At 46.1% G+C, this 144,179-nt stretch overlaps 1 protein-coding gene across 1 annotated transcript; it reads right to left on the bottom strand.

The window, feature by feature from the left end:
- Positions 1-77,313: 77,313 nt before the first annotated feature.
- LOC140402561 (basic phospholipase A2 nigexine-like) lies at positions 77,314-123,104 on the bottom strand. The gene is made up of 4 exons (XM_072490413.1): positions 123,060-123,104; positions 118,727-118,892; positions 99,299-99,405; positions 77,314-77,698 (listed from the first exon to the last, which is right to left on the bottom strand). The coding sequence occupies exons 1-4, from the start codon at positions 123,100-123,102 to the stop codon at positions 77,547-77,549; spliced, it is 468 nt and encodes a 155-aa protein (XP_072346514.1). The 5' UTR covers positions 123,103-123,104; the 3' UTR covers positions 77,314-77,546.
- Between the last annotated feature and the right edge of the window lie 21,075 nt (positions 123,105-144,179).

Here is a 144,179-nt window from a genome sequence, read left to right as displayed (position 1 = left end):
TACCAGAGGATTGGAGAGTGGCGAATGTCGTTCCCCTGTTCAAAAAAGGGAATAGGGATAACCCTGGGAATTACAGGCCAGTTAGTTTTACTTCGGTGGTAGGCACAATAATGGAAAGGGTACTGAGGGATAAGATTTCTGAGCATCTGGAAAGACACTGCTTGATTAGGGATAGTCAGCACGGATTGGTGAGAGGTAGGTCTTGCCTTACAAATCTTATTGAATTCTTTGAGGAGGTGACCAAGCATGTGGATGAACGTAAAGCAGTGGATGTAGTGTACATGGATTTTAGTAAGGCATTTGATAAGGTTCCCCATGGTAGGCTTCTGCAGAAAGTAAGGAGGCATGGGATAGTGGGCATTTGGCCACTTGGATAACGAACTGGCTAACCGATAGAAGTCAGAGAGTGGTGGTGGATGGCAAATATTCAGCTTGGATCCCAATTACCAGTGGCGTACCGCAGGGATCAGTTCATGGATCCTCTGCTGTTTGTGATTTTCATTAATGACTTGGATGAGGGAGTTGAAGGGTGGGTCAGTAAATTTGCAGACGATACGAAGATTGGTGGAGTTGTGGATAGTGAGGAGGGCTGTTGTCGGCTGCAAAGAGACAAAGGATACAGAGCTGGGCTGAGAAGTGGCAGATGGAGTTTAACCCTGAAAAGTGCGAGGTTGTCCATTTGGGAAGGACAAATATGAATGCTGAATACAGGGTTAACGGTAGGGTTCTTGGCAACGTGGAGGAGCAGGGAGATCTTGGGGTCTATGTTCATACATCTTTGAAAGTTGCCACTCAAGTGGATAGAGCTGTGAAGAAGGCCTATGGTGTGCTCGCGTTCATTAACAGAGGGATTGAATTTAAGAGCTGTGAGGTGATGACGCAGCTTTACAAAACTTTGGTAAGGCCACATTTGGAGTACTGTGTACAGTTCTGGTCCCCTCATTATAGGACGTATATGGAAGCTTTGGAAAAGGTGCAAAGGACATTCACCAGGATGTTGCCTGGAGGTCTTACGAGGAAAGATTGAGTGTGCTAGGCCTTTTCTCATTAGAACGGAGAAGGATGACGGGCGACTTGATAGAGGTTTATAAGATGATCAGGGGAATAGATAGAGTAGACAGTCAGAGACTTTTCCCCGGGTTGAAAAAACCATTACAAGGGGACATAAATTTCAGGTGAATGGCGGAAGATATAGGGGGGATGTCAGAGGTAGGTTCATTACCCAGAGAGTAGTGGGGGCATTGAATGCACTGCCTGTGGAAGTAGTTGAGTCGGAAACATTAGGGATGTTCACGCGGCTATTGGATAGGTACATGGATTACGGTAAAATGATATAGTGTAGATTTATTTGTTCTTAAGTGCAGCACGGTAGCATTGTGGATAGCACAATTGCTTCACAGCTCCAGGGTCCCAGGTTCGATTCCGGCTTGGGTCACTGTCTGTGCGGAGTCTGCACATCCTCCCCGTGTGTGCGTGTGTTTCCTCCGGGTGCTCCGGCTTCCTCCCACAGTCCAAAGATGTGCAGGTTAGGTGGATTGGCCATGATAAAATGCCCTTAGTAACCACAATTACCCTTAATGTTGGGTGGGGACACTGGGTTATGGGGATAGGGTGGAGGTGTTAACCTTGGGTAGGGTGCTCTTTCCAAGAGCCGGTGCAGACTCGATGGGATGAATGGCCTCCTTCTGCACTGTAAATTCTATGATAATCTATGCTTAATCTAGGACAAAGGTTCGCTACAACATCGTGGGCCGAAGGGTATGTTCTGTGCTGTATTTTTCTGTGTTTTCTATGTTCTATGATGAATGGGTCATTTTCTCGATTGAAAAATGTATCGACTGGGGTGCCACAGAGTTCGGTCTTTGTATCCCAAATATTTACAATGTATATAAACGACTTGGATACAGGACTAGAAGGTTATATAGCCAAATGTGAATGCGACATTGTAATTAGGTGGGACTGTGAGCTACATTAAGGAACTAACAACATTTCAAATGGATATTGATATGTTAGGAGAGTGGACCAAAACGTGACAGTTGGAGGTCATCGTGGATGAGTGTGAGGTCATGCATTTTGGTCGGAGAAATAGGAAGGCAACATATTGTATAAGTGGGGAGAGACTTCGGGATGCTTTGGAACAGTGGGATCGGAGTGTCCTCGTGCATGAGTCGCAGAAGGTCAGCAGGTACAGCAGGTAATATAAAAAACGAATGGATTATTGCCATGTATAACGAAAGTAATAGATATAAACGTAAGGAAATGATGACTCATGATGACACTGGCGAGACCTCTCCTGGAGTACTTTGCACAGTTTTGGTCACCTTGTTTGAGAAAGCAGAAAACTGCCTTTGGAAGCAGTTCAGAGGAGGTTCACTCGATTGAATCCAGAGATGAGGGATTTGTGGTATGAAGAGAGATTGAGCAGTTCAGGCCTATAGACTCTATCATTTCGAAGAATGAGGGGTGACCAATTTGAGGTTTATAAGATAGTAAAAGTTATAGATGCAGTACACATGCAGCAATTGCTTTCTCTTGTGGGGCATTATCGGGCGAAAGGTCATAGTAATAGGATATGGATTAACAAATTAAAAGCAGAGATGAATAGAAACTGCTTCTCCTAAAGAGTTTTGAATCTGTACAATTCTCTCCCCAAAATGCGGTGGACACTGGGACAGTGAGTAAATTTAAGGAGGTGTTAGACAAATGTTTAATTAGTAACAGGTTGAAGTGTTATGTAGAACGGGAATGACGGTGGGGTTTAGGCCACAATGGGATCCGTCATGATCGTATTGAAAGGTGGGTCATGCTTGTGTGGCTAAATTGTCAGCTCCTTCTCCTGGTTCTGATGTTCTAAGAAAGAACTATTCTGTTTGATTTCACCATTCCGCTCTTGGTCTGCAGCCCAGTCGATGCCAGCACCTCGTGCACTAATCTGGTGTTTTTGATTAATAAGGTGATTTATTGATTAATAAAGGATTGGGGTAATGGGGAGAAGGCAGGACAATGGAGATGAGGAATATGTCATCCACGATCCAATGGCTAAGCAAACTCGTTGGTACAAACGGCCTAATTCTGCTCTTATCTCTTAGGATCTCATTATCATTCTCCAGGTAACGTTCGTGTCGGCTGACCAGAGTAACTTTGCCTGCATTCGAGGTGCAATTTAGTTGCAAGGCGTTGCTATTGTGTGATTGGTCTGGTACTGATATTTACAATGTAACACGCATTGGAGGATATATATTTTATTGCTTAACTGAGCAGCGCTAGATGTTGTGCACTGTGCTGTGGCTAATGTCTCTCTCTCTCTTTCTGCTTACAGAGTGATAATTTGAAGATTGATCCAGAAATCAGATGTTCCTCTCCCCTTAATTCTGAGTGAAACATCCGTCTCCATTCGCATTGATATACTGCTGTGTCGTGCCCGAACTAACCACTCCCCGCCCCACCCCGCGCCCGGACATCCCGCCCTGTTGGAATCTGATGCTCGATGAGAGGAGTCGGCGTGGGGGACGGACGCAGTGAGACTTTGCAGGGTTGCTGACCGATGTCCCTCGCCCTGCGGCACAATACCCAGACTGTCAGGTCAATACGTTCTTTTGACCTGGCAACTGTTCCAAAAAGTAAATATTGTAATATTTGAAGGCCGCGGAAGGGAAAGAAGCCCTACTTTAGTGAACGGGAGGGTGAGGGGTGCTAAATTGGGATTTATAGTGTGCCTAGCTGTCAGCGGCAAGCGGGAAAATAGTAAATGTTAGTAAAATCGGTGCATTTACCATTTATGAATTAATGTTTGTGGGTTCAACTTTCAATCTCCAACAATTAAAACATTGACTGCAACAAGGCTGTCGTCGTTATTTTATAGCAGCTCTGATACAGGGTGGAAAAGATGAGATGACTCCCTGCTCAGCGTTGCATTTTGTGTGCGAATGGAATGTTAGACAAACGAGAGGATCAGAGGAACGGAGATGGATATCGATGAGGAAATAGTGGGAGGGTGGCAGAAATATTCAAAAACACACAGTCCATCTTTACCTCACTTTAACTCTCCGCCATACGCCCCCCCCCCCCCCACACACACACACACCACCACCACCTCAGCGCAAGCTCAGGATGGATGCGGAGATTTCGATATGGTGGAAAATATAGTGGAGGGGAACAAGCAGACCGACCCATTGCGACATCTGACTGCTAGGCCGTTAATTGATCCAGAGACCAGAGATTATAAAACCGCAATCTCCGTAGTGTTCTCTCGAAAATGTACTTGCAGAACACACAAATTTACGAGGGAATAGACCAGAGAATGGAGGGATACAGAAACGGTACGGACAGGAGCAGAGGGAGATTGGGTGACACCGTTGAAGTGAGCGATATCGAGAAGGGACACAGCGAGGAACACATAGAGATCGAGAGTAGACAGACAGGAGAAGGGAAGGATCGAGAGAAAGTGTACCCAAGATAAAATAAGGATACAATGAGTGGAGTGAATACGAGGGACATGTGTGTAATCTGTGGCAAAGTGATGAGCACTGCTGCTTCACAGCGCCAGGGACCGGGTTCAATACCAGGCTTATGTGACTGTGTGCAGTTTGTACATCTTTCCTGTGTTCTCCGCGTGTTCCAGTTTCCTCCCAATGTCCAAAGATCGGCTTTTAGGTGTATTGACCATGCTAAATTGCGCGTAGTGTCCACAAGGTTGGGTGGTGTTACAGAAAGTGATATGGTCGTGGGCCTGCATGGGGCGCTCTTACGGAGGGTCGGTGCAGGCTCGATGGGCCGAATGGAATCCTTCTGCACGGTCGGGATTCTATGAAACACTGGAACCAGAAAAACGTAGAGAAGGTAAATACCAGGAATATAGAGATGGGACACAATGGAGAACGGAGAGACATGGCGAAAACGACACACGAGAGAACACGGTTATAAAGGGGGGTCAGACTTGAGAAACGAGTGATGTATAGAAGAAACTGACTGTAGAAGAGTGGGATATAGACAGGAGAGAATTTTGGGAGACAGGTGTCATGCAAGAGTGACTTTAAGAAATGGATGTGTAAGCAATGTACATTTAAGAAAACAGTGATGTCAGAGAGTGGGTGGAGCTCAGCTCAGGTTAGCCATTTTGCAGGGTTTTAGTTTCAGTTTTGGAAAAACAGCTTGTGTGTGTCTGTGGGTGTCCAAAGAGCTGCAGGGAAAAAAAAACAAGAGCTGAAATCAACCAAGCTATCAACCAAGTATCTCTGCCATTCTGTATACAAAAAAGATATATCCTTTAACCTTATGTGATTTTGTTTAAAGGTGTTAAGTCTCTTGGAAGTTTGAAGGAACAGTTTAAGGAGTTATTTACTGTTGCAATATTTTCTGAGTTAGCTTTGAAGTAAGGGGTGTTAAGAGATGCAATGTTTATTTAAGATGTTAAGTTGAGTTCATGAAATAAATAGTGTTTTGTGTTTAAAAGCCCAAGCGTCCATAATTGTAATCCCACAACTAAGGAAAACACCGTGTGCTCGGAAAAGCAACAATCCATTAAAGGGAGACGTTGGTTGAACTCCATGATAAATTTTGGGGTACTGAAAACGCCTCGCCCATAACAAATGGGGGCTCGAGGGGGATAAAATTCTATCTCTTGGATTGGCTTTTGTGAACTTAAAGACAGTGAAGGATTGTTGCTTTTCCGGTGTGGTATTTTAGTTTAAATGGGGAGAGTGTTGTGAAAAATGGCTCTTTCAGAGGCTCAGAAGGTTTTGGGGGTGGAGAATGTCACACGTAGTACTTTGCGGATGGAAACAAAAAAACAGACTGTTAGATTTGGCAAGAACATTGCAGTTAACATTACCTGACAAAATGCGAAAAGATGAGGTAATTATGGCGATGGTTAAGCATTTAACGTTGCCTGAGATTTCATTGGAAATGGCAAAAGTTCTGTTGCAAATTATACAAATGGAACATGAGAAAGAATTAAACCGGCTTGCGTAGTGAGAGAGAGGAAAAAGAAAGAGAAAGAGAGAGAGAGGAAAAAGAAAGAGAAAGAGAGAGAGAGAGAGAGAGAGAGAGAGAGGAAAAAGTAACGAAGAGAGAAGAAAAGAGAAAAGAAAGAATAGCGCTAGCAGAACAAAAAGACAAAGAAAGGGAGATACAGATCAGGGAAAAAGATAAAGAGATGGAGTTTGAATTTCAGAAAATGGCCATGAAACATGACAATCAGGTAACATTGGCAGACGTAAAGGGAAACGTACAGTTGGATGATAGTGATGAGGATAGTGAGAAAGAGCATCATAGTCGAAGGCTTGGTGGGAATCTATTTAAATATATCCAAGCATTGCCAAGGTTTGACGAGAAGGAAGTGGAAGCCTTTTTCATTTAATTAGAGAAGGTAGCTAAACAAATGAAATGGCCACAGGACATGTGGGTGTTACTGATTCAAACAAAGCTGGTAGGTAGAGCTAGTGATGTGTTTGAATCCTATCAGAGGAGGTATCTGGAACGTATGAGGAGGTGAAGAAATCCATCTTAAGTGCAGATGAGCTAGTGCCTGAAGCTTACAGACAAAGGTTTAGAAATTTAAGGAAAGCATTTGGCCAAACATAAATGGAGTTTGAAAGGCTCAAACAGAGTAATTTTGAGAGGTGGATAAGGGCTTTGAAAATAGACCAAACGTATGAAGCTCTCAGAGAAATTATAATTTTGGAGGAGTTTAAAAATTCAATTCCTGATGTAGTGTGAACTCGTGGAAGAACAGAGGGTTAAAACTGCAAGATTAGCAGCGGAAATTGCAGATGATTATGAATTAGTTCATAAATCAAAGATTAGTTTCCGACATCAGTTTCAGCCGGTGAGGACATGAGAAATACTCAAGTGGTAAAGGTAAAAGTGATCTGATGGGAGACAATAAAGAGAGTGTACTTCAGATTAAAAAAGAAATCCAGGAGGGTGGAAAATTAATGAAAAGTTTCAGATGTTTTCACTGAATGAAAAATGAAAAATGAAAATCGTTTATTGTCACAAGTAGGCTTCAAATGAAGTTACTGTGAAAAGCCCCTAGTCGCCACATTCCTGCGCCTGTTCGGGGAGGTCATTACCCAGACCATGTAAAGTCACAGTGTTGGTGGTTGAAGAAAAGCACTGGGAAGGCTGATGTGGTAAAACAGGATAAGAGAGTGGGGTTTGTTACAGTGGTAATGGAAAACCCAAGGGAAGCGAAGGAGGTGCGAACGATTGTACAGCTTGTTCAAGAAGTAATTGTTAAGAAGGTGCCAGATGTCTCTCAAGAATTTAATTGTGTGGGTAAAGTTTATTCATGTGTATCAGGCGGAACAGGTGAAGAAGTCACAATTTTAAGAGATACAGGAGCTAGTCAATCTTTAGTGGTAAGAGATGAGGAATTATATAGTTTGGAAAGAATGTTGCCAGAAAAGGTGGTCATATGTGGAATTCAGGGTGAGAGGAGTAGCGTTCCATTATATAAGGTAAGGTTGGAAAGTTCAGCGAAGAGTGGTGAAGTGGTAGTAGGAGTAATAGATAAACTATCTTGTCCAGGAATACAGTTTATCTTGGGTAATGACATAGCTGGATCGCAGGTGGGAGTGATGCCTACTGTGGTTGATAAGCCAGTGGAAAATCAGTCAACTGATGTGTTGAAGGACAAATATATTGGGATGTTTCCAGATTGTGTGGTAACAAGGTCGCAAAGTCACAGGTTAAGACAAGAGGAGAAATCAAAGAGTGAAGCTGAAGTTGAAGTGCAATTATCAGAAACGATTTTTGGATCAGATGGTTGAAAAATAACAAGAACAGGTGGAGGATGAGGCGGATATTTTTAGATCAGGAAAAGTGGCGGAGTTACAACAGAAAGATGTAGAAATATAATGGATATATCAGAAAGCATATACGGAAGAGGAATCTGAAAGTATACCAGAATGTTATTACCGTAAAAATGATGTCTTGATGAGAAGATGGAGACCTGTACATATGCAGGCGATAGAAAAGTGGGCAGAAGTTCATCAAGTAGTATTGCCGATAGGGCATACAAAAGAGGTGTTGCGAGTTGCACATGAGACCACTGGGAGGTCATTTGGGCATAAGGAAAACTCAAGCTAAAATCCAGAAACTTTTTTATTGGCCTGGACTACATAAAGATGTAGTTAAATTTTTCCTAATTGTCACATGTCAAGTGATAGGGAAACCTCAAGCAGTGATAAAACCAGCGCCCTTAATACCCATTCCAGCATTTGAGGAACCTTTTACAATGCTCCTAATCGATGATGTAGGACCTCGCCCTGAAAACAAAAGTGGGAATCATTATCTTTTGACTGTAATGGATGTGTCTACTAGGTTTCCAGAGGCCATTCCAGTACGTAATATTGCAGCTAACAGGATTGTGGAGGAGTTACTTAAATTCTTTACTAGATATGGACGACCCACAGAAATTCAATCGGATCAAGGAACGAATTTTACTCAAAGTTATTCAAAGAAGTTATGGGTAGTTTAGGAATAAAACAATTTAAATCAACTGCGTACCATCCAGAATCGCAAGGAGCATTAGAAAGGTGGCATCAGACATTAAAGACAATATCGAGGGCGTATTGTCAAGATTATCCAGAGGATTGGGATAAAGGAATCCCATTCGTATTGTTTGCAACTAGGGATGCACCTAATGAGTCTAGCAAATTTAGTCCTTTTGAACCAATTTTTCGTCATGAGGTAAGAGGACCACTGAAATTGATTAGGGAAAAATTGGAGGGTGAGAAGTCGGAAATTACACTATTGGATTACGTGTCAAATTTAAGGGAACGATTAAATAGAGCAGGTGAATTGGAGAGACAGCATTTGAAAGTTGCACAAAATGATGAAACGGGTAGCGGACAAGAAATCCAAAGTTTGTAGTTTTGTCAGTGGGGATAAAGTTTTAGTGTTGTTACAAGTGTTAGGGGTGCCATTAAAAGCTAGGTTATGTGAACCGTATCAGATTGAAAGGAAATTAAGTGAGGTGAATTATGTGGTAAAAAGACCAGATAGAAGGAAAACTCACCGAGTGTGTCATGTGGATATGCTTAAAAGGTACTTTGAAAGGCAAGGAGAGAAAAAGGAGGTTTTAATGATCCTAACTCAAAGTGACGAACCAAATCCAGATGACTGTGAATTTGACATACCTCAAATTAAATTGGAAAATGAGGATGTTCTTAAAAAATGGGATGAATTGTTAAGTTACCTTCCAGAGGAAAATTGAACTGTCATGAAAGAGTTATAGATATCACATGGGCAAGTTTGTGGAGATAAATTGGGAAGTACTAAAATGGCTATACATGATGTAGATGTGGGAAATGCTGTTCCTATCAAACAACATCCACATAGACTTAATCCTTTGAAATTAGCACAGGTTAACAGAGAGATTGAGAGCATGCTGAAGAATAGCATCATTGAAGTGGGTTGCAGCCAATGGAGGCTCATCCATAATGATGGTACCTAAACCAGACGGTACCCAACGGTTGTGTGTGGACTATAGAAAGGTGAATGCAGTTACAAGAACGGACTCTTATCCTGTCCCACCATTGAAGGATTGCATGGAGAAAGTGGGACATGCTTTTATTTCCAACTTCCAGACATGGAAAGAACATTTAAAGGATCGTATGGAGTTCTTCGATCAACTTCAGGTGGCGGGTTTGGTGATGAACCTAGCCGAAAGTAAATTTGGAGAAGCCCGAATCACTTTCCTTGCGGAGTTTCCGATACCCTCAAGACGAAGGGAAATAATGCGATCTCCAACCATGAATGAATTTGATCGAACAGGTGTGCAAACGTTTTGTTGCGTGATTACTCCACTGATGGACTTGCTAAAGAAAAAAAAATGCCAATGGACAGCGGACTTTCAACAGGCATTTGACTGCCTGAAAGCTGTGATCGCCAATGCTCCTGTATTGGAGAATTGCAAGGGTCTCTGTGGTCAGATTGAACAAAGTATCTGATTCTAAAGAGAAATGCCGAGGAGTAGAGGAGTGGATGGATCGTGCAGAGATTTTGTTCAAAGAGACTCAATCGAGAAGGATATCGGTTGGAGGAAGAAGAGCAAAGAAAATGCACTATATTATTATACATGTTTGCATGTGTTGTTTTTTTAAAAAACGAAAAGGTATATTTACTGTTTATATTTCTTAGTGGATGGTGCAAAAGTGAAAAATGAAACCATCTTGAAGTTGATGGGTATTTTTTTCTTGAGGGGGAGGTGTCATGCAAGAGTGCCTTTAAGAAATGGATGTGTAAGCAATGTACCTTTAAGAAAACAGTCATATCAGAGAGTGGGTGGAGCTCAGCTCAGGTCAGCCATTTTGCAGGTTTACAGTTTCAGTTTTGGAAAAATAGCTTGTATGTGTATCTGTGTGTTTCCACAGAGCTGCAGATTTTGCAGTTTTTGCAGTTGGAAAAAGCAGTTTGTGTGTGTCTGTTTGTGTCCAGAGAGCTACAGGAAGAAAACAAGCTGCTGGAGCTGAAATCAACCAAGCTAATGTATCTCTGCCATTCTACAAAAAATATATATCCTTTAACCTTTTGTGATTTTGTTTAAAGGTGTTAAGTCTCTTGGAAATTTGAAGGAACAGTTTAAGGAGTGATTCACTGTTGCAATATTTTCTGAGTTATGTTTGAAGTAGGGGGTGTTAAGAGATCCAAAGTTTATTTAAGATGCCAAGTTGAGTTCATGGAATAAACAGTGTTTTGTGTTTAAAAACCCACGTGTCCATAATTGTAATCCCACACCGAGGGAAAAAGCCGTGTGCTCGGAAAAGCAACAAATCCATTAAAGGGAGAGGTTGCTTGAACTCCATGATACATTTTGGGCTTCTGAAAAGGCCTCGCCCTTAACACAGGATATTGCAAGAGGCATACCGGCGAACAAAGGGACCTAGATAAAGAACGAATATAAACATGCTGCAAAATCACTGCAGTTGTGACAGCATCTGTGGAGAGAGAACAGAGCCTCTGTTCAGTTCAGATGATTTTAGGTCAGATCTAAGAGGAAGGAGATGAACTGTGGGGTATATAGATTTTAATCCTTGACAACAGAGGGACATAGATACAAGTAACACTGAGGAGTATAGCGGTATAGGGATGTAGTAGTCAGAGGAGCATAACAGTGTGCTGAGGGGAGGCATCACAGAAGAGGATAAAGAGACACAACAGACTGGGGCAACACGTGGGCCTTGGAAGGACATGCACAAGGAAAGACGAGAGTTAGAGAGTGGCAATAATTGTGAACAGGGAGGCATAGGAATGGGAGAAATCGTGGAACAGAGTTGGACAGATAGAGGACACACCAGGGAGCAGATGGAGATACAAAACATGGTGGGGAACATGGCTTGATTGCCAGGGAAAATGCCAGCCGGGAAATGGGCATCCTTGCCTCATGCCTCTGTGCAGATGTAAGTATTCTGAGATGGTGATCTTTGAACGATTGCCAGAGGACGCTATACATTTAGCATCAGCCATGAGGTGAACTTTGGCCCAAATGCTTGCAGTACGTCTGTGAGGTACTTCCATTCAACTCTGTCCTCTGCATGCAGGGAGCTAATACCAGGTGTCTCTTCATTGGGTGGGGGTCGTGATCACGTTCAGCAGGTGCTTGATATTCGTTATTAATTGTCTGGCCTTGACAAAGTCCGTCTGGTCCTCCATGATTACCTCCGGCCTGCAACTCTCCAGCTGCTTCCCAGGGCCTTCAGCAGGATCATGGCTTCCATGTTCAGCAGTGATATGTGCCTGTATGAAACGTACTCTGTCGGTTCTTTGTCTTTTTTAAGGATCAGTGATAGCGGGGCTTGTGCCAGTGCTGGTGTCAGGGTCCCTACCGACATAGAAGTATTGAATACCTCCCACAGATGTGGGGCAAGTCCTGATGCAAAGTTTTTATAAAACTCCAATGTGAATCCATCTGGCACGCTTTCTTGAACGATTGCATGATGTTAATAATCCCCATATCTTCCGCCAGCTCTCGTCGTGATATTAGGCCTTGCCTCTTTACCTCCTCCACGACCGGTAGCTCCTGTCCATCGAGAAACCATTTATTCTTCGAGTCCTCCTCCGTCGGTTCGGAGGTGTGCAGCTCGCAGTGGAAAGTCGCAAAGGCATCATGATTCCTATCTGGTGTTGTGACAAGCTGCCATTGCTGTCTTTCACCTGCGCTATTTCCCTCGTGGCTACCTGCGTTCCCAGATGGTAAGCCATCAGACTGTTAGCCTTGTCTCCATGCTCATAAAATTTTCTCCATATCTACCGGATCTGCTTTATTGCTTTCCCGGGGAGAACAGGTAAAATCCCATTTGTCGTTCTTTCCTCTCTGCGAGTAGTTGCACGGTCGGGACCGTGGAGTGCCGGCGATCCACCTCCAATATGGAGTCAACGAGCTTCTGTTACACGTATCCCACCTACGTTATAATTTCTCCCTTATCACCGTCTTGAGTGTCTCCCATAGTGTGGAGGGAAGGACCTCCCCATTCTAGTTGCAGAATAGGTATCTATCTATAGCTTGTGATATTCTCTCACAAAACCCCTTGTCGGTGAGAAGGGCTCTGCCCAGCCTCCATGGCGGGGCTTTGGGCCGGGCCCGTCTTCAACCTCATATTCACACAGTGTGGAGCGTGGTCAGAGATTACAATTACTGTCATGGAGTACTTCTCATCCACCACCCCTAAAAGGATTGATTTCCCCACTACAACTAAGTACATTCTGCTGAGGAGCTTGCAGACCTGGGAGAATATTTATTTGTCCGTGTTTGGGTCCTGTACGCAGGTGGCAATGTACCCCCACACCCACCCCCACCCCCACATGACAGGTCGGAGGGAGTCTAGGTCGCGGATTTCTGCCACGGCATTTCGTATGTGTCGTCAGTTAGGGCCATATGTAATGACAAGTACCGCCGGTGCCCCTTCCAGAACAACGCATACCATGACATACCGCACCCCCAGGTACATCGCTGTATTTGTCGTTGCGAATCTCGCCCTTTTGTAAGCAGTATGGCAAAGCACCCCCCTCCCCCAGCACGTACCGGTTAACAACAGGTAGAGCTATCCTATCGAGCTCTTCCTTACCCTCAGTCGGTTCTTTTCCCTCGCAGGATGATAATGTCGGCGCTTAGGCTTTTCACATGGACAAAGACTCCATATCGTCTCCTCGGGCCGTTTAGTCCCCTAACGTTCCAGGTGAATGTCCTGATGGTTGATTTTTGCCCCCCACCCCTTCGACCAATCGGTGTGAGGCATACTTACCATCAGGATGTGCCCCTTGGCTCTGTGGCCTCCCTTTGTTTGTGGGCCATCTTAAATAACATAAGAACTAGGAACAGGAGTAGGCCATCTGGCCCCTCGAGCCTGCTCCACCATTCAATGAGATCATGGCTGATCTTTTGTGGACTCAGCTCCGCTTTCCGGCCCGAACACCACAACCCTTAATCCCTTTATTCTTCAAAAAACGATCTATCTTTACCTTAAAAACATTTAATGAAGGAGCCTCAACTGCTTCACTGGGCAAGGAATTCCAGAGATTCACAACCCTTTGGGTGAAGAAGTTCCTCCTAAACTCAGTCCTAAATCTACTTCCCCTTATTTTGAGGCTATGCCCCCTAGTTCTGCTTTCCCCAACCAGTGGAAACAACCTGCCCGCATCTATCCTATCTATTCCCTTCATAATTTTATATGTTTCAATAAGATCCCCCCCGCATCCTTCTAAACTCCAATGAGTACAGTCCCAGTCTACTCAACCTCTCGTCATAATCTAATCCCCTCAACTCTGGGATCAACCTAGTGAATCTCCTCTGCACTCCCTCCAGTGCCAATATGTCGTTTCTCAGGTAAGGAGACCAAAACTGAACACACTACTCCAGATGTGGCCTCACTAACACCTTATACAATTGCAGCATAACCTCCCTAGTCTTGAACTCCATCCCTCTAGCAATGAAAGACAAAACTCGATTTGCCTTCTTAATCACCTGTTGCACCTGCACACCAACTTTTTGCGACTCGTGCACCAGCACACCCAGGTCCCTCTGCACAGCAGCATGTTTTAACATCTTACCATTTAAATAATAATCCATTCTGCTGTTATTCCTCCCAAAATGGATAGCCTCACACTTGGAAACATTGAATTCCATCTGCCAGACCCTAGCCCATTCACTTAGCCTATCCAAATTCTTCTGCAGACTTCCGGTATCCTCTGCACTTTTTGCTTTACCACTCATCTTAGTGTCGTCTGCAAACCTGGACACATTGCACTTGGTCCCCAACTCTATTACTGATGATTGATGGCCATCACTGATTCCTTTGGTCCACCGTCTTTATGTGCAACTTGTTGTACTCAGCGTTCTCAACCCACCTCCCCGACCCACACATGTTCCCTGTGCAATTGTGGGCTTCCCCCATCTCCCCTTCCCCCCTTTCCTCCAGCCAGCTGTTGTGCCCCCCAGCCATTTTCCTTACCGGTTCGGTGCCCTTGTGCCCTCCCCACCCCCCAGACGTACTTTTGCGAGAAGCAAACAAACATTGATCATTAACAGTGGTACATTCGTGTCCATTAATTATGCTGCTTTCCCAGCCTCTTCCTACTGATACATTCCTTTCTTACCATGGCCAGATGAATTTATCATCTTTGTTCTGATAGCTCACCCACAGTTTGGCCGGGTACAACATACCGAACCGAACCTTGCTCTTAAAGATAAATCTCTTTGGCCCCCATTGAACTCACCCTGGCGTATGGCCACAATGTCCTGGAATATACGGATCATCTGCATTCCCCACTTGCAGAACCGCATGTTTTGTAGTATTACATTCTAGGGCCTGTCCTGTGCTGTACTCTTCTATGTTCTATATGCTTCAACGGATGGCTGTGCCTATGTATTTACTTTGTGTATCTATTGTATGTCCTATGTTTTCATGTAAGGAACGGTCTTTCTGGACTGTACGCCGAACAATACATTTCAATATATCTGGGCACACGTGGCAATAAATCCAAATCCTAATCCACATCATGAGCTCAGCACATCCCCGCCGCCGGATGTCATTCCATGACATTATTGATGATTGAGAGTATACTGGTGGAGTGGTTATTAGCCAGGTTGCATTTCTTCTTAGTTTTGTGTACAGGGCATGCTTGGGTAGTTTGCGACATTGCCGACTCTATTGTGATCCAATGTGACTTCACCTTTGGTGATGCGAGTGTTGTAGCTGTACTGGAGCGGCTTGACATGGAGCACAGCATGTTCTTGCGTACAAGTCTTCAGGACTACTAGTGTAAAATAATCAGACCCAGTGGCTTTGCGGAATCCAGTGCCTTCAGCCATTTCCTGATATCGATCAGGATGAATCAAATTGGTCTGACAAATTCAGTTGTGCTGCGACCCTGGGTGAAGGCAGGGCTGGAATTTTCCACATCCTAGCGCAAAGTATCGTAACGCTAGTACATGAGGGGAGGTCTCGAGGAGAGTCCATGGTGTTTCAAAACAAGTCACAGAAGAGAGGGCAAAGCAACAGACAAGTCCCCTGGGCCGGATGGGATTTATTCTAGGATTCTCTGGGAAGCTAGGGAGGAGATTGCTGAGCCTTTGGCTTTGATCTTTAAGTCATCTTTGTCTACAGGAATAGTGCCAGAAGACTGGAGGATAGCAAATGTTGTCCCCTTGTTCAAGAGGGGGAGTAGAGACAACCCCGGTAACTATAGACCAGTGAGCCTTGCTTCTGTCGTGGGCAAAATCTTGGAAAGGTTCATCAGAGATAGGATGTATAATCATCTGGAAAGGAATAATTTGATTAGAGATAGTCAACACGGTTTTGTGAAGGGTAGGTCATGCCTCACAAACCTTATTGAGATCTTTGAGAAGGTGACCAAACAGGTGGATGAGGGTAAAGCAGTTGATGTGGTGTATATGGATTTCAGTAAAGCGTTTGATAAGGTTCCCCACGGTCGGCTACTGCAGAAAATACGGAAGCATGGGATCCAGGGTGATTTAGCAGTTTGGATCAGAAATTGGCTGGCTGGAAGAAGACAAAGGGTGGTGGTTGATGGGAAATGTTCAGACTGGAGTCCAGTTACTAGTGGTGTACCACAAGGATCTGTTTTGGGGCCACTGCTGTTTGTCATTTTTATAAATGACCTGGAGAAGCACGTAGAACGATGGGTGAGTAAATTTGCAGATGACACTAAAGTCGGTGGAGTTGTGGACAGTGCGGACGGGTGTTACAAGTCACAGAGGGACATACAGCTGCAGGGCTGGGCTGAGAGGTGGCAAATGGAGTTTAATGCAGAAAAGTGTGAGGTAATTCATTTTAGAAGGAATAACAGGAAGACAGAATACTGGGCTAGTGGTAAGATTCTTGGCAGTGTGGATGAGCAGAGAGATCTCGGCGTCCATGTACATAGATCCCTGAAAGTTGCCACCCAGGTTGAGAGGGTTGTTAAGAAGGCGTACAGTGTGTTAGCTTTTATTGGTAGAGGGATTGAGTTTCGGAGCCATGAGGTCATGTTGCAGCTGTACAAAGCTCTGGTGCGGCCGCATTTGGAGTATTGCGTGCAATTCTAGTCGGTGCATTATAGGAAGGATGTGGAAGCATTGGAAAGGGTGCAGAGGAGATTTACCAGAATGTTGCCTGGTATGGAGGGAAGATCTGATGAGGAAAGGCTGAGGGACTTGAGGCTGTTTTCGTTAGAGAGAAGAAGGTTAAGAGGTGACTTAATTGAGGCATACAAGATGATCACAGGATTGGATAGGGTGGACAGTGAGAGCCTTCTTCCTCCGATGGTGATGTCTAGCACGAGTGCACATAGCTTTAAATTGAGGGGAGATAGATATAAGACAGATGTCAGAGGTAGTTTCTTTACTCAGAGTGTAGTACGAACGTGGAATGCCCTGCCTGCAACAGTAGTGGACTCGCCAACGCTAAAGGCAGTCAAATGGCCATTGGATAGATATGTATATTGATATATAGATTGGATGGACGATAAGCGAATACTGTAGATGGGGTTTAGAGTGGTTTCACAGTTCGACGCAACATCGAGGGCCGAAGGGCCTGTACTGCGCTGGAATGTTCTATGTTCTATGGACGGCAGGTAATGGCAAAACTATCATAAGTTTGTTGATGCATCAAGAAGAGAAAAATAGTGAACTTGTGAATGAAAGTGTCAGTGCTGAAGGACAGACTGGAATTCAAGCCGGAGAGAAGTGCCCTGTATAGGAATTGATGAGTGCAAAGAATAATTTAACTAAGCTGTGGGAACAAATTGAAATTTGTTTCTGTGATACCTTAACCATTCCAGAAACATTTGGAATGGTCAGGATTGTTAACATTAAAAGCAGGTTATAAGGTTTTTCAGAATGGTCAGGAGTGTTAACTTTAAACGCAGGTTATAAGATTTTCCAGTTTGGTAATGATTGGTAACTTCAAAGCAGTTGATAAGGATTTTCAGTCTGGTCAGGATTGTTAACTTTAAAAGCAGGGTATAAGGTTTTTCCGCATGGTCAGGATTGTTAACTTTAAAAGCAGGGTATAAGGTTTTTCCGTATGGTCAGGATTGTTAACTTTTAAAGCAGGTTATAAGGTTTATCAGTATGGTCAGAATTGTTAACTTTTCGGTTATGTTAGCCGTTTTAGTTGCTGTGATATGAAGAGTCTAAAGTTCTTGTTCCTTTTCACCAAACACAATTTATTTCACTTCCACAATCTCTGCTCAAACCTCTTAACAACACACCACCTGACAAAGGCCACCTGAAGCCCCTTTACATATCAGTGTCAATTAATGGATACTTAACATAATTGAGACAACTAATTGCAATGTCTCTTAACCCATTACTTAACAGGCTCCCTTTCCTTGGAGAGGAATAATAATTAGGTGAAAACAAAATTTCAAGAAACTCAAAAGCACACATGACGTCACCCCCCACCCTTTTTTTTGTTTGGACGAGATAAAGGAAAACAAACAGTCACAGAAACAAACGCCCTTCATTAACAATATCCAAAAGTTTCTGTGAACTCGCCCCTCTTTTCGTAAAACAGTCTGACAGTTGATAGCTCCTGTCGACCCATTTAATTTTTGTTATTTCCCCTCTGTCCAACATCTGCTTCAATCTTGCGATGTCTATCCGTAACCTCTTTTCATTGACACTTTTTGTAGAGTGCACATTTTCCCACAGGGATTTATTGTCAATGTGACAGTCAATATGTATATTACCCAAATCCCCTAATCCCAAAATTTCTGTCAATATCATACTTATATAAAAGGCCATATCCACCACCTCTACAAGGCTTAACGTCTCAGCAGCCAAAGTGCTTTTTACCACTCTCCTTATTTTCTTTGTTTCCCACACAAGCGGGCAACATTTACCATTGTTCCCCAAACAGAGAATTTTTAAACCTCCTACGCTTGAAACCCCATCACATAAATTTGCGGAGGACGCATCACTATAAACTATGGGTTTCAAGTGCCTAAGGTCACCTAAAACCGGGAACTTCAAAACACACTCCTGCATTTTTAGTTTGGCCAACGCTTTATTCGCTCTTCTTATGTCTTCCACTTTGGGATCATTCATTTTTGTACTCAACTCTAAGACATCAAAACTCACGTCCGGTCTCGTCTGTCTACCTAACCAGTTCAGTTGCCCAATAAAACTTCGCAGTTGCTCTTTTTCTATCTTTGAAACCATTGCGTATTTTTGTGAAACTCGGCCACGACTAATTGCTATTGGGGTGATGCTTTCCAAATAAGATTGCTGACGTAAAGTTGCCCCTAACATAGTCTGTCCAATTTCAAGTCCAATATATTTAAATGCACCGGAAGCCTGACTTCCAACACTGAATTCTTTCCGCAAACCAGAGATTACAATAGCTTCATAATCACTAGTCCCACCCCACAAAAAATCATCGACATGCGTCATAAAAATGCCAGAAAGATTTCCTTTATAGTGCCAGTAAAACATTGCAGGATCTGCTTTCAACTGGCAACAGCCTAACTTTAACAAAACTGACCTTCCCGAAAAATACCAGACTCTAGATGCATCATTTAACCCATATACACATTTGTTCAACTTCCAGAGTACCCCGTCTGTGTTAGCTGCTTCTTTAGGAGGACGGAGAAAAATGTCTCTCTGGAGCTGATGCTCCTGCAAAAAGGCATCTTTTATATCTATAGATTTGCATTCCCATGCCTTTGTGGCTAATAGAGCCAAGGATATCTTTAAAATAACCTTTCCTGCTGTAGGTGAATCTACCCTTAAATCCTGTTCTTCTAAGTTTTCTTCTAATCCCCTTGCCACAAGCCAGGCCTTTGCCTTATAAGTTCCACCCGGAAGAACCTTTTCCGTGCAAATCCATCTCTTTGTGCCCTATCCGGTACTTCCGTGTATACCCCAAATTCACTCCAACTATGCAATTCTTGCTGTTTAGCTTCTTGAATAACTTTTTCATCTAATTTATTTGAAGCCACCAAAATCTCACGTGCATGTGGGCTTCTACTCCTATTAGTATTCGTAGTGTTACTCATGTTCCGAGATCTTGACCAGCTACGTCCCCTCTCCCACCTGGTATCTCGTTCTGTACTGCTACTGCTTGATCTTTCCCGTCTGCTGTGGGATGTCCTTTCAATAGTTCTCGACCTTTTCCTGCGGACCTGTTCACTATCCGATGTACTAACTGAACTTGCACTGCGTTTCTGTGCCCTCCATTTTTGAACTTCGTTTTCCCAATCCATTGTTTTGACTCCTTCCCCTGAATACTGTACATTCAACCAATGTTTATACTATCCAGTGGCCTTCCCTGATCTACGAATAACAGTTGCATCCTTCCATTGACTAGACCCTTCAGGCAAGTATGTCACTTTTGTACCAACTTTTGGCAGTTTCCCTTTTGGAAAAATGGCCTGTTTTAATTCATCAGAAGTGTTGTGTTCCTCCACAGAAACCCTGTCTATATCATTTAATTGGTCCTCATAGTTCTGTAACACATGCGTACCAGATGACTCTGGTTCCTCGTCATGTCTGTCTGCTCTGTCTAAATTTGAAAATTTGTAATCTGTACCCATTATCCTTGATTAATGTACCCTAAAGTTTGATTACCATGTTGCAAAATAACTGTTTTGCCATCTATGCCTATGATTTTCCCTGGGCCTTTCCATTCATTAGAATTGTCTCCTTATAGAATACCATGCCTCCTTGCTGAAAAACGGCATCTGATGGCCGTACGTTATGTCTTAAAGCTCTGCGAATTGTTTCAGAGACTTCTGCTTCCAAAAAAACTTTTCTACTGCTATGTAATGCATTTAAATGTTCAGCAAAACCAGAGCTAATTGTAGTCCCCTCCCAAGCTGGAGGCTGGTCATCCAAAATGGACGGAATTTTAGGATTTATACCAAACACTAATTGATAAAGATTATAGCCCCCAACCATCTGCAATGAATTCTTTGCATGTACTGCCCATGCTAAAGCTGAATTTAGCCTGCAATTTGGTCGATCGGCCAAAATTTTCGGAAGCATGATTTATTTCACAGACACCATTACTAAACGGGCTTTCTGCAGCCATATTCATAACTCTGATATTCATGCTTTCACACATATCCCTAAACTCATCATTAGCAAATTCTCCCCCATTGTCCGTGAGGAATTTTGCCGGTGGACCCATTCCTGTCCCTATCCATTTTTCCACGATTTGATCCAGAATTACTCTCTTTTCTTTACTTCGTGCAATCTTTGATTGACTAAATCTGGTTGCTAAATATACAAAATGCAAAATAAATATATTATTTGCTTTATCCCAGATCTTAAGGTCCATGGCCACAATGTCGTTAAAATCCCTGGCCAAAGGTAGGGTTACTATCGGTCGTGCTGGTGTCCTTCTGTACTTTCTACAAACTTCACAGCGGTCACTAACCTGTTCTATCAGTTTAGTATAGTCATCATCCCTTACCCCTGCATCTGTTAATAAATTTTTCAGCCTCCGAGGAGACGGATGTGCAAATTGCCTATGCAATTTTAATACCACAAGCTTTTTATCAGCTAAAGTCCCATTTTCAACTGCCATTACCACACACTTAACCACTCTACTTGAAAAATTATTTGTCAGGAATGGAATACAATACTGTCCCTACTGTGTAAATTGTAAGTCCACCGTCTTTCCAAAAACTGTTGCCTTATCCTGTTCCATATCCAGTTTCATGTGTGCTTTCTTCATCGACGGTCTGCTCAGAAGCAAAGGTATCTCACTTGATTCAACATCCGTGCTAATGAAATGATTCACTCCGGCAATATTGCAAGGGATCACCGCTCTTTTCAGCGACTTCAGAGTATTATCATCCCCAAACCTGAAACTTGTGGAAATTTCAAATTCCTTAACCTTGTTACGGTTTTCAGCATTCAAAGAGTCCAGGTAACATTTTAACCAGTCAATTCCACACACAGTAGATGTGCAGCCACTGTCCAATACAGCACAGTTGAAAGATTCTGCAACAAACACCCTCATTACCGGCGTAAAACTGCTTGTCAATAGAACAATGCCTTCTTTCTGGTCACTATCTTTTTCCTCTTCTGACTCTTCCATGTCATGTGTCGCTTCAAACACTATCATAACGAGTTGAAAGCATAATGGTATTGAGAGTCACATTGAAAACATCGATTTATCATGCCCTGTGCATTTCTGGGGTTCATCTTCCTATTGTAGGTTCTAACTGGGTTTCTGTCTTCATAATTTCCTTGTCTCGGTCTCCGTCTATAGTCTTGAGCCCTGTTCGTAGCCATACGATTTCGCCATCCTGTTACTAGTGTATCTTCCATATTCTCCCTTATTGCAGGCTGACCTATTTGGGTCATCAGCGCCATCGGAATTGAATGTTTCCCCAGAAACTTTTGTAAAGCTATTGTCATCTGTTCGAATAAAGTATCCTTATCAGTAAACTGAACTCCTGTCAAAAGCAGGAGCCTATCCATGTTGCTCACTCTAGCACAGTCAAGTAATTTAAAGGCCAATACAGACTGTGGAAATTCTAGATTGTGTTTCTGCAGCCTTTCATATAGTCTGCCTAATTCCATTATATAGTCTTCCATGGAGATATCCTCCATTTTCCGGAACTTATCAAAATCCGACCATGCTTCATACGCACTTAGCAAGTCATCTTTCTTATAAATCTTATCCATATAATGTAATAAAGTCTCCAGACCTTCTTCTGAGTCTAACTCTTCCAATTCCAGCTCAGAAAGCATTTTGTTTTGGATTTTACTGCCATATGGTAGAGAAAGAGCCAATGCCATACCTTGTTTTCTCTTTCCCAAAGCAGTTTCTTTAGTCCACATAATTACTGCACTTCTCCATTGGTCATACGATTCCCTTTCAGAAAATAAGGGAGGATAGTCATATCCAGCCATCTTTATCCTCGGTTCAGCCATATATCCCTTTTTTTCCTTTTCTCACTCACTCCTTGGTTTGATCTGGAAAAGTTGTATCTTCCAACCCTTCACATTTACACAGCAATCATCCTCTGCTACCAATTGTTAGCCGTTTTAGTTGCTGTGATATGAAGAATCTAAAGTTCTTGTTCCTTTTCATCAAAAACCATTTATTTCACTTCCACAGTCTCTGCTCAAAACTCGTAACAACACACCACCTGAAGCCCCTTTACATATCAGTGTCAATGAATGGATACTTAACATAAATGAGACAACTAATTGCAATGTCTCTTAACCCATTACTTAACACGTTATAAGGTTTTTCAGTATGGTCAGGATTGTTAACATTAAAAGCAGGTTGTAAGGTTTTTCAGTATGGTCAGGATTGTTAACATTAAAAGCAGGTTATAAGGTTTTTCAGTATGGTCAGGATTGTTAACATTAAAAGCAGGTTGTAAGGTTTTTCAGTATGGTCAGGATTGTTAACATTAAAAGCAGGTTATAAGGTTTTTCAGTATGGTCAGGATTGTTAACTTTAAAAGCAGGTTGTAAGGTTTTTCAGTATGGTCAAGATTGTTAACATTAAAAGCAGGTTATAAGGTTTTTCAGTATGGTCAGGATTGTTAACATTAAAAGCAGGTTGTAAGGTTTTTCAGTATGGTCAGGAGTGTTAACTTTAAAAGCAGGTTGTAAGGTTTTTCAGTATGAACAAAGAACAAAGAAATGTACAGCACAGGAACAGGCCCTTCGGCCCTCCAAGCCCGTGCCGACCATACTGCCCGACTAAACTACAATCTTCTACACTTCCTGGGTCCGTATCCTTCTATTCCCATCCTATTCATATATTTGTCAAGATGCCCCTTAAATGTCCCTATCGTCCCTGCTTCCACTATCTCCTCCGGTAGCGAGTTCCAGGCACCCACTACCCTCTGCGTAAAAAACTTGCCTCGTACATCTACTCTAAACCTTGCCCCTCTCACCTTAAACCTATGCCCCCTAGTAATTGACCCCTCTACCCTGGGGAAAAGCCTCTGACTATCCACTCTGTCTATGCCCCTCATAATTTTGTATACCTCTATCAGGTCGCCCCTCAACCTCCTTCGTTCCAGTGAGAACAAACCGAGTTTATTCAATCGCTCCTCATAGCTTATGCCCTCCATACCAGGCAACATTCTGGTGAATCTCTTCTGCACCCTCTCTAAAGCCTCCACATCCTTCTGGTAGTGTGGCGACCAGAATTGAACACTATACTCCAAGTGTGGCCTAACTAAGGTTCTATACAGCTGCAACATGACTTGCCAATTCTTATACTCAATGCCCCGGCCAATGAAGGCAAGCATGCCGTATGCCTTCTTGACTACCTTCTCCACCTGTGTTGCCCCTTTCAATGACCTTGTCATTGCTGTGTCATTCAATGACAATGTTAATGGTCAGGATTGTTAACATTAAAAGCAGGTTGTAAGGTTTTTCAGTATGGTCAGGATTGTTAACATTAAAAGCAGGTTGTAAGGTTTTTCAGTATGGTCAGGATTGTTAACATTAAAAGCAGGTTATAAGGTTTTTCAGTATGGTCAGGATTGTTAACTTTTAAAGCAGGTTATAAGGTTTTTCAGTATGGTCAGGATTGTTAACATTAAAAGCATAGATTACATAGAATTTACAGTGCAGAAGGAGGCCATTCGGCCCATCGAGTCTGCACCGGCTCTTGGAAAGAGCACCCTACCCAAGGTCCACACCTCCACCTCATCCGCATAACCCAGTAACCCCACCCAACACTAAGGGCAATTTTGGACTCTAAAGGCAATTTATCATGGCCAATCCACCTAACCTGCACATCTTTGGACTATAGGAGGAAACCGGAGCACCCGGAGGAAACCCAGGCAGACACGGGGAGAACATGCAAACTCCGCACAGACAGTGACCCAGCAGGGAATCGAACCTTCGACCCTGGAGCTGTGAAGCAATTGTGCTAACCACCATTCTACCGTGCTGCCCCATGTTATGAGGTTTTTCAGTATGGCTAGGATTGTTAACTTTAAAGCAGGTTATAAGGTTTTTCAGAACCCACATGGAAAGTGGCAGGCGGCCCTTGGTTACTGTTACTGATTAAGTATAGAATCAATTGATTGGTGAGAGACGATATAATGAGGGGAAATCATCCAGTGGAGGCCTTTTGATCGAACTGAAAAACAGGACAGGATCTAAAGCTATCGGATGTTGATTTGATTTGATTGATTATCACCTATACCAAAGTGCAATGAAAAGTATTTTTCTGCAGCCAAGGGAACATACATAGTAGACAAGAAAAGAATAATCGCCAGGGTTGATTGACAAATGGTCCATCGACAAACAGTGATTGGTTAAAGTGCGGAACAAGGGGCCAAACAGGGGAAATGCATGAGCAACAGCAGCACAGGGCGTCGAGAAACGTTGTGCAACGGCCCCCTGGTAGGAGATGGATTGTGCTTGATTGGATGAATGCAGTCAATTAGGCAAATGTGTTGCAAATACAAAGCAGTGTCAACAGGGGATTGTCACTTAATCGTAGGTTGGGAGTGGCAGTAAACACCTGTCAGAACAATCGTGTGTTTCCAGAGACAATTGGAGACAATTTCCGACTAAAATGCATTCTGGATGCAGCAAAGGGACAAGCAGAACTGGATGTAATAATGATTAATAAGCTGTATTTGATTCGTAACCGACTTGTGCGTGTAAACCTATCAAATAGTGATCATAACACGATCGAGATCAATATAATGTTTCAAATTGAAAAGCACAAGTCAGCTCCAGGAATTTTAGATTTAGTTCATGCCGGTTATAATAGGCCGTAGCTTCGGTGTATCAGCGGAAAGCCACGCTCGCCGATACCAGGAGAGAACGCAGTTCCCTGCGTGCAAAAAGCGGGATGAAATTCCCTGTGCCAGCAGCACCTTCGAGCGTCCAACAGAACAGTTTCAATGTAGCCACGCCCCTTGTGACGCAACAACTACTGGGTCGCCCATTGGCAGGGGCCAAGCATTTGAACTGCGGATTTATATTGAAAGCAACAGGAAACAAGGTTTGCCAGTTTTCTAAACGAATTTAGATTTTTTTCAAATGTGTTTTCCTTTCTCTGTCTTTTGTACAGGCATTACTGTTGTTACTGGATTCTTAAAAGATTTTTTAATGTTTTTATGATTGAAGGTGATTTTTATTTATTGGTGAACATATGTTTGTTATTTGTTTTTAATTTTTGAATCTGTTTAAATATGCACCAGATTATTGTATGACTTTACGTGTGGTGTGTTTAAAAGTGTTCATATGTTTTAAGTTCTATGATGACAGCTAAAACGTTGGAAGCCATGGTGTGGCGATGCCGGCATTGGACTGGGGTGGGCACAGTAAGCAGTCTTACAGCAGCATGTTAAAGTTCAACAGATTTGTTTCGAATCACTATCTTTCGGAGCACATCACCTAATGAAGGAGCTGCGCTCCGAAAGCTAGTGATTCGAAACAAGGCTGTTGGACTTTACCCTGGTGTTGTACGACTTCTTTCTGAGATAAAATGTTGACGATACTAAAGTCGGTGGTGTTGTCGATAGTGTGGAAGGATGTAGCAGATTACAGAGGGATATAGATAAGCTGCAGAGCTGGGCCGAGAGGTGGCAAATGGAGTTTAATGTAGAGAAGTGTGAGGTGATTCACTTTGGAAGGAATAACAGGAATGCGGAATATTTGGCGAATGGTAAAGTTCTTGAAAGTGTGGATGAGCAGAGGGATCTAGGTGTCCATGTACATAGATCCCTGAAAGTTGCCACCCAGGTTGATAGGGTTGTGAAGAAGGCCTATGGAGTGTTGGCCTTTATTGGTAGAGGGATTGAGTTCCGGAGTCGGGAGGTCATGTTGCAGCTGTACAGATCTCTGGTACGGCCGCATTTGGAGTATTGCGTACAGTTCTGGTCACCGCATTATAGGAAGGACGTGGAGGCTTTGGAGCGGGTGCAGAGGAGATTTACCAGGATGTTGCCTGGTATGGAGGGAAAATCTTATGAGGAAAGGCTGATGGACTTGAGGTTGTTTTCGTTGGAGAGAAGAAGGTTAAGAGGAGACTTAATAGAGGCATACAAAATGATCAGGGGGTTGGATAGGGTGGACAGTGAGAGCCTTCTCCCGCGGATGGATATGGCTGGCACGAGGGGACATAACTTTAAACTGAGGGGTAATAGATATAGGACAGAGGTCAGAGGTAGGTTCTTTACGCAAAGAGTAGTGAGGCCGTGGAATGCCCTACCTGCTACAGTGGTGAACTCGCCAACATTGAGGGCATTTAAAAGTTTATTGGATAAACATATGGATGATAATGGCATAGTGTAGGTTGGATGGCTTTTGTTTCGGTGCAACATCGTGGGCCGAAGGGCCTGTACTGCGCTGTATTGTTCTATGTTCTATGTTCTATGTTCTATGTTCTATGTTTGGGATAAAGAGAAGTCAGAACGTCCCTGACAAAGAACGATGGGGATTCCTGAAGCAAAACAAAATGTAGATAATATTGCCTCCTTACAGACATGCAGACGCGGTCATAAAATGTGGTTGCAAGATTGATCTGACCTGGTCATAAGATTTGAAAATTGTCCCGTAGACATTGCTCTTCGCTGCCACCGTCTTTTTAACTGCTGACATATTGTTTTGTTTATCATTATGACTTTTCTGTCTTGCTACCTCAATTACGTCACCAAGTTTAAATCATCTGATAATTAAATACTGTGCTTTGATGCTTTAATAGAACATTTAAAGACGTTTGTAAAGTCTAATGCAAAACATTTTTCAACAAAAATAATTTTATAAATACTAAATTTTAAAACCAGTTAACATTAAACGTAATGTTTAACTTTATCAGCTATTCAAGCATGGTGGCACAGTGGTTCGCACTGCGGCATCACAATGCCAGAGCCCCGGGTTCATTTACGGCATTGGGTGACTGCGTGATGTTTGCACATTCTCCAGGTATCTGCGTGGGTTTCCACCGGGTGCTCCAGTTTCCTCTCACAGTCCAACGATGTTCAGATTATTTGGATTGGCCATGCTAAATGGACCCCGAATTTCCAATGGTTAGGTGGGGTTATGGGTTGATGGGGATAGGGGTGGTCTGCTCTTTCTGACGTTCGGTGAAGACTTGATGGAACTCTTTCTGCACTGCAGGGATTCTATGATTATAGTGACATGTTGTGCAATAACAACCTTAATATTTACACATTTTTTGCGATCAAATATATTTTCTCACTTAAACATAAATTATTAAAATATATTTTCCACATCAACTCAACGATCCTGTCTATTTTAAAGGAGAGGGGATGGAGAAGGAAAGAGGGAGAATGGGGTAGGGATAAATGATGAAAGTTGGCCGTGGGAGGGGACTTGTGAAAGGAAGGGAGAGATGAGGAGGGAAGAGGGTTTGACGTATCAGTTGATAATTTTACAAGCCGAAAGTCTGAAAGCAGCAGCTGCCAGGCGATCTCGCACTGCCCTTGTGTAACCTGGAGCTTGCGCCTGCACACCTGCATGGCTGCATCAAGCTCCATATTACCTTCTTTCAGCTCGCCTCTTTCTGGTGGTAAAACATCTTCCGAGTGAATGTTCAGTGCCTGCTGAATGGCGAATTGCGCAATGCAAAACAGACTGCAACAATCCTTGTGACTATCACTGGTGCATACTGTAGCATGGCGCGTGACATGTCCAGCCATTGATACCGAGATTTCAAAACACCAGTTGTCATCTCCGCTATCTGACGTGTTGCTACATGAGCACACTTTTATCGTTCGTCATTGTTGCTTAATTGCTGGCCCTACACGATCATCTAATTTCTGAAGGTGTTTTCATGGACCTGTAGCATTGAACGTTCGGGGAAAAATTGACATGGATATTTCCCCGGTCGTTTGCAGTTTCAGTTAGGATCCTCATTTGTGCATCATAAACTATCATTACATTTAAAGAATGGAACCCATTCCTTTTAATGAATGAAACAGTGCCATGTCTTGGCGCCATCAATGCAATATGCGTTCTATTGACAGTCCCGATTACTTTTGGGAAACCAGCAATCTTGAAGAATGCATCTTCACAGGAATGTGTCAAATAGAATAAGCTCCGTTGACTTCCGATAAATTGCAGACATAACCTGGTGAATGCAGGTGTTAGCACCACTCTGGAATTCATGAATCTCCCTAATCTTCAAAGGACCCAGATTGAAAAAATTCAGCACTGCCGTGAACTTAATTTCTAGTGCAGCAGTTAGAATTCAGCGTGAGTTCTTTCTTCAAAGTTTCACAAGGCGTCCCATTGCTTCCTTGCTGACGCACACATCTCCTCTTTCCCATTTGATCTGATGTCCTTTCCCTGTACACCCTTTTTTGATGAGTAATTGATTCGCTTCCTAGGTCGGCGGAGATATAGCCTGACACTTCTGTAATGATCCATGGGCCTTCGCCGAAGCTCCAAAAGACCTTCAAGGATTTAAGAAGGCAAGCTATACATGTGATGCCTCAGCGTAGGTAAAGCATGACTTCAGATGTTGAAAGTGCACTGAATTCTGTAATACCGGACAGAAAGATATTTCACATATGCTTACAGGGGATTTGAATATTTGAACTGCCTAGTATGACATGGGAGTGGCAGAGCAATCGGCCTGTCGAGTAAACTAACCAAGGGAGAGTTACAGACAAAACCAGCAAGATTAAGAGGAAGAGCAAGCAGGGAGTGGATTAGTTTCAATGCGAGGAGTATTTCCTGTAAGACAGATGAACTTAGAGCTTGAATTCGTACATGAAATTATGATGTGTTGCTATTACAGAAACTTGGATGAAAGAGGGACAGGATTGGCAACTCAACATTCCAGGATTTAGATTCTTTTGGTCGGATGGAGGGGTTGCAAAAGGGGTGGGGGTTGCATTATTCGTTAATGAGAATATCACAGCTGGACTGAGGGAGGACACCTTAGAGGATTCAGGCAGCGAGACAATATGGGTAGAGATCAGGAATAGGAAGAGTGCGATCACAATGTTGGGGGTTTACTAAAGACCACCTAACAGCCAGCGGGAGATCGGGGTGCAGATTTGCAGGCAGATTTGCAAAGATGCATGAACAATACGGTTGTTGTGTTGGTGATTTTAACTTCACCTATATTGACTGGGACACACTTAAAGAGGCTACTAGAGGCATGGATGGAGCAGAATTTGCAAGGAGCGTCCAGAAAGGTTTCTTGAAACAATATCTAAATAGCCCAACACAGGAAGGGGCCATTATAGAGCTGGTGCTGGGAAATGAAGCTGGACAGGTTATCGAAGTTTCAGGAGGAGATCATTCCACATACAGTGATCATAATTCTGTCCATTTTACGCTGCTTATGGTCAAGGGGAATAATAATAATCGCTTATTGTCACAAGTATGCTTTAATGAAGTTACTGCGATAAGCCCCTTGTCGTCACATTCCGCCACCTGTTCGGAGAGGCCAGTATGGGAATTGAACCCGCGCTCCTGGCATTGTTCTGCATTGCAAGCGACCTATTTTGCCCACTGTGCTGCTAGTGGTCCTCAGGTGAAGGCTTTACACTGGGGGAAGGCTAATTACAAAAGCATTAGGCAGGATCTTGAGAATCTTGGCTGGGCAAGGCTGTTTCAAGAAATACCAACATGCGGCATGTGGGAGGCTTTCAAATGTCAGCTTATTAGCATTGAGGACGAAAGATAAGTGTGGCAAGTATAGGGAACCCTGGATAACGAGGGATATTTTGAACCTTGTCAAAAAGAAAGAGGAATCATTCATAAGGTCTAAAAGGCTTAAGGCAGATAGAGCACTTGAAGAATCTAAAGAAAGTAGCAAGAAACTGAAGGTAGGTGTTCGGAAAAGGATTCATGAAATGTAAAGGGTTCATGAAATGTCGTTGGAAAACAGGATTACGGAAAATCCTAAGGCATTTTATACATATGTAAAGAGCAAGAGAGTAGCCAGAGAAAGGATTGGTCCATGCAAGGATATTGGAGGGAATCTATGTACTGAACCAGAGGAAATTGATGAGATACTAAATGGATACTTTGCCACAGTATTAACCAAAGAGAAGGATTTGGTGGATGAGGAGTATCTGGTAGAGTGTGTAGATATGCTGAGTCATGTTAATATTAATAAAGAGGATGTGTTGGGCCCCATAAAAAGCATTTAAGTAGATAAGTCCCTCGGGACTGATGGGGTCTACCCCAGAATATTGAGGGAGGCAAGGGAGGAAATTGTTTCGGTCTTGACAATCATATTTGTATCCTCATTGGCTGCAGGTGAAGTTCCATAGGACTGGAGAGTAGCCAATGTTGTTCCATTGTTTAAGAAAGACATCAGGGATAATCCAGGAAATTATAAACCAGTGAGGCTGACATCAGTGGCAGGAAAATTATTGGAAATGATTATTAGAGACAGGATTTACTCACATTTCGATACAAATGGACTTATTAATGATGTGCAGTATGGTTTTATGAAGGGGAGGTCGTGACTCACTAATTTTATCTATTTTTTCGAGGACGATACCAAGATGACAGATGGAGGAACGGCAGTAGATATTGCATACATGGACTTCAGTAAAGCCTTTGACAAGGTACCTGATGGTAGACTGGTACCAAAGGTGAAGTCACATGGGATCACAATAGAGCTGGCGAGTTGGATACAGAACTGGCTTGGGCAAATAAGACAGAGTGTAGCAGTAGAAGGGAGAAAGGTGCTTTTCTGAATGGATGGATGTGACTGGCGACGTCAACAGGGATCAGTTCTGGGACCGTTGTTGTTCGTAGTGTATATAACTGATTTGGAGGAAGATGTAGCTGGTCTGATTGGTAAGTTCGCAGACGACACAAAAATGGTGGAGTAGATGGTCGTGAAGAGGATTGTCAGTGGATACATCACAATATAAACTGGTTGGAATCTTGGGTGGAGAAATGGCAGTTGGAGTTGTGAGGCAATGCACTTTGGAAGGTCCAATGTATGTCGTAATTACATAGTAAATGATAGAACTCTGCAATTATTTACAGGCAGAGGGATCCGGGCATGCAGATCCACTGATCAATGAAAGTGGCAAGGCATGTTGATAAGGTGGTCACAAAGACATACAGCATGTTGGCATTCATCGGTCTGGGCATTGAATACAAAAATTGGCAAGTCATGTTGCAGCTGTACAGGACCTTAGTTAGGCCTCATTTGGAATGTTGTGTACAATTCTGCCCGCCACACTACCAAAAGGATGTGGAGGCTTTGGAGAGTGTACAGAAGCGGTTTACTTGGATATTGACTGGTATGGAGGGCATTACATATGAGGACAGTTTAGATAAACTCGGTCTGTTCTCACTGGAAAGACGGAGGTTGAGAGGCGACCTGAAAGTGGTCTACAAGATTATGAGTGGCATGGACAGAGTGGATAGTAAGATGCCCTTTTCTACGGCCGGTGAGTCAAGTACTCGGAGAAATATGTTTAACGTGCGTGGAGAAAAGTTCCGAACAGATGTGCGAGGCACGTGTTTTACACAGAGGGGGGTAAATATGTGGAATGAGTGCCTGGGGAGGGGGTGGGAGCAGGTACGAGAGCGGAATTTAAGGGGCACCTAGACAAATATATGAACAAGGTGGGAAAGGAAGTATATGGACTCCGTAGGTGCATACCGTTTTAGTTAAGGCAGGTAGCATGGTCGGCGCAGGCTTTGAGGCCGACTGGCCTGTTCCTGTGCTGTATTGTTCTCTGTTCTGTGTTCTTTGAACGAAGGCATTAACCTCGATTAAATATTCAAAGTAATGACTAAGGATCAAGATTATTCCAGGGAGAATCTTAAACAACACAGCTTAAAATACGTTGCAAAATCCAAATGTGCTTTTTCTCTCAGCTGGTAGAACAGGTGTATGAAAATTAATGTCCTTGAAGCGGTCAATAGCACCGGTATCTCGGCCATAATCATACAAGAATTTCACCCTCGTGGCCAAAACGTTTTCGGGAAAAGGTGGGCATGGGCTTGCGCCTATGTAAGGTGCTCTTTCAGAGTGTCAGTGCAGACTCAAAGGGCCGAATGGCTTCCTTCTCACTGTAGTGATTCTATGATTCCAACCCCACTTCGAAAGTCAGAGTCCCGAATGACAAAGTAAGTTGATTGATTGATTTATTGATATTCATGAAATGAAATGAAAATCGCTTATTGTCATAAGTAGGCTTCAAATGAAGTTACTGTGAAAAGACCCTAGTCGCCACTTTCCGGCGCCTGTTCGGGGAGGGCTGTACGGGAAATGAACCGTGCTGCTGGCATGCCTTGGTCTGCATTAAAAGACAGCTATTTAGCCCTGTGCTAAACCAGCCCCTATTTACAAGCCAGACAATATTTATTGTCAAATATTCCGAAGTACAGTGAAAAGCATTTTTCTGCAGCGAAGGGAACGGACACAGTGCGCACATAATAGGCAAAAGAATAATCGACAGAGTACATTGACAGTGGTGCATCAACAAATAGTGATTGGTTACAGTGAGGAACAAGGACAAACAAGAGCAGCATCGGGCGTCGTGAATATTGGTCTTAGAGGGAACAGATCAGTCCAAGGGAGAGTCGTTGAGGAGTCTAGTAGCTGTGGGGAAGAAGCTGTTCCTATGTCTGGATGTGCAGGTCTTCAGACTTCTGTACCTTCTGCCTGACTGAAGGGTCTGGGAGAGGGCAAACTCTGGGTGTGTGGGGTCTCTGACAATGCTGTCTGCCTTTCTGAGGCTGCAGTAGATGTATACAGAATCAATGGGGGATGGCAAGCTTGTATGAAGCGTTGGGCTGAGTTTACCACTCTGCAGTTTATTGCGATCTTGGACCAAGCAGTTGTCATACCAAGCTGTAATGCCGCCGAATAGGATGCTCTCTATGGAACATCTGTAGAAGTTTGTGAGAGTCGATGCAGACATGCCGAATATATTTAGCTTCGGCAGGAAGTAGAGACGTTTAAGGCTTTCTTCACCGTTGCATCAACGTGACGGGACCAGGGCAGACTGTTGGTGATGGTGACCCCCAGGAATTTGAAGCTCTCGACCATCTCTACTTTGGAGCCATTGATGTAGATGGGGGAGGGGGGACGGGGGTTGTCGCACTACTCTTCCTGAAGGGAATGATCAGTTCCTTGGTCCTTCTAGTATTTAGAGAGAGGGTGTTTACTGTACACCATGCAACCAAGTGATCTATCTACCTTCTATAGTCTGATTCATCCTTGTTTGAGATACGGCCCACCATAGTCCTATCAACAAAACAAAGAACAAATAAATATACAGCACAGGAACAGGCCCTTCGGCCCTCCATGCCCGTGGCGATCATGCTGCCCGAGTAAACTACAATCTTCTACACTTCCTTGTCCGTATCCCTCTATTCCCATCCTAGTCATGTATTTGTCAAGATGCCCCTTAAATATCACGATCGTCCCTGATTCCACCACCTCCTCTGGCAGCGAGTTCCAGGCACCCACTACCCTCTATGTAAAGCACGTGCCTCGTACATCTACTCTAAACCTTGCCCCTCGAACTTTAAACCTATACCCCCGAGAAATTTACCCCTCTACCCTGGGGAAAAGCCTCTGACTATCCACTCTGTCTATGCCCCTCATAATTTTGCAGACCTCTATCAGGTCGCCCCTCAACCTCCGTCGTTCTAGTGAGAACAAACCGAGTTTATTCAACCGCTCCTCATAGCTAATGCCCTCCATACCAGGCAACATTCCGGTAAATCTCTTCTGCACCCTCCCTAAAGCCTCCACATCCTTCAGGGAGTGTGGCGACCAGAATTGAACACTATACTCCAAGTGTGGCCTAACTCAGGTTCTATACAGCTGCAACATGACTTGCCAATTCTTATACTCAATGCCCCGGCCAATGAAGGCAAGCATGCCGTATGCCTTCTTGACTACCTTCTCCACCTGTGTTCCCCCTTTCCGTGACCTGTGGACCTGTACACCTAGATCTCTCTGACTTTCAATACTCTTGAGGGTTCTACCATTTACTGTATATTCCCTACCTGCATTAGACTTTCCAAAATGCATTACCTCACATTTGTCCGGATTAAACACCATCTGCCATCTCTCCGCCCAAGTCCCCAAACGATCTAAATCCTGCTGTATCCTCTGACAGTCCTCCTCGCTATCCACATTTCCACCAACCATTGTGCCGTCTGCAAACTTACTAATCAGACCAGTTACATTTTCCTCCAAATCATTTATATATACTACAAACAACAAAGGTCCCAGCACTGATCCCTGCGGAACACCATTGGTCACAGCCTTCCAATTAGAAAAGCATCCTTCCATTGCTACTCTCTGCCTTCTATCACCTAGCCAGTTCTGTATCCATCTTACCAGCTCACCCCTGATCCCGTGTGACTTCACCTTTTGTACTAGTCTTCCATGAGGGACCTTGTCAATGGCCTTACTGAAGTCCATATAGACAACATCCACTGCCCTACCTGCATCAATCATCTTTGTGACCTCTTCGACATACTCTATCAAGTTAGTGAGACACGACCTCCCCTTCACAAAGCCATGCTGCCTCTCACTAATACGTCCATTTGCTTCCAAATGGGTGTAGATCCTGTCTCGAAGAATTCTATCCAGTAATTTCCCTACCACTGACGTAAGGCTCACCGGCCATAAGTTCCCTGGATTATCCTTGTTACCCTTCTTAAACAAAGGAACAACATTGGCTATTCTCCAGGCCTCCGGGACATCACCTGAAGACAGTGAGGATCCAAAGATTTTCTGTCAAGGCCTCAGCAATTTCTTCTCTAGCCTCCTTCAGTATTCTGTGGGTAGATCCCATCAGGCCCTGGGGACTTATTTACCTTAATATTTTTCAAGATGCCCAACACCTCGTCTTTTTGGATCTCAATGTGACCCAGGCTATCTGCACACCCTTCTCCAGACTCAACATCCACCAATTCCTTCTCTTTGCTGAATACTGATGCAATGAATTCATTTAGTACCTCGCCCATTTCCTCTGGCTCCACACATAGATCCCTTTGCCTATCCTTCACTGGGCCAACCCTTTCCCTGGCTACCCTCTTGCTTTTTATGTACGTGTAAAAAGCCTTGGGATTTTCCTTAACCCTATTTGCCAATGACTTTTCGTGACCCCTTCTAGCCCTCCTGACTCCTTGCTTAAGTTCCATCCTACTTTCCTTATATTCCACACAGGCTTTGTCTGTTCCCAGCCTTAAAGCCCTGACAAATGCCTCATTTTTCATTTTGACGAGGCCTACAATATCACTCGTTATCCAAGGTTCCCGAAAATTGCCATATTTATCCGTCTTCCTCACAGGAACATGCCGGTCCTGAATTCCTTTCAACTGACAATTGAAAGCCTCCCACACGTCAGATGTTGATTTACCCTCAAACATCCGCCCCCTATCTAAGTTCTTCAGTTCCCGCCTAATATTGTTATAATTAGCCTTCCCACAATTTTGGACATTCACCCTAGGACCACTCTTATCCTTGTCCACCAGCACTTTAAAACTTACTGAATTGTGGTCACTGTTCCCGAAATGCTCCCCTACTGAAACTTCTGCCACCTGGCCGGACTCATCACCCATTACCAGGTCCAGTACCGCCCCTTCCCTAATTGGACTGTCTACATGTTGTTTTAAGAAGCCCTCCTGGATGCTCCTTACAAACTCTGCCCCGTCTAAGCCCCTGGCACTAACTGAGTCCCAGTCAATATGGGGAAGTTGAAGTCTCCCATCACAACAACCCTGTTGCTTTTACTCTTTTCCAAAATGTGTCCACCTTTCTGCTCCTCTATCTCCCACTGGCTGGTGGGAGGCCTGTAGTAAACCCCCAACATTGTGACTGCACCCTTCTTATTCCTGATCTCGACCCATATAGCCTCACTGCCCTCTGAGGTGCTCTCCCGTAGTACAGCTGTGATATTCTCCCGAACCAGTAGCGCAACTCCGCCACCCCTTTTACATCCCCCTCTATCCCGCCTGAAACATCTAAATCCTGGAACATTTAGCTGCCAATCCTGCCCTTCCCTCAACCAGGTCTCTGTAATGGCAACAACATCATAGTTCCAAGTACTAATCCAAGCTCTAAGTTCATCTGCCATACCCGTAATACTTCTTGCATTAAAACATATGCAATTCAGGCCACCAGACCCGCTGTGTTCAGCAACTTCTCCCTGTCTACTCTGCCTCAGAGCCATACTGCCCCTATTCCCTAGCTCTCCCTCAATGCTCTCACCTTCTGACCTATTGCTCCCATGCCCACCCACTTGCCATACTAGTTTAAACCCTCCCGTGTGACACTAGCAAACCTCGAGGCTAGGATATTTATGCCTCTCCAGTTTAGATGTAACCCGTAGTTCTTATACAGGTCACACCCGCCCCGGAGTGCTCCCAGTGGTCTAGACAACGGAAACCCGCCCTCCAACACCAGTCTTTTAGCCACGTGTTTAGCTGCTCTATCTTTCTATTTCTAGCCTCACTGGCACGTGATGCAGGGAGTAATCCCAATATTACAACCCTAGAGGTGCTGTCTTTTAAGTATCTGCCTAGCTCCCTGCACTCCTGCTGCAGGACCTCATGCCCCTTCCTGCCTCTGTCGTTAGTTCCAATATGTACCACGACCTCTACCTGTTTGCCCTCACCCTTCAGGATGCCTGCAACCCGTTTAGAGACATCCTTTACCCTGGCACCAGGGAGGCAGCATACCATCCTGGAGTCTCTTTCACGTCCACAGAAGCACCTATCTGTGCCCCTGACTATAGGGACCCCTATGACTATTGCTCTTCTGTGCGTTGACCCTCCCTTCTGAACATCAGAGCCAGCCATGGTGCCACTGCTCTGGCTGCTGCTGTTTTTCCCTGATCGGCTATCCCACCAACAGTATCCAAAGGGGTATACCTGTTCGAGAGGGGGACAACCACAGGATATTCCTGCACTGACTGCCTGCCCTTTCTGGTGGTCACCCATTTCTCTGCTTGCACCTTGGGTGTGACCACATTTATATAACTGCTATCTATGACACTTTCCGCCACCTGCATGCTCCTAAGTGCATCCACCTGCTGCTCTAACCGAACTATGCGGTCTGTGAGGATCTCCAGTTGGGTGCACTTTCTGCAGGTGAAGCCATGCAGGACGCTGGAAGCCTCCAGGACCTACCACATCTCACAGTCAGAGCACTGCACCCCTCCAATTGACATTGCGTCAATTAATTAGTAAATTAAATTTAAACGTTTGTAATAAAAGTTACGGTTAACTATATGTTTACTAGCACTAGATTTCTACTATAAATGTGAAAACTAAATACAGTACTCTCCGATCTCTGGCTTAGAGACCCGTCTAAATTACAATTAAGTAATTATGTTTAATTAGTTTAACAATGCTTAATTTTTTTTATTCAGTGTAGATGCCCAACCAACGAATCAGGTCACAGCTTTTCTGTGATGTCACTTCAGTCCCGTTCCCCCCCCCCCTCCCACACACAATTTGAAAAGGAAATAAAAGTAAAATTGAGTAAAAATCACTTACTTACCTTCCGAGGGTCTCAGTTACTCTCTGGTTCTCACCCTGCAGATTAAAACTACAGGCCAGAAGAAAGAGAGAGAAAAAAACAGTAGGGAAAAAGCACCTTCTCCCACTCTGCACCAAATTACCTCACTGCACCAAATTAACAAGTTCCAAATTCCCACTCTGGATGTGTCTCACTCAGGCTGTGTCTCCTTGACCTGCGCAAAGCTTACTGAGTGCGCTTTCTGTCTGTCTTTCATACAGACTTCAGCTGACCAGGGTGACTCACACTACTTAAACTTTAAAGAGAAGAATACAATGTGCACCTTTGTGCCCCTAAACAGGCCTCAGGTGACTGACAGATACTGCCTCTCAGCAATTAGGGTGGGGGCAGCTTCAGCCAATTAGCAATCATCTGCAAACCTATAGATTGACTTGGAGTTGAATCTCGACACACAGTCATGTGTGTATAGGTAGTCCAGTAGAGACCTGAGCACACATCCTTGCGGGGCCCCAGTGTTGAGGACTATTGTGAAGGAGGTCTTGTTACATATCTTGGCAGATTGCGGTCTGTTGGTGACGAAGTCGTGGATCCAGCTGCACATGGAGGGGTCAAGTCAAGTCCAAGATTGCATATTTTGGTCATTAGTCTTGTTTGGGTAATGGTGTTGAAGGTGGAGCCGTAGTCTATGAACAGCAGTTTGCCGGAGGTGTTCTTGACGTCCAGATGTTCGAGAGTTGATTTTAGGGCCAGAGAAATAGCGTCTGCTGTGGACCGGTTGCGGTGATAGATCGAGGCCGTCCGGGAGGCTGGCAGGGATCCGTCTCATGACCAGCCGCTCGAAGAATTTTATGATAAAAGATGTCAGGGCCACCGGTCGGCAGTCGTTGAGGCAGGCTACCTTGTTCTTCTTTGGTACTGGTATGATGGTGGTCTTCTTGAAAAGGTGGGGACCTCGGAGCAGAGGAGTGAGGTGATGAAGATATCTGCGAATATACTCGCCAGCTGCTCAGCGCAGGCTCCGAATGCTCGCCCAGGGGCTTGGTCGGGGCCCGTCGCTTTCCGCGGTTTACTTTCAATCTTTCAAGTTTTACTTTAAAATAAATCTTCTTAAGCAACTCAAGATAGTATCCTGAAAAAGTGGACGAAAAAGGAAGCGCTCGAAAGACACTGTGACTGCTTATCAGAAGAAATGTAACATAAATTGCAGTGCCTGTGAGACCCTCGTACATGGAGGATGGTCCTGATTGAAGGAACACACTTTGTTGAGCATACCGAACTGCACGCAGGGGACTAGAGGAGGACCCCAAGCAAGGAACACATGCATCTAGAGTCCAAGTACCGATCCCACATTATGGAAATATCTGCCAAGGCTGCTCTCGAAGATGAGTCTCTAGCTTCTGGCCCATCAGCCACGCAAGGCTTCAGAAGCCTTACCAGTGAGACAAAGTATCTTAGGTTAACCATATCGTGAAAGAGTGATCACAGAAGAAGACTCTTAAACAATACTTGAATGAGCACCGAGCACGTCATGACATTTAAGACCATGGGCCAAGTGCTGGCAAATTATATTAGGTAAGCAGGTCAGGTGTTTCCATGCGTCGGCGCAGACTACTTGGGACGAAGGGCCTCTTTGCACTGTCCTATTCTGTGATTCTGTTAAACGTCCCTGGCTTTGTCTGACCAGCATGCTTACGCTTTTCGACGAGGTGATCAGCTCTTAGCTGAAGGGAATACATTTGACCTAGTCGACTGAAATTCAGCAAGGCTTTTTATAATATCCCACATGAGAGGCTGATAGCGGAGGTAGGAGCCCATGGGATCCAATGAAATTTGGAAAATTGTACCCAAAATTGGCTGAGTGGCGGGAAGCAAGGGGTGATAATCGAGGGGTGTATTTTGACTGGACGTCTGTGTCCAGTGGAGTAAGGCAGGGATCAGTGTTGGGGTCCTTGCTCTTTCTGGTTGATATAAATCAACCAGAACTTGGGTCACTGTCTGTGCGGAGTCTGCACATCCGCCCCGTGTGTGCGTGGGTTTCCTCCGGGTGCTCCGGTTTCCTCCCACAGTCCAAAGATGTGCGGGTTAGGTGGATTGGCCATGATAAATTGCCCTTAGTGTCCAAAATTGCCCTTAGTGTTGGGTGGGGTTACTGGGTTATGGGGATAGGGTGGCGGTGTTGACCTTGGGTAGGGTGCTCTTTCCAAGAGCTGGTGCACACTCGATGGGCTGAATGGCCTCCTTCTGCACTGTAAATTCTTGAATAAATGATGTAGAGATGAATACAGGAGGGTTGGTCAGTAAGTTTGCAGAATATATGAAATTGGTGGGTTGGTAAATCATGAGGACGATAGCCTTCGGTTGCACGAAAATGCAGACGACTGTACAGACGGCTGATCATTTGTCAATTGAATTCAATCCGAATACATTGAGGTGATGCACTTGGGAAGGACAAAAAAGTCAGATAAATACATCATAAATGGCAGGGCCCTGGGAAGCACCTACTATCAGAGGGATTTTGGTGTGCATCTACACCTGTCCCTTAAGGTCGCATAACACGTGGCTGCAGTGGTTAAGAAGGCCTATGGTATATCTGCCTTTATTAGCCGAGCCATCGAGTTTCAGAGCAGGAACATTATGTTGGAAATGTATAAAATTTGGGTAAGGCCACGGTTGAAGCATTGTGTGCAGTTCTGGCATTCACATTATAGGTGCGAGGTGATAGCACTGGAAAGGGTGCAGAGGAGATTTACCAGCGGGATGCCTGGGCTGGAAAGTTTTAGGTATGAAGAGAGATTGGACAGACTCGGGTTGATTTCTTTGGAGCAGATGAGACTGAGGGGAGACGTGCTTGAGAGGTAATGGGTGGCAGGGTAGCACAGTGGTCAGCACTGTTGCTTCACAACGCCAGGGACCCGGGTTCGATTCCCACCTTGAGCCACTTTCTGTGCGGAGTCTGCATGTTCTCCATGTGTCTGCGTGCATTTCCTCCGGGTGCTCCGGTTTCCAGCCACAAGTCCTGAAAGGTGCTTGTTAGGTGAATTGGACATTCTGAATTCTCCCTCAGTGTACCCGAACAGTTGCTGTAGTGTGGCGACTAGGTGATTTTCACAGTAACTTCATTGCAGTGTTAATGGAAACCCACTTGTGACACAAATAACGATTATTATTATATCATTACAACTCTTATCTATTCGCCTCCTAATTTTGACAGGATGAAACGTTTCCACTTAGTGCAGGGATCAATGTGTCAGGGAGCATAGATTAAAGGTTAATAGACAGGAGGCTGAGAGCGGATGTGAGGAAAACGGGTGGTGAGAGTTTGGAACTCACTGCCTAAAAGTGTTGTGGTGGCAGAAATCCTCAAAACATTTAAGAAGTATTTAGATGTGCAATTGTGATCTAAAGGCATACAAGGATATGAGCCAGGTGTTTCAAATGGGATTTTAATAGTTTGGTTTTTGTATCTGACCAGTGCAGACTCGATGGTACGAAGAGACCTTTCTGTGCTGCTTTACTCTATATTTCGGCCGATTCACAGCTCATTGTCTTTTGCTATTAAAACAAAGATATGATTTGTGTTTCTCAGCCCTGGTACCGGATTATATTTGACTGCAGATTTCATTGTTGATCCTCTTGACGTAATCAGTAGGCTTTGCAGATTTCTACTCCTATTGCACGATTTAATTTGCTTCTCTGGTTAGCGCCATCAAAATTTGAGTGTGTGCAATACTCATATATTTGTGCTAGTTATTAACAATCAGGATTACAAATGCTTCCCCCATTTGTGAGTGAATTGTCACCTACTTCACCTGAGAAAATAGATATTTGGATAAATATTATTAGAGATACCAAGAAAAGGCTTCAAATTTCACAATCAAATGCGACTGATGGCCAATACTGATGTGGAAATGTGAGAAGTGTCCATATCCCAAATGTTGATATTCTTCCAATTATAATCCCAAGTAAAATACGACGATCAAAATGTATATTTTTGTTCAATGAACTGTAATTGATGTTCCAAATTACACAACCATGTGTCCCACTGGAAATATATTTCGTGTATAAGTAGGGTGTCGTCTTTGAAAGACGCAGACTACATGAAGCAGAGAGCAAACCCCTATAGGAAGGGAAAAGAATGGAAGAACCAATAATTCTTCAGATCGGGGATGCGTTCTACCATATTCTTGCCGTGTTCAGCATACCCGGTAAGGTATTAAATCGATCCAAATCAATGTAACTCCAATTTAGACATCAATCTATCTCCACCCTTCTGTGAATTTATTCGATTTTTTTTCCCTTTCCCCTCCTTTCGCTCTAAATTCGAAGATATCCAACACGCTGCGCAACATTAACTCACTTCATCAATCGCCTCTGTGCTTCCAGCTGCAGGAACGTATCGATTTTATAATTTGCCTTTTAAGCAAATCACTCCCCATCTCTCAGCAAAGTCAACCTCACCTTAATATTCCGAGGTCATTGTCCTTCTCCAATTATATTTTTAGAATAATGAACTCGCTTTATGATCTCACTGGTGAGCGTGCACCGCTTTAAGCGCTCTAATGCACTGCCGAGCTTTATATATTCCCATTTAAAATAAAGACAGATCATTTTCTTAAAAAACAGACAATCGGGTAGCATCTGTTAAGAGTTCACGTTTCCGTATAACTCTGGCCAAACAAAGTGATTGGAAGATAGTCACGCCAAGATTGGGGACCTTGAGTTTTAATTTTCAGTAATGAGATGTGCACCTCACTGGATGTATCAGCATTGGTTTCCTGTCCTGAGTTTGGCTCATGAATCCACGAGTCACATGGAATAATATTAGCAGATGTGTTGCCCTACTAAAACTGAGTAAAGCAGGCGATTATTTTTTGCTACTATGGTTTCATGGTCCACCTGAGACTTTAATTACAAATTGCCATTGTTTTCACATTTTACCATCTATTTACCATCTGAAATTTTAACTGAATGTGTGCCCTGGTTCTCCACATTGAAAACCCAATGGCACTGGCTCTGTTTCATTGCAATGAGCGTTTATCGATTCGCAAAGTTAGTTCTCTTTCTCTCGACGTTTCCATCTTAATTTTCTAGCTTCCGCTGTATTTTGCTTTTTTTTCATTTACCCGATTTGGTCAAACTGTCAATGTGACTATTTTAAAATCACATTGCGTTGTACAATATCAACTGTTGTCAATTTTCAGTTATTCCATCACACATTTGAACTGTCAAATGTGGACTGCAGCTGCTAGCAGTTATTTCCGTCATGATAGCTGTTCTGCGGTGTAGGAATATATCCTGATTTAGCGTAGAGGTTTTGCAACACATGCAGGAAGGTAACTAGACCGGCCAGGTCAATATGGGAGTGATCAAAACTGTCCATCATACTTTCAATTCCATTGAGGTTATCCACATTAATGCTCGAGTTGATCTGTACAGTAGGCGGGCATTTCAAAATCAGATTAACATAACAACTATACCGGTAGCACCCTGACGGTACCTGACGTCAGTCAATCATTTGGGAAAGTGGGAGCAGTAAGTGAACAGTCTGAAACCAGTGAGAATTTACATTCCGTGAAGACCTTCATTCTGACAGGTTGGCTTCCTTTCCACTTAATTTACTGAATCAGTCGTGAAACTGGAAAGAGCTGTTTCTAGGAACTCTGTTTGCTGCCAGTTCTTCTTATACTTCGACAAATTGGCGTTAAATAGAGACAGTTTGTGCAAATATATTCGGGCACTCTTTAAACTGGCTGTCTTTATAGAATTTACAGTGCAGAAGTAGGCCATTCGGCCCATAGCGTCTGCACCAGCCCTTGGAAAGAGCACCCTATCTCCACCCTTTTCCCTTCATCCTTTCACCCCACTAACGTTTTGGGACACGAAGGGTAATCTAGCGGGGCCAATCCACCTAACCTGCACGTCTTTGGGCTGTGCGAGGAAACCAGAGCACCTGGAGGAAACACATATAGATACGGAGAGAACGTGTAGACTCCGCACAGACAGCGACCCACGCCTGGAATTGAACCTGGGACCCTGGAGCTGTGAAGCAACTGTGCTATCCACAATGCTACCGTGCTGCCCTGTTTTTCATTTATGTTTCTGTGGAATGTGTTTGATGCAACACACTTTCCAACTACATACTATTTCCAATAACTATTTCTTCCATCGACTACATTCGAGTAATTAATTTTTATTTGGATTATATGTGTTGTAGTCATCATTTAAGCATATTATTTAAGTAATGTAGTGCTTGACCATTTTTGTTGCAATGTGTTCGTAAATAGACGACAATTACAAAGTCACTACTCAATTAGGCAATATGTGAGTGATGTGTTCATGGAAATAGTTCTGTCCAGCGGTGTTTGAATACTCACTTGTCGCATGTTGATGCTTCATATCTGGACTAAGGAAATAATGGTTGAAATAGTCGGCAGGCGTGGAAGTATCGGCAGAGAACTATTTAGACTGACCGACTCAGCGAAGGAGGTGCAAACGATTGTACAGCCTGTTCAAGAAGTAATTGTTTAGAAGTTGCCAGATATCATTAAGGAATTTACTTGTGTGGGTAAAGTTTACTCAGGTGTGTCAGGAGGAGCAGGTAAATAAGTCACAATTGTAAGAGATACAGGGGCTAGTCGATCTTTAATGGTAAGAGATGAGGAATTATGTAGTTTGGGAAGAATGTTGCCAGAAAAGTTGGTGTTATGTGGAATTCAGGGTGAGAGGAGTAGCGATCCATTATATAAGGTAAAGTTGGAAAGTCCAGTGAAGAGTGGTGAAGTGGTAGTAGGAGTAATAGATAAACTATCTTGTCCAGGAATACAGTTTATTTTGGGTAATGATATAGCTGGATCGCAGGTGGGAGTGATGCCTACATTGGTTGATAAGCCAGTGGAAAATCAGACAACTGAAGGGTTTAAAGACTAATATCCTGGGATTTTCCAGATTGTGTAGTAACATCGTCGCAAACTCACAGGTTAAGACAAGAGGAGAAATCAAATAGTGAAGATGAAGTTGAAGTGCAATTATCAGAAAGGATTTTTGATCAGATGGTTGAAAAAGCACAAGAACAGGTGGAGAATGAGGCGAAAACTTTTAGTTCAGGAAACCTGGCGAAGTTACAACAGAAAGATGTAGAAATAAAACGGATATATCAGAAAGCATACACGGAAGAGGAATCTGAGAGTGTACCAGAATGTTATTACCGTAAAAGTGATGTCTTGATGAGAAGATGGAGACCTGCACATATACAGGCGGATGAAAAGTGGGCAGAAGTTCATCAAGTAGTATTGCTGGTAGGGTATATAAAGGTGGTGTTGTGAGTTGCACATGAAGTACCAGTGGGAAGTCATTTGGGAATATGGTAAACTCAAGCTAAAATCCAGAAACATTTTTATTGGCCTGGACTACATAAAGATGTCGTTAAATTTTGTCAATCGTGTCACGCATGTTAAGTGATAGGGAAATCTGAAACAATGATAAAACAAGCACCCTTAATACCCATTCCAGCATTTGAGGAAACTTTTACGAGGGCCCTAATTGATTGTGTAGGACCGCTTCCTAAAACAAAAAGTGGGAAACAATATCTTTTTGACCATAATGGATGTGTCTACTAGGTTTCCAGAGGCCATTCCAGTACGTAATATTACAGCTAAAAGGATTGTGGAGGAGTTACACCAATTCTTTACTAGATATTGACTACCCACAGAAATTCAATCGGATCAAGGATCGAATTTTACTTCAAAGTTATTCAAAGAGGTTCTGGATAGCTTTGTAATAAAACAATTTAAATCAACTGCGTCCCATGCAGAATCACAGGGAGCGTTAGAAAGGTGGCATCAGACATTAAAGGCAATGTTGAGGGCGTAATTTCAAGATTATCCAGAGGATTGGGATAAAGGAATCACAATGTTATTGTTTGCAATTAGGGATGCACCTCATGAGACTACTAAACTTAGTCCTCCTGAACTAATTTTTGGTCATGAGGTAAGAGGACCACTTAAATTGATTAAGGAAAAATTGGTGGGTGAGAAATCGGAAATTACACTATTGGATTACGCATCAAATTTTAGGGAAGGATTAAATAGGGGAATTGGCTAGACAACATTTGCAAGTTGCACAAAATGTGATGAAGCGGGTAGCGGACAAGAAATCCAAAGTTCGTAGTTTTGCCAGTGTGGATAAAGTTGTAGTGTTGTTACCAGTGGTAGGTGAACCTTTTAAAGCTTGATTTTGTGGACCGTATCAGATTGAAAAGAAATTAAGTGAAGTGAATTATGTGGTATAAACACCAGATAGAAGGAAGACTCACCGAGTGTGTCATGTGAATATGCTTAAAAGGTACTTTGAAAGAGGAGAGAAAAAGGAGGTTTTCATGATTCTAACTCAAAGTAACGAACCAAATACAGGTGACTGTGAATTTGACATACCTCAAGTTAAATTGAAAAATGAGTATGGTCTTAAAAATTGGGATGAATTGTTCAGTTAACTTCCAGAGGAAAAACGTACTGACTTGAAAGTGTTATTGATATCACATGGACAGGTTTGTAGAGATAAATTGGGAAGTACTAAAATAGCTATATCTGATGTAGACATGCGAAATGCTGTTCATAACAAACAACATCCATATAGACTTGATCTTTAAAATTGGCACAGGTTAACAGAGAGATTGAGAGTATGCTTAAAAATTGCATAATTGAAGTGGGGTGGGTTGCAGCCAATGGATCTCACCCATAGTGATGGTACCCAAACCAGATGGTACCCAACGGTTGTGTGTGGATTACAGAAAGGGGAATGCAGTTACAAGAACTGGCTCTTACCCTATCCCACATTTCAAGGATTGCATTGAGAAAGTGCGACAATCTGCTTTTATTTTCAACTTCCAGACATGGAAAGAACAGTTTAAACATCGGATGGAGTTCTTCGATCGGTTTTAGGAGGCGCGTTTGGTGATGAACCCAGCCAAAATCACTTTCCTTGCGGAGTTTCCGATACCCTCAAGCCGAAGGGAAATATTGCGATTTCTTAGCATTAGTGAATTTGATCGAACACTTGTGCAAACGTTTTGTGGCGTGATTACTCCACTGATGGCCTTGCTAAAGAAACGTAAAAAATTTCAAGGCACAGCCGACTTTCAACAGGCATTTGACTGCCTGAAAGCTGTGATCACCAATGCTCCTGTATTGGAGAATTGCAAGGGGCTCGGTGGTCAGATTGAACTAAAGTATCTGATTCTAAAGAGAAATGCCGAGGAGTAGAGGAATGGATGGATCGTGCAGAGACTTTGTTCAAATAGACTGTCAATCGAGCAGGATTTCGGTTGGAGGAAGAAGAGGAAAGAAAAATGGACTATATTATTATGCCTGTTTGCGTGTGTTTTTTTTTGTGAAACGTAAAAGTATTTTTACTGTGTGCATTTCTTAGTGGATGGTGCAAAAGTGAAAAATGAAACCATCTGGATGTTGATGGTTGATTTTTTCTTCTTGGGGGAGGTGTTATGTGAGAGTATCTTTTCGAAATGGATGTTTAAGCAATGTACCTTTAAGGAATGGAGTTAATCATATTACTGAACTGGTGTCACAGGGGGGAACAGAGCTCACTTCTGCTTTCGGTTTCAGTTTGAAAAAGCAGCTTGTGTGTGTCTGTGTGTTTCCAGAGAGCTGTAGGAAGAAAAGCAAGGTGCTGGAGCTGAAGGGTTATTTAATTTTGTAATATTTTCGGGGTGATCTTTGAAGTAAGGGGTGTTAAGAGATCCAATGTTTATTTAAGAGGTGAAGTTGAGTTCGTGGAATAAACATTGTTTTGTGTCTAAAAACCCACGTGACCATAATAGTAATACAACACCTGGGAAACAAGCTGTGTGCTTCTAAAGCAACAATCCATGAAAGGGGGACGTTGGTTGCACTCCATGATACATTTTGGAGTTGTGAAAACACCTCGCCCACAACAACATTGGCAGCATTTTTTTAAAAATTGGAAGCATACATGGATAGGAATGGTTTCTTGGGATATGGACCAAATGCAGGAAAATGGGATTAGATTAGGTGGGTTTTTTGGTTGGTATGGACCAGTTTGGGCCAAAGCGCCTGTCTCCGTGCCGTAGATTCTATGATTCTATGGCTGCGGTGAGGACAAATTTCTTCTCCCATCGAGTTGTGAATCTGTGGAATTGAATACTGCAGGAAGTAGTCGAGGTAGAAACCTTGTGTAATTTCAAAAAGGAAATAGATATGGCTCGCAGGGCTCAACAGATTGAGGGATATTGGGGAAGGCGGGGCCAGACCTTGATGATCAGCCAAGATCATAATGAATGCCAGAACTGGCTTGATGGGCCGAATGGCGTCCTCCTCCTTCTGCTTTCTACATATGTATCTATGTATGTTACTATCGACATTCTGTAGACATCTCCTCCTGCATTTAACAAGTGTAATCATAAATGCATCATAAACTGATCCCATCTTACATTGCAGCACGATCCTCCTTTCCCTGAAGGCTAACATTTTACTCGCCTTCTTAATTAGTTCCTGGAATGGCTTCCCATGACAAAGGGACTTAGAATTCATAGAATTTACAGTGCAGAAGGAGGCCATTCGGCCCAGCGAGTCTGCACCGGCTCTTGGAAAGAGCACCCTACCCAAGGTCAACACCTCCACCCTATCCCCATAACCCAGTAACCCCACCCAACACTAAGGGCAATTTTGGACACTAAGGGCAATTTATCACGGCCAATCCACCTAACCTGCACATCTTTGGACTGTGGGAGGAAACCGGAGCATCCGGAGGAAACCCACTCACACACGGGGAGAACGTGCAGACTCCGCACAGACAGTGACCCAAGCCGGAATCGAACCTGGGACCCTGGAGCTGTGAAGCAATTGTGCTACCCACAATGCTACCGTGCTGCCCAGACAACCGGCTGCTTCTGTCTTGCTGTCTTCTGCCGATGCTCCTTCAAACTAAATAACTTAATAACACTTTACTTGGAGTATAGTGTTCAATTCTGGTCGCCACACTACCAGAAGGATGTGGAAACTTTAGAGAGGGCGCAAAAGAGATTTACCAGGATCTTTCCTAGTATGGAGGGCATTAGCTATGAGGAGAGGTTGAATACATTTGCTTTGTTCTCACTGGAACGAAGGAGGTTGAGGGGGGCCCTGATAGAGGTCTACAAATTTATGAGGGGCATAGACAGAGTGGATAGTCAGAGGCTTTTCCCCAGGGTAGTGGGGTCAATTACTAGGGGGCACAAGTTTAAGGTGCGAGGGGCAAGGTTTAGAGGAGATGTACGAGGTAAGTTGTTTACACAGAGGCAGAGGGTAGTGGCTGCCTGGAACTCGCTACCGGAGGAGGTGGTGGAAGCAGGGACGATAGTGACATTTAATGGGCATCTTGACAAATACATGAATAGGATGGGAATAGAGGGATACGGACCCTGGAAGTGTAGAATAATTTAGTTTAGACGGCACCATGGTCGGCGCAGGCTTGGAGGCCCGTTCCTATGCTGTACTTTACTTTATTCTTTTTTCTTGTTCTAAATGCTTGTGTTCTGTTCTGTTCACTGAAGTGTGGTTTTACCTTGTGATAATCTGTACCGATGAATTTGCGAAATTACAAAGAGTGACGTGACCAAGTTTGCTGGTGACACAATCTCAGTGGGGCTATTAAAGACACATGCAGGAAATCTCCGGCCGTTGCGATGCACATGTTCTCCCGGCAGTGCAATCCGGACCGCGGGTTTCCCGGCAGTGCGGGGTGTCTGGACGGAAAATCCCATTGACAAGCGGGAGGATTAAGAAGCGCGCGGGTGGAAGAAGCCACCGCCTGCCAACGGCACCCCACCGAGAAACACGCAGCTGGAGAATCCAACCCAGTTGTGGAGGACGCTGATATAATGAGAAGGAAATAGATAATCAGGCAACCTGAATGATAATGAATGTGTCAGATCGATTATAAAATTGGGATGGCTGTGGTTCTTCATTTTGAGAATTGTCTCGAAGAATCAAACCTGTAAATGACGTTGTTCTCAAAAATGTGAGTGCTTCGACATGGAACAAAGAAAGCTTGGTTTGCGTACAGGCACCAACGAGGAGACCAAGTTGCATGTCAGGATTTATTTCAGGGAGATTGGGGAATAAATTTCGGTTTCATTCAACGTGACTATGTTGAGAACTGTAATTTTTCCATTATTCCGGAAGGATATTTTTGCATTTGAGGAAGATCAGCCACTTTTCACTCGATTGTTCCAAGATTTAAAGGGTTTTCTATGTTAACTGGGTCCATATTCTTTAACCTTAGAAGAGTGAGGCTGGATTTTACTGATACATTCAAGATTCCATGCTCGAAAAACTGGAGATGGTGAGCAGTTCGGTTTTTCATCCCAGTGCAAACATTTATTGCCCCCGTGCTCACTGAGCGATATCCAAATTGGTAAAGAAATCCATTGTTGCTTTCAAATATTTCCATGCTCCTTCCACTTTGTACCGCTTTAATTTTATACAATATTACGACCATTTCTGGTCACTGTACTTTCATTCCAGGAAGAGGACAATCACGACTTTAATCACTCCAATCTGCACTCCATGTCCTCAGATATGAAGCCCACCAGCCCCTAAAATCTCTCGCAACAGATATCCGTCCCTCTGTCACTCACTCTCTCCCTCTCTTCGTCAAAAGCATATAACATATTTTCACCTGTCCTTATAGATGTCCAAATATTTCTTTAATCAGAATCGTTTCCTATTTTGTTGATACTTGCATGTTTTTGCTGATGATTTAATTTTAGTTCGCAAAATCTCGTTAAATTCCTCCGAGGACGAATTTAACACTTTACAATTAGTGCAAAGACCTTTAGCTGGTGCAAAACTCGAATAGCCAGAGATTAGTAAAGGAGGGCACAGAAAATCAAAGATGCAAAACATTTTAAAGAGAACTTCAACGTATAACATTGTCGCTTGAAAAAGAAATTCAGCAGTTGGCAGTGGAATCAGTTGAACCATGTCCACCTTTAAAAAATTATAGAGGAGCAAACCTGTTGTATAGAGTTCTATGATGTGTGTAGAGGTGGGGCTATTACAGACCTGTCGAAGGAGAAAAGGTAATTAATATATTTCAAAGATGACAATGACGTTACGGTTTTGAATTAACAAATAATTATTATGGCTGCAATGTGCAATTTCTTTTATCCCTGCTTTCTTACAGCCAACATAGTCACTCTGCTAACCCTTCTACTCAGGGACTGCGGTCTTTGCAAGAGCACTACTATCTACTTGGTCGCCATGGTAACGGCGGACCTCCTGGTACTCACATTCCGGGTTCTGGTCAGCTATATACTGGCCGCTCATTTCCCACACGTTTTCTACCTAAACAACATAGCCATTAGCCTGAACGCCGTCATGAGTGCAGCTGTGACCGACTGCTCAGTCTGGCTGACTGTGTCCTTCACCTTTGACCGCTTCGTAGCGATCTGTTGCCAGAAGTTTAGAAGAACGTACTGTGCCCCGAAATCAGCTGCTGTGGTCGTTGGAGCAATTTACATTGGGACATATTTGAGGAGCATTCCCAACTACTTCACAAATGTGCACTACTATGATCACGAGGAACCGGAGAAGGAAAGCAGAGATGCTCTGACCACAGACTCTACTAACCCTTGGAGGGTCTTTTACTGGGTGAAGCTCATTTTAAATCCCTTGGTTCCCTACTTCGCCGTGGTGCTGCTCAACCTTTTGACCGTCAGGCACGTCCTGGCGGCCAGTCGGATCCGGCGGGGATTCCGGGGAGATGGCCGGAGTTCCGGGGACCCCGAGCTGCAAAATCGGAGGAAAGCTCTGGTTTTGCTCATTGCAGCCTCGGCCAGTTTCATCTTGCTGTGGATGCCGACGATCGGTCTCTTCCTTTTCTCACGGGCCACACAGCGGTACAGTTTCCCGGATTTCAACGACCCAGTGGCTGTAATTCATGAAACCGCAGACATGCTAAGTATCCTGAACTGTTGCACGAGCACGTGTATGTACGCTTTAACCCAATCAAAATTCAGGGCAGAGCTGAAGAGGTCGGTGCGATATGGGAAACATCTGATTAAAAAAACTATTACTGCACGTGAATGAATTTAACCAAGGGCACGATTGCACGTTTCCTCTGAAATATCTTAACTGATCACATCAATTTATAATCACAACACTTGTTTGTAAGCCAATTTATTTCAGGTGTAGAATTCAGTGACGCTGTTGAACAATAAAAATGATCAAGAAAAATATTTGGTGCAAAGTCTATATTCTAATTGCAATTTCACTGTTTTTTCTTGATCCCGATTGAAAGAAGTAATACTTTTGTTGACCTGCAAATTACACTGGGATAATCATTGGGGTCTGACACCGCAGAAAATACTTCGAGATGTGAAAACAGGAATATCTGGGAAAACTCAGCAGTCTTTGTACCTTCTGCGGGGAGAGAAAGTGTTGTTTCAATTTGTGACAGATATAACTTTTTATTATCACAAATGTAATGAATTCTTAAATCAGGGTCATCGAGATGTTACAGTGCCAGTGTGGTGGGAATTCTGGATACTCGGTGCTGCACTGCTGTAATATTATACATGATGTGGAGATGCCGGCGTTGGACTGGGGTGAGCACAGTACGAAGTCTTACAACACCAGGTTAAAGTCCAACAGGTTTGTTTCGATGCCACGGCGAAGAATCACTGAAACGACTACACAATGACATTAATAAGTTCCATCCAACCATCAGACTCACCATGGACTACTCGCCAAAATCAGTTGCATTCTTGGACACACTCGTCTCCATCAAGGACGGTCACCTCAGCACTTCGCTTTACCGCAAACCTACGGATAACCTCATGATGCTCCACTTCTCCAGCTTCCACCCTAAACACATTAAAGAAGCCATCCCCTATGGACAAGCGCTCCGTATACACAGGATCTGCTCAGACGAGGAGGAGCGTAACAGGCATCTACAGACGTTGAAAGATGCCCTCGTACGAACGGGATATGGCACTCGACTCATCGATCGACAGTTCCAACGCGCCACAGCGAAAAACCGGACCGACCTCCTCAGAAGACAAACATGGGACACAACCGACAGAATACCCTTCGTCGTCCAGTACTTCCCCGGAGCGGAGAAACTACGTCATCTTCTTCACAGCCTTCAACACGTCATTGATGACGATGAACATCTTGCCAAGGTCATCCCCACCCCCCCACTACTTGCCTTCAAACAACCGCGCAACCTCAAACGAACTATTGTCTGCAGCAAACTAACCAGTCTTCAGAACAGTGACCACGACACCACACAACCCTGTCATGGCAATCTCTGCAAGACGTGCCAGATCATCGACATGGATACCACTATTACACGTGAGAACACCACCCACCAGGTACGCGGGCGACTCGGCCAACGTTGTCTACCTCATACGCTGCAGGAAAGGATGTCCCGAAGCGTGGTACATTGGCGAGACCATGCAGACGCTGCGACAACGAATGAACGGACATCACACAACAATCACCAGGCAGGAATGTTCCCTTCCAGTCGGGGAACACTTCAGCAGTCAAGGGCATTCAGCCTCTGATCTCCGGGTAAGCGTTCTCCAAGGCGGCCTTCAGGACCCGCGACAACGCAGAATCGCCGAGCAGAAACTTATAGCCAAGTTCCACACACATGAGTGCGGCCTCAACCGGGACCTGGGATTCATGTCACATTACATTCATCCCCCACCATCTGGCCTGCGAAATCCTACCAACTGTCCTGGCTTGGTACAATTCACACCTCTTTAACCTGGGGTTACCCCATCTCTGGATCTGTAAAGATTTAATCACCTGCTAATGCTCGCATTCCAAGCATTGTTTGTCATCTTTGAATTTGTCTATATATGTGTTTCTGGAACAGACCTCTTCATTCACCTGAGGAAGGAGCAGCGCTCCGAAAGCTAGTGACATCGAAACAAACCTGTTGGACTTTAACCTGGTGTTGTAAGACTTCGTACTGTAATATTATACAATCAGTGTTGGGCGCAGTGCTGCACAGTTTGAGTGTCAGTACCAAGGGCGGCATTGTTGCAGACGCTGTCAGTTGAATGGGACGATAGACAAGGGTTCAATCTGAGCATGAAAATTATGTGTAACAATTGCTATTTCTCCATGCATTACCAGCTGGGACTGTAACGACTTACAGCACATCACGGAGCACAGATGACATAAACATGGAGGCCTAATTAGTACAAAAACACATTGATATGTCAGGAGCTGCTGAAAGGCGTTGTAAATCGGAAGTATTTATTTAATTGTACAATTTGGTTCAATTTTAAGTGCAACTAGATAATCATAGAATTATCATAGAATTCACAGTGCAGGGTGGAAAGAGCACCCTACCCAAGGTCAACACCTCCACCCTATCCCCATAACCCAGTAACCCCACCCAACACTAAGGGCAATTTATCGTGGCCAATCCACCTAACCTGCACATCTTTGGAGTAGCATTGGAGAAAAAAATCATTTGTGCTTTGCGTTGTCAAGTTCAAACCAATTCGATTTTCGATTGATTATTGATTGGCAACGACCTTGGGATGGCTCGGGTTTCCCCTTTATTATTCTTGATTCGATCAAATGTAATCGAAGTAAATCAGTAGCTCGCTTTCGCTCTAAATGCTACCTGGCCTGCCGAGGATTTCGGCATCGCTGTGTTATTCATTTAACGTCTGCAGAACCCACAGTATAATAGGTTTATGGTTGAATGGCAATGGATCGCAATGCTTTTATTGCAAAATCTGTGTTGCATTGATATTTCCTGCATTCCATTTCTCTACCTTGATTTTCTGTTCTCCTTCTTATTTCCCTCTCTGTATAGCTCTCTCCACTTATTTCTGTCCTCCAATAAAATCACCTCTCGCCTGAGCATTTACATTTCTTCTGCTTCGCTTTGCAGCGTGTCGTCCCTGAATCCACTTACTGCCCTATTTCTCTGCCAGTCAATTCCCGTCACACTTCTATTCCTGTTTCTCCACTCAGACTTCGAATTAATCTGAAGTCCATCTGTATTTTCTTTCCCCGAGCCCTGCGCGGACTGACAATGGTTGAAACAGAGCATTGAGCAAGAGCACACTGGAACCATGACGCTGCAATTACCTCGCTGGCCCGCACATTGCGTATAGTGATGGGTTGGGCGCATCGACACACAGACCCATTTCTCTCTCGTAATCAAACTTTATTTTTGCTTAATTTGCAGATGTTTGATGACCTATTAAATACGTGCTTGCAAAATAGAACTGATCAGCCAATTGTGACGTCCACTGTGAAAAAGAGGAACTGGAATTATTTTTTAATTTTTAAAAATAAATTTGGAGTGTCCAATTATTTTTCTTCCAATTGAGGAGCAATTTAGCGCGGCCAATTCACCTAACCTGCACATCTTTGGGTTGTGGGGGTGAAACCCGGCAGACATGGGGAGAATGTGATATTTAAAAATCTTATATTTTGCAAAACATTAAACCACACTTCAAAAATAAAACCGGCGTTTTAAGAATATGAAAACGGAAATAGTGAGTGAAACTAAAATAATGTCACAGAATCTCCGTCAACGTTCAGGGCAATTCAATGTTGAGGAACGACAGACAAACATGAAAAGACAGCGGAGGTGCAAGGCCAGTTAAAGAGGAAAAGAACGCGAGGAAAGCACCGATTAAGTGGGATCAGCATCGAAGGAGCTGAAAAACTCTCGGGGGCAAAACACATTCAGGGATGTTGCAAACTGGAGCTTGAAACTGGAGGGGTGATTTTGGGAATGGCATTAAACAGGACACAGTCCCCAATATATATTAGGAAAGTGGATGAGACCTCACCCAACAACTTTTCATTCATTTACCTGTGAGGGAAGAATACATCGCTCAACGACTGACTGCACGGACAACAAGGCATCTTTCATATTAAAACAGACGTTATTATTAACACAAGATTAATTCGAATGGCATCCAAGGAAAGAAAAAGCCCAACAGCCAAACAATTATTTTGAAAAATTAAGGAAGGTTCTTTGACCTACGTTCCCATCTACATCCGGATTTTAATTAAGCAAAATACTTCACAGGTCAAATAGTATTGATTAATAAAGTCAACACTTAGTGGCTTTCAGATTTATTGACAAAGTCCTTGGGGGAGATGCTTTCAGAAGTTAGTCTGAGAAACACAATTGCTTTCCTCAAACCCAGAACAGAACTCTAGAAACGAAATTGGAAACGGCAGACACAGAGAACGGCTTAAAATGCAATTAAAACAGCCCGAGCCCCTCATATAAGTGTAAGTGACACCGCATCCTGTCGAGCTGTTAAACCCTAAATCACAGTTTTAGCAGCCATGTAATTTAGAAAGCTTGACATAAGTTCCTCTAATAACGTTACTGAAACAGACACGTGATACAATATACAAAATAAAAAGATCATCTGAAGTTGTTGAATTCGATGTTGAGCCCGGAAGGCTGTAGCCTGCCTGACTGGAAGACGAGATGCTGTTCCTCCAGTTTGGGATGAGTTTCACTGGAACATTGCAGCAGGCCAAGAACAGGCATGTGGGCATGGAAGCAGGGTCATCTGCTGAACTGGCAAGCAACGGGAAGGTCATCGTCCTGAATGCACACAGACCGAAGCTGCTCAGCACAGCGATCACCAGTCTGCGTTGGGTCTCTCTGATATAGGGGAGACCACATTGGGAGCAGCAATCGCAATAGACCAAATTGAACTAGGTGCAAGTGAAACAATGCTTAACCTGGAATGAGTGTTCTGGGCCTGGGATGTTCAGCATGGAAAAGGTAAAGGGGCAGGTGTTACACTTTCTGTGATTGCATGGGAAGGTGCCATGGGTGATCCGAGAGGTGTTGGGTGTAGTGCAGGAGTGGATTAGATTATATCAGAGGGAACGTTCTCTGCGGAATACTGACCGAGCGAGTGAAGGGAAGACGTGGTTGCATCACGCTGGAGTTGGCGAAAATCGAGGAGGATTATGCTTTGCATTCTGAGGCTGGTGGGGTAAAAATGGCAACGAGGGGGACAGTATCCTTGTTTATGTGAAGGACGGGGGGGGGGGTAGTACCATGGGAGATGGACCGTACGCTCTTGAGGGCCCTATCAACAATTGTAGGTGGGGCAGCATGGACGAGAAAGAAGGAACACATTTTTGATGCACCACTTTGTAAAGGAGCATCCTCGGAACAAATGTGACTGAGGCGAAGGAGCTCAGTGAAAGGGGTGGAGTCCTTACAGGGTGTATGGTACGAAGAGCTGCAGCCCAGATAGCTGTGGAAGTCAACGGACATCTAACAGATATTAGAAGATAGTCTTTTACCAGAAATGGAGACAGTAAGGTTAAGGAAGTGTCTGAGAAGGACCAGGTGAAAGTGATGGAGGAGTGGAAACTGGAAGCGAAGTTGACTAATTCTTCGAGGTCCGGAAGAGAGCAAGAAACGGCACCAAAATAGTAATGGGTGTACCGCTAAAGAAGTTGTGGGAGGAGACCCAAGGAAGGCTCCACAATCTCCATAAAAAAACAAGTGCAGCTAGGACCTATGCGGGTAACCATTGCTGTACCTTTCATTTGTAGAAAGTGGGTAGAGTTAAAGGAGAAGTTGTTGAGGGATAGAAAAAATTCAGCCAGGCGGAGGAAAGTGGTGGTGGATGGGAATTGTTCAGGCCTCTTTTCGTGAAAGAACTGAAGAGTTCTCAGGCCATCCTGATGTAGGATGGAGGTTCAGGGAGATTGCACATCCATGGATGTTCTATGCAGCAACGGGCGAAGGCCGTGTCATCTAACAGGTCCACAGAAACAGAACGGTGTCAGAAATCCCCTCTAACCATGGAGCAGATTGAACAACGTGAGGTGGATGGCATTCGTTATGCATTAAAGTCCAGTGCCATAGTCTGACCCCGTGCCCTTGTGCCATTATACTGCGAAATGGTGACTATGCTTTACTCCTGCCTACGACGTTCCTGATCCAAGAAGTTCAATTAAACTCTGATCTTCAGGGTCAGTGTTGTTCCATTGTTAAAGAAGGTTAACAAGGATAATCCAGGGAACCACATGCCAGTGAGCCTTACGTCAGTGGTAGGGAAATTACTGGAGAGAATTCTTCGAGGAAGGATCTACTCCTATTTGGAAGCAAATGGACGTATTAGTGAGAGGCAGCATGGTTTTGTAAAGGGGAGGTTGTGTCTCACGAACTTGATAGAGTTTTTCGAAGAGGTCACAAAGATGATTGATGCAGGTAAGGCAGTGGATGTTGTCTATATGTACTTCAGTAAGGCCTTTGACAAGGTCCCTCATGGCAGACTGGTACAAAAGGTGAAGTCACACGGGATCAGGGGTGAGCTGGCAAGATGGATACAGAACTGGCTAGGTCATAGGAGGCAGAGAGTAGCAATGGAAGGATGCTTTTCTAATTGGAGGGCTGTGACTAGTGGTGTTCCGCAGGGATCAGTGCTGGGACCTTTGCTGTTTGTAGTATATAAAAATTACTTTCCAACCTTACTTTATTTAATGGAACGCTACTCCTCTCACCCTGAATTCCACACATCACCACCTTTTCTGGCAACATTCTTCCCAAATTACATACTTCCTCATCTCTTACCATTAAAGATTGACAAACCCCTGTATCTCTTAAAATTGTGACTTCTTTACCTGCTCCTCCTGATATACATGAGTAAACGTTACCCACTGTTATTGAACAGTAGGCATCACTCCCACCTGCGATCCAGCTATATCATTACCCAAGATAAACTCTACTCCTGGACAAGATAGTTTATCTATTACTCCTACTACTACTTCACCACTCTTCACTGGTCTTTACAACCGTACTTTATTTAATGGAACACTACTCCTCTCACCCTGAATTCCACACATCACCACCTTTTCTGGCAACATTCTTCCCAAACTACATACTTCCTCATCTCTTACCATTAAAGATTGACTAACTCCTGTATCTCTTAAAATTGTGACTTCTTTACCTGCTTCTCCTGATATACATGAGTAAACTTTACCCACTGTTATTGAAAATATGGAAAGATGTGTCATTTGAAATATGGAAGTCTGGCAATATCTGGTCTGAGAGAAACATGAGAGGATACAGGGAAAGCTCCCACAAAGTGTTAACAGCAGCTGCCAGGGAAGGAGTGTAAAATGCAGGTAGCCTTGGTCAAGCAGGCTTAGCAAACAAGAAAAACAGGATTTTGAATGAAGCCAAAACAATGGCTCACACCTTCATTGAAATTAACTATCTTAATAAGGATCTGGAAAAGAAAGGATGAGGTTCGGTTGAATTCGGTGATAAGTCTAGGTGTGAAATTTTGCTAATACCAGGTAAATTAAAGAAAACTGGAGATTATCAGTCTCCGAGCAAAATAATTCAAAGCCAAAATCAAAGTCAAAATTATGAGCTGAGGACACAATTGGAAAATAAAACTATAGAAATGGCAGGAACCAAACCAAAAGTAACACCTCTTGAAGTCAAAACATTTTGAACATCACAAAGGAAACAATGTAATCAGATCTATGTTGTATTAGAATGTTCAGATCAAAGATACTTTTTTACAATCAAAGAACATAAGAGTTACTTTACAAGAACGTAATAAAAACTTAATAACTGTTAGAAAGAGAATATAAACCGAGAGACAAGGCCAACCAGAACCAGGACTCAGAGGGAGAGAGAGAGAGAAGCAGAGAAGGAACAAGCAGCTAGAGTCAGATTACAGCCAGCTCGGCCATGGGAAAGAGACAGGGCAAAGCAGCCGAGCTAAAACAGCGAATACATCTAAGGAAGACTAGAATTTGAAGAGTAGGCAGATTCAGGTCAGAGTCAGCTCAGAGATAGCCAGCAGAGTCAGCTCTTAAACCTCGGTACATGGGAAAGATAGGACACAGCAACCGAGCTCACCAGCAAATACATCAAAAGAAGACCAGACTATAAAGAAGATAGATTGTCAAGTTGGGCCTGAAGGTCCCTTCAACCAACCAGAAGGATCCAGAAGCAAGATCTTTTTACCCTTCTGTAAAGAAAGTAATTGCAGCTTTTAAAAGAAAAAATATAATAATATAATAACTTAATTTAACCTGAAATAATGGTTATTCCAAAGTCTACTTTACTTACTTCGCAATGCGGGACCCAGGATCGATGCTAATAAGTGGTAAGTAGATGAAATCTTCGGTGAAGGTATGGGTTATACCGGGGGATAACTTGAAAACATAGTTTGACCTGAATAGCACCCATTGAAGCTTGAATCGGAGTCGGGGAGTGAGAATCCGTGATCACCATTTAGAATGTCTGCCCTTTTTGGTATGGGGGGAATTCTAAGAATAGTGATGAGTTTTCAAAAGCACCACACAAGTAAATTCTTTAAAGACATCTGGCACCTTATTAACAATTACTTCTTGAACAGGCTGTACAATCGTTTGCACCTCTTTCGCTTCCCTTGGACTTTCCTTTACCACTCTAACAAACCCCACTGTCTTATCCTGTTTTACCACATCAGCCTTCCAAGTGCTTTTCTTCAACCACCAACACTGTGACTTTACCATGGCCTAATTTATTACAGTGAAAACATCTGAAACTTTTCATTTCTTTTTCACCCTCCTGGATTTCTTTTTTTATCTGAGGTACACTCTCTTTATTGTCTCCCATCAGATCACCTTTACCTTTACCACTTGAGTATTTCTCATGTCCCCAGGTTCTATCCCTCACCGGCTGAAACTGACGTCGGAAACCAATCTTTGATTTATGAACTAATTCATAATCATCTGCCATTTCTGCTGCTAATCTCGCAGTTTTAACCCTCTGCTCTTCCACATGAGTTCTCACTACATCAGGAATTGATTTTTTAAACTCCTCCAAAAGTATCATTTCTCTGAGAGCTTCATACCTTTGGTCTATTTTCAAAGCCCTTATCCACCTATCAAGGTTACTCTGTTTGAGCGTTTCAAACTCCATGTATGTTTGACCAAATTCTCTACTTAAATTTCTAAACCTTTGTCTGTAAGCTTCAGGCACTAGCTCATCTGCACTTAAGATGGATTTCTTAACCTCCTCACACGTTCCAGATACCTCCTCCGGTAGTGAGGCAAACACTTCACTAGCTCTACCTACCAGCTTGGTTGAATCAGTAACACCCACATGTCCTGTGGCCATTTCATTTGTTTAGTTACCTTGTGAAATGAACTGAAAAAAGGTTCCACTTCCATCTCATCATCCTTGGCAATGCTTGGACATATTTAAATAGATTCCCACCAAGCCTTCGACTATGACGCTCTTTCTCACTATCCTCATCACTATCATCCAACTGTACATTTCCCTTTACATCTGCCAATTTTAACTGATTGTCATGTTTCATGGCCATTTTCTGAAGTTCAAATTCCCTCTCTTTATCTTTTTCCCTGATCTGTATCTCCCTTTCTTTTTCTTTTTGTTCTGCTTGGGCTATTCTTTCTTTTCTCCTTTCTTCTCTATCCTTTTCTTATTACTCTCTCTCTCTTTCCCTTTCTTTTTCCCCTCTCTCTCTCGTTCTCTTTCTTTTTCCACTCTCTCACTCTCGTATGCCAGCCGCTTTAATTCTTTCTCATGTTCCATTTGTTTAATTAGCAACTGAATTTTTGCCATTTCCAATGAGTCAAACTCTATCTCAGGCAACTTTAAATGCTTAACCACCGCCATAATTACCTCATCGTTTCACATTTTGTCAGGTAATGTTAACTGCAATGTTCTTTCAAAATCTAACAGTCTGCTTTTTGTTTCTGTCCGTAAAGTACTACGTATGACATTCTCCACCCCCAAAAACCTCTGAGCCTCTGAAAGAGCCATTGTTCACAACACTCTCCCCACGTAAACTAAAATACCACACCGGAAAAGCAACAATCCTTCACTGTCTTTAAGTTGACAAAAGTCAATCCAATAGATAGACTTTTATCCCCCTCGAGCCCCCAATTGTTCTGGGAGAGGCGTTTTCAGAACCTCAAAATATATCATGAAGTTCAACCAACCTCACCCTTCAATGTATTTGTTGCTTTTCCTAGCACACGGCTTGTTCCCTAGGTGTGGGATTACAATTATGGACACATGGGTGTTTATACACAAATCACTGTTTATTCCATGAACTCAACTTAACATCTTCAATAAACATTGGATCCCTAAACACCCCTGACTTCAAAGATAACTCCGAAAATATTGCAACAGTAAATAATACCTCAAAATGTTCCGTCAAACTTCCAAGAGACTTAACACCTTTAAACAGAATCACATCCGGTTAAAGGCTTAACTATTATGAGTTTAAATCACCGAAATGATCCAGAGATAGTCTTTCATGGCAGATATCCAACTCACTGCAAACACTGACACTCCCAAGCTCTTTTCGAACTGCAAAACTAAACTGCAAAATTAAACTGCTAAATGGCGGACCTGGCCTCAGCTCCACCCACTTTCTGACATCACTGTTTACTTAAAGGTACATTGCTTGAACATCCACGTCTTAAAGGCACTCTCACATGACAATATAAATTCACTTTAAACAAGATATTAGACAAACCCTTCACGGGAACAATGATACTGGAAACCGTAATGGCATTATACAAATGAGGCCATGGAATGGATCTACAGTACCAACGAAGAAGCAGTCAATAAATCGCTTCAAGCTATTGAGTTTCAAGCATTTCCTTCCATTTCTTGCCATTTCAGAAATGGCAGTTTGTGAATGGATGGTGCAAGGAATCTAGACAATAATATATACTTCCACACAACTCAGGTTTTGCACTGAGTGCTGCATTTGGGTGCATTTGTGTGCCACAGTGAAAGTTTGGTGACTGAGGGATATTAAGGCTTCATTTTTGTCTAAAGTCTAGTCTTTCTTTTATTCACTTAATTAACTTAAAAGTTAATCTTTGGGTTTAGACCTTTTATATGGTCTTACTACTCTATTAACAGGGGAAAAGAAAAAATATTTTTGTTGCTTTGTTTTGCCTTTATTATTATTATTTTATATTTTTTGGTCTTTTTTCATGAATTGATGACCTGTACGTTTATCTACACGTACAGGAGTTAAGCCAGCATCCGCCACTGACACTGGTGTAATGCTGAGTGTGACAACTAAGCAAAGAACATAAAGTAACTGATGGATAAAACAAAAGAGTGGAGCACAGCCCAAAAATAACATAGAACATAGAACATAGAAAATACAGCACAGAACAGGCCATTCGGCCCACGATGTTGTGCCAAACCTTTGTCCTAGATTAATCATACATTATCATTGAATTTACAGTGCAGAAGGAGGCCATTCGGTCCATTGAGTCTGCACCGGTTCTTGGAAAGAGCACCCTACCCAAAATCAACACCTCCACCCAACACGAAGGGCAATTTTGGACACTAAGGGCAATTTATCATGGCCAATCCACCTAACCTGCACATCTTTGGACTGTGGGAGGAAACCGGAGCACCCGGAGGAAACCCACGCAGACATGGGGAGGATGTGCAGACTCCGCACAGACAGTGACCCAAGCCGGAATCGAACCTGGGACCCTGGAGCTGTGAAGCAATTGTGCTATCCACAATGCTACCGTGTTGCCCTTAAGAACAAATTAATCTACACTATATCATTTTACTGTAATCCATGTACCTATCCAATAGCTGCTTGAAGGTCCCTAATGTTTCCGACTCAACTACTTCCACAGGCAGTGCATTCCATGCCCCCATTACTTTCTGGGTAAAGAACCTACCTCTGATATCCCTCCTATATTTTCCACCTTTCACCTTAAATTTATGTCCCCTTGTACAAGGAACAAAGAACAAAGAACAAAGAAATGTACAGCCCGGGAACAGGCCCATCAGCCCTCCAAGCCCGTGCCGACCATGCTGCCCGACTAAACTACAATCTTCTACACTTCCTGGGTCCATATCATTTTATTCCCATCCTATTCATGTATTTGTCAAGATGTCCCTTAAATATCACTATCGTCCCTGCTTCCACCACCTCCTCCGGTAACGAGTTCAAGGCACCCACTACCCTCTGCGTAAAAAACTTGCCTCGTACATCTACTCTAAACCTTGCCCCTCTCACCTTAAACCTATGCCCCCTAGTAATTGACTCCTCTACCCCAGGGAAAAGCCTCTATCTGGGTGTGTGTGTAAAGCTCAGTATAAATATCGATATCTAACAGAATCTGTGATATGTCTGGGTGTGTGTGTAAAGCTCAGTATAAATATCGATATCTAACAGAATCTGTGATATATCTGGGTGTGTTTGTAAAGCTCAGTATAAATATCGATATCTAACAGAATCTGTGATATATCTGGGTGTGTGTGTAAAGCGCAGTATAAATATCGATATCTAACAGAATCTGTGATATATCTGTGTGTGTGTGTAAAGCTCAGTATGAATATCGAAATCTAACAGAATCTGTGATATATCTGGGTGGGTGTGTAAAGCTGAGTATAAATATCGATCTCTAACAGAATCTGTGATATATCTGTGTGTGTGTGTAAAGCTCAGTATGAATATCGAAATCTAACAGAATCTGTGATATATCTGGGTGGGTGTGTAAAGCTGAGTATAAATATCGATCTCTAACAGAATCTGTGATATATCTGGGTGTGTGTGTAAAGCTCAGTATAAATATCGATATCTAACAGAATCTGTGATATATCTGGGTGTGTTTGTAAAGCTCAGTATAAATATCGATATCTAACAGAATCTGTGATATATCTGGGTGTGTGTGTAAAGCGCAGTATAAATATCGATATCTAACAGAATCTGTGATATATCTGTGTGTGTGTGTAAAGCTCAGTATGAATATCGAAATCTAACAGAATCTGTGATATATCTGGGTGGGTGTGTAAAGCTGAGTATAAATATCGATCTCTAACAGAATCTGTGATATATCTGGGTGTATTTGTGAAGCTCAGTATAAATATCGATATCTAACAGAATCTGTGATATATCTGGGTGTGTGTGTAAAGCTCAGTATTAATATCGATATCTTACAGAATCTGTGATATATCTGGATGTTTTTGTAAAGCTCAGTATAGATATCGATATCTAACAGAATCTGTGATATATCTGGGTGTGTGTGTAAAGCTCAGTATAAATATCGATATCTAACAGAATCTGTGATATATCTGGATGTTTTTGTAAAGCTCAGTATAGATATCGATATCTAACAGAATCTGTGATATATCTGGGTGTGTGTGTAAAGCTCAGTATAGATATCGATATCTAACAGAATCTGTGATATATCTGGGTGTGTGTGTAAAGCTGAGTATAAATATTGATATCTAACAGAATCTGTGATATATCTGGGTGTGTGTGTAAAGCTCAGTATAAATATCGATATCTAACAGAATCTGTGATATATCTGGGTGTGTGTGTAAAGCTCAGTATAAATATCGATCTCTAACAGAATCTGTGATATATCTGGGTGTATTTGTGAAGCTCAGTATAAATATCGATATCTAACAGAATCTGTGATATATCTGGGTGTGTGTGTAAAGCTCAGTATTAATATCGATATCTTACAGAATCTGTGATATATCTGGATGTTTTTGTAAAGCTCAGTATAGATATCGATATCTAACAGAATCTGTGATATATCTGGGTGTGTGTGTAAAGCTCAGTATAAATATCGATATCTAACAGAATCTGTGATATATCTGGATGTTTTTGTAAAGCTCAGTATAGATATCGATATCTAACAGAATCTGTGATATATCTGGGTGTGTGTGTAAAGCTCAGTATAGATATCGATATCTAACAGAATCTGTGATATATCTGGGTGTGTGTGTAAAGCTCAGTATAAATATTGATATCTAACAGAATCTGTGATATATCTGGGTGTGTGTGTAAAGCTCAGTATAAATATCGATATCTAACAGAATCTGTGATATATCTGGGTGTGTGTGTGAAGCTCAGTATTGATATCTAACAGAATCTGTGATATATCTGTGTGTGTGTTTGTAAAGCACAGTATAAATATCGATATCTAACAGAATCTGTGATATATCTGTGTGTGTGTGTAAAGCTCAGTATGAATATCGATATCTAACAGAATCTGTGATATATCTGGGTGTGTGTGTAAAGCTCAGTATAAATATCGATATCTAACAGAATCTGTGATATATCTGTGTGTGTGTGTAAAGCTCAGTATAAATATCGATATCTAACAGAATCTGTGATATATCTGGGTGTGTGTGTGAAGCTCAGTATAAATATCGATATCTAACAGAATCTGTGATATATCTGGGTGTGTGTGTAAAGCTCAGTATAAATATCGATATCTAACAGAATCTGTGATATATCTGGGTGTGTGTGTAAAGCTCAGTATAAATATCGATATCTAACAGAATCTGTGATATATCTGGGTGTGTGTGTAAAGCTCAGTATAAATATCGATATCTAACAGAATCTGTGATATATCTGGGTGTGTGTGTGAAGCTCAGTATAAATATCGATATCTAACAGAATCTGTGATATATCTGGGTGTATTTGTAAAGCTCAGTATAAATATTGATATCTAACAGAATCTGTGATATATCTGGGTGTGTTTGTGTAGCTCAGTATAAATATCGATATCTAACAGAATCTGTGATATATCTGGGTGTGTTTGTAAAGCTCAGTATAAATATCGATATCTAACAGAATCTGTGATATATCTGGGTGTGTGTGTAAAGCTCAGTATAAATATCGATATCTAACAGAATCTGTGATATATCTGGGTGTGTGTGTAAAGCTCAGTATCGAAATCTAACAGAATCTGTGATATATCTGGGTGTGTGTGTGACGCTCAGTATAAATATCGATATCTAACAGAATCTGTGATATATCTGGGTGTGTGTGTGAAGCTCAGTATAAATATCGATATCTAACAGAATCTGTGATATATCTGGATGTGTGTTTGTAAAGCTCAGTATAAATATCGATATCTAACAGAATCTGTGATATATCTGGGTGTGTGTGTAAAGCTCAGTATGAACATCGATATCTAACAGAATCTGTGATATATCTGGGTGTGTTTGTAAAGCTCAGTTTAAATATCGATATCTAACAGAATCTGTGATATATCTGGGTGTGTGTGTAAAGCTCAGTATAAATATCGATATCTAACAGAATCTGTGATATATCTGGGTGTATGTGTAAAGCTCAGTATAAATATCGATATCTAACAGAATCTGTGATATATCTGGGTGTGTGTGTGAAGCTCAGTATAAATATCGATATCTAACAGAATCTGTGATATATCTGGGTGTGTTTGTAAAGCTCAGTTTAAATATCGATATCTAACAGAATCTGTGATATATCTGGGTGTGTGTGTAAAGCTCAGTATAAATATCGATATCTAACAGAATCTGTGATATATCTGGGTGTGTTTGTGAAGCTCAGTATAAATATCGATATGTAACAGAATCTGTGATATATCTGGGTGTGTGTGTAAAGCTCAGTATAAATATCGATAACTAACAGAATCTGTGATATATCTGGGTGTGTTTGTGAAGCTCAGTATAAATATCGATATGTAACAGAATCTGTGATATATCTGGGTGTGTGTGTAAAGCTCAGTATAAATATCGATATCTAACAGAATCTGTGAGATATCTGGGTGTGTGTGTAAAGCTCAGTATAAAGATCGATATCTAACAGAATCTGTGATATATCTGGGTGTGTGTGTGAAGCTCAGTATAAATATCGATATCTAACAGAATCTGTGATATATCTGGGTGTGTGTGTAAAGCTCAGTATAAATATCGATATCTAACAGAATCTGTGATATATCTGGGTGTGTTTGTAAAGCTCAGTATAAATATCGATATCTAACAGAATCTGTGATATATCTGGGTGTGTGTGAAGCTCAGTATAAAGATTGATATCTAACAGAATCTGTGATATATCTGGGTGTGTTTGTAAAGCTCAGTATAAATATCGATATCTAACAGAATCTGTGATATATCTGGGTGTGTTTGTAAAGCTCAGTATGAATATCGATATGTAACAGAATCTGTGATATATCTGTGTGTGTGTGTAAAGCTCAGTATAAATATCGATATCTAACAGAATCTGTGATATATCTGGGTGTGTGTGTAAAGCTCAGTATAAATATCAATATCTAACAGAATCTGTGAGATATCTGGGTGTGTGTGTAAAGCTCAGTATGAATATCGATATGTAACAGAATCTGTGATATATCTGGGTGTGTGTGTAAAGCTCAGTATGAATATCGATATCTAACAGAATCTGTGATATATCTGGGTGTGTGTGTAAAGCTCAGTATAAAGATCGATATCTAACAGAATCTGTGATATATCTGGGTGTGTGTGTGAAGCTCAGTATAAATATCGATATCTAACAGAATATGTGATATATCTGGGTGTGTGTGTGAAGCTCAGTATAAATATCGATATCTAACAGAATATGTGATATATCTGGGTGTGTGTGTAAAGCTCAGTATAAATATCGATATCTAACAGAATCTGTGATATATCTGGGTGTGTGTGTAAAGCTCAGTATAAATATAGATATGTAACAGAATCTGTGATATATCTGGGTGTGTTTGTAAAGCTCAGTATAAATATCGATATCTAACAGAATCTGTGATATATCTGGGTGTGTTTGTAAAGCTCAGTATAAATATCGATATGTAACAGAATCTGTGATATATCTGGGTGTGTGTGTGAAGCTCAGTATAAATATCGATATCTAACAGAATCTGTGATATATCTGTGTGTGTGTGTAAAGCTCAGTATAAATATCGATATGTAACAGAATCTGTGATATATCTGGGTGTGTGTGTGAAGCTCAGTATAAATATCGATATCTAACAGAATCTGTGATATATCTGTGTGTGTGTGTAATGCTCAGTATAAATATCGATATCTAACAGAATCTGTGATATATCTGGGTGTGTGTGTAAAGCTCAGTATAAATATCGATATCTAACAGAATCTGTGATATATCTGGGTGTGTGTGTAAAGCTCAGTATAAATATCGATATCTAACAGAATCTGTGATATATCTGGGTGTGTGTGTGAAGCTCAGTTTAAATATCGATATCTAACAGAATCTGTGATATATCTGTGTGTGTGTGTAAAGCTCAGTATAAATATCGATATGTAACAGAATCTGTGATATATCTGGGTGTGTTTGTAAAGCTCAGTATAAATATCGATATCTAACAGAATCTGTGATATATCTGGGTGTGTGTGTAAAGCTCAGTATAAATATTGATATGTAACAGAATCTGTGATATATCTGGGTGTGTTTGTAAAGCTCAGTATAAATATCGATATCTAACAGAATCTGTGATATATCTGGGTGTGTGTGTAAAGCTCAGTATATATATCGATATCTAACAGAATCTGTGATATATCTGGGTGTGTGTGTGAAGTTCAGTATAAATATCGATATCTAACAGAATCTGTGATATATCTGGGTGTGTGTGTAAAGCTCAGTATAAATATCGATATCTAACAGAATCTGTGATATATCTGGGTGTGTGTGTAAAGCTCAGTTTAAATATCGATATCTAACAGAATCTGTGATATATCTGGGTGTGTGTGTAAAGCTCAGTATAAATATCGATATCTAACAGAATCTGTGATATATCTGTGTGTGTGTGTAAAGCTCAGTTTAAATATCGATATCTAACAGAATCTGTGATATATCTGGGTGTGTGTGTAAAGCTCAGTATAAATATCGATATCTAACAGAATCTGTGATATATCTGGGTGTGTGTGTAAAGCTCAGTATATATATCGATATCTAACAGAATCTGTGATATATCTGGGTGTGTGTGTGAAGCTCAGTATAAATATCGATATCTAACAGAATCTGTGATATATCTGGGTGTGTGTGTAAAGCTCAGTATAAATATCGATATCTAACAGAATCTGTGATATATCTGGGTGTTTGTGTAAAGCTCAGTATAAATATCGATATCTAACATAATCTGTGATATATCTGGGTGTGTGTGTGAAGCTCAGTATAAATATCGATATCTAACAGAATCTGTGATATATCTGGGTGTGTGTGTAAAGCTCAGTATATATATCGATATCTAACAGAATCTGTGATATATCTGGGTGTGTGTGTAAAGCTCAGTATATATATCGATATCTAACAGAATCTGTGATATATCTGGATGTGTGTGTGAAGCTCAGTATAAATATCGATATCTAACAGAATCTGTGATATATCTGGGTGTGTGTGTAAAGCTCAGTATAAATGTCGATATCTAACAGAATCTGTGATATATCTGGGTGTGTGTGTAAAGCTCAGTATAAATATCGATATCTAACAGAATCTGTGATATATCTGGGTGTGTTTGTAAAGCTCAGTATAAATATCAATATCTAACAGAATCTGTGAGATATCTGGGTGTGTTTGTGTAGCTCAGTATAAATATCGATATCTAACAGAATCTGTGATATATCTGGGTGTGTTTGTAAAGCTCAGTATAAATGTCGATATCTAACAGAATCTGTGATATATCTGATGTGTGTGTAAAGCTCAGTATAAATATCGATATCTAACAGAATCTGTGATATATCTGTGTGTGTGTGTAAAGCTCAGTATAAACATCGATATCTAACAGAATCTGTGATATATCTGGATGTGTGTGTAAAGCTCAGTATAAATGTCGATATCTAACAGAATCTGTGATATATCTGTGTGTGTGTGTGAAGCTCAGTATAAATGTCGATATCTAACAGAATCTGTGATATATCTGGGTGTGTTTGTAAAGCTCAGTATAAATGTCGATATCTAACAGAATCTGTGATATATCTGGATGTGTGTGTAAGGCTCAGTATAAATATCGATATGTAACAGAATCTGTGATATATCTGGGTGTGTGTGTGAAGCTCAGTATAAATATCGATATCTAACAGAATCTGTGATATATCTGGGTGTGTTTGTAAAGCTCAGTATAAATGTCGATATCTAACAGAATCTGTGATATATCTGGGTGTGTGTGTAAAGCTCAGTATAAATATCGATATCTAACAGAATCTGTGATATATCTGGGTGTGTTTGTAAAGCTCAGTATAAATATCGATATCTAACAGAATCTGTGATATATCTGGGTGTGTGTGTGAAGCTCAGTATAAATATCGATATGTAACAGAATCTGTGAAATATCTGGGTGTGTTTGTAAAGCTCAGTATCGATATCTAACAGAATCTGTGATATATCTGGGTGTGTGTGTAAAGCTCAGTATAAATATCGATATCTAACAGAATCTGTGATATATCTGGGTGTGTGTGTAAAGCTCAGTATAAATATCGATATCTAACAGAATCTGTGAAATATCTGGGTGTGTTTGTAAAGCTCAGTATAAATATCGATATCTAACAGAATCTGTGATATATCTGGGTGTGTTTGTAAAGCTCAGTATAAATATCGATATCTAACAGAATCTGTGATATATCTGGGTGTGTTTGTAAAGCTCAGTATAAATATCGATATCTAACAGAATCTGTGATATATCTGGGTGTGTGTGTAAAGCTCAGTATCGATATCTAACAGAATCTGTGATATATCTGGGTGTGTGTGTAAAGCTCAGTATAAATATCGATATCTAACAGAATCTGTGATATATCTGTGTGTGTGTGTGTAAAGCTCAGTATAAATATCGATATCTAACAGAATCTGTGATATATCTGTGTGTGTGTGTGTAAAGCTCAGTATAAATATCGATATCTAACAGAATCTGTGATATATCTGGATGTGTGTGTAAAGCTCAGTATAAATATCGATATCTAACAGAATCTGTGAGATATCTGGGTGTGTGTGTAAAGCTCAGTATAAAGATCGATATCTGACAGAACCTGTGATATATCTGGGTGTGTGTGTAAAGCTCAGTATAAATATCGATATCTAACAGAATCTGTGATATATCTGGGTGTGTGTGTAAAGCTCAGTATAAATATCGATATCTAACAGAACCTGTGATATATCTGGGTGTGTGTGTAAAGCTCAGTATAAATATCGATATCTAACAGAATCTGTGATATATCTGGGTGTGTTTGTAAAGCTCAGTATAAATATCGATATCGAACAGAATCTGTGATATATCTGGGTGTGTGTGAAGCTCAGTATAAATATCGATATCTAACAGAATCTGTGATATATCTGGGTGTGCTTGTAAAGCTCAGTATAAATATCGATATCTAACAGAATCTGTGATATATCTGGGTGTGCTTGGAAAGCTCAGTATAAATATCGATATCTAACAGAATCTGTGATATATCTGGGTGTGTGTGAAGCTCAGTATAAATATCGATATCTAACAGAATCTGCGATATATCTGGGTGTGTGTGTAAAGCTCAGTATAAATATCGATATCTAACAGAATCTGTGATATATCTGGGTGTGTTTGTGAAGCTCAGTATAAATATCGATATCTAACAGAATCTGTGATATATCTGTGTGTGTGTGTAAAGCTCAGTATAAATATCGATATCTAACAGAATCTGTGATATATCTGGGTGTGTGTGAAGCTCAGTATAAATATCGATATCTAACAGAATCTGTGATATATCTGGGTGTGTGTGTAAAGCTCAGTATAAATATCGATATCTAACAGAATCTGTGATATATCTGGGTGTGTGTGTAAAGCTCAGTATTAATATCGATATCTAACAGAATCTGTGATATATCTGGGTGTGTGTGTGAAGCTCAGTATTGATATCTAACAGAATCTGTGATATATCTGGGTGTGTGTGTAAAGCTCAGTATAAATATCGATATCTAACAGAATCTGTGATATTTCTGGGTGTGTTTGTAAAGCTCAGTATAAAACAGGTGAGGACCTTGAGAGGATTGTTATCATCAAGGAGATAGTGATGGGCAAGCTAATGGGGCTAAAGGTAGACAAGTCTCCTGGACCTGATGGGATGCATCCCAGAGTGCTAAAAGAGATGGCTAGGGAAATTGCAAATGCACTCGTGATAATTTACCAAAATTCACTAGACTCTGGGGTGGTCCCGGCGGATTGGAAATTAGGAAACGTGACACCACTGTATAAAAAAGGAGGTAGGCAGAAAGCGGGTAATTATAGGCCAGTGAGCTTAACTTCAGTAGTAGGGAAGATGCTGGAATCTATCATCAAGGAAGGAATAGCGAGGCATCTGGATGGAAATTGTCCCTTTGCGCAGATGCAGCATGGGTTCATAAAGGGCAGGTCGTGCCTAACTAATTTAGTGGAATTCTTTGAGGATATTAACAGTGCGGTAGATAACGGGGAGCCAATGGATGTTTAAGAAGGATCTGGATGGTATATCTGGATTTCCAGGAAGCTTTTGACAAGGTGCCACACAAAAGGTTGCTGCATAAGATAAATATGCATGCCATTAAGGGTAAAGTAGTAGCATGGATAGAGGATTGGTTAATTAATAGAAAGCAAAGAGTGGGGATTAATGGGTGTTTCTCTGCTTGGCATTCAGTAGCTAGTGGTGTCCCTCAGGGATCTGTGTTGGGCCCACAACTGTTCACAATTTACATAGATGATTTGGAGTTGGGGACCAAGGGCAATGTGTCCAAGTTTGCAGACGACACTAAGATAAGTGGTAGAGCAAAAAGTGCAGAGGATACTGGAAGGGTGCAGAGGGATTTGGATCGGCTAAGTGAATTGGCTAGGGTCTGGCAGATGGAATACAATGTTGACAAATGTGAGGTTATCCATTTTGGTAGGAATAACAGCAAAACGGATTATTATTTAAATGATAAAATATGAAAACATGCTGCTGTGCAGAGAGACCTGGGTGTGCTAGTGCATGAATCGCAAAAAGTTGGTTTTCAGGTGCAACAGGTGATTAAGAAGGCAAATGGAATTTTGACCTTCATTGCTAGAGGAATGGAGTTTAAGACTAGGGAGGTTCTGCTGGAATTGTATAAGGTGATAGTGAGGCCACACCTGGAGTATTGTGTTCAGTTTTGGTCTCCTTACTTGAGAAAGGACGTACTGGCACTGGAGGGTGTGCAGAGGAGATTCACTAGGTTAATCCCAGAGCTGAAGGGGTTGGATTACGAGGAGAGGTTGAGTAGACTGGGACTGTACTCATTGGAATTTAGAAGTATGAGGGGGGACCTTATCGAAAAATACAAGATTATGAAGGGAATAGATAGGATACATGCGGGCAGGTTGTTTCCACTGCCGGGTGAAAGCAGAACTAGGGGGCATAGCCTCAAAATAAGGGAAAGTAGATTTAAGGACTGAGTTTAGGAGGAACTTCTTCACCCAAAGTGCTGTGAATCTATGGAATTCCTTACCCAGTGAAGCAGTAGAGGCTCCTTCATTAAACGTTTTTAAGATAAAGATAGATAGTTTTTTGAAGAATAAAGGGATTAAGGGTTATGGTGTTCGGGCCGGAAAGTGGAGCTGAGTCCACAAAAGATCAGCCATGATCTCATTGAATGGTGGAGCAGGCTCGAGGGGCCAGATGGCCTACTCCTGCTACTAGTTCTTGTGTTCTTATGTACTGCAGCGCATGATGCAACACCTCGCCCATGGCTGGCAAAAGGGGCAGTGCCCCCAGTTCTTCAATGTTAAGGACAAGTTAACGGTTGTTGAGGGGATCCTTCTTAAACTAAACAGGATATTCACTCCCCGAAGCAAGCAAACCATGATGCCCAGACAGATCCATGACCATCACCGTTGGGGTCGAGAAATGTCGATTCAGAGCTCGGAGGCAGTTTACTGGCCTGGCATCAGCCAGGACATTGCCAACATGGTCTTCAACTGCACAACATGCCAGAAATTCCAACCATCCCAGCCCAAGGAAACACTGCAACAGCATGATTTTGTGACCTCTCCGTGGTCTAAGGTGGGCATAGACCTCATTCACGTAAATGGGCGTGATTACGTGCTTTTAATCGACTACTCCTTCAGCTACTCGGAAATGGTGAAACTGTCGGACTGTCAAAGTCAGTCATCAAAGCCTGCAAGGAGACGTTTGCCAGGCATGGGATACCACTCACAGTAATGAGTGACAATGGTCCATGTTTCTACAGCCAAGAGTGGTCCAACTTTGTACAATAATACCACTTCAAGCATGTCACATCCAGTCCCCATTACCCACAATCACACGGGAAGGCCGAGAAAGGGGTCCATATTGTCAAGCGGCTGCTTTGCAAGGCTGCAGACTCAGCCTCTGATTTTAACCTTGCGCTGTTGGCATACAGGGCAACCCCTCTGCCGACCGGTTTGTCTCCGGCTCAGCTACTCATGAACCGCAACCTGCGGACGACTGTTCCAGCCATCCACGTTCAAGACGTTGACCGCCTCACGGTGCTGCAGAAAGTGCAGCAATCCAGGGACCCGCTGAAGATCACGTATGATGCTCATGCCATTGATTTGCCTGCGCTGGCTCCAGAAGATGTTGTTTGCATCCAGTTGCCTGAGGGAGGCTGGTCAGCCCCAGCTGTTGTCGTCAGACAGGCTGCCCCCAGGTCTTTCGCTGTTCAAATGGCTGATGGCTCCATTCTACGGCGCAACAGGAGGGCGCTGCGCAAAGTAGCCCGCCCACCACCTGACCACACCTTTCCGCATGTCATCATGCCTCCTCCGGACATCTCGCACCACGAGGCCACCGATCTGGCAGCAATCCCGCCTGTCCAGGTGCCGGCGTCCCCCCTCCACCTCTGAGGCGTTCAACAAGAATCCGTCACCAACCACAAAGACTGAATCTATAGACTTGATTCCTGTAAATTATGTTCAGTGTGCTCTGTATCTGCACGCTAGACACCTTCCCATGTAAAGATGTTCATTCACTTGCCATTTGTACATAGTCATACATGTATATACAGCCACATTCCAAATTTTATTTCAAAAAGGGGAGATGTCATAATATCCACTCATGTATATAATGAGATACAGACAGGCAGTGACTGACACACAGAATAACCAATAAACACACAGGACACAGAACAACCAATCACCAGACAGGACACTGCAGGGGACATTACCACTAGAGAACACACGAGGCATCAAGACTCTGCCTCTTCTCACTGGTCCAGCTGCAGAGATAGTCAGGGTGCACAGTGCAGTGAGCACCGTCTCCATGTGACAGAGTCTAGCCAGTCTGGTCAAACCAGACAGAGGTTATCAGTTTAGATTAATAGAGTGTCAGCCCACAGCAGATTCTGTACCGTGTGGTAAACCACAGTTACACCTGTATTCGGGGATGTAAGGTAGGACCTGTACAACAGGTTTGCCGGTAGCCCCTGCCAGCTGGCTCCGCCCAGTAGGAGGAGTATAAATATGCGTGTCCTCTATTCAGCAGCCATTTCGCCAGCTGTTGTGGGAGGCCACACATCTTACTGCAATAATGTATCCAACCTTAGTCTTTGTACAATTGATCGTGCATCACACAGCAATCAGCAGGTTCAATAAAACAGTGTTGAACCATCTCCTGTGTCGGAAGCCTGTTTCTAGTCTAACTGCATCCAATTGCAGTCAGTGTTAAATTAACTCATACAACACATCACCTCTGTCATCATTTGAGAGCAGAGACGTGACGGCTGCTGCTGCTGTTACACCAGCAGGTGGCAGTGTCGCACCACAAAGTACAAAGAGAACAGCAGGATCCCATACTGTCTGTGAAAGATCAGGGGCGAGATTCTCCGACCCCCCCGCCGTGTCGGAGAATCGCTGGGGGCTGGCGTGAATTCGGCCCCTGCCGGTTGCCGAATTCTCTGGCACCGGATATTCGGCGGGGGCGGGAATCGCACCGCGCCGGTTGGTGGCACCCCTCCCCACCCCCCCCCCCACCCCCCCGCGATTCTCCGGCTGGGATGGGCTGAAGTCCCGCTGCTAGAATGCCTGTCCCGCCGGCGTGGATTAAACCACCTCTCTTACCGGCGGGACAAGGCAGGCTCCGGGGTCCTGGGGGGGACGCCGGGCGTTCTGGCCCCGGGGGGGGGTGCCCCCACGGTGGCCTGGCCCGCGATCGGGGCCCACCGATCCGCGGGCGGGCCTGTGCCATGGGGGCACTCTTTTCCTTCCGCCTTCGCCACGGTCTCCACCATGGCGGAGGCGGAAGAGGCTCCCTCCACTGCGCATGCGCGGGGTGCCATGAGCAGCCGCTAACGCTCCCGCGCATGTGCCGCCCGGCAATGTCATTTCCGCGCCAGCTGGCGGGGCACATCCGCCAGCTGGCGGGGCGGAAATCAGTCCGGCGCGGGCCTAGCCCCTCATCGTTAGGGCTCGCCCCCCCAAGATGCAGAGGATTCCGCACCTTTGGGGCGACGCGATGCCCGACTGATTTGCGCCGTTATTTGGCGCCGGTTGGCGGACATCGCGCCGATATCGGAGAATTTCGCCTCTGAATGTCTGTGCAGAAACTAATTGGACACGCCCCCTGTATCAATAATGAATAAACACTCCCACTCCCAGCATTGCATGCTTCAATCAGTGTATTTTATTTCACCAGAATTGTAAAGTACATTTGAAATGAATTAAAGGTAAAACAGCAACAAAAGCGAGATCTGAGAGAGACTCAGTGAGCAATTAGAAATCAGGGAGACGGCGAGAGAGAAATCCCATCAATCACACCCGGAATATTCTATTGGAGAGATTCTTGTCAGTGTGACTCTCGGTCACATCACCATCGCTTCATTGCGAGCTGGAGCTATGGGACGGTCTTGCAGAGGTGTCGGTCATAATCCACAAACTTTGGGTTGTATTTGTCGCTGTTCTCCTTGAGGCACAGGGCAGCTGCAATGTCACAGTCACACATCTTTTTAACACACTCTGCGTAGTCAGACATCAGCGACAAATCACCTGAAAAAGAGGAGAGAACAACTAAATATACACAGTGTAAAATATGCACTGTAATGTGTACATGGAAACACACACTGGAATATACACACATTAATGTACACACTAATGTGGTGGGTGGGGTTAAGGATGTGAGATTCCGTAATATTGTAAAAATCCTCATTGTTGTTGGGTCCTTAATGTTGTGGGTGACTCACAATGGTTGGGGCCCAATAATGTTCTTGAAGCTTCCGAAACGACGGGGCAGCTAACGTCTCAGAATGTCTCTGATGTGCGAATGGCCGTCCTCAAGTTCTGGATGGTCATTAATTTTTAATCTAATACTTTGGTGCTGAGGGGGTGGGTGGGTCTGAAGCTGTGGAGAGTCGTTAACGTGGGTGAGGAAGGGGTGGCCTGGAATCGTCTGCTGTGGATTCTGTCCTTGGTGTTGTCAGGGGTTCCCCAATATTGTGAAACTCCCTAATGCTGTCAGTGATGTGGGCTGCATTCCTTTAACGTATTGGGGGCCCTAACATTGTGGGGTGGGGGGCCTAACAGGGTGATTTATCTGGGTGACATAATGAGAGTCCCACCACAGCGAGAAGCAGCAAACTATCTCAAACCTCGATATCGCCACAAATGTTCCCCACCTCGAATCTGGGGAATTGTGAAATCTCGCTGAGCGATATTTCCAAACTTGAAACCGATTTAGTTGAAGAAAATTCACTGCGAGGCAGGTGATGTCTGATCCACAGCAACCACATCTTCAGTAAGTGTCCACAGCTCGAGGAACTGCGGCTCAGAGTGAATGAGCTGGACTCGGAGCTTCAGACAGGGCAACGGCATCAGGGAGAGAGAATGCTCCCTGGACACTGTGTCACACCCCTTAGCTCAGCTGCTTCATTGGGTTCGGGATCAGGGACAGACAGGGTTGAGGGAAAAAATAGTGCATTGAAATGAGTTTAAAAAATTTTAGGTATCCAGTAGGATCTGAAGGGGTGAAAGCTCCTCTGTATCGATCTGTGTTACACACACAGCTGGAGTTGTATCGATGTGTGTTACACACACAGCTGGAGTTGTATCGATCTGTGTTACACACACAGCTGGAGTTGTATCGATGTGTGTTACACACACAGCTGGAGTTGTATGATCTGTGTTACACACAGCTGGAGTTGTATCGATCAGTGTTACACACACAGCTGGAGTTGTATCGATGTGTGTTACACACACAGCTGGAGTTGTATCGATCTGTGTTACACACACAGCTGGAGTTGTATCGATGTGTGTTACACACACAGCTGGAGTTGTATGATCTGTGTTACACACAGCTGGAGTTGTATCGATCAGTGTTACACACACAGCTGGAGTTGTATCGATCTGTGTTACACACACAGCTGGAGTAGTAGCTGCAAGGACACATCTGGCTGGTGATGGAGAAGTAGAGTCCGTTTAATACCGAGGTCGTTCTCGCCAAGAAATACCCGGCTAAACGCGTCCAAAGTGGGACTGTGTCTTTTCCATTGAATCGCGCCCATAACTATCCAGAATGCTGAACCAGACATAAAAATAGGAGACAGCATGTACGTGTCTCTGTACTGATTGGGTATTATAATTAAATAGCTATGCACCTGTTATAATTGGTTAGTTATTCCCATATACTATACATAATGTTAACCTAATCAACAGTCATGTTTTGGTATAGATAGCGAGTAACAAGTGATTGGGATGTTCTAATTATTTGTAACCTAAGCTGAAGTATAATTGTCTGTACAATGCTGGTATCAGGGCTGTCTGTGTGCTGGCTGTGAACACCACCAGACAGTTATAACTGCAATCAACACCTTGTTTATAACTCCAAGAGTCTTCGTCTGGTCTCTCATGAGCCTGAGGGTGAGTACACTATAGTCGAATAGCTGTACACTTTCCACTCAACGCACAGTATGACTACACGTGAGGATCCAGGGGGTAGTAATGGAAGACACTCAGCCCTTGCACGTGTCCGAGAGATTGGAGGATTTTGCAGCCTGTGTGGACGAGAGCGAGGGCTGCAGGGAGGATGAGCAGACTGACCACCGCACCTGGGGACAGGGACACAGAGACAAGTGGGAGGAATGTAAAGGAATGGGATTGTGGCAGGGGACAGTGTTGTTCGAGGGGTAGACAGTGTTCTCAGCATTGAGAGAGTGTGAGCCCCGAGGGCCGTGTTGCCAGCCCGGTGCCAGGGTTAATAACTCCAGGGGGAAGAATTCAGTTGTTGTTGTATCGGTGGGTACCAACCACACAGGTAGGACTAAGAGGTTCTGATCAGGGAGGATGAGCAGCCCGGGACTCAATCTCTGGGCCACAGACAAATTGACATTGGGTAAATAAGATCAGGGAGTTGAGTGCGTGGCTCAGAGATTGGTGTGGGAGCAATGCGATTATGTCATTTCCGGGGGGCGGAGCATAGCTGACCCGGGGGATCCCTGCATGTGTGACGGCCAATCCATCTCAAGGGGCCATATATCCTTTAGCGGGGGCGGTGGGGTGGGGTGGGGGGTGTGGGGAGGGGGTGCGGTGGGGGTTATTTGGGGAGATGGTGAGTGTTTAGGACTCACTCACTGGCTAAGCTGTCATACGAGGTGGGCTCTCACTTCTGGCCCCGTTCACTGCCACCTCGCACTGAGGGTGACACTGGGTGGGACGTTCAAGTGTCATGGGGGTCCTACCCCATCCTCCTGCTCCCCCCACCCCAGCCCCACCCGGCACACCCTCTACACACAGGCCCTGTCCATCCCTAACTCCCCTCAGATCGAGAATGGAGGCAGGTCGGAACGTTGGGGTAAAAGTGTTTCCTGGTGACTGTATACATGGTTGTGCCCTAACCCCGAACTATCGTTGTTTCAGATCCGGCCCACTACGATCGTGTCCTCAGCAAACTTGTGGATAGAGTTGGAGCCAAATTTTGCCGCCCAGTCATGTGTGTACAGGGAGTACAGTAGGGGATGAGTACACAGCCTTGTGGGGCCCTGGTATTGAGGACTATCGTAGAGGAGGTGTCACTGTTTATGCCGTGTCCCTCGGAGTCTGTGCCGTGTCCCTCTGTAGCTGACCAAGGTCAGTCAGCACCCGGCCAATGCTCTCAATGCCCACAGCCATGGCCCTTTGTGACTGGGCCAAGCTCTGGGGGCTCCCAGCAATGTCCACGTGGGCCGGGTACATGTCTGCCTGTGACTGGGCTCCCCTGCCCTACGCCTCAGCCATCGACCGCACAGATTGCCTCAAACCTCGGACGTCCTGACCCATGGCTCTGACTTCTTGCCCCAAACCTTCCACCGTGACCGCCACCTGGTCAGTGTTGGCCTGGGTGCCACGCATTGTCAGCACCACCTCCTGCATCTGAAAGCGGGTGGACTCCTCCAGCTGCACCAGTTGCTAACACCCCCCCTCCCGTAAACCGTGGTTCTGTGTCGGTATCTGTACCAGTGATAGCATCATACTTTCCAGAAGTTCTTTGAAGAGAAAACAAATAGGTTAGACCAAGGAGAGCCAATGGATGTTATCTATCTTGACTTCCAAAAGGCCTTTGATAAGGTGCCTCACGGGAGACTGCTGAGTAAAATAAGGGCCCATGGTATTCGAGGCAAGGTACTAACATGGATTGACGATTGGCTGTCAGGCAGAAGGCAGAGAGTTGGGATAAAAGGTTCTTTTTCGGAATGGCAACCGGTGACGAGTGGTGTCCCGCAGGGTTCAGTGTTGGGGCCACAGCTGTTCTCTTTATATATTAACGATCTAGATGACGGGACTGGGGGCATTCTGGATAAGTTTGCCGATGATACAAAGATAGGTGAAGGGGCAGGTAGTATGGAGGAGGTGGGGAGGCTGCAGAAAGATTTGGACAGTTTAGGAGAGTGGCCCAAGAAATGTCTGATGAAATTCAACGTGGGAAAGTGCGAGGTCTTGCACTTTGGAAAAAAGAATCGAGGCATGGACTATTTTCTAAACAGTGACAAAATTCATAATGCTGAAGTGCAAAGGGACTTGGGAGTCCTAGTCCAGGATTCTCTAAAGGTAAACTTGCAGGTTGAGTCCGTAATTAAGAAAGCAAATGCAATGTCGTCATTTATAGATTATCCTAGATTATCATAGAATTTACAATGCAGAAGGAGGCCATTCGGCCCATCGAGTCTACACCCGCTCTTGGAAAGAGCACCCTCCCCAAGGTCAACACCTCCACCCAACCCCATAACCCAGTAACCCCACACAACACTAAGGGCAATTTTGGACACCTAACCTGCACATCTTTGGACTGTGGGAGGAAACCGGAGCTCCCGGAGGAAACCCACGCACACACGGGGAGAATGTGCAGACTCCGCACAGACAGTGACCCAAGCCGGAATCGAACCTGGGACCCTGGAGCTGTGAAACAATTGTGCTATCCACAATGCTACCGTGCTGCCAAAATGTGTGTGGTGTCCTTTATATATGGGTTGGAGTAATGCCCCCCTGTGGTCGTGGGATTAGACTAGGTGGGATATAAAAGGGTGTACGGAGTGAGGGGGAGAGAGGGATTAGACTGGGTGGGATATTAAAGGGTGTACGGATTGAGGGGGAGAGTGGGATTAGACTGGGTGGGATATAAAAGGGTGTACGGAGTGAGGGGGAGAGTGTGTTTAGACTGGGTGGGATATTAAAGGGTGCGGGGAGTGAGGGGGGAGTGGGATTAGACTGGGTGGGATACTAAAGGGTGCGGGGAGTGAGTGCGATTAGACTGAGTGAGATATTAAAGGGTGTGTGGAGTGAGGGGGAGACTGGGATTAGACTGGGTGGGATATTAAAGGTTGGGGGGAGTGAGGCGTGGAGTCGGATTCGACTGGGTGGGATATTAAAGGGTGTACGGGGTGAAGGGGAGAGTGGGTTTAGACTGGGTGGGATATTAAAGGGTGTGGGGGGAGAGGCGAGAGTGGGATTAGGCTGTGTGGGATATTAAAGGGTGAGGGGAGTGAGGCGAGAGTGGGATTAGACTGGGTGGGGTATTAAAGGGTGTGGGGAGTGAGTGGGAGAGTGGGTTTAGACTGGGTGGGATATTAAAGGGTGTACGGGGTGAGGGGGAGAGTCGGTTTAGACTGGGTGGGATATTAAAGGGTGTGGGGAGAGAGGCGAGAGTGGGATTAGGCTGTGTGGGATATTAAAGGGTGAGGGGAGTGAGGCGAGAGTGGGATTAGACTGGGTGGGGTATTAAAGGGTGTGCGGAGAGAGGGCGGAGAGGGAGATTAGACTGGGTGGGATATTAAAGGGTGTGGGGAGAGAGGCGAGAGTGGGAATAGGCTGGGTGGGGTATTAAAGGGTGTGGGGAGTGAGTGGGAGAGTGGGTTTAGACTGGGTGGGATATTAAAGGGTGTGGGGAGAGAGGCAAGAGTGGGATTAGGCTGTGTGGGATAGTAAAGGTTGCGGGGAGTGAGGGGAGAGTGGGATTAGACTGGGTGGGATACTAAAGGGTGTGGGGAGAGAGGCGAGAGTGGGAATAGGCTGGGTGGGGTATTAAAGGGTGTGGGGAGTGAGTGGGAGAGTGGGTTTAGACTGGGTGGGATATTAAAGGGTGTACGGGGTGAGGGGGAGAGTCGGTTTAGACTGGGTGGGATATTAAAGGGTGTGGGGAGAGAGGCGAGAGTGGGATTAGGCTGTGTGGGATATTAAAGGGTGAGGGGAGTGAGGCGAGAGTGGGATTAGACTGGTTGGGGTATTAAAGGGTGTGCGGAGAGAGGGCGGAGAGGGAGATTAGGCTGGGTGGGATATTAAAGGGTGTGGGGAGAGAGGCGAGAGTGGGAATAGGCTGGGTGGGGTAGTAAAGGGTGTGGGGAGTGAGTGGGAGAGTCGGTTTAGACTGGGTGGGATATTAAAGGGTGTGGGGAGAGAGGCAAGAGTGGGATTAGGCTGTGTGGGATAGTAAAGGTTGCGGGGAGTGAGGGGAGAGTGGGATTAGACTGGGTGGGATATTAAAGGGTGAGGGGAGTGAGGCGAGAGTGGGATTAGACTGGGTGGGGTATTAAAGGGTGTGCGGAGTGAGGGCGGAGAGGGAGATTAGACTGGGTGTGATATTAAAGGGTACGGGGAGTGAGGGGAGAGTGGGATTAGACTGGGTGGGATATTAAAGGGTGTGGGGAGTGAGGGGAGAGTGGGATTAGACTGGGTGGGATATTAAAGGGTGCGGGGAGTGAAGGGAGAGTGGGATTAGACTGGGTGGGATATTAAAGGGTGTGCGGAGTGAGGGGGAGAGTGGGATTAGACTGGGTGGTATATTAAAGGGTGTGGGGAGTGAGGGGAGAGTGGGATTAGACTGGGTGGGATATTAAAGGTTGCGGGGAGTGAGGAGAGAGTGGGATTAGACTGGGTGGGATATGAATGGGTGCGGGGAGTGAGGGGAGAGTGGGATTAAACTGGGTGGGATATTAAAGGGTGTGGGGAGTGAGGGGGAGACTCAGATTAGACTGGGTGGGATATTGAAGTGTGTGCGAAGTGAGCGGTAGAGTGGAATTAGACTGGGTGGGATATTAAAGGGTGTGCGGAGTGAGGGGGAGAGTGGGATTAGACTGGGTGGGATATTAAAGTGTGTGGGGAGTGAGGGGAGAGTGGGATTAGACTGGGTGGGATATTAAAGGGTGCGGGGAGTGAAGGGAGAGTGGGATTAGACTGGGTGGGATATTAAAGGGTGTGTGGAGTGAGGGGGAGAGTGGGATTAGGCTGGGTGGGATATTAAAGGGTGTGGGGAGTGAGGGGAGAGTGGGATTAGACTGGGTGGGATATTAAAGGGTGCGGGGAGTGAGGGGAGAGTGGGATTAGACTGGGTGGATATGAAAGGGTGTGGGGAGTGAGGGGAGAGTGGGATTATACTGAGTTGGGTATTAAAGGGTGAGGGGAGTGAGGGGGAGAGTGGGATTAGACTTGGTGGGATATTAAGGGGTGTGAGGAGTGAGGGGGAGAGTGGGATTAGACTGGGTGGGATATTAATGGGTGCGGGGAGTGAGGGGAGAGTGGGATTAGACTGGGTGTGATATTAAAGGGTGAGGGGAGGGTGGGATTAGACTGAGTGGGATATTAAAGTGTGTGGGGAGTGAGGCGAGAGTGGTATTAGACTGGGTGGGATATTAAAGGGTGTGGGGAGTGAGGGGGTGAGTGGGATTAGACTGGGTGGGATATTAAAAGGTGCGGGGAGCGAAGGGGGAGACTCAGATTAGACTGGGTGGGATATTAAAGTGTGTGCGAAGTGAGCGGTAGAGTGGAATTAGACTGGGTGGGATATTAAAGGGTGTGCGGAGTGAGGGGGAGAGTGGGATTAGACTGGGTGGGATATTAAAGTGTGTGGGGAGTGAGGGGAGAGTGGGATTAGACTGGGTGGGATATTAAAGGGTGCGGGGAGTGAAGGGAGAGTGGGATTAGACTGGGTGGGATATTAAAGGGTGTGCGGAGTGAGGGGGAGAGTGGGATTAGACTGGGTGGGATATTAAAGGGTGTGGGGAGTGAGGGGGTGAGTGGGATTAGACTGGGTGGGATATTAAAAGGTGCGGGGAGCGAAGGGGGAGACTCAGATTAGACTGGGTGGGATATTAAAGTGTGTGCGAAGTGAGCGGTAGAGTGGAATTAGACTGGGTGGGATATTAAAGGGTGTGCGGAGTGAGGGGGAGAGTGGGATTAGACTGGGTGGGATATTAAAGTGTGTGGGGAGTGAGGGGAGAGTGGGATTAGACTGGGTGGGATATTAAAGGGTGCGGGGAGTGAAGGGAGAGTGGGATTAGACTGGGTGGGATATTAAAGGGTGTTCGGAGTGAGGGGGAGAGTGGGATTAGACTGGGTGGGATATTAAAGGGTGTGGGGAGTGAGGGGAGAGTGGGATTAGACTGGGTGGGATATTAAACGGTGCGGGGAGTGAGGGGAGAGTGGGATTAGACTGGGTGGATATTAAAGTGTGTGGGGAGTGAGGGGAGAGTGGGATTAGACTGAGTTGGGTATTGAAGGGTGAGGGGAGTGAGGGGGAGAGTGGGCTTAGACTGGGTGGGATATTAATGGGTGTGGGGAGTGAGGGGAGAGTGGGATTAGACTGAGTTGGGTATTGAAGGGTGTGAGGAGTGAGGGGGAGAGTGGGATTAGACTGGGTGGGATATTAATGGGTGTGGGGAGTGAGGGGAGAGTGGGATTAGACTGGGTGTGATATTAAAGGCTGAGGGGAGAGTGGGATTAGACTGAGTGGGATATTAAAGTGTGTGGGGAGTGAGGCGAGAGTGGGATTAGACTGGGTGGGATATTAAAGGGTGTGGGGAGTGAGGGGGTGAGTGGGATTAGACTGGGTGGGATATTAAAAGGTGCCGGGAGCGAAGGGGGAGAGTGGGATTAGACTGGGTGGGATATTAAAGGGTGTGGGGAGTGAGGGGAGAGTGGGATTAGACTGGGTGGGATATTAAAGGGTGCGGGGAGTGAGGCTTGAGTGGGATTAGACTGGGTGGGATATTAAAGGGTGTGGGGAGTGAGGGGGTGAGTGGTATTAGACTGGGTGGGATATTAAAGGGTGTGGGGAGCGAGGGGGGAGAGTGGGATTAGACTGGGTGGGATATTAAAGGGTGTGGGGAGTGAGGGTTGAGAATGGGATTAGACTGGGTGGGATATTAAAGGGTGTGGGGAGTGAGGGGGTGAGTGGTATTAGACTGGGTGGGATATTAAAGGCTGTGGGGAGCGAGGTGGGAGAGTGGGATTAGACTGGGTGGGATATTAAAGGGTGTGCGGAGTGAGCGGGAGAGTGGGATTAGACTGTGTGGGATATTAAATGGTGAGGGGAGTGAGGGGGAGAGTGGGATTAGACTGGGTGGGATATTAAATGGTGAGGGGAGTGAGGGGGAGAGTGGGATTAGACTGTGTGGGATATTAAATGGTGAGGGGAGTGAGGGGGAGAGTGGGATTAGACTGTGTGGGATATTAAATGGTGAGGGGAGTGAGGGGGAGAGTGGGATTAGACTGTGTGGGATATTAAAGGGTGTGGGGAGTGAGGGGAGAGTGGGATTAGACTGGGTGGGATATTAAAGGGTGTGCGGAGTGAGCGGGAGAGTGGGATTAGACTGGGTGGGATATTAATGGGTGCGGGGAGTGAGGGGAGAGTGGGATTAGACTGGGTGGGATATTAAAGGGTGCGGGGAGTGAGGGGAGAGTGGGATTAGACTGGGTGGGATATTAAAGTGTGTGCGGAGTGAGCGGGAGAGTGGGATTAGACTGGGTGGGATATTAAAGGGTGTGGGGAGTGAGGGGAGAGTGGGATTAGACTGGGTGGGATATTAAAGGGTGTGCGGAGTGAGCGGGAGAGTGGGATTAGACTGTGTGGGAGTAGATATTGAATGAAAGCCGCCAGAATCCCAGACAGGCTGCTCCTGTCTTTGAGAGCTGGCTGGTGGTAATCTGAGGATCACCACATATTGGGCGAGGTGCAAGGTTGAGAAGGCCTGGGTACCTTCAGTCGGTACGGGAACTGAACACAGACTGTCACGTATCTGCCATCCAGCCAAATGGGCTGCGTTGGATATTAAAGGGTGCGGAAGGGAGTGGGCTTCTGTGATTGGAATGCAGACAGACCTGTGATTGTGATGGGATCTTACTGTGCCTGATGCCTCTGTCCCCTCTCCCGCCAGATGTGAAACTGGGCGCTGTGGTTCAGTTGTTCCCGCCACCTTCTATCGGGGCGATTCCGGGGACCTGCACTGTAACGTGACCTTGGGGCCTGAGCAAGAGGGCGCAGAGCTGCTGTTGTCGGTGGGCTGGTGGGGAGCGGACGAGGAGCCGCTGGCACTGGTGTAGCACCGCGGTGTCAGCCTGCCCACAGTCCTGCGCGGGATGAGCGCAGCGGGGAGCGAGGTCAGCACGGACCGCCCGTCACCCCTCTGCTTCCGCCTCCGTATTCACAGAGCCAAGAAAGGGGACCAGGGCCTCTATCGCTGTGAGGTCACCTGCCGGGTACAGCGGCAAGGCACACGTGGGTACCAGGTCCGAACCCGTCACTCTCTTCCTCTACTTGTCAGGTGAGTATCGGCACACCCTCTGTGTCATGCAGCTTGTGGGTGGGGTCCCAGACTTTCGGGGGTATTGGGGGGGTGAAGAGACCCACAGTTTGGGGGGGGTGGTGAGGAGACCCACTGTTTGAGGGGGGGGTAGTGAGGAGACCCACAGTTTGAGGGGGACTGGTGAGGAGTCCCACAGTTTGGGGGGGGGGGGTGGTGAGGAGACCCACTGTTTGAGGGGGGGTGAGGAGTCCCACAGTTTGAGGGGGGTGGGTGGTGAGGAGTTCCACAGTTTAGGGGGTGCGGGGTGTGGAGTCCCACAGTTTGAGGGGAGGGGGTGAGGAGCCCCACAGTTTGGGGGGGGGGGTGAAGAGTCCCACAGTTTGAGGGGGGGAGGTGAGGAGTCCCACAGTTTGAGGGGGGGGAGGTGAGGAGTCCCACAGTTTGAGGGGGGGGGGTGGTAAGGAGTCCCACAGTTTGAGGGGGGTGAGGAGTCCCACAGTTTGTTGGGGGGGATATTAAAGGGTGTGGGGAGTGAGGGGGTGAGTGGTATTAGACTGGGTGGGATATTAAAGGGTGTGGGGAGCGAGGGGGGAGAGTGGGATTAGACTGGGTGGGATATTAAAGGGTATGGGGAGTGAGGGGGAGAATGGGATTAGACTGGGTGGGATATTAAAGGGTGCGGGGAGGGAGGGGGGAGAGTGGGATTAGACAGGGTGGGATATTAAAGGGTGTGGGGAGTGAGGGGGAGAGTGGGATTAGACTGGGTGGGATATTAAAGGGTGCGGGGAGTGAGGCTTGAGTGGGATTAGACTGCGTGGGATATTAAAGGCTGTGGGGAGTGAGTGGGAGAGTGGGATATTAAAGGGTGCGGGGAATGAGGGGGAGAGTGGGATTAGACTGGGTGGGATATTAAAGGGTGTGGGGAGTGAGGGGTGAGAGTGGGATTAGACTGGGTGGGATATTGATGGGTGTGCGGAGTGAGGGGGAGAGTGGGATTAGACTGGGTGGGATATTAAATGGTGAGGGGAGTGAGGGGGAGAGTGGGATTAGTCTGGGTGGGATATTAAATGGTGAGGGGGAGAGTGGGATTAGACTGGGTGGGATATTAAATGGTGCGGGGAGTGAGGGGAGAGTGGGATTAGACTGGGTGGGATATTAAAGGGTGTGGGGAGGGAGGGGAGAGTGGGATTAGACTGTGTGGGAGTAGATATTGAATGAAAGCCGCCAGAATCCCAGACAGGCTGCTCCTGTCTTTGAGAGCTGGCTGGTGGTAATCTGAGGATCACCACATATTGGGCGAGGTGCAAGGTTGAGAAGGCCTGGGTACCTTCAGTCGGTACGGGAACTGAACACAGACTGTCACGTATCTGCCATCCAGCCAAATGGGCTGCGTTGGATATTAAAGGGTGCGGAAGGGAGTGGGCTTCTGTGATTGGAATGCAGACAGACCTGTGATTGTGATGGGATCTTACTGTGCCTGATGCCTCTGTCCCCTCTCCCGCCAGATGTGAAACTGGGCGCTGTGGTTCAGTTGCTCCCGCCACCTTCTATCGGGGCGATTCCGGGGACCTGCACTGTAACGTGACCTTGGGGCCTGAGCAAGAGGGCGCAGAGCTGCTGTTGTCGGTGGGCTGGTGGGGAGCGGACGAGGAGCCGCTGGCACTGGTGTAGCACCGCGGTGTCAGCCTGCCCACAGTCCTGCGCGGGATGAGCGCAGCGGGGAGCGAGGTCAGCACGGACCGCCCGTCACCCCTCTGCTTCCGCCTCCGTATTCACAGAGCCAAGAAAGGGGACCAGGGCCTCTATCGCTGTGAGGTCACCTGCCGGGTACAGCGGCAAGGCACACGTGGGTACCAGGTCCGAACCCGTCACTCTCTTCCTCTACTTGTCAGGTGAGTATCGGCACACCCTCTGTGTCATGCAGCTTGTGGGTGGGGTCCCAGACTTTCGGGGGTATTGGGGGGGTGAAGAGACCCACAGTTTGGGGGGGGGGGTGGTGAGGAGACCCACTGTTTGAGGGGGGGGTGGTGAGGAGACTCACAGTTTGAGGGGGACTGGTGAGGAGTCCCACAGTTTGGGGGGGGGGGTGGTGAGGAGACCCACTGTTTGAGGGGGGGTGAGGAGTCCCACAGTTTGAGGGGGGTGGGTGGTGAGGAGTTCCACAGTTTAGGGGGTGCGGGGTGTGGAGTCCCACAGTTTGAGGGGAGGGGGTGAGGAGCCCCACAGTTTGGGGGGGGGTGAAGAGTCCCACAGTTTGAGGAGGGGAGGTGAGGAGTCCCACAGTTTGAGGGGGGGGGAGGTGAGGAGTCCCACAGTTTGAGGGGGGGAGGGTGGTGAGGAGTCCCACAGTTTGGGGGGGGGTGAAGAGTCCCACAGTTTGAGGAGGGGAGGTGAGGAGTCCCACAGTTTGAGGGGGGGGAGGTGAGGAGTCCCACAGTTTGAGGGGGGGGGGTGGTGAGGAGTCCCACAGTTTGAGGGGGGTGAGGAGTCCCACAGTTTGTTGGGGGGGGAGGTGAGGAGACCCACAGTTTGAGGGGGTGGTGAGGAGTCCCACAGTTTTTTTTGGGGGGGGCGGGTGGTGAGGAGACGGACAGTTTGAGGGGGGGAGGAGTCCCAGAGTTTGGGGGTGGGGGGGTGTGGTGAGGAGACGCAGAGTTTGGGGGGGGGTGAGGAGACCCAGAGTTTGGAGGTGTTGCTGGAATTTCACACCTATTTAACAGTGTTTCCCGCGCTCCAACTGACCAGATGACGCTTCGAGCTTCAGTTCAGGAAGTTTATTGCTGCCATAGCAGGGGAGCTAAACACCCACCAGGTGGCTTGTCAGCTATCTCTCTGATCATAGAAAATACCTGTCTTTATCTCCCAAATAATTAACATGCACCACTTGGAATAATATAAATGTTTAAAAGTCATCTATGTTCATTCACAACTAATAATTCGGATTACGTGATGCATTACATATGAGTATAATTATTAATTACAATCAAGGACCGGTGTGTTATGAAATGAAATTTGCTTATTGTCACAAGTAGGCTTCAAATGAAGTTACTGTGAAAAGCCCCTAGTCGCCACATTTTGGCACCTGTTCGGGGAGGCTGGTACGGGAATCGAACCGTGCTGCTGGCCTGCTTCGGTCTGCTTTAAAAGCCAGCGATTTAGCCCTGTGCTAAACAGCTACCTAACAGTTATTGTGATATTGCCGAGCACATATTTGTCTTGACTTGTCTACTAACTGCTAGACATAAATAAGATAAAGATTGCCTGAACTGTGTGTCCCATACTCCCATCCCATTGTCCAGTGTTTATTCTTTATTTTTAACATTTTGACTACGCAATTCATTTTTTCCAATTAAGGGGCAATTTAGTGTGGCCAATCCACCTACTTTGCTTATCTTTGGGTTGTGGGGGTGAAACCCTCGCAGGCACGGGGAGAATGTGCAAACTCCACACGGACAGTGCCCCAGAGCCGGGATCGTACCTGGGAACTCAGCGCCGTGAGGTGGCAGTGCTAAACACTGGGCCCCCTTATTGTCCAGTGTTTTTAAGACCCACAAGCTGCAGCTGCATAATGGTTCATTGATTTTTTGTGTGCAAGCTGTGTGACTACATCCTTGCTCAGGGCTAAATCGTTGGCTTTGAAAGCAGACCAAGGTAGGCCAACAGCACGGTTCAATTCCCGTAACAGCCTCCCTGAACAGGCGCCGGAATGTGGCGACTAGGGGCTTTTCACAGTCACTACATTGAAGCCTACTTGTGACAATAAGCAATTGTCATTCATTTCATTTATAATGAATATAGCAAGTGTCCTTGAATGCTTATCTGTAGATGGCCTGTGCTGCAGCAACTGGCTGTTTCAGTACTTGTTTCTGTCTGTGGGAATCCACCAGCTAGCTTGTGCAAGCCTCTTAGGTTTCATTTAAACCTGTATGATTTTTTTTTAACTCTTTTTGTTCCCCCCCTCCCTTTTGGCCTTAGGGTTACTCAAACAAGCCCAATTTTATGTTGGCGTTGCCCTCCACAGCCTTCAGATGTCAGGAGACACCCTGAACAGCACTGCTGTAAATGCCAGCCTTTAACCTTCTCCAGGTTGTAAGGGCTCCATCGCGACCAGAAGAGATGTGTCCTGGGTATTGGCCGGACGTTTTAGCCAGCAGCACACAATGGTTGCCCAAAGGAGGAATATCGCTGTGGCAACAGTCATCCCCATTCTCGTCATTTCCCAACAACTAGTTTGACTGTTCCCTGCTGTTCCAGGAACAGTTTTTTCCGGCAATGGTGTCCCTGATTATTTTAGTTTGGCGGCAGCTTGGAGTCGCTCGGTTCAACTGTATCCGCCCCTTACTTAATTTAATTCTTTTCAATAATCTTTATTGTGACAAGTAGGCTTACATTAACGCTGCAATGAAGTTACTGTGAAAAGCCCCCAGTCGCCACGTTCCAGCACCTGTTGGGGTGCACGGAGGGAGAATTCAGAATGTCCAATTCACCCAACAAGCACGTCTTTCGGGACTTGTGGAAGGAAACCGGAGCGCCCGGAGGAAACCCGCGCAGACACGGGGAGAACGTGCAGACTCCGCACCGACAGAGACCCAGCGAGGAATCGAACCTGGGACCCTGGAGCTGTGCAGCAACAGTGCTAACCACTGTGCTACCGTGCCGCCCACTGGTCTGTTCTTTGGGACGTCTGACATACTCTCGAGCAATTTTTTCAGCTCTCGGCAGGGCTGGTCGGATTACTTTCCCTGGGGTTTTGTCGAGATAATCCGGAAGTCTTCCCGGGCAGGTGAATTCTCCCACAGTTAATACATCTGTAATTTGCAAATGGAAACTGTTTCCTTTCACATATCCAGCCTCCAGAGATTATCTCTGTCTCTGGTGTGATTAAGCGCCACTCTGTGGGGCCCACCAGTATGGTTTTAAAATCCCCTTTGCTGCTCGGTTAAGTGTTTATAAGAGCCCCTTCACCCTGTAAATTGACAGCACTCAGTGCACACATGGTCCCTTAAGGTCCATTCTGTAGCCCCTTCCCTACCTCTGTGGAGACCCAGGAGGAGTAACTGTCCAGTTTAGACAGTTCTACTGCATTGATTACCGAGTTTACACTTTCAAATAATCCCCCAGTATCGCCCAGTATACTCCTGTTTCTAATTTGGGACTCAGGAGCAATTCTGTAAGTGTAATCATCAATGAGTTTCTGGAGCTGGGTCTAGCTCATCGTACAGTTTTGGCATGGTCACTGCACTTGGAATGTAAAACATCTAATAACCCGGAAACATTGTAGTTATCCCGAAGGACACATTGTCACAACATGTAGCAAGACCCTTCCCAATTCGAGCTAACCCATCTGTGGGGAGTTCTACCATATCTTGGGGTCTCTGCTCATACATCTTTGAAAGTTGCCACTCAAGTGGATAGAGCTGTGAAGAAGGCCTATGGTGTGCTAGCGTTCATTAGCAGAGGGATTGAATTTAAGAGCCGTGAGGTGATGATGCAGCTGTACAAAACCTTGGTAAGGCCACACTTGGAGTACTGTGTACAGTTCTGGTCACCTCATTTTAGGAAGGATGTGGAAGCTTTGGAAAAGGTGCAAAGGCGATTTACCAGGATGTTGCCTGGTATGGAGAGTAGGTCTTACGAGGAAAGGTTGAGGGTGCTAGGCCTTTTCTCATTAGAATGGAGAAGGATGAGGGGAGACTTGATAGAGGTTTATGAGATGATCAGGGGAATAGAGAGAGTAGACAGTCAGAGACTTTTTCCCCGGGTGGAACAAACCATTACAAGGGGACATAAATTTAAGGTGAATGGTGGAAGAGAAAGGGGGAGATGTCAGAGGTAGGTTCTTTACCCAGAGAGTAGTGGGGGCATGGAATGCACTGCCTGTGGAAGTAGCTGAGTCGGAAACATTAAGGACCTTCAAGCAGCTATTGGATAGGTACATGGATTACGGTAAAATTATATAGTGTAAATTTATTTGTTCTTAAGGGCAGCACGGTAGCATTGTGGATAGCACAATTGCTTCACAGCTCCAGGGTCCCATGTTCGATTCCGGCTTGGGTCACTGTCTGTGCGGAGTCTGCACGTCCTCCCCGTGTGTGCAAGGGTTTCCTCCGGGTGCTCCGGTTTCCGCCCACAGTCCAAAGATGTGCAGGTTAGGTGGATTGGCCGTGGGGGCATGGAATGCACTGCCTGTGAAAGTAGTTGAGTCGGAAACATTAGGGACCTTCAAGCGGCGATTGGATAGGTACATGGATTACGGTAGAATGCTGGGGTGGAGATTGATTTGTTCTTACTCTTGGACAAAAGTTCGGCACAACATCGTGGGTCGAAGGGCGCTGTGCTGTATTTTCTATGGACTATATTCGGGCATTGGGTAGGTTTTTGGTAACCACAGGCATGGGCAGCAAGGTAGCACGGTGGTTAACACTGTTGCTTCACAGCGCCAGGGTCCCCGGGTTCGATTCCGGCTTGGGTCGCCGTCTGTGCGGAGTCTGCACGTTCTCCCCGTGTCTGCGCGGGTTTCCTCCGGGTGCTCCGGTTTCCTTCCACAAGTCCCCAAAGACGTGCTTGTTAGATGAATTGAACATTCTGAATTCTCCCTCTGTGTACCTGAACAGGCGCTGGAATGTGGCGACTAGGGGATTTTCACAGTAACTTCATTGCAGTGTTAATGTAAGCCTACTTGTGACAATAACAAAGATTCTAACATCAACACAATCAAGTCTATAAACTCCATGAGCACACAATTCTTGACAATAACGACCATCCAATCCGGATTCCCACTCAAAAGGGGGAAGATTAGTGCACCCACATCACAGTAACACCAGACGTCAGGATCACTCTAGTTCTCAGGTGAACCGAATCATTATGAACAATATAGCAGGACCATCTTCCTAAAATTGATACAGGCTGGTAGGCTGGAGGAGGTGGATATTCGGAAGGAAGATGTGTTAGAAATTTTGAGAAACCTGAGGATAGATAAGTCCCCTGGGCCTGATGGGATATATCCTGGGATTCTTTGGGAGGCGAGGGATGAGATTGCAGAGCCTTTGGCTTTGATTTTATGTCCTCACTGTCTACAGGAATAGTGCCAGAAGACTGGAGAGAGGCGAATGTTGTCCCCTTGTTCAAGAAAGGGAAAATGCACCACGAAATAGAAAGGGCATGTCAGAAAGGCAAGGTCACAGTGACCATTGGGGGCTTCAATATGCAGGTGGACTGGGTAAATAATGCTGCCTGTGGACCCAAGGAAAGGGAATTCATTGAATGTTTACAGGAGGGCTTTTTGGAACAGCTTGTGATGGAGCCCACGAGGGGACAGGCCATTCTGGACTTAGTGTCATGTAATGAGCCAGACTTGATTAAAAATCTTAAAGTGAGGGAACAATTAGGAGGCAGTGATCATAATATGGTAGAATTCAATCTCCAATTTGAAAGAAAGAAGGTAGAATCAGATGTAAAGGTGTTACAGTTAAATAAAGGTAACTACAGGGGCATGAGGGAGGAACTGACGAAAATCGACTGGGAGCAGAGCCTAGTGGGAAAGACAGTAGAACAGCAATGGCAGGAGTTTCTGGGGGTAATTGAGGACACAGACCAGAGGTTCATCCCAAAGAAAAGGGGCTGGTTTAGCACACTGGGCTAAATCGCTGGCTTTTAAAGCAGACCAAGCAGGCCAGCAGCACGGTTCAATTCCCGTACCAGCTTCCCTAAACAGGCGCCGGAATGTGGCAACTAGGGGCTTTTCACGGTAACTTCATTGAAGCCTACTTGTGACAATAAACGATTTTCATTTTTTTCAAAAGAAAGGTTATCAGAGGGGGGATTAGGCAGCCATGGCTGACAAAGGAAGTTAGGGAATGCATCAAAGCAAAAGAGAAAGCCTATAATGTGGCAAAGAGTAGTGGGAAGTCAGAAGATTGGGAAGGCTACAAAAACAAACAGAGGATAACAAAGAGAGAAATAAGGAAAGAGAGGATCAAATATGAAGGTAGGCTAGCCAGTAACATTAGGAATGATAGTAAAAGTTTCTTTAAATACATTAAAAACAATCGGGAGGCAAAAGTTGACATTGGGCCGCTCCAAAATGACGCTGGTAATTTTGTGATGGGAGACAAGGAAATAGCTGAGGAAGTAAATAAGTACTTTGCGTCAGTCTTCACAGTAGAAGACATGAGTAATAATCCAACAATTCCGGAGAGTCAGGGGCAGAGTTGAATATGGTATCCATCACAAAGGAGAAAGTGCTAGAGAAACTAAGAGGTCTAAAAATTGGTAAATCTCCGGGCCCAGATGGACTACATGCTAGAGTTCTAAAGGAGATAGCTGAAGAAATAGTGGCGGCGTTAGTTATGATCTTTCAAAAGTCACTGGAGTCAGGGAAAGTCCCAGAGGATTGTAAAATCGCTGTTGTAACCCCCCTGTCCAAGAAGGGAACAAGAAAAAGATGGAAAATTATAGGCCAATTAGCCTACCCTCGGTTGTTGGCAAGATTCTAGAATCCATTGTTAAGGATGAGGGGCGAAATTCTCCGACCCCCCGCCAGGTCGGAGAATCGCCGGGGACTGGCGTGAATCCCGCCCCCGCCGGTTGCCGAAGTCTCCGGCACTGGAGATTCGGCGGGGGCGGGAATCGCGCCGCGCCGGTTGGCGGAACACCCCGCTCGATTCTCCGGCCCGGATGGGCCGAAGTCCCGCCGCTAAAATGCCTGTCCCGCCAGCGTAAAATAGACCACCTACCTTACCGGCGGGACAAGGCGGTGCGGTGGGCTCCGGGGGGGGGCGAGGGGTGATCTGGCACCGGGGGGTGCCCCCACGTTTGCCTGGCCCGCGATCGGTGCCCACCGATCCGCGGGCGGGCCTGTGCCGTGGGGGCACTCTTTCCCTTCCGCCTCTGCCATGGTCTCCACCATGGCGGAGGCGGAAGAGACTCCCTCCACTGCGCATGCGCGGGAAACTGTCAGCGGCCGCTGGCGCTCCCGCGCATCCGCCGCCCGGAGATGTAATTTCTGCGCCAGCTGGCGGGGCACCAAACGCCTTTTCCGCCAGTTGGCGGGGCGGAAATTCGTCCGGCGCCGACCTAGCCCCTCAAGGTTGGGGCTTGGCGCCCAAAGATGCGGAGCATTCCGCACCTTTGGGGCGGCGCGATGCCCGTCTGATTTGCGCCGTTTTGGGCGTCAGTCGGCGGACATCGCGTCGTTCCCGGAGAATTTCGCCCGAGGTTTCTAAATTCTAAATTCTAATTCTAATTTCTAAATTCTTGGAAGTGCAGTGTCGGATTAGGACAAGTCAGCATGGATTTAGTAAGGGGAGGTCGTGCCTGACAAACCTGTTAGAGTTCTTTGAAGAGATAACAAATAGGTTAGACCAAGGAGAGCCAATGGAGGTTATCTATCTTAACTTCCAAAAGGCCTTTGATAAGGTGCCTCACGGGAGACTGCTGAGTAAAATAAGGGCCCATGGTATTCGAGGCAAGGTACTAACATGGATTGACGATTGGCTGTCAGGCAGAAGGCAGAGAGTTGGGATAAAAGGTTCTGTTTCGGAATGGCAACCGGTGACGAGTGGTGTCCCGCAGGGTTCAGTGTTGGGGCCACAGCTGTTCTCTGTATATATTAACGATCTAGATGACGGGACTGGGGCATTCTGGATAAGTTTGCCGAAAATACAAAGATAGGTGAAGGGGCAGGTAGTATGGAGGAGGTGGGGAGGCTGCAGAAAGATTGAGACAGTTTAGGAGAGTGGTCCAAGAAATGGCTGATGAAATTCAACGTGGGCAAGTGCGAGGTCTTGCACTTTGCAAAAAAGAATAGAGGCATGGACTATTTTCTAAACGGTGACAAAATTCATAATGCTGAAGTGCAAAGGGACTTGGGAGTCCTAGTCCAGGATTCTCTAAAGGTAAACTTGCAGGTTGAGTCCGTAATTAAGGAAGCAAATGCAATGTTGTAATTTATCTCAAGAGGCTTGGAATATAAAAGCTGGGATGTACTTCTGAAGCTTTATAAAGCATTAGTTAGGCCCCATTTAGAATACTGTGAGCAATTTTGGGCCCCACACCTCAGGAAGGACATACTGGCACTGGAGCGGGTCCAGCGGAGATTCACACGATGATCCCAGGAATGGTAGGCCTAACATACGATGAACATCTGAGGATCCTGGGATTATATTCATTGGAGTTTAGGAGGTTGAGGGGAGACCAGGGTCCCAGGTTCAATTCCCGGCTTCGGTCACTGTCTGTGCGGAGTCTGCACGTTCCCCCTGTGGCTGCGTGGGTTTCCCCCGGGTGCTGCGGTTTCCTCCCACAGTCCAAAGACGTGCCGGTTAGGTGGATTGGCCGTGATAAATTGCCCTTAGTGACCAAAAACGTTAGGAGGGGATTCCGGGGATAGGGTGGAAGTGAGGGCTTACGTGGGTTGGTGCAGACTCGATGGGCCGAATGGCTCATCTCCAACCTCACATCCAGGTAATGTGGAACTTGGCTGGAGATTACTTTGGGAATACTCCCCTCCTATTATACCTGGAACACCGATTTCCCCACTACGGAGAAGTCGATCCCAGTGTAGACCCTGTGGACCTGGGAGAAGAACGAGAACTGCTTGTCCTTTGGGTGTGTGAACTTCCACGGGTCGACTGCCCACCTCTGTTCCTTGAAAGTGTTTAGTTCCCTACTCACGCTGACTGTTTTGCCGATTTGGGGCAGGATCTGTCTGTCCATGGGACCTGTACACAGTTAAAGTCATTGCCCAGAATGAGCTGTTGTGAGTCTATGTCGGGGATTTCTGCCACGGTTTTCTTTATAAAGTCAGCATTGTCCCAGTTGGGGGCGGTCACATTTACAAACACCATTGTTGCCCCTTCCAGGACACGGCTAACCGTGACATACCCCTGGGTCCATCACCGTCTTTGTCAGCGGGAATGCCGTCCTCTTATTGAGAAGTATGCCCCCCCCCACCCCTCCTCCGTGCCCCCAGCCCCCCCCCCCCCCCCGCCCCCAATCCCCACCGCCCCACTGCCCCCACTACCCTTGGCCCACCGTGAGGCCCACCACATCAGGGCCACGCTGGTCAAGACCTGCACTAATTCCTGCCCCCGTGATTCCCGGCCCAGAGGACCGGAGAATCCCGACGATTTGGAGAATATGGGGCAAATAAATCTTAATGACCCATTCACATTTTCCCGCTGGTGCCCGTCGGCGATCCCGTTTTCTGCCCGCGCTGGATTCTCCGCTGCCCGCTGCTGGTAGCGGATTTCCCGATGCGACGGAGAATCCGGCCCTTAGTCTCCCAAACGGAAAGTTCCGGGCCTGGTCTTTTGAGCATTCCCAATTTTAATCGGTTCACCATTGGTGGCCGTGTCTTCAGGTGTCTGGGCCCCAAGCTCCGAAATTCCCTCCCTCCACCTTTCCGCCTCTATTGAGACATTCCTTAAAACATCTTTAACAAAAGCTTTTGGTCAGTCACTTTGGATGTTTCATTACTCTGAAGGCACCACATAAATATAAGTTGTTGTTGTACTTTACTGATGTTGAACTATTGAGGGAAGGGAGAGGTCAGGAGGTCAGAGCAACTTCCTGAGGTCAACATCGGTTTTGTTTGCTGTTAACTTACCGCACTTGGGAATTCCATTCTCACAAATTGTCCTCTGCGACATATAATAGAGGGTACATCCTAATTTTACATCTTCTTCATAACAGTCATCGTGAACTTGACAGCATCTGAGTGGGTGACAAACATGAGCTATCATTTCAGATGTAAGTTTTTCACGGAGAGACTGAAACTCAGTCAGCGGCTTAATGATTCCAAACAAGCCTCAGATTGGGTTCCCAACTCTGAAGAATTGTCCTGGAGTTTTCAGGAACTAAAGATTAATCCTCAGGGAACTCATTTCACATAACCCACAATAGCCCACAACAAACATGGAGCCCCACCCACAACAAATATGGAGCTCAGCTCCCAACAAACATGGAGCCCCACCCACAATAAACATGGAGCCCAGCCCACATCAAACATGGAGCCCAGCCCACATCAAACATGGAGCCCAGCCCACACCAAACATGGAGCCCAGCCCACACCAAACATGGAGCACTGCCCACATCAAACATGGAGGCTGCCCACAACAAATGTGGCAATAACCTTCCCATGACAAATAGAGAACCTGTCCATGACCAACGTGGCTGACTGAAAAATTTGCTCTATCCACTGACAGACCAAAATGAACGCCTATTTTAACTTACTGCTTTTGTATTCTGATAGTGGGAGATTCCCAGGATTTCTAAGTAACAGCAGGTGTCCAGTTAAATTGGGTCATTCATTCAGGTGACCAGCTTTTCAAAAGTCAAAAGTCGGACACATTGAGAATCCTTTGGGAGCTCCGAGATGATGCTCACGTTGAGTGACCAATGGCAGGAGTCTGGGGAAGGGGCAGTTCAGATTAGGAGATCATGTGATGATATCTCCCAGAATATGTCCAATCAGAGTTGGATACCCTTTAAAGACTCCCAATTATTGAAGGCAGCGGTTATGAGCGACAGACTTCTATTTCAATGGACCGAATCTTCCGAGGAATGTCGATCACTGATCATCGGATTGCCACTCCTCTCACACTTACTTCCCTCGCTGCTGGTCTGTGATGTGGAGAGATGCCAACAGGGTGGGTCCAATTCCCGCATCTTCTGGGGTTATCCATGAAGGCCCCACCTTCTCAACCTTGACCCTCCCCTGAGGTGTGGTGACCCTCAGGTTAAATCACCAACAGTCAACTCTCTTCCTCAAAGGGGAAAGCAGCCTAAGGCCACCTGGGATTATGACAACTTTACCTTTTTCACTTACCTTGAACCGGAATTCATATTTTCCCACCTGGATCTCTGAACAGGGCCTCCTGGGAAATACTGAGCATAACTGCTCCTGGAGTCGGTGCCTCGCATAGCAGGAACAATGGAGTAATTACCCTGAGTAGCCCCTGTAAATTACCCCCAGCAAACACTCTAAATTACCTCAGTAATGCCTATACATTACCCCCAGTAACGCCTATACATCACTAACATAGAACATAACTGCAGAAGGAGGCCATTCAGCCCATTGAGTCTGCACCGACCCACTTAAGCCCTCACCTCCACCCCATCCCCGTAGCCCAACAACCTCTCCCAAACTTTTGTTTTTGGACAGCAAGGGCAATTTATCAAGGACAATCCACCTAACCTGCACGTGTTTGGACTGTGGGAGGAAACCGGAGAACCCGGAGGAAACCCACGCAGACACAGACTCCGCACAGACAGTGACTCAGCGGGGATTCGAACCTGGGACCCTGGCGCTGTGAAGCCACAGTGCTAGCCACTTGTGCTACCGTGCTGCTTACCTTGAACACGAGCTCAATTTTTCTCACCTGGACCCCTGAACAGGGCCTCCCGGGAAACGCTGAGCTTAAATACTCATGGAGTCGGTGCCTCACAGAGCAGGAACCACGGGGGTAGTGACCCTGAGTAACCCCCGTAAATTACCCCCCAGCAAACCTTATAAATTACCCCCAGTAATGCCAGTAAACAACTCCCAGTAACCCCTGTAAATTACCCCCAGTAACTCCTATACATTACCCCCAGCAAACCATATAAATTACCCCAGTAAATCCTATAAATTAACCCCAGTAACCCCTGAAAATTACCCCAGTAACTCCTCTAAATTACCCTCAGTAACTCCTATAAATTACCTCCAGTAATTCCTGTAAATTCCCCCCAGTAACCCCTATAAATTACCACCAGTAACTCCAATAAATTAAACCCAGTAACACCTATAAATTACCCCCAGTAACTCCTATAAATTACCCCAGTAACTCCTATAAATTACCCCCAGTAACTCCTATAAATTACCCCCAGGAACTCCTACAAATTACCCCCATTAACTCCTATAAATTACCCCCAGTAACTCCTATAAATTACCCCCAGGAACTCCTACAAATTACCCCCATTAACTCCTATAAATTACTCCAAGTAACTCCTATAAATTACACCCAGTAACCAGTATAAACTACCCCCAGTAACTCCTATGAATTACCCCCACTAACTCCTATAAATTCCCCACAGTAACTCCTGTAAATTACCCCCATTAACTCCTATAAATTACACCCAGTAACTCCTGTAAATTACCCCCAGTAACACCTGTAAATTACCCCCAGTAACTCCTACAAATTACCCCCAGTAACACCTATAAATTACCCCCAGTCGCTCCTACAAATTACACCCAGTAACTCCTATAAATTGCCCCAGTAACTCCTATAAATTACCCTGAGTAACTCCTACAAATTACACCCAAAAACTCCTATAAATTACTCCCAGTAACACCTGTAAATTAACCCCAGTAACTCCTACAAATTACACCCAGTAACTCCTATAAATTACCCCCATTAATGCCATAAGTTACACCCAGTAACTCCTGTAAATTACCCCCATTAACCCACATAAATTAAACACAGTAACTCCTATATATTACCCCCAGTAACTCCTGTAAATTACCCCCATTAACCCACATAAATTACACCCAGTATCTCCTATAAATTACCCCCAGTAACTGCTGTAAATTACCCCCAGTAACTCCTGTAAATTATCCCCATTAATCCCTATAAATTACATCCAGTAACTCCTGTAAATTACCCTGAATAACTCCTACAAATTACACCCAGTAACTCCTATAAATTACCCCCAGTAACTCCTACAAATTACACCCATTAACACCTACAAATAACCCCCATTAACCCCTATAAATTACACTCAGTAACTCCTATAAATTACCCTGAATAACTCCTACAAATTACACCCAGTAACTCCTACAAATTACCCCCAGTAACTCCTATAAATTACCCCCAGTAACTCCTGTAAATTACTCCCAGTAACTCCTATAAATTATCCCAGTAACTCCTATAAATTACCCCCAGTAACCAGTATAAATTACCCCCAGTAACACCTATAAATTACCCGCACTAACTCCTATAAATTACCCCCAGGAACTCCTACAAATTACCCCCATTAACTCCTATAAATTACCCCCAGTAACTCCTATAAATTACCCCCAGTAACCAGTATAAACTACCCCCAGTAACTCCTATAAATTACCCCCACTAACTCCTATAAATTCCCCACAGTAACTCCTGTAAATTACCCCCATTAACTCCTATAAATTACACCCAGCAACTCCTGTAAATTACCCCCAGTAACACATGTAAATTACCCCCAGTAACTCCTACAAATTACCCCCAGTAACACCTGTAAATTACACACATTAACCCCTATAAATTACACACGGTAACTCCTATAAATTACCCAAAGTAACTCCTATAAATTATCCCCGGTAACTCCTATAAATTACCCCCAGTAACTCCTACAAATTATCCCCAGGAACTCCTACAAATTACCCCCATTAACTCCTATAAATTACCCCAAGTAACTCCTATAAATTACCCCCAGTAACCAGTATAAACTACCCCCAGTAACTCCTATAAACTACCCACAGTAACTCCTATAAATTACCCCCACTAACTCCTATAAATTCCACACAGTAACTCCTGTAAATTACCGCCATTAACTCCTATAAATTACACCCAGTAACTCCTGTAAATTACCCCCAGTAACACCTGTAAATTACCCCCAGTAACTCCTGCAAATTACCCCTAGTAACACCTGTAAATTACCCCCAGTCGCTCCTACAAATTACACCCAGTAACTCCTATAAATTACCCTGAGTAACTCCTATAAATTACACCCAGTAACTCCTATAAATTACTCCCAGTAACTCCTGTAAATTAATCCCAGTAACACCTGTAAATTAACCCCAGTAACTCCTACAAATTACACCCAGTAACTCCTATAAATTACCCTGAGTAACTCCTACAAATTACACCCAGTAACTCCTATAAATTACACCCAGTAACTCCTTTAAATTACACCCAGTAACTCCTGTAAATTTCCCCCCAGTAACTCCTGTAAATTACACACAGTAACTCCTACAAATTACCCCCAGTAACTCCTATAAATTACCCCCAGTAACTGCTGTAAATTACTCCCAGTAACTCCTATAGATTATCCCAGTAACTCCTGTAAATTACCCCCAGTAACTCCTGTAAATTATCTCCATTAACCCCTATAAATTACATCCAGTAACTCCTGTAAATTACCCCTATTAACACCTGTAAATTACCCCCAGTAACTCCTACAAATTACACCCAGTAACTCCTACAAATTACACCCAGTAACTCCTATAAATTACCCCCAGTAACTCCTTTAAATTACACCCAGTAACTCCTGTAAATTTCCCCCCAGTAACTGCTGTAAATTACTCCCAGTAACTCCTATAGATTATCCCAGTCACTCCTGTAAATTACCCCCAGTAACTCCTGTAAATTCTCTCCATTAACCCCTATAAATTACATCCAGTAACCCCTGTAAATTACCCCCATTAACACCTGTAAATTACCCCCAGTAACTCCTACAAATTACACCCAGTAACTCCTACAAATTACTCCCAGTAACTCCTGTAAATTACCCCCAGTAACACCTGTAAATTACCCCCAGTAACTCCTACAAATTACACCCAGAAACCCCTACAAAGTACCCCCAGTAACTCCTGTAAATTACACCCAGTAACTCCTGTAAATTACCCCCAGTAACTCCAGTAAATTACACACAGTAACTCCTACAAATTACCCCCAGTAACTCCTGTAAATTACTCACAGTAACTCGTATAAATTACCCCCAGTAGCTCCTATAAATTACCCCCATTAACTCCTATAAATTACCCCAGTAACTCCTATAAATTACCCCAGTGACTCCTGTAAATTACACCCAGTAATTCCTATAAATTACCCCCAGTAACTCCTATAAATTACACCTAGTAACTCCTGTAAATTACCCCCAGTAACACCTGTAAATTACCCCCCGTAACTCCTACAAATTACACCCAGTAATTCCTATAAATTACCCTGAGTAACTCCTACAAATTACTCCCAGTAACTCCTGTAAATTACCCCCAGTAACACCTGTAAATTAACCCCAGTAACTCCTACAAATTACACCCAGTAACTCCTATAAATTACACCCAGTAACTCCTTCATATTACACCCGTAACTCCAATAAATTACCCCCATTAACTGCTATAAATTACACCCAGTAACTCCTGTAAATTACCCCCATTAACCCATATAAATTACACCCAGTAACTCCTATAAATTACCCCAGTATCTCCTATAAATTACCCCCAGTAACTGCTGTAAATTACCTCCAGTAACTCCTGTAAATTATCCCCATTAACCCCTATAAATTAGACCCAGGAACTCCTGTAAATTACCCCCATTAACCCTTATAAATTACACCCAGTAACTCCTATATATTACCCTGAATAACTCCTACAAATTACACCCAGTAACACCTACAAATAACCCCCATTAACACCTATAAATTACACTCAGTAACACCTATAAATTACCCTGAATAACTCCTACAAATTACACCCAGTAACCCCTACAAATTACCCCCAGTAACTCCTGTAAATTACCCCAAGTAACTCCTATAAATTATCCCAGTAACTCCTATAAATTACCCCCAGTAACCAGTCTAAATTACCCCCAGTAACACCTATAAATTACCCCCACTAACTCCTATAAATTACCCCCAAGAACCCCTACAAATTACCCCCATTAACTCCTATAAATTACCCCCAGTAACCAGTATAAACTACCCCCAGTAACTCCGATAAATTACCCATACTAACTCCTATAAATTCCCCACAGTAACTCCTGTAAATTACCCCCATTAACTCCTATAAATTGCACCCAGTAACTCCTGTAAATTACCCACAGTAACACATGTAAATTACCCCCAGTAACTCCTACATATTACACCCAGTAACTCCTATAAATTATCCTGAGTAACTCCTACAAATTACACCCAGTAACTCCTTTAAATTACACCCGTAACTCCAATAAATTACCCCCATTAACTCCTATAAATTACCCCCAGTAACTCCTGTAAATTACCCCCAGTAACACATGTAAATTACCCCCAGTAACACCTGTAAATTACCCCAGTAGCTCCTACAAATTACACCCAGTAACTCCTATAAATTATCCTGAGTAACTTCTACAAATTACACCCAGTAACTCCTAGAAATTACAGCCAGTAAATCCTGTAAATTTCCCCCCAGTAACTGCTGTAAATTACTCCCAGTAACTCCTATAGATTATCCCAGTCACTCCTGTAAATTACCCCCAGTAACTCCTGTAAATTCTCTCCATTAACCCCTATAAATTACATCCAGTAACCCCTGTAAATTACCCCCATTAACACCTGTAAATTACCCCCAGTAACTCCTACAAATTACACCCAGTAACTCCTGCAAATTACTCCCAGTAACTCCTGTAAATTACCCCCAGTAACACCTGTAAATTACCCCCAGTAACTCCTACAAATTACACCCAGAAACCCCTACAAAGTACCCCCAGTAACTCCTGTAAATTACACCCAGTAACTCCTGTAAATTACCCCCAGTAACTCCTGTAAATTACACACAGTAACTCCTACAAATTACCCCCAGTAACTCCTGTAAATTACTCACAGTAACTCGTATAAATTACCCCCAGTAGCTCCTATAAATTACCCCCATTAACTCCTATAAATTACCCCAGTAACTCCTATAAATTACCCCAGTGACTCCTATAAATTACACCCAGTAATTCCTATAAATTACCCTGAGTAACTCCTACAAATTACACCCAGTAACTCCTATAAATTACACCTAGTAACTCCTGTAAATTACCCCCAGTAACTCCTACAAATTACACCCAGTAACTCCTATAAATTACACCCAGTAACTCCTATAAATTATCGTGAGTAACTTCTACAAATTACACCCAGTAACTCCTAGAAATTACACCTAGTAACTCCTGTAAATTACCCCCAGTAACACCTGTAAATTACACCCGTAACTCCAATAAATTACCCCCATTAACTGCTATAAATTACACCCAGTAACTCCTGTAAATTACACCCATTAACCCCTATAAATTACACCCGGTAACTCCTATAAATTACCCTGAGTAACTCCTACAAATTACACCCAGAAACTCCTTTAAATTAAACCCGTAACTCCAATACATTACCCCCATTAACTGCTATAAATTACACCCAGTAACTCCTGTAAATTACCCCCATTAACCCCTATAAATTACACCCAGTAACTCCTATAAATTACCCCAGAATCGCCTATAAATTACCCCCAGTAGCTCCTGTAAATTATCCCCATCAACCCCAATAAATTACACACAGGAACTCCTGTAAATTACCCCCATTAACCCCTACAAATTACACCCAGTAACCCCTGCAAATAACCCCCATTAACCCCTATAAATTACACCCAGTAACTACTATAAATTACCCTGAATAACTCCTACAAATTACACCCAGTAACCCCTACAAATTATCCCCAGTAACTCCTATAAATTACACCCAGTAACTCCTGTAAATTACCCCCAGTAACTTCTGTAAATTACACACAGTAACTCCTACAAATTACCCCCATTAACTCCTATAAATTGCCCCTAGTATCTCCTATAGATTACCCCCAGTAACCAGTATAAACTACCCCCAGTAACTTCTATAAATTACCCCCACTAACTCCTATAAATTAGACCCCATGACTCCTGTAAATTACCCCAAGTAACTCCTACAAATTACCCCCAGTAACACCTGTAAATTACCCCCAGTAACTCCTACAAATTACACCCAGTAACTCCTATAAATTACCCCCAGTAGCTCCTATAAATTACACCCAGTAACACCTATAAATTACCCTGAGAAACTCCTTCAAATTACACCCAGTAACTCCTATAAATTACTCCCAGTAACTCCAATAAATTACCCCCATTAACTGCTATAAATTACACCCAGTAACTCCTGTAAATTACCCCCATTAACCCCTATAAATTACACCCAGTAACTCCTATAAATTACCCCAGTATCTCATATAAATTACCCCCAGTAACTCCTATAAATTACCCCCAGTAAATCCTATAAATTACCCCCAGTAACTCCTATAAATTACCCCCAGTAACTCCTATAAATTACCCCCAGTAGCTCCTATAAATTACCCCCAGTAACTCCTATAAATTACCCCCAGTAGCTCCTGTAAATTATCCCCATTAACCTTTATAAATTATACCCAGTAACTCCTGTAAATTACTCCCATTAACCCTTATAAATTACACCCAGTAACTCCGATAAATTACCCTTAATAACTCCTACAAATTGCACCCAGTAACCCCTACAAATAAGCCCCATTAACCCCTATAAATTACAACCAGTAACTCCTATAAATTACCCTGAATAACTCCTGCAAATTACACCCAGTAACCCCTACAAATTACCCCCAGTAACTCCTATAAATTACACCCAGTAACTCCTGTAAATTACCCCCAGTAACTCCTGTAAATTACCCCCAGTAACTCCTGTAAATTACCCCCAGTAACTCCTATAAATTACCCCCAGTAACTCCTATAAATTACCCCCAGTATCTCCTATAAATTACCCCCAGTAACTCCTGTAAATTACTCCGAGTAACTCCTATAAATTATCCCAGTAACTCCTATAAATTACCCCCAGTAACTCCTATAAATTACCCCAGTGACCAGTATAAATTACCCCCAGTAACTCCTATAAATTACACGCAGTAACTCCTATAAATTACCCCCAGTAACTCCTATAAATTACCACCAGTAACTCCTGTAAATTACTCCGAGTAACTCCTATAAATTATCCCAGTAACTCCTATAAATTACCCCAGTAACTCCTATAAATTACCCCCAGTAACCAGTCTAAATTACCCCCAGTAACACCTATAAATTACCCCCACTAACTCCTATAAATTACCCCCAGGAACCCCTACAAATTACCCCCATTAACTCCTATAAATTACCCCCAGTAACTCCTATAAATTACCCCCAGTAACCAGTATAAACTACCCCCAGTAACTCCTATAAATTACCCCCACTAACTCCTATAAATTCCCCACAGTAACTCCTGTAAATTACCCCCATTAACTCCTATAAATTGCACCCAGTAACTCCTGTAAATTACCCACAGTAACACATGTAAATTACCCCCAGTAACTCCTACAAATTACCCCCAGTAGCTCCTACATATTACACCCAGTAACTCCTATAAATTATACTGTGTAACTCCTACAAATTACACCCAGTAACTCCTTTAAATTATACCCGTAACTCCAATAAATTACCCCCATTAACTCCTATAAATTACACCCAGTAACGCCTGTAAATTACCCCCAGTAACACATGTAAATTACCCCCAGTAACTCCTACAAATTACCCCCAGTAACACCTGTAAATTACCCCCAGTAGCTCCTCCAAATTACACCCAGTAACTACTATAAATTATCCTGAGTAACTTGTACAAATTACACCCAGTAACTCCTATAAATTACCCCCAGTAACTCCTTTAAATTACACGCGTAACTCCAATAAATTACCCCCATTAACTGCTATAAATTACACCCAGTAACTCCTGTAAAATACACCCATTAACCCCTATAAATTACACCCGGTAACTCCTATAAATTACCCTGAGTAACTCCTACAAATTACCCCCAGTAACTCCTTTAAATTACACGCGTAACTCCAATAAATTACCCCCATTAACTGCTATAAATTACACCCAGTAACTCCTGTAAAATACACCCATTAACCCCTATAAATTACACCCGGTAACTCCTATAAATTACCCTGAGTAACTCCTACAAATTACACCCAGAAACTCCTTTAAATTACCCCCAGTAACTCCTTTAAATTACACCCAGTAACTCCTTTAAATTAAACCCGTAACTCCAATACATTACCCCCATTAACTGCTATAAATTACACCCAGTAACTCCTGTAAATTACCCCCATTAACCCCTATAAATTACACCCAGTAACTCGTATAATTTACCCCAGAATCGCCTATAAATTACCCCCAGTAGCTCCTGTAAATTATCCCCATCAACCCCTATAAATTACACACAGGAACTCCTGTAAATTACCCCCATTAACCCCTACAAATTACACCCAGTAACTCCTATAAATTACCCTGAATAACCCCTCCAAAATACACCCAGTAACCCCTACAAATAACCCCCATTAACCCCTATAAATTACACCCAGTAACTACTATAAATTACCCTGAATAACTCCTACAAATTACACCCAGTAACCCCTACAAATTATCCCCAGTAACTCCTATAAATTACACCCAGTAACTCCTGTAAATTACCCCCAGTAACTCCTGTAAATTACACACAGTAACTCCTACAAATTACCCCCATTAACTCCTATAAATTGCCCCTAGTAACTCCTATAGATTACCCCCAGTAACCAGTATAAACTACCCCCAGTAACTTCTATAAATTACCCCCACTAACTCCTATAAATTAGACCCCATGACTCCTGTAAATTACCCCAAGTAACTCCTACAAATTACCCCCAGTAACACCTGTAAATTACCCCCAGTAACTCCTACAAATTACACCCAGTAACTCCTATAAATTACACCCAGTAACTCATTTAAATTACACCCGTAACTCCAATAAATTACCCCCATTAACTGCTATAAATTACACCCAGTAACTCCTGTAAATTACCCCCATTAACCCCTATAAATTACACCCAGTAACTCCTATAAATTACACCCGTAACTCCAATAAATTACCCCCATTAACTGCTATAAATTACACCCAGTAACTCCTATAAATTACCCCAGTATCTCCTATAAATTACCCCCAGTAACTCCTATAAATTACCCCCAGTAACTCCTATAAATTACCCCAGTAACTCCTATAAATTACCCCCAGTAGCTCCTGTAAATTATCCCCATTAACCTTTATAAATTACACCCAGTAACTCCTGTAAGTTACTCCCATTAACCCCTATCAATTACACCCAGTAACTCCTATAAATTACCCTGAATAACTCCTACTAATTACACCCAGTAACCCCTACAAATAAGCCCCATTAACCCCTATAAATTACAACCAGAACTCCTATAAATTACCCTGAATAACTCCTTCAAATTACACCCAGTAACCCCTAGAAATTACCCCCAGTAACTCCTATAAATTACACCCAGTAACTCCTGTAAATTACCCCCAGTAACTCCTGTAAATTACCCCCAGTAACTCCTATAAATTACCCCCAGTAACTCCTATAAATTACCCCCAGTAAGTCCTATAAATTACCCCAGTGACCAGTATAAATTACCCCCAGTAACTCCTATAAATTACACCCAGTAACTCCTATAAATTACCACCAGTAACTCCTGTAAATTACTCCGAGTAACTCCTATAAATTATCCCAGTAACTCCTATAAATTACCCCAGTGACCAGTATAAATTACCCCCAGTAACTCCTATAAATTACATGCAGTAACTCCTGTAAATTACCCCCATTAACTCCAATAAATTACACCCAGTAACTCCAATAAATTACCCCCAGTAACACCTGTAAATTACCCCCAGTAACTCCTATAAATTACCCTCAGTAACTCCTACAACTTACCCCCATTAACTGCTATAAATTACACCCAGTAACTCCTGTAAATTACCCCCATTAACCGCTATAAATTAAACCCAGTAACATCTATAAATTACCCTGAATAACTCCTATAAATTACCCCCAGTAACTCCTATAAATTACCCCCAGTATCTCCTATAAATTACCCCCAGTAACTCCTGTAAATTACTCCGAGTGACTCCTATAAATTATCCCAGTAACTCCTATAAATTACCCCCAGTAACTCCTATAAATTACCCCAGTGACCAGTATAAATTACCCCCAGTAACTCCTATAAATTACACGCAGTAACTCCTATAAATTACCCCCAGTAACTCCTATAAATTACCACCAGTAACTCCTCTAAATTACTCCGAGTAACTCCTATAAATTATCCCAGTAACTCCTATAAATTACCCCAGTGACCAGTATAAGTTACCCCCAGTAACTCCTATAAATTACACGCAGTAACTCCTGTAAATTACCCCCATTAACTCCTATAAATTACCCCCAGTAACACCTGTAAATTACCCCCAGTAACTCCTACAAATTACACCCAGTAACTCCTATAATTTACCCTGAGTAACTCCTACAACTTACCCCCATTAACTCCTGTAAATTACCACCAGTAACTCCTGTAAATTACTCCGAGTAACTCCTATAAATTATCCCAGTAACTCCTATAAATTACCCCAGTGACCAGTATAAGTTACCCCCAGTAACTCCTATACATTACACCCAGTAACTCCTGTAAATTACCCCCATTAACCCCTATAAATTACACCCAGTAACTCCTATAAATTACCCTGAAAAACTCCTACAAATTACACCCAGTAACCCCTACAAATTACCCCCAGTAACTACTGTTAATTTCCCCCCCAGTAACTCCTACAAATTACCCCAAGTAATCCCTATAAATTACCCCCAGTAACTCCAATACATTACCCCCAGTACCTCCTAAAAGTTACCCCCAGTAACTCCTATAAATTACCCCAGTAAATCCTATAAATTACCACCAGTACCTCCTACAAGTTACCCCCAGCAACTCCTATAAATTACCCCAGTAACTCCTATAAATTACCCCCAGTAACTCCTATAAATTACCCCCAGTAACTCCTATATGTTACCCTCAGTAACTCCTAAAAATTCCCCCCATTAACTCCTTCAAACTACCCCCAGTAACTCCTATAAATTATCACCAGTAACCCCTATACGTTACCCTCAGTAACTGCGATAAATTACCCCCATTAACTCCTATAAATTACCCCCAGTACCTCCTACAAGTTACACCTAGTAACTCCTATAAATTACCCCAGTATCTCCTATAAATTACCCCCAGTAACTCCTATACGTTACCCTCAGTAACTGCTGTAAATTACCCCAAGTAACTCCTATATGTTACCCTCAGTAACTCCTAAAATTTAACCCCAGTAACTCCTACAAATTACCCCCAGTAACTCCTATAATTTACCCCCAGTAACTCCTATACTTTACCCTCAGTAACTGCGATAAATTACCCCATTAACTCCTATAAATTACCCCAGTAACTCCTAGAAATTACCACAAGTAACTCCTATGCGTTATCCTCAGTAACTGCAATAAATTACCCCCAGTAACTCCTATATATTACCCCCTGTAACTCCTAAGAATTACACCCAGCAACTCCTATAAATTACCCCCAATAACTCCTATAAATTACGCCCCGTAACTCCTATAAATTACCCCCAGAACTTCTATAAATTACCCCCAGTACCTCCTACAAGTTACCCCCAGTAACCTCTATAAATTACCCCCAGTAACTCCTATAAATTACCCCCAGTAACTGCTATAAATTACCCCCAGTAACTCCTATAAATTACCCCCAGCACCCCTATAGATTACCCCAGTAACCCCTATAAATTACCCCCAGTAAATCCTATAAATTAACCCCAGTAACTCCTGTCAATTACACCTAGTAACTCCTCTGAATAACACCAGTAATTCCTATAAATTACCCGCAGGAACTGCTAGAAATTACCCGCAGGAACTGCTAGAAATTACCCCCAGTAACTCTTATAATTTACCCGCAGTAACCAGTATTAATTACCCCCAGTAACTCCTATAACTTTTCCCCAATAACTCATATAAATTACCCCCAGTAACTCCTGTAAATTACCCCCAGTAACTCCTATAAATTACCCCAGTAACTCCTGTAAATTACCCCAGTAACTCCTATAAATTACCCCAGTAACTCCTATAAATTACCCCCAGTAACTCCTATAAATTACCCCCCGTAACTCCTTTAATTTACCTTCAGTAACTCCTATAAATTACCCCAGTAACTCCTATAAATTACACCCAGTAACTTCTATAAATTATACCCAGTAACTCCTATAAATTACCCGCAGTAACTTCTGTAAATTACACCCAGTAACTCCTATAAATTACCCGCAGTAACTTCTGTAAATTACACCCAGTAACTCCTATAAATTACCCCAGTAACTCCTATACATTACCCCCAGTAACTCCTATAAATTACACCCAGTAACTCCTATACATTACCCCCAGTAACTGCTGGAAATTACGCCCAGTAACTCTGATACGTTACCCTCAGTAACTGCTATTAATTACTCCAGTAACTTCTTTAAATTACCCCCAGTAACTCCTATAAATTACCCCCAGTAATTCCTGTAAATTACCCCCAGTAACTCATATAAATTACCCCCAGTAACCCCTACAAATTACCCCCGTAACTCCTGTAAATTATCCCAGTAACCCCTATAAAATACCCCCAGTAACTCCTGTAAATTACCCCCAGTCACTCCTATAAATTACCCCCATTAACTCCTTTAAATTCCCCCCATTAACACCTTAACTCCTGTAAATTACAGCTAGTAACCAGTATAGATTACCCCCAGTAACTCCTATAAATTACCCACAGTAATTCCTTTAAATTAACCCCAGTAACCTCTATAAATTACCCCCAGTCACTCCTATAAATTACCCCCAGTAACTCCTATAAATTACCCCCAGTAACTGCTATAAATTTCCCCCAGTAACTCCTATAAATTACCCCTAGTAACCAGTATATATTACCCCCAGTAACCCCTATAAATTACCCCCACTAACTCCTATAAATTACCCCCACTAACTCCGATAAATTACACCCAGTAACTCCTGTAAATTACCCCCATTAACTCCTGTAAATTACACCCAGTAACTCCTATAACTTACCCTCAGTAACTCCTGTAAATTACCCCCAGTAACTCCTATAAATTACCCCCAGTAACTCCTATAAATTACCCCCAGTAACTCCTATACATTACCCCCAGTAACTCCAGTAAATTACCCCCAGTAACTCCTATAAATTACCCCCAGTAACTCCTATGAATTACCCCCAGTAACTTCTATAAATTACCCTCAGTAACTCCAGTAAATTACCCCCAGTAACTCCTATAATTTACCCCCAGTATCTCCTATAAATTACCCCCAGTAACTCCTATAAATTACCCCCAGTAGCTCCTATAAATTACCCCAGTAACTCCTATAAATTACCCCCAGTAGCTCCTATAAATTACTCCCAGTAGCTCCTATAAATTACCCCCTGTAACTCCTATAAATTACCCCCAGTAACTCCTATAAATTACCCCCAGTAACTGCTATAAAGTACACCCAGTAAATCGTTTGCTGCATAGGAGTTTGTGAAATAAGTTAAGAGCCGCGGTGTGTTAGCGTTGGCTGCTGTTGTGCCAAGAGTCAAGAGTTCTTCTCCTTTTCACAAACACCTTTATTTTCCTTTTCCTCACTCTGTACAAAACTCGATCACCACATCACCTGCCCCAAAGACCACCTGAAGCCTCTTTACATATCAGTGTCAATTATTGGATAGCTAACAAAAATGAGACTATAATTGGAATGTCTCTTCACCCATTCCTCAACCTGGTGTTTTCATGTTATTGACCCTGGGGTAACACGGACTGCGACTGGGTGCAGTTAGACTGGAAAGCAGACTCCAAACTTAGACGTTGGTTCAGTAAGATTATTGAACTTGAATAACAAGGCACACAGCTTGCTGTGGGTTGACACTCTACTACTCTGAGTATACTAACTCTAACTAACTAGACCAGGCTAGCCCTGAGCCACGTGTAGAAGGTGCTATCTAATATATACACCCTGATTTTCACTACAGTTGTCCCCAGTGGAAAGAGGCGGTGTGTTGATGCCTTTGTGTTTTATAGTAGGCAGCCCCACTCCAGTGTTCTGTCTAGTGATTGGTTGTGTTCTGCCCTGTGCGTTGATTGGCTAACCTGGATGTCTATCACTGCCTATCTTTACCTCATGATGTGTATGAGTGCATATTCTGACAGTGTTAAGGATAAGATCCTGGCATGGATATAGGATTGGCTGACTGGCAGAAGGCAGAGAGTGGGGGTAAAGGGATATATTTCAGGCTGGCAGCCGGTGACTAGTGGTGTGCTTCAGGGGTCTGTGCTGGGACCACAACTTTTCACAATGCACATTAATGATCTGGAAGAAGGTACTGAAGACACTGTTGCTCAGTCTGCAGATGATACAAAGATCTGTAGAGGAACAGGTAGTATTGAGGAAGCAAAGGGGCGGCAGAAGGATTTGGACAAGCTAGGAGAGTGGGCAATGAAGTGGCAAATGAAATACAATGTGGAAAAGTGTGAGGGTATGCACTTTGGAAGGAGAAATGGCGACATAGACTATTTTCTAAATGGGGAAATGCTGAGGAAATCAGAAGCACAAAGAGACTTGGGAGACCTTGTTCACGATTCTCTTATGGTTAATGTGTTGGTTCAGTTGACAGTTAAGAAGGCAAATGCAATGTTAGCATTCATGTTGAGAGGGCTAGAATACAAGACCAGGGATGTACTTCTGAGGCTGTACAAGGCTCTGGTCAGACCCCATTTGGAGTATTCATAGAATTTACAGTGCAGAAGGAGGCCATTCGGCCCGTCGAGTGTGCACCGGCTCTTGGAAAGAGCACCCTACCCAACGTCAACACCCCCACCCTATCCCCATAACCCAGTAACCCCACCCAACACTAAGGGCAATTTTGGACATTAAGGGCAATTTAGCGTGGCCAATCCACCTAACCTGCACATCTTTGGACTGTGGGAGGAAACCGGAGTACCCGGAGGAAACCCACGCACACACGGGGAGGATATGCAGACTCCGCACAGTCAGTGACCCAAGCCGGAATCGAACCTGGGACCCTGGAGCTGTGAAGCAATTGTGCTACCCACCATGCTACCTTGCTGCCCAGTGAGCAGTTTTGGGCCCCGTATCTAAGGAAGGTTGTGCTGGCCTTGAAAAGGGTCCAGAAGAAGTTCACAAGAATGATCCCTGGAATGAAGAGCTTGTTGTATGAGGAACGGTTGAGGATTCTGTTTCTGTATTCATTGGAGTTTAGAAGGATGAGGGGGGATCTTATTAAAACTTACAGGATACTGCGAGGCCTGGTAAAAGTGGACGTGGCTTGGTTAGAGTGGACGTGGAGAGGATGTTTCCATGAGTAGGAAAAACTAGAACCAGAGGGCACAATCTCAGACTAGATCCTTTAAAACACAGATGAGAAGGAATTTCTTTAGCCAAAGGGTGGTGAATCTGTGGAACTTTGCCGCAGAAGGCTGTGAAGGCTAAATCACTGAGTGTCTTTAGACAGAGATAGATAGGTTCCTGATTAATAAGGGGATCAGGGTTCTGGGGAGAAGGCAGGAGAATGGGGATGAGAAACATCTCAGCCATGATTGAATGGCGGAGCAGACTCGATGGGCCGAGTGGCCTAATTCTGCTCCTATGTCTTATGGTCGTATGGTCTATAAATTACACCATTATCTTCTATAAATTACCCCAATTAATTATCCCCAGTAACTCCTATAAATTACCCCCAGTACCTCCTGTATATTACTCCCAGCAAGTCCTATAAATTACCCCGTAACTCCGATTGTGGGCGGCACGGTAACCCAGTGGTTTCCTCCCACAATTCCCGAAAGACGTGCTTGTTTGGTGAATTGGACATTCTGAATTTTCCCTCAATGAATCCGAACAGGCGCCGGAGTGTGGCGACTGGGGGTTTTCACAGCAACTTCATTACAGTGTTAGTGTAAACCTACTTGTGACACTAATAAAGATTATAAATTACCCCCAGTAACTTCTATAAAATACCCCCAGTAACTCCGCTGAAATATCCCCCAGTAACAGATGTCAGAGGTAGGTTCTTTACTCAGAGAGTAGTAAGGGCGTGGAATGCCCTGCCTGCAACAGTAGTGGACTCGCCAACACTAAGGACATTCAAATGGTCATTGGATAGACATATGGACGATAAGGGAATACTGTAGATGGACTTTAGAGTGGTTTCACAGGTCGGCGCAACATCGAGGGGTGAAGGGCCTGCACTGCGCTGTAATGTTCTATGTTCTATGTTCTAACACAAGGGGCGAAATTCTCCCCAAACGGCGCGATGTCCGCCGACTGGCGCCCAAAAGGGCGCCAATCAGACGGGCATCGCGCTTCCGCATCTTTGGGGGCCGAGCCCCGACATTGAGGGGCTAGGCCGGCGCCGGAGGGATTTCCGCCCTGCCAGCTGGCGCGGAAATTACATGCCGGGGCGGCGCATGCGCGGGAGCGTCAGTGGCCGCTGACAGTTTCCCGCGCATGCACAGTGGGGAGAGTCTCTTCCGCCTCCGCCATGGTGGAGACCGTTGCGGAGGCGGAAGGGAAAGAGTGGCCCCACGGCACAGGCCGCCCGCGGATCGGTGGGCCCCGATCGCGGGCCAGGCCACCGTGGGGGCACCCCCCGGGGCCAGATCGCCCCACGCCCCCCCCAGGACCCCGGAGCCCACCCGCGCCGCCTTGTCCCGCCGGTAAATAGGTACTCTAATTTACGCCGGCGGGACAGGCAATTTCTCGGCGGGACTTCGGCTCATCCGGGCCGGAGAATCGAGCGGGGGGGGTCCCGCCAACCGGCGCGGCCCGATTCCCGCCCCCGCCCAATCTCCGGTACCGGAGACTTCGGCAACCGGCGGGGGCGGGATTCACGGCGGCCAACGTCCATTCTCCGACCCGGTGGGGGGTCGGAGAATGACGCCCCTGTAAATTACCCTCGGTAACTCCCATAAATTACCCCCAGCAACTCTGCTTGACTGAATTGTATCTCAGGCTGTCAGTAACAAACATCACAAGGTGTATTTATCCCAAACCAACATCAGGAAAATAGATCAACCTGGTCATTATATCATAGCTGCTGTGGGATCTTGCTGTGTACAAATTGCGTTCTACCTGGAGGCAGTGATAAGGACGATAGAGAAACAAGTTCTGTCTTTCTGAGGAAACTCAGAGGAACTCTCTGCTTTGTACCAGAGTAAAACCAGAGTAAAACCTTGCTGATTCTCAGCCAGCGCAAACACCCACATCTTCACGGAGAGAGTTTTTACACAAGTATCGTCTCATTTTACCTGTCAAAGTCATCCAATGGCTGGTTTCCATTTCCGGCAGATGCACAGAAACAGCCGTAGTTCCTGTAGTGCTGGTGCGGGAAAGGTGCTTTGACGCAACCAATAATGTCTAAGAATTTACTTGTGATTCGGTAATATGTGAATGCCTGAGCAGGGATGCAAATTGCTACAAGAGGAAAACAAAATGAATCATTGTGTCAGGAAAGCCCTGGTACAGAGTGAGCAGGGAGACAATTTAACAACACGCCGATTTAGAAAGCAGAAGAACGGCAAAAGAATATTCCTGAATTCAGCGGAAATTGAGTCTCGGAAACAGGCCATTCGGCCCAACAATCCCATGGACTAGATTCTCCGCTACCCGCCGGCAGTAGCCGGATTCCCGATCCAGCGGAGAATCGAGCGCCGGGCGAAAAGCAAGATCAGCGCACGATGGGCGGGGTTCAGCCGACGCCAAAATTGTGTTTGGTGATTTGCCGGAGAATCCCGTTTGACGGCGAAAATTGGGGCAATGCCTGGTTTTGGAAGCTCCGCCCCCTCCAAAACGGCGTTGTCGGTGAGGACGCCGCACGCCGTTGGGAACGGCCTCAGGACGTCACCTGAAAGGCCTCCCCCGATGCTCCGCCCCCGATGCTCCGCCCCCGATGCTCCGCCCCCGATGCTCCGCCCCCGATGCTCCGCCCCCGATGCTCCTCCCCCGATGCTCCGCCCCCGATGCTCCGCCCCCGATGCTCCGCCCCCGATGCTCCTCCCCCGATGCTCCTCCCCCGATGCTCCGCCCCCGATGCTCCGCCCCCGATGCTCCGCCCCCGATGCTCCGCCCCCGATGCTCCTCCCCCGATGCTCCGCCCCCGATGCTCCGCCCCCGATGCTCCTCCCCCGATGCTCCTCCCCCGATGCTCCGCCCCCGATGCTCCTCCCCCGATGCTCCGCCCCCGATGCTCCGCCCCCGATGCTCCGCCCCCGATGGTCCGCCCCCGATGCTCCGCCCCCGATGGTCCGCCCCCGATGCTCCTCCCCCGATGCTCCGCCCCTGATGCTCCGCCCCCGATGCTCCGCCCCCAATGCTCCACCCCCGATGCTCCGCCCCCGATGCTCCGCCCCCGATGCTCCGCCCCCGATGCTCCGCCCCCGATGCTCCGACTTCCCGACGGCGTGGACCACTTGTGGTCTGGGGCTTTGTCAACCTCGCGTGACCGCTGCAGACTGTGTCCAGTGGCGCCACCGTCGGGGGGGGGAGCCGCTCCACTGGCCAGGGGGGGTTCGACGCGGCAAGGGAGGACTGGCGGGTGGTGGTCCACGGGTAGTGAGCTGGGTCACAGAGGAGAACTATCTGGCAGGTCGAGACCGCGCACGACCGCTGCAGGTCGTCACAGTACGCATGCACAGCCAGAGACCCGGCAATTCTCCGTCCGTACCTGCAGGGGGAGCTGGCGGTTTTATGTCTCGCAGTTGAAAGCCCCCCAGCGGGTGCAGCATCGGTGCGGGGGTGCCGCCGACTTTTCGCTCGTAATATTAGACACGTGATCCGGACATCGCCTCAAAATGGAGAATCCAGCCAAATGTTCCGGTCCCCCGCCCACAGCGGCTGTGAGCAACACGCCCCACGCCGCGGGAGGATGCAAATGGGTCATGGGCCTCCAGTAGAATCCGATTAATGGGCTGGAAACCCAATTTTCCTCCCCCCCCCCTCCGTGATGCTCCAGGCCTCTCAGCCGGGATTCAGGTGGGTGTGGATTGGCGAGGGTATTTTCAAGCGTTGCCCTGAAGCTGTGCACCCCGCGGTGGGTCAAGGTGATGAACATGTAACATACGTGCCCCCCCCAAGTCTATGGATGGCCCCCAGCCCCTCACAACACAAATCCTCTTGGTGTGACTGACAGCCCCTCACCACATCAAAGGCAGTTAAGTGCTTCCTGCTGTGAAACAGAGGAAGTCTATCCACTTGCCAGCCCGCCAGCGGGATTCCGACAGCATCCCACAGGATTCACGCCGGGCTTAACTTTATATAGTAAGAGAGAGGGAATCGTTCCTGGCCACTGCTCCGACTGCCAGCTGCCACCCGGAGAGATTATACTCCAGCGGGAGAACGTGGTTGCCCGCATGGTGAACCCAGTCCCATAGCTCTGGATCTGTACCACACCAGGCTCCTCCCAGCCCACTTCCACTAACACTAACAGCGTAACTTTCTTCCTTCCTCCCTCAAGTACTTACCGAGCTTCCCCTCAAAGTCATCAATAATATTCACATCAAACATTCCCTGTGGCAGTGAGTTTCACAATTTGACCATCAAACACTCCCAGGACAGGTAGAGCACAGGGTTAGATACAGAGTAAAGCTCCCTCTACACTGTCCCCATCAAACACTCCCAGGACAGCTACAGCACGGGGTTAGATACAGAGTAAAGCTCCCTCTACACTGTCCCCATCAAACACTCCCAGGACAGGTATTCACATTTATTTTAACTTCTTTCTCATTGACAATTCTCTGTTCTGAATTACCCCAGTTTTGGGTGCTGCCTCACTTGCTGTTCCCCCCACTCCTACAGCACATCCCTGAGATCTCCCTCTACACTGTCCCCATCAAACACTCCCAGGACATGGACAGCACAGGGTTAGATACAGAGTAAAGCTCCCTCTACACTGTCCCCATCAAACACTCCCAGGACAGGTGCAGCACGGGGTTAGATACAGAGTAAAGCTCCCTCTACACTGTCCCATCAAACACTCGCAGGACAGGTACAGCACGGGGTTCGATACAGAGTAAAGCTCCCTCTACACTGTCCCCATCAAACACTCCCAGGACAGGTACAGCACGGGGTTAGATACAGAGTAAAGCTCCCTCTACACTGTCCCCATCAAACACTCCCAGGACAGCTACAGCACGGGGTTAGATACAGAGTAAAGCTCCCTCTACACTGTCCCCATCAAACACTCCCAGGACAGGTACAGCACGGGGTGAGATACAGAGTGAAGCTCCCTCTACACTGTCCCCATCAAACACTCCCAGGACAGGTACAGCACAGGGTTAGATACAGAGTAAAGCTCCCTCTACACTGTCCCCATCAAACACTCCCAGGACAGCTACAGCACGGGGTTAGATACAGAGTAAAGCTCCCTCTACACTGTCCCCATCAAACACTCCCAGGACAGGTACAGCACGGGGTGAGATACAGAGTGAAGCTCCCTCTACACTGTCCCCATCAAACACTCCCAGGACAGGTACAGCACGGGGTTAGATACAGAGTAAAGCTCCCTCTACACTGTCCCCATCAAACACTCCCAGGACAGGTATTCACATTTATTTTAACTTCTTTCTCATTGACAATTCTCTGTTCTGAATTACCCCAGTTTTGGGTGCTGCCTCACTTGCTGTTCCCCCCACTCGTACAGCACATCCCTGAGGTCTCCCTCTACACTGTCCCCATCAAACACTCCCAGGACATGGACAGCACAGGGTTAGATACAGAGTAAAGCTCCCTCTACACTGTCCCCATCAAACACTCCCAGGACAGGTACAGCACGGGGTTAGACACAGAGTAAAGCCCCCGCTACACTGTCCCCATCAAACATTCCCAGGACAGGTACAGCACGGGGCTAGATACAGAGTAAAGCTCCCTCTACACTGTCCCCATCAAACACTCCCAGGACAGGTGCAGCACGGGGTTAGATACAGAGTAAAGCTCCCTCTACACTGTCCCATCAAACACTCGCAGGACAGGTACAGCACGGGGTTAGATACAGAGTAAAGCTACCTCTACACTGTCCCCATCAAACACTCCCAGGACAGGTACAGCACGGGGTTAGATACAGAGTAACGCTCCCTCTACACTGTCCCCATCAAACACTCCCAGGACAGCTACAGCACGGGGTTAGATACAGAGTAAAGCTCCCTCTACACTGTCCCCATCAAACACTCCCAGGACATGGACAGCACAGGGTTAGATACAGAGTAAAGCTCCCTCTACACTGTCCCCATCAAACACTCCCAGGACAGGTGCAGCACGGGGTTAGATACAGAGTAAAGCTCCCTCTACACTGTCCCATCAAACACTCGCAGGACAGCTACAGCACGGGGTTAGATACAGAGTAAAGCTCCCTCTACACTGTCCCCATCAAACACTCCCAGGACAGGTACAGCAGGGGGTTAGATACAGAGTAAAGCTCCCTCTACACTGTCCCCATCAAACACTCCCAGGACAGGTATTCACATTTATTTTAACTTCTTTCTCATTGACAATTCTCTGTTCTGAATTACCCCAGTTTTGGGTGCTGCCTCACTTGCTGTTCTCCCCACTCCTACAGCACATCCCTGAGGTCTCCAGTTGATCACTTACCTCCGAGCACGATGAGGATGGCAGTGAGTTTCGGGGACTCCATGACTTCTCGTTTCCTCCGAGTGATCGATGTTTGTCTCTCCGTGGCTCTGCCTCTTTTATTCAGCTCTCGGGGTGGTTACAACCCAGATTAGCTCAGCAAATGCAAATAGGGTGAAGAATCCTTGGCTGCTGATTCAGATATTTTGCTGTTGTCCAACGTGTGAGAGGTTTGAGGAACCTGAGGCTGGATTGTCCGATTTTGAGACCACGTGTTGACGCCGGCGTGGGGACCGCGGTGTTTTACGACAGGAAAAACGGCGCAACAGCTGCACCGATTCAGCAGCTCTGAATGGGCTCGCACCGTCGCCACGCGGAACATAGAACATAGAACATTACAGCGCAGTACAGGCCCTTCGACCCTCAATGTTGTGCCGACCTGTGAAACCACTCGAAAGTCCATCTACACTATTCCCTTATCGTCCATATGTCTATCCAATGACCATTTGAATGCCCTTAGTGTTGGCGAGTCCACTACTGTTGCAGGCAGGGCATTCCACGCCCTTACTACTGTCTGAGTAAAGAACCTACCTCTGACATCTGTCCGATATCTATGTCCCCTCAATTTAAAATTGTGTCCCCTCGTGCTAGACATCACCATCCGAGGAAAAAGGCTCTCACTGTCCACCCTATCCAATCCTCTGGTAATCTTGTATGGCTCAATTAAGTTACCTCTTAACCTTCTTCTGTCTAACGAAAACAGCCTCAAGTCCGTCAGCCTTTCCTCATAAGATCTTCCCTCCATGCCAGGCAACATTCTGGTAAATCTCCTCTGCACCCTTTCCAATGCTTCCACATCCTTCCTATAATGCAGTGACCAGAATTGCACGCAATACTCCAAATGCGGCCGCACCAGAGTTTTGTACAGCTGCAACATGACCTCATGGCTCCGGAACTCAATCCCTCTACCAATAAAGGCCAACACTCCATAGGCCTTCTTAACAACCCTCTCAACCTGGGTGGCAACTTTCAGGGATCTATGTACATGGACACCGAGATCTCTCTGCTCATCGCAACCGGGTCCATGCAATACGGCGGCGGATTCGCCGGTTCCGTGATTCCGTGACCACCCTGCCCAACATGAGGCTGACACGTCGCAGACGCACGGAAACGATTCACTCCCCCCACACACACAGTCCCAGGCAATCAGGTGGCTGCAAAGAGAATAGCGACAGTTCAGGGACGCTGAGATGGACACCCTCCTGGACGCCGTGGAGGAGAGGCCGATATCCCTGAACCCCAGTCCGGGAGGAAGGCCGGCAGGCACCGCCGTTCGCCGTGCCTGGGCACACGTGGCATAGGCGGGCAGCCCTGTGGGCAATTTCGCCCTGACTGGCGAGCAGTGCAGAAAGAAACGGCACAACCGCCTCAGGGCGGCCAGGGTGACACAGCGCTGTGCCCCCGGTCTAACCCCGCCTCCCCACACACACCCGGAGGGGGCTGGTTTAGCACAGTGGGCTAAACAGCTGGCTTGTAATGCAGAACAAGACCAGCAGCACGGATCAATTCCCGTACCGGCCTCCTTGAACAGGCGGCGGTATGTGGCGACTAGGGGCTTTTCTCAGTAACTTCATTGAAGCCGACTTGTGACAATAAGCGATTATTATTATTATAAGCCACCCCCCCGCCCCCCCCCCCCCCCGCCGAGGAACGGCCGTACCTCCACCCTGCCCAACATGCCAGCACCCATGCCAGCCGCAAGGCCGGTTGCCCTGGCCACTGAGGCCACATTTACCCAACCCCTGAGCTGCAGGCACCGGAACGTCTGACACTGTCGTTGTTTGTGTTTGCCTCTCGCCAGGAAAAGGCCACGCACAACCGCTGGGAGCGAGGGAAGACCGGAGGGGGCCCACCAGACCGGCGGCCCCTCACCATGCCCGAGCAGAGGGCAGTGGACGTGGTCGGCGGCCTGGTGGAAAGAGAGGTCGCCAACATGGAGGTGGGCAGCGGGCGAGCAAGTGAGGCCCTCCTACTGAGTTGCGGATTCCCATGACACATGTGTGGACACGCCCCCCTCAGTCTCCCCTCACCCCCCAAACCGCTCACCACCCAAACCGCTCACCCCACAAACCCCTCACCCCCTCGCCCCCCTTATCCCCTCACCCCCCTCCCTCCCCCTTATCCCCTCACCCCCCTCACTCCCCCTTATCCCCTTACTCCCTCCTCAGCCCCTCACCCCTCGCACCCCTTACACCCTCACCCCCCTCAATCTCCCCTTATCCGCTCACCCACAAACCCCTCACCCCCTCACCCCCTTACCCCCTCACCCCCCTCACTCCCCCTTACCTCCTCACCCCCTCAGTCTCCCCCTCAGCTCCTCACCCCATCAGACCCCCCATACCCCCTCACTCCCTCACCCACCTCAGCCCCTTCATCCCCACCCACCCCACCTCCCCTCACCCCACTTCACCACCTCAGCCCACCTCAACCCCTGTCAGCCCCCTCCCCTCCCCTCAGCACATACTCCCACGCCCCCGGCCCACTGTCCTGTAGTGTCTGACAGGACCTGCTGGAAATGGGGCCGGTCCATCTGGAGCCCCCGTCCCCAGCCAGTGCCAGAGCCAGTGCCCCCCAGCCAGTGCCAGAGCCAGTGCCCCCCAGCCAGTGCCAGAGCCAGTGCCCCCAGCCAGTGCCAGAGCCAGTGCCCCCAGCCAGTGCCAGAGCCAGTGCCCACAGCCGGTGCCAGAGCCAGCGCCCCCAGCCAGTGCCAGAGCCAGTGCCCCCAGCCAGTGCCAGAGCCAGTGCCCACAGCCAGGGCTAGAGCCAGTGCCCCCAGCCGGTGCCAGAGCCAGTGCCCCGCAGCCAGTGCCAGATCCAGTACCCCCCAGCCAGTGACAGAGCCCACAGCCAGTGCCAGAGCCAGTGCCCCCCAGCCAGTGCCAGATCCAGTACCCCGCCAGCCAGTGCCAGAGCCCACAGCCAGTGCCAGAGCCAGTACATCCCCAGCCAGTGACAGAGCCAGTGCCCACAGCCAGTGCCAGAGCCAGTACCCCCCAGCCAGAGCCAGTGCCCCCAGCCAGTGCCAGAGCCAGTGCCCCCAGCCAGTGCCAGAGCCAGTGCTCCCAGCCAGTGCAAGAGCCAGTGCCCCCCAGGCAGTGCCAGATCCAGTGCCCCCCCAGCCAGTGCCAGAGCCAGTGCCCCCAGCCAGTGCCAGAGCCAGTAGCCCCCAGCCAGTGCCAGAGCCAGTGCCCCCAAGCCAGAGCCAGTACCCCCCCAGCCAGTGCCAGAGCCAGTGCCCCCCAGCCAGTGCCAGAGCCAGTACCCCCCCAGCCAGTACCAGAGCAAGTGCCCCCAAGCCAGTGCCAGAGCCAGTACCCCCCCCAGCCAGAGCCACAGTCAGTGCCCACAGCCAGTGCCAGAGCCAGTACCCCCCAGCCAGAGCCAGTGCCCACAGCCAGTGCCAGAGCAGTGATGGGCAGAGCAGCCCGAACACCAGCCCTCCACCCGAGACTCAGGTGGTGTCCGCAGGGGAGGTAATGGGGGGACGGTCGGATATGGGTCCGAGTGTGCAAGGCCTGGGGCATTGTGTGCAGATGGGGGCCGAGGCCCAGGACAGGGCTGCCCTCCCACAGCAAGCCATGTTGCAGAGCCACCTGGACATTGCATCGGTGCTCCTCAGCGTGGCCCAGTCACAGCCGGCCATGACTGAGAATTGCCCAGGCAGCATTGTCCAGACACTGGCCGGCGCAGACACTGTCCAGACGCTGGCCGGCACGGACATTGTCCAGACGCTGGCCGGCGCAGACACTGTCCAGACGCTGGCCGGCACGGACATTGTCCAGACGCTGGCCGGCGCAGACACTGTCCAGACGCTGGCCGGCGCAGACACTGTCCAGACGCTGGCCGGCGCAGACACTGTCCAGACGCTGGCCGGCACGGACATTGTCCAGACGCTGGCCGGCGCGGACACTGTCCAGACGCTGGCCGGCGCAGACACTGTCCAGACGCTGGCCGGCGCGGACACTGTCCAGACGCTGGCCGGCACGGACACTGTCCAGATGCTGGCCGGCGCAGACACTGTCCAGACGCTGGCCGGCGCAGACACTGTCCAGACGCTGGCCGGCGCAGACACTGTCCAGACGCTGGCCGGCACAGACACTGTCCAGACGCTGGCCGGCACGGACACTGTCCAGACACTGGCCGGCGCAGACACTGTCCAGACACTGGCCGGCGCAGACACTGTCCAGACGCTGGCCGGCGCAGACACTGTCCAGACACTGGCCGGCGCGGACACTGTCCAGACGCTGGCCGGCACAGACACTGTCCAGACGCTGGCCGGCACGGACACTGTCCAGACGCTGGCCGGCGCAGACACTGTCCAGACGCTGGCCGGCACAGACACTGTCCAGACGCTGGCCGGCACGGACACTGTCCAGACGCTGGCCGGCGCAGACACTGTCCAGACGCTGGCCGGCGCAGACACTGTCCAGACGCTGGCCGGCGCAGACACTGTCCAGACGCTGGCCGGCGCGGACACTGTCCAGACGCTGGCCGGCGCGGACACTGTCCAGACGCTGGCCGGCGCAAACACTGTCCAGACGCTGGCCGGCACGGACACTGTCCAGACACTGGCTGGCACGGACACTGTCCAGATGCTGGCCGGCGCAGACACTGTCCAGACGCTGGCTGGCGCAGACACTGTCCAGACGCTGGCCGGCGCAGACATTGTCCAGACGCTGGCCGGCGCAGACACTGTCCAGACGCTGGCCGGCGCAGACATTGTCCAGACACTGGCCGGCGCAGACACTGTCCAGACGCTGGCCGGCACAGACACTGTCCAGACACTGGCCGGCGCAGACACTGTCCAGACGCTGGCCGGCGCGGACACTGTCCAGACGCTGGCCGGCGCGGACACTGTCCAGACGCTGGCCGGCGCAGACACTGTCCAGACGCTGGCCGGCACGGACACTGTCCAGACACTGGCCGGCACGGACACTGTCCAGACGCTGGCCGGCGCAGACACTGTCCAGACGCTGGCCGGCGCAGACACTGTCCAGACGCTGGCCGGCACAGACATTGTCCAGACGCTGGCCGGCGCAGACACTGTCCAGACGCTGGCCGGCACAGACATTGTCCAGACACTGGCCGGCGCAGACACTGTCCAGACACTGGCCGGCGCAGACACTGTCCAGACGCTGGCCGGCGCAGACATTGTCCAGACGCTGGCCGGCGCAGACACTGTCCAGACGCTGGCCGGCACACACACTGTCCAGACACTGGCCGGCGCAGACATTGTCCAGACGCTGGCCGGCGCAGACACTGTCCAGACGCTGGCCGGCGCAGACATTGTCCAGACGCTGGCCGGCACAGACATTGTCCATACGCTGGCCGGCGCAGACATTGGGTGGCGTGGCCCATTCCCAGAGGGAGCTGCCGCGGTCCCAGAGGGAGCTGCCCCGATCCCAGAGGGAGGTGACCCAGTCCCAGAGGGAGGTGACCCAGTCCCAGAGGGAGGTGACCCTGTCCCAGAGGGAGGTGACCCTGTCCCAGAGGGAGGTGACCCTGTCCCAGAGGGAGGTGACCCAGTCCCAGAGGAAGCTGCCCCTGTCTCAAAGGGATTTGGATTTTGGATTTGTTTATTGTCACGTGTACCGAGGTACAGCGAAAAGTATTTTTCTGCGAGCAGTTCAACAGATCATTAAGTACATGAGAAGAAAAGGGAATAAAAGAAAATACATAATAGGGCAACACAACATATACAATGTAACTACATAAGCACTGGCATCGGGTGAAGCATACAGGGTGTAGTGTTAATGAGGTCAGTCCATAAGAGGGTCATTTAGGAGTCTGGTGACAGTGGGGAAGAAGCTGTTTTTGAGTCTGTTCGTGCGTGTTCTCAGACTTCTGTATCTCCTGCCCGATGGAAGAAGTTGGAAGAGTGAGTAAGCCGGGTGGGAGGGATCTTTGATTATACTGCCCGTTTTCCCCAGGCAGCGGGAGGTGTAGATGGAGTCAATGGATGGGAGGCAGGTTCGTGTGATGGACTGGGCGGTGTTCATGACTCTCTGAAGTTTCTTGCGGTCCTGGGCCGAGCAGTTGCCATACCAGGCTGTGATGCAGCCCGATAGGATGCTTTCTATGGTGCATCTGTAAAAGTTGGTAAGAGTCAATGTGGACATGCCGAATTTCCTTAGTTTCCTGAGAAAGTATAGGCGCTGTTGTGCTTTCTTGGTGGTAGCGTCTATGTGGGTGGACCAGGACAGATTTTTGAAGATGTGCACCCCTAGGAATTTGAAACTGCTAACCATCTCCACCTCGGCCCCGTTGATGCTGACAGGGGTGTGTTCAGTACTTTGCTTCCTGCAGTCAATTACCAGCTCTTTAGTTTTGCTGGCATTGAGGGAGAGATTGTTTGAACTCCACTAGGTTCTCTATCTCCCTCCTGTATTCGGACTCATCGTTATTCGAGATCCGGCCCACTATGGTCGTATCGTCAGCAAACTTGTAGATGGAGTTGGAACCAAGTTTTGCCTCGCAGTCGTGTGTGTACAGGGAGTAGAGTAGGGGGCTAAGTACGCAGCCTTGCAGGGCGCCGGAGTTGAGGACTATTGTGGAGGAGGTGTTGTTGTTCATTCTTACAGATTGTGGTCTGTTGGTCAGAAAATCGAGGATCCAGTTGCAGAGTGGGGAGCCAAGTCCTGGGTTTTGGAGCTTTGATATGAGCTTGGCTGGGATTATGGTGTTGAAGGCGGAGCTGTAGTCAATAAATAGGAGTCTAATGTAGGAGTCCTTGTTTTCGGGAATTTAGAGTGGGAGGGTCGAGATCGAGTTGTTGTGGTTCACGTTGGCACCAACGACATTGGTAGAAAAAGGACAGAGGTTCTGCTCAGGGAGTATGAACAAATTAAATTAAAAATTAAATTAAAAATCTGCTAAATTAAAAAGCAGACCCAAAAAGGTAACAATCTCTGGATTACTGCCTGAGCCACGAGCTGATAGGGGCTGGATTAGCACACTCGGCTAAATCGCTGGCTTTTAAAGCAGACCAAGGCATGCCAGTAGCACGGTTCGATTCCCGTACCAGCGTCCCTGAACAGGTGCCAGAATGTGGTGACTAGGGGCTTTTCACAGTCATTTCATTGAAGCCTACTTGTGACAATAAGCAATTTTCATTTTTTTTCATTTTCATTTCAAAATTGGCACAGTGTCAATGTGATTAAAGAGGTAAATGTGTGGCTCAAAGATTCGTGTAGGAGAAATGGGTTTGAATTCATGGGACATTGGCACCAGTCCTGGGGAAGACCTGTTCCGATGGGACAGTCTTCACCTGAATCATGCTGGGACCAGAGTCCCAGCGAATCGGGTGGCTGGGGCTTAAATGGGACGGGGGGGGGGGCGCTGGTGGGGTTGCCGGGGGGGGGGGGGGGGGGGGGTTAGTTGTCGGGGAAACTAGAAATCCCAATTTAAATGAGGAGCTCAGAGTGCAGGTTAGCAATGTGGTGGATTGTTACCAGAAAATAAAAGTGAGGGACAGAACAGGTACATGTCTTTATTCACCAGGGAATTATAGAGGAGTCGGGAAATCCAACACTAAAACACATTTAAAAGCTTTGTATCTAAATGCAAGAAGCATACGGAAGAAACTTAATGAGCTAACGGCGCAAATAGAAGCAAAAGGTTATGACTTGGTGGGGATTCCTGAAACGTGGTTGCAGGGAGACCAGGGCTGGGGATTCCTGAAACGTGGTTGCAGGGAGACCAGGGCCAGGATTCTCCCCTACCCGGCGGTGCGGGGGATCCCGGCGGGACGGAGTGGCGGGAACCACTCCAGCGTCGGGCCGCCCCAAAGGTGCGGATTTCTTGAGTTGCAACGAGGAAATAAAAACCTTACAAATGGATACAAATTGGTCAGGAGAGTGGGCCAAAATGTAGCAGATTGAGTTTAACGTGGATAAGTTTGAGGTGATGCATTTTGGTCGAAAAATGGAAAGGCAACTGATGCAAATGGGGAGAGACTTCGAGGAGCTCCGCTGCACAGGGATCTGGGGGTCCTCGTACATGAGTCACAGAAAATGAGCCTCAGGTGCAGCAGATTATAAGGCAGGCAGATGGAATGTTGGCATTTGTAGCAAAAGGAATTGAGTATAAAGGTGAGGAAGTGTTGCTGCAACGATACAAGGCATCGGTAAGACTGCACCTGGCGTACTGGGCACAGTTTTGGTCCACTTATTTGAGGAAAGATGTAGTGGCATTACAGGCCGTTCAGAGGACGTTCACCAGATTGGTTCCAGAGATGAGGGTTTGTCGCATGAGGAGAGATTGAACAGTTTAGGCCGATACTCTCTAGAGTTTAGAAGAATTGGGGAAGACAAGATGCTAAAAGGATAAAGTACACGTGGAGTGGATGCTTCCTCTTGTGGGGCATTTTAAAATAAGTGGTCATAATCTTAGAATAAGACGTAGCAAATTTAAAACAGTTTTGAGGAGAAACTACTTCTGCCAAAGGGTTGTGAACCTGTGGAATTTGCTACCCCAGAGTGTGGTGGATGCTGGGACAGTGAGTAAATTTAAGGAGGAGTTAGACATATTTTTAATTGGGAATGGGTTGAAGGGTTATGGAGAACGGGCAGGACGGTGGAGTTGAGGCCAGGATTGGGATCAGCCATGATCACATTGAGGGTGTGAGGCTCCGGAGGCTGCAGTGCCGAATCCCGCTCCGAGGTCACGTGTTCCAGGGATGAGATGCTCTGGCTGATTACACAGTCCAGCTCTTGGTCTGGAACATTGTCGGGAGCAGATGAGGAACATATGAGTCACGATAGAATGGCGGAGCAGACTCGATGGGCCGAATGGCCTAATTCTGCTCTGATATCTTATGAACTTAAAAAATTAATCCACTGACTGTGAGGCATTCTGGATGGTCCACAGCTAAAGCCCTTTAACTTGAAGCAGGTAAAACTAAAGACCTTTCACTAGAAGCAGGGGAGTGATAGAGAAAGGGGAGGGTTCGGGGGAAACAGGAGGGGAGACAGCAAAACAGAGCAAAGGCGGGGAGTTGACAGGCGAGGGATGAAAATAGATGTCGGGCTGGGGGGTTGCCCCGGGTGCAGTCACTGCCCAGCCCCCCCGTCACATCTTTCCAGAAAGCGTGAATGTTACAGACACTAAAACCCTGAGAGGGTCAATTAGAAAATATCTCCTGAGGAACGGGCAGGTTCTTCACAGTTGGAGCTTCCGTCTCTTTGCTGCGGGGGGGGGGGGACTGATGGTCCCAGACTGAGGAATTCACACACATGGGGGTGTGGGAGAGGGTTTACACAGCAGGAGTGGAGAGAAGGGAAGGCTGTGGGATCTTGCTGTGTGAATCAAAATGGCCACCAGCTTCTTTTCCTGTGACTTGCCTCAGTCACCACACTTCCTGTAAAGCTGTGAGGGTGAAGCCCCCATCAGAGCGAGGGCCTGAAATGAAAATGCTGGGCCTGTGGAAAGACCTGGGCCGAAATTCTCCGACCCCCCCCACCGGGTCGGAGAATCGCTCGCCAGCCCCCGCCGGTGGCCAAAGTCTCCGGCACCGGAGATTCGGCGGGGGCGGGAATCGCGCCGCACCGGTTGGCGGGCCCCCCCCACTCGATTCTCCGGCCCGGATGGGCCGAAGTCCCGCCGCTAAAATGCCTGTCCCGCCGGCGTAAATTAGACCACCAACCTTACCGGCGGGACAAGGCTCCGGGGTCCTGGGGGGGGCGCGGGGCGATCTGGCCCCAGGGGGTGCCCCCACGGTGGCCTGGCTCGGAGATGCCGGCGTTGGACTGGGGTGAGCACAGTACGAAGTCTTACAACACCAGGTTAAAGTCCAACAGGTTTGTTTCGATGTCACTAGCTTTCGGAGCGCTGCTCCTTCCTCAGGTGAATGAAGAGTTATGTCCCAGAAACACATATATAGACAAATTCAAAGATGCCAGACAATGCTTGGAATGCGAGCATTAGCAGGTGATTAAATCTTTACAGATCCAGAGATGGGGTAACCCCAGGTTAAAGAGGTGTGAATTGTCTCAAGCCAGGACAATTGGTAGGATTTCGCAGGCCAGATGGTGGGGGATGAATGTAATGCGACATGAATCCCAGGTCTCGGTTGAGGCCGCACTCATGTGTGCGAAACTTGGCTATAAGTTTCTGCTCGGCGATTCTGCGTTGTTGCGCGTCCTGAAGGCCGCCTTGGAGAACGCTTACCCGGAGATCAGAGGCTGAATGCCCTTGACTGCTGAAGTGTTCTCCGACTGGAAGGGAACATTCCTGCCTGGTGATTGTTGCGCGATGTCCGTTCATTCGTTGTCGCAGCGTCTGCATGGTCTCGCCAATGTACCACGCTTCGGGCCATCCTTTCCTGCAGCGTATGAGGTAGACAACGTTGGCCGAGTCGCACGAGTACGTACCACGTACCTGGTGGGTGGTGTTCTCGCGTGTAATAGTGGTATCCATGTCAATGATCTGGCACGTCTTGCAGAGATTGCCATGGCAGGGTTGTGTGGTGTCGTGGTCACTGTTCTGAAGACTGGGTAGTTTGCTGCAAACAATGGTTCGTTTGAGGTTGCGCGGTTGTTTGAAGGCAAGTAGTGGGGGTGTGGGGATGACCTTGGCAAGATGTTCATCGTCATCAATGACGTGTTGAAGGCTGTGAAGTAGATGACGTAGTTTCTCCGCTCCGGGGAAGTACTGGACGACGAAGGGTATTCTGTTGGTTGTGTCCCATGTTTGTCTTCTGAGGAGGTCGGTGCGGTTTTTCGCTGTGGCGCGTTGGAACTGTCGATCGATGAGTCGAGTGCCATATCCCGTTCGTACGAGGGCATCTTTCAACGTCTGTAGATGTCTGTTACGCTCCTCCTCGTCTGAGCAGATCCTGTGTATACGGAGCGCTTGTCCATAGGGGTGGCTTCTTTAATGTGTTTAGGGTGGAAGCTGGAGAAGTGGAGCATCATGAGGTTATCCGTGGGTTTGCGGTAAAGCGAAGTGCTAAGGTGACCACCTCTATTCCCATTCTAAAACAATAGGAAAATAATCAATAATCCGGGACACTTGCAGGAGCCACATTTCCTGTGACTGACTTTCACATGTCGTCACCGGAGGTCCACGGTCTGGACTCTCTGATTTTGAGGCTCTGTCCCCGATGCCAGCGTGGGAACGGTGGCTTTTCACGCCCGAAGAAATGGTGTAAAACAGCCACCGATCCTCCGTGTGGCTGGGGGCTGGCACGCCGTCAGTGTCGAGCACCCGGCTCTATCTGCCGATCCGGCCCGGAGAATTGCCCGGTCCGTGGCCGCACATGCGCACGGCGGCCCCACTGCCTGCGGATCGGCGTGTGTTTGGACCCCAGCAAATGCAGACATTGCTGAGTTTGTATTTCCAGAATTGTCTGTGTTTTTGGGTTGTGTGAACTCCAGCTGGCATTTGTGACATGATTGCCCAGGGAACCAAAGAACTGGAATCGAGTTAGATTTTTAAAAGAACTCCTGGGTATATTCTCAAGTAATTGAATTGAGTGTTTAGGAAGTAATTCAGCTTCGGAGAAAATAGATCGAAGTTCCAATGTAAACATATTGAATGATGTCAGTAAAGTGTACGATGGGTGTGTGAAATTTTCCTACTGTTTTGACTGAAAAAGACCGAGCAGGTTGTTTTGCAGACCAGTAGAATCCCAGACACTATGACAACCAAATATGCCGACAGAAAAGAGTACGGTGAACAGAAACCACAAAAATCTACTTCGAATAAACCTAACCCCAAACAGAACAAAAACACTGAGCTGATTATCGAAAACAGAACTAATATATTGAGCTGCAGTCACTCCCTCAGCACCGCTCCCGTTAGCTAACTCTTCAGCTGGCAGGGCGGCTCCCACCCAGAGTGAAGAAAAATGCAAACAGAAAAAAGTCACAAAGTTTATAAATCCCAAAAACATAGTGGGCGGGATTCTCCAACCCCGCGCCGGGTCGGAGAATTGGCGGCAGGTCACGCGAATCATGCCACGCCGCCCCGACACCCACACGCAATTCTCTGCACAGCGGAGCATCAGCGCCATTGGCGCTGGTGAGGTTGGCGTGTCGCCGGTCGTGGGCCACTATATGTGGCCAGCCCACCGATTCTCCAGCCCGGATGGGCCGAGCGGCCATAAGAAAAGAGCTGAGACCCGCCGGCACCATTCTAACCTGCTCTGGGCCAGTGGGACCTCGGCGTGGAAGGGTCGGGTGGCGACCTTTGGGGTGGGAGGGGGTGTCCGACCCTGGGGGGGGCCTCCGATGTAGCCTGGCCCGCGATCAGGGACCACCCATCGGCGGGCCAGCCTCTGTGGCTGGGGGCCTCCTTTCCTACGACGGCATGGACACTCTGCCGCGGGATTGGAGAATCCCGCCCGGAGCTGGATTCTCCGGCTGCTGATGGCGGAATCGCGTTCGCCAATCGGCCGGAGAATCACAGTTCCCGACCGTCCGGGGCGCTGCCGCTTTCGCGATGCTCCGCCCCCTCCAAAGCGGCGTACTCCGAGAATACGATGCAGTGACGTATCGACAGCCTTAGGACATTGCCTGAGGCCCGCCCCCCGATGCTGCGCCCCCGACTGGCTGAGTTCCCGACAGCGTGGGTCTCTCATTGTCTCATCCGCCAGGAACTAAGCGTGGCGGATGCGGACTCAGTCCAGCGCTGCCTCAGGCGGGGGAGAGTTGATCCGCACGCATGGATTTAACCCTGAAAAGTGTGAGGTTGTCCATTTTGGAAGGACAAATATGAATGCGGAATACAGGGTTAACGGTAGAGTTATTGGCAATGTGGAGGAGCAGAGAGATCTTGGGGTCTATGTTCATACATCTTTGAAAGTTGCCACTCAAGTGGATAGAGCTGTGAAGAAGGCCTATGGTGTGCTCGTGTTCATTAACAGAGGGATTGAATTTAAGATCCGTGAGGTGATGATGCAGCTGTACAAAACTTTAGTAAGGCCACATTTGGAGCACTGTGTACAGTTCTGGTCACCTCATTTTAGGAAGGATGTGGAAGCTTTGCAAAAGGTGCAAAGAAGATTTACCAGGATGTTGCCTGGAATGGAGAGTAGGTCTTACGAGGAAAGGTTGAGGATGCTAGGCCTTTTCTCATTAGAACGGAGAAGGATGAGGGGCGACTTGATAGAGGTTTATAAGATGATCAGGGAAATAGATAGAGTAGACAGTCAGAGACTTTTTCCACGGGTGGAACAAACCATTACAAGGGGACATAAATTTAAGGTGAAAGGTGGAAGATATAGGAGGGATATCAGAGGTAGGTTCTTTACCCAGAGAGTAGTGGGGGCATGGAATGCACTGCCTGTGGAAGTAGTTGAGTCGGAAACATTAGGGACCTTCAAGCAGCTATTGGATAGGTACATGGATTACGGTAAAATGATATAGTGTAGATTTATTTGTTCTTAAGGGCAGCACGGTAGCATTGTGGATAGCACAATTGCTTCACAGCTCCAGGGTCCCAGGTTCGATTCCGGCTTGGGTCACTGACTGTGCGGAGTCTGCACATTCTCCCCGTGTGTGCGTGAGTTTCCTCCGGGTGCTCCGGTTTCCTCCCAAAGTCCAAAGATGTGCAGGTTAGGTGAATTGGCCAATGATAAATTGCCCTTAATGTCCAGAATTACCCTTGATGTTGGGTGGAGGTGTTGACTTTGGGTAGGGTGCTCTTTCCAAGAGCCGGTGCAGACTCAATGGGCCGAATGGCCTCCTTCTGCATTGTAAATTCAATGATAATCTATGATTAATTTAGGACAAAGGTTCGGCACAACATCGTGGGCCGAAGGGCCTGTTCTGTGCTGTATTTTCTATGTTCTATGTTTACGGGGGAATTTATCAGGGGCTGGGGGCACTGTGGGGGGGGGGGGATGGTCCGGGGCTTGTGAGCCGGCTAAAGGGGGGGGCACGATTTCCCGGGCCGGGTCCGCGAGCGACCGCCATCATGCAGCACGGTGTGGCCACTGCAGGCCGCTGCCCTGCGCATGTGCGGCCACGGACCGGGCAATTCTCCGGGCCGTATCGGCAGATAGAGCCGGGTGCTCGACACTGACGGCGTGCCAGCCCCCAGCCACACGGAGGATCGGTGGCCATTGTGTTTGCAGCGTGAAAAGCCACCGTTCCCACACTGGCGTGGGGGACAGAGCCTCAAAATCAGAGAGTCCAGACCATGGACCTCCGTTGACGACATGTGAAAGTCGGTCAATGAAATGTGGCCCCTACAAGGGTCCCGGTATATTGATGCCTTTTCCTGTTGTTTTGGGGGATTTGGGGCTCTAACCCACTAGGTTAGTGTGGAGAACGGAAAGGCGACAGAAGAACGTCAAAAGCCTCGACGCAAACTCCGGCTGGAAATCCGGAAAAAGGAATCTGGGGAGAAAAGCTGCCGGAGGCGGCCACACCCATCACGTCAGAGACGCTGGCTGGGGAGATGCTGCAGGAGTTGGAGCGGTTTGGTCAATTTGAGCAACAAGGGATGGACATTAAAGACTCGGTCAAAGTCACCATCGAGGAGGCATTGGGCTCAATATGTAAATATTTTTAAAAAACATCTGACAACATTTTAACACACTGTATATGCAAGATAACCCAAAATGTTCAATGACCCCAAATGCTGGACTCCACCGGTCTGCAAAACAACCTGCTTGTTCTTTTTCAGTCAAAACAGTAGGAAAATTTCACACACCCATCGTACACTTTACTGACATCATTCAGTATGTTCACATTGGAACTTCGATCTATTTTCTACGAAGCTGAATTACTTCCTAAACACTCAATTCAATTACTTGAGAATATACCCAGGAGTTCTTTTAATAATCTAACTCGATTCCAGTTCTTTGGTTCCCTGTGCAATCATGTCACAAATGCCAGCTGGAGTTCACACAACCCAAAAATACAGACAATTCTGGAAATACAAACTCAGCAATGTCTGCATTTGCACTGTTAGAAAATACTCGGAATGGGAAGAAAATCGTCATGTCGGGCTTCAGGCTTCCTGACTTTTGCTGGGGTCCAGACACACTTGGAGCAGACCTTCCCCAAGCACCAGTTATTTTTACGCGCAAATGAGAGTTATGCAACCTGGAGGGCATCACAACTGAGACCAACCTTGTTCTCAACCAACACATTGAGTGTTGCTGGACATCGAGCTCGTTTTTTTATTCCAGATTTATTAGTTAATTGAATTTAAACTCCCCCAAGCTGCTGTGGTGGAAACTGAACTCGAGTCTCTGGAGCATTAGTCCAGACGTCTGGATTACTTGTCCGGTCGGAGAGGGCGGAGAGCCGATCCGCAGGCAGTGGGGCCGCCGTGCGCATGTGCGGCCACGGACCGGGCAATTCTCCGGGCCGGATCGGCAGATAGAGCCGGGTGCTCGACACTGACGGCGTGCCAGCCCCCAGCCACACGGAGGATCGGTGGCTGTTTTACACCATTTCTTCGGGCGTGAAAAGCCACCGTTCCCACGCTGGCATCGGGGACAGAGCCTCAAAATCAGAGAGTCCAGACCGTGGACCTCCGGTGACGACATGTGAAAGTCGGTCACAGGAAATGTGGCTCCTGCAAGTGTCCCGGATTATTGATTATCTTTCCTGGTGTTTTAGGGTGGGAATAGAGGGATACGGACCCCGGAAGTGTAGAAGATTTTAGTTTAGACGGGCAGCATGGTCGGCGCAGGCTTGGAGGGCCGAAGGGCCTGTTCCTGTGCTGTACTTTTCTTTGTTCTTTGTTTTGGGAGATTTTGGGTTGGACCATAGAATATACAGTGCAGACAAAGGCTATTCTGCCCATCGAGTCTGCACTGGCCCTTGGAAAGAGCCCCCTATTTTACCCCACACTTCCACTCTATCCCTGTAACCCAGTAACCCCACCTAACCTTTTTTGGACACTAAGGACAATTTAGCATGGTCAATCCACCTAACCTGCACATCTTTGGACTGTGGGAGGAAACCGGAGCACCCGGAGGAAACCCACGCACACACGGAGAGGACGTGCAGACGTCGTACAGACAGTAACCCAGCCGGGAATCGTACCTGGGACCCTGGAGCTGTGAAGCAACTGTGCTAACCACTGTGCAACCGTGCTGCCTGACTGGGTTCTAACCCAGTAGGTTGGTGTGGAGAACAGAATGGCGACAGAATGAACTCCGGCTGGAAGACCAGCAAAGGAATCTGGGGAGAAAAGCTGCCGGAGGCGGCCACACCCATCACGTTAGAGACGCTGGCTGGGGAGATGCTGCAGGAGTTGGAGAAGTTTGGTCAATTTGAGCAACAAGGGAAGGAGATTAAAGACTCGTTCAAAGCCACCATCGAGGAGGCATTGGGCCCAATATAGTAGCAGCTGAGCAAGACGGTCAAGGCTGTGAAGGAGCAAGGTGAGATGCTGAAGGGCGTGGAGGAGGCCTTGTCGAGGTATGGGGCTCAGTTTGCCTCGCAGGAAGCTGAGATGCTGCTCATGGCGGACAGGAATAAGGGCCTGAAGGCCAAAGTTGAAGTTCTGGAGAACAAGTCGAGGTGCATGACCCTCAGAGTGGTGGGCTTATCGGAGGGTGTGGAGGGCCCAGGACCGGCCGAGTACTTTTCAGAAATGTCCTCTCGATTGGTGGGAGGGGATGAAGTGTTCTCCGCTCCGGAATTGGACAGGGAGCATCGGGCTCTGCGGCAGAAACCGCAGCCGAACGAGCCGCTGCGGGCGGTGATCGTCCGATTTCACAGTTACCGGGGAACGAGCGGGTCTGGAGTGGGCCAAGAAGAGTTGGAGCATCGATTGGGAGGCACACACGGTGCACATCAACCAGGATATTGGTACCGGACTGGCGACGGGGCGGGCGGCCGTCAATCAGGCGCGGGCGGAGCTGTACAATAACGGTGTGCGGATCGGGGTGGTGTATCCAGCGAGGCTGAGAGGCACGCTGGACTCGAAGCATCACTATTTTAACAAGCCGGAGCAGGCTGAGGCCTTCATCAAGGGCAAAGGACAGGGACTGGTTTGAGGAGGGCTGGGGGGATTTATTGTGTGTGAAAGTTGGCTCAGGGTAGCTGTAACTATTGCAATATAGTGAGATATGTCTTTACTCTTCTTGCTCTTGGGTTTGCTGGGATCATTTTGCCTGGAGGCCAGGGTCACGGGGATGGTGGAGCGGGGAATTGATGTGGTAATTGGAGGGAACGAGAAGCAGGATAAGGATGCTGGGATTTGGACAAGGGAGTAGGGAGGATGGGCTTGGGGGATGGGGTGTTGGCCTTTGTTCTGGTTGGATTTGGACGGGACCATGAGGGGGTGGGGGGAACCTAGCTGGGAGTAAGAGGTAGGCTAGCGACCGGCAGTGGTGTGGGGGGAGGAGCTGCGATTTGCTGGACCAGTCTGCTGAGGCTCGATCGGTCTGGAATGTTATTTTTGGGAGGGGCAGGGTGTTAGTTGATGCAGCAGGCAGTCTGCTGGCTTGGGGGGGAAGGTAGTAGGTATGGAGGGAGGCAGGGGAGGGGTAGGAAGTTAACCGGGATCAGGTGATTTTCTTTGTCTCACCGTTGGGCGGGGCAGGTGGCCATCTTAGTTGGGCCTGAGGCCTAAGGAACTGGTGATGACGGTATGATGCATCGCGGTGGTAATGGCTGACTTGAGTGTGAAGGGGGGGGTGAGAGGCCTCCGACAGGGTTAGTCACCTGGAATGTGCGAGGCCTGGGGTGGAACCTGAAAATGGGGTGAGGGCTTTTGCACATTTAAAGAGTCTGGGAGCCGATGTGGTGTTTTTACAAGAGGCTCACATAGGTCCTCACATAGGCTCACACACGTCACATAGGACGAACGAGGGATGGCCGGGTTCCTGGGTGGGTTTGGGGTTTCCCAAGGTGGGGGAGGAATTGTGGGTGGAACTGGAGGCACCACTGGGCCTGGAGGAGATTCAGATTGCGTTGAAACACATGCAGGCAGGGAAGGCACCGGGGCCGGATGGGTTTCCAATGGAATTTTAAAAGAAGTTTTCGATCCGTTGAGTCCGCTGTGGCTGGGCATGTTTAGGGACTCTTTGGCACGGGACAGAGATGTTGGATCAGGGGTCTATCTCGTTGCTTCTGAAAAAGGATAAGGACCTCACAGAGTGTGGCCTTATTGGCCGATCTTCCTGTTCAATGTAGATGCCAAGTTATTCGCCAAGGAATCGCCTTTAAGGTTGGAGTCTTTCCTTCCGGAGGTGGTAGGGGAAGATCAGATGGGGTTTGTGATGGGGCGGAAGTTGTCTCCGAATGTGGTGCTGCGCTGCCTGAGGTGTTGTCTTTCAGACGAGGTGTTGGACTGAGGTCCTGTCCACTCTCAGGTGAATGTAAAAGATCCCATGGTAATATTTAGAATTGGGAAGGGGATGGTCGTTGACAGCAGTGACTGGCCAATGGGGACAGTTGCATAGTGACCACTGTTGCCAGACAAGTAATCCAGACGTCTGGACTAATGCTCCAGAGACTCGAGTTCAGTTTCCACCACAGCAGCTTGGGGGAGTTTAAATTCAAGGAACTAATAAATCTGGAATAAAAAACGAGCTTGATGTGCAGCAACACTCAATGTGTTGGATGAGAACAAGGTTGGTCTCAGTTGTGATGCCCTCCAGGTTGCATAACTCTCATTTGCGTGTAAAAATAACTGGTGCTTGGGGAAGGTCTTCTGCTCCAAGTGTGTCTGGACCCCAGCAAAAGTCAGGAAGCCTGAAGCCCGACGTGACGATTTTCTTCCCATTCCGAGTATTTTCTAACAGTGCAAATGCAGACATTGCTGAGTTTGTATTTCCAGAATTGTCTGTGTTTTTGGGTTGTGTGAACTCCAGCTGGCATTTGTGACATGATTGCACAGGGAACCAAAGAACTGGAATCGAGTTAGATTTTTAAAAGAACTGCTGGGTATATTCTCAAGTAATTGAATTGAGTGTTTAGGAAGTAATTCAGCTTCGTAGAAAATAGATCGAAGTTACAATGTAAACATACTGAATGATGTCAGTAAAGTGTACGATGGGTGTGTGAAATTTTCCCACTGTTTTGACTGAAAAAGAACGAGCAGGTTGTTTTGCAGACTGGTGGAGTCCAGCATTTGGGGTAATTGAACATTTTGGGTTATCTTGCATATACAGTGTGTTAAAATGTTGCCATATGTTTTTTAAAAATATTTACATATTGGGCCCAATGCCTCCTCGATGGTGACTTTGACCGAGTCTTTAATGTCCATCCCTTGTTGCTCAAATTGACCAAATCGCTCCAACAAAAATGTCGCCATATGTTATCTTCAAGATTCAAACAAATGGAATGTTTAACTTCTTTGGAAAAAGAGAAGTTTTTCTATTCATTGTTTGATTGTTTTCCCTGTGGGATTTCACCCGAGAGAGTCATGGCCAAGTATAAGTTTTGGGTGAAGCAGGTTGAGGGGATATTGGGCCCGGACCTCAGCTGTAATTCCAACCTTTGTTTCAGGTCATACATCCTGTTATCTCTCTATTTCTATTATAGATCTCTGCGCCCACTTTTATAATGCAAACAACTTTTGTGAATTTGTCGTGCTCCAATCGCACCCTCCAGCCAGTGTCATTAATAATTACCAATTGACACTAATATCAAAACAATGTTTGAAATCTGAAATAAAACAAGATGCTGCAAATCCTCAGCAGATCAGGCAGCATCTTGTTGCTCTGTTTATCTGGTTAAAAATGTGGCGTTCAATATGGTCGCCTTCCTTAATCCTAAATATGTTTGCTTTAGAGTCGCCAGGTATCTTTCGATACCGCCATAAGGTTCAAACCCGAATACCGATCAAAGAGCCAATACACCAGTTAGTTAGTTCAAAGTCAATACTATTTATTTACACACACAGTAAGATCTATACATGCACAACAGTACTACAAGCTGAACTATCTCTAACGCTAACGCCTATACTCAACTTCGCGTGCCCACTTAGTCCGAGGGACAATGGCCGTTGTTCGGATCTGAGGTTGTTGGGTTTGAAGATATACAGGAGAACAGCTAAGGTCGTCCGTCTGGTAGCGAGCGTTGACCTTGAACTTACTTGCTTCTGGTGCAGCTGGTGGACGGGTCTCTCCGCTTTGAGAGTCGAGTCCAAGAGAGCGAATCTCTCGTGGGGGATCCTTCTGATACTTGGAGGGGCTTTGCGCGCTTTTAGGCGGGCCTTAAATCTGGTCCCATTTAATTTGGTCGCTTCTTGATCACTGTTATGGCGCTGGTTTAGCACAGGGCTAAATCGCTGGCTTTTAAAGCAGACCAAGGCAGGCCAGCAGCACGGTTCAATTCCCATACCAGCCTCCCTGAACAGGCGCCGGAATGTGGCAACTAGGGGCTTTTCACAGTAACTTCGTTTGAAGCCTACTTGTGACAATAAGCAATTTTCTTTTTTTTTCATTATCGATCTTGAACAGTAAAGGGGTGGGTGTCCTGATGGCTGGGCGTGTTTGCGTTTTTCGGTTGGGGAACTGGCGCTGGGATATCTGCAATAGTAGCGGTTACCTGCGTGTCATTCCTTTGTTTCCCGGAGATGGGCCATCAATATGCTAATCGACCCATAGTGTCAATTCCGTCTGGGAGCTGTTTCCCAACTATACTTTAAGGCTCTGTGCCTGCTTGTTTTCTAGCATTGTCCACAGTTCCCTATATTCTTTGCGAGCGTCCATTTTGTAATCTGGAAGTGGCCATCCCAGATGGCTACACACCCTCCTTGTGATCCTCAACGCGAAGCGTGAAGGATCATATTACTGCATCTTCTTTGTTCTCTTCCTAAGTCGAGCACCCGTAAGCAAGGACAGGCTCTACTCTAGCCTGTCCCATGGATTGGAACTTTACCTAAATTGCTTTATATACATCCATTATTATAAAGTTATACCGGGCGCTATGACATTCAGGCTTGAATGACAATTAAAACACGGGAACCTCTAACTATTCTTATCTAAACTATCCTTAATCAATGAAAAATATGTACAACATTCTAAACTATACAGTAGCAGCAATACAGGTCTCTGTAACTTGGCAGTCAAGCACAGAGTTTGACATCTTTTTATTAGAACAAACAAACAAAAAAAGTTGATGCACTTTAATTTACTTAAAGAGAGTGGGGCGTTTGCTGAAG

The sequence above is a fragment of the Scyliorhinus torazame genome, chromosome 25, assembly GCF_047496885.1.
Source record: "Scyliorhinus torazame isolate Kashiwa2021f chromosome 25, sScyTor2.1, whole genome shotgun sequence".
In the NCBI taxonomy this organism is placed as follows: Eukaryota; Metazoa; Chordata; class Chondrichthyes; order Carcharhiniformes; family Scyliorhinidae; genus Scyliorhinus; species Scyliorhinus torazame.
The sequence above is the reverse complement of the archived record's forward strand: the minus strand, read 5'-3'. Positions and strand labels throughout refer to the sequence as shown.

Excerpts from the sequence above, each read along its gene's own strand:
- LOC140402561 (XM_072490413.1), bottom strand. The coding sequence starts at position 123,102 with ATGGAGTCCCCGAAACTCACTGCCATCCTCATCGTGCTCGGAG. Across the intron at positions 118,893-123,059 it reads CATCCTCATCGTGCTCGGAG|CAATTTGCATCCCTGCTCAG; the intron begins GTAAGTGATCAA and ends TTCCTCTTGTAG. Across the intron at positions 99,406-118,726 it reads CCATTGGATGACTTTGACAG|ATGCTGTCAAGTTCACGATG; the intron begins GTAAAATGAGAC and ends TCACCCACTCAG.